General features: G+C 45.5%; 2 protein-coding genes across 2 annotated transcripts; both read left to right on the top strand.

Moving 5' to 3' along the window:
• The first annotated feature begins 64,313 nt into the window (after window positions 1-64,313).
• Window positions 64,314-108,223, top strand: LOC140198346 (uncharacterized). Its single transcript, XM_072259447.1, is given in 5 exon segments — window positions 64,314-64,508; window positions 71,228-73,169; window positions 96,818-96,833; window positions 97,417-98,941; window positions 105,853-108,223. Coding segments are annotated over 3 exon segments (2,406 nt in total). The 5' UTR covers window positions 64,314-64,508; window positions 71,228-71,952; the 3' UTR covers window positions 98,590-98,941; window positions 105,853-108,223.
• Window positions 108,224-109,107: 884 nt separating this feature from the next.
• LOC140198336 (uncharacterized) lies at window positions 109,108-129,756 on the top strand. The gene is made up of 3 exons (XM_072259434.1): window positions 109,108-109,242; window positions 120,344-120,483; window positions 126,559-129,756. The coding sequence occupies exon 3, from the start codon at window positions 127,289-127,291 to the stop codon at window positions 128,897-128,899; it is 1,611 nt and encodes a 536-aa protein (XP_072115535.1). The 5' UTR covers window positions 109,108-109,242; window positions 120,344-120,483; window positions 126,559-127,288; the 3' UTR covers window positions 128,900-129,756.
• Window positions 129,757-144,179: the final 14,423 nt, after the last annotated feature.

Here is a 144,179-nt window from a genome sequence, read left to right as displayed (position 1 = left end):
AACACACAGAAATACCAAACATCAATTGCTCTGCTCACTCATGAGGAAGTCCAATAACGGCAATGAACACGTACAATATTTTCTGCACACTCCAGTACCTATCAATCATTGCAGACATTTTCTCTGTCCAGTGATTTCTCCGCCCGCGCTACAGGCGATCTCTCGGCATTAAGTGTTGAGATAGCACTTGCCTGGGTTTTTAAATACCATTTAGCGACTCCACAGGGACACATTCCAACAGATTTTAAAATAAATGTGTTTAAATTATTTACACACCAATTACGTCAGACAGGTGCAATCCCTGTGGTGACAGATTGCGATTAAATTACTTAAACAATGTAATGTTTGTACTGCTTGTGTGGATTATTGTACGAAAAGGCGACCGAACCTTCAGCGGTTTCTTACCAAATCCATATGCTGCCACTCTGTGTGTACCTCAATGGAGCCATTTGCGAGGCACAGAATATTGAAGTAAATTATGTCATTGTAGCTTGTGAAATTGTGTTGAATCACCCACTAATACCATTCCCCAGAGTATAAACTCTTGAAATAGTTTGTGTTTGGGAGAGTCTAACGTGAGGCTCGCCAAGAAAAGGTCTGTTTGTGAGTCCCGTGTCCATAGTCCAGGCTCCGAGTTCCCAGTTCCTTGTCCTGGTCCTGCTTTCCTAGCGAAGGTCCTAGCCCAAGTCTGCGTTCCTGTCCCAGCTCCTAGTCCGTGTCCTGTCCCGTCCCTAACTCTAGTCCAGTCCAGTTCCTAGTACTTCAGTATCTGTGTATTGCATTTGGGTCCGGCTCGCAGCGCCCTCCTCTATCACACTTAAAGCCTGTGCCTTTATTACATCCAAACATTTTGAATATGGAGCTGATCCATACACCACGCAGCAATTATCAAGAACGATTTGATTGTACAGATCTAAATGGTCAATAAAGATTTTCGCGTAGCTCCCCAGAAATATCTACAATAACTCCCGAGTATATTTAATGCTCCTTTATATTTATTAATAATATTACTGATATGTTGCTTCTCTGGCAGCTTATTTTTCATCCACATGGCGAGAAATTTTGCCACCGACACTTCTTCAAGAGTTTGAGCTTATAGGTTCATTTCCAGTACGGTCTATTAAATCTAATTGTAAAACACGTAACTTGTGATTTAGCAAATGAAAGCTGAAGTCCTCATCTATTAACCTGCTGTTCGACCTTCTGACACAACAGAGTTTTCACGTAGAACCTCATCCCCGATATTACTGAATCTCTTCTCTCAATTTATCTTGATTATGAATCGCACCAAATGAACAGCCAGAAACTAAACATTCCCTCTTTCACGAACAATCATGTTACCCTCTTCAATCAACACTGGAATATTCTGATCCCTACGAAAACCCCATTATCTTAATCATTCCCCAAACATCTGCAAGTTTAATATCCCTTCCAACGTTATCACAATACGACCTCCAGCAAACTTTTCTTCAAACCTTCAGAGCTTACTTGCCGGCGGCCTGTGCCCTTTTATAAGACCATCAGGCATAGGAGCACAATTAGGCCATCTGGCCCATCGAGTCTGCTCCGCCGTTCAATCGTGGCTGATCTTTTTTTTCTCCTCTTCAACCCCAGTTCCCGGTCTTCTCCCTGCAACCTTTGATGCTATGTCTAATGAAGAACCAATCAATCTCTGCCTTAAATACACTCAACTCACTGGCCTCCACAGCTGCATCTGGCAACAAATTGCACAAATTTGCCACCCTTTGGCTAAAGAAATCTCTCCGAATCTCAGCTTTGAAATGGGCGCCCCTCAATTCTGAGGCTGTGTCCTCTTGGCCTAGACTCTCCCACAATGGGAAACCACCTTTCCACATCTACCCTGTCTCGGCATTTCAGCATTCAAAAATTTCAATGATATCCCCATTCACCCTTCTGAATTCCAGCGAGTACAGACCCAGAGTCATGAAACGTTCCTCGTATGATAACCCAAGCAACACACATCAAAGTTGTTGGTGAACGCAGCAGGCCGGGCAGCATCTCTAGGAAGAGGGACAGTCGACGTTTCGGGCCGAGACCCTTCGTCAGGACTAACTGAAGCAAGGGCTTTGAAAGTGGGAAGGGGAGGGGGAGATCCAAAATGATAGGAGAAGACAGGAGGGGGAGGGATGGAGCCAAGAGCTGGACAGGTGATTGGCAAAAGGGATATGAGAGGATCATGGGACAGGAGGCCCAGGGAGAAGGAAAAGGGGGAGGGGGTGGAGAAAAAACCCAGAGGATGAGCAAGGGGTATAGTCAGAGGGACAGAGGGAGAAAAAGGAGAGAGAGAAAAAAATATGTGTATAATAACCCTTTCATTCCTGGAATCATCCTTGTAAATCTGCTCTGGACCCTTCCCAATGCCAGCACATCTTTCCTAATATGAGAGTCCCACAACTGTTCGCGATACTCAGGGTGAAGCCTCACCCACGCCTTATAAAGCCTCAGCATCACATCCCTTCTCTTGTATTCTAGAACTCTTGAAATAAATGCTAACATGCATTTGCCTTCCTCACCACCGACGTAACCTGCAGGTTAACCTTTAGGGTGTTCTGCACAGGGACTCCCAAGTCCCCCTGCATCTCAGAATTTTGGATTGATTTTCTCCCTGTTTAGAAAATAGTCCGCACCTTTACTTCTACTACCGAAGTGTTTGTACGTGATATTGTCAACATTGTATTTCATTTGCTACTTTCTTGCCCAAGTCCTATTCTGGCCAAATCCTTGTGCATTCTACCTGTTTCCACAACACTACCTGCCCCTCTACCATTATTTGTATCATCTGCGAACTTAGCGAAAAAAAGAACATCTATTTCATCATCTAAATTGTTTATATAAAGCATAGAAAGAAGTGGTCCCAACCCCGACCCCTGCGGAACACCACTAGTCACCTCAGTCAACCAGAAAATAATCCCTTTATTCCCATTCGCTGCCTCTTACCAATCAGCCAATGCTCTAACCATGTTAGTAACTTTCCTGTAATACCATGGGCTGTTAACTTGGTAAGCAGCCTTATGTGTGGCATCTTGTCAAAGACCTTCTTAAAGTCCAAATATGCAACATCCACTGCATCCTCTTTATTTACCCTATTTGTAATCTCCTCAAGGAATTCCAACGGGTTTGTCAGGCAGGATTTTCCCCGAAGGAAACCATGCTGACTTGGTACTATATTCTCCTGAGTCACCAAGTACTCCATCACTTCATCCTTAACAATTGAGTCCAGCATCTTCCCAAACACTGAGGTCAGGCTAACTGGTCTATAATTTCCTTTCTGCTGCCTTCCTCCTTTCTTTAAGACACTGGTCTATAATTTCCTTTCTGCTGCCTTCCTCCTTTCTTTAAGAGAGGAGCAGCATTTGCAATTTTCCAGTCCTCTGCCAGAGTCCAATAATTTCTGAAAGATCATTTCCAATGCCTCCACAATCCCTAACGCTCCCTCTTTCGGAACCCTAGGGTGCAGTTCATTTGGTCTGGGTGACTTATGTACCTTTAGGTCTTTCAGCTTTTTGAGCACCTTCCTCTTGTAATAGTAACTGCACCCACTTCTCTTCCTTCACATACTACAATATCAGGTAGACTGCTCTGTCCTCCAACGTGAAGACAGACGCAAAATATTCATTTATTTCATCAGCCATCTCCTTGCCCCACGTTTTAATTCTCCTGCCTCATTTTCTAGCAGTCCACTATCCACTCTCATTCCTCTTTTCTTTGTCACATACTTGAAAAAGACTTCACTATCCATTTTGATATTATTTATTTGATTGCTTTCATATTTCAGCTTATCCCTTCTAATGTTCTTCTTTAAGTTGCTGTCTGTAGGTTTTATAAAGCTTCCCAATCGTCTGTTTTCCAACTAATTTCTGTTTTGTTGTATGCTCTTGCTTTTGTTTTCACAATGGCTTTGACTTCCCTTGTCAGCTATTTTGTACTATTTTACCATGTGAGTGTTTCTTTATGCTTGGAATACATCTGTCATAGTCATAGTCATACTTTATTGATCCCGGGGGAAATTGGTTTTCGTTACAGTTGCACCATAAACAATAAATAGTTGGATAGTAATATGTAATTTATGCCAGTAAATTATAAAATAAGTCCAGGACCAGCCTATTGGCTCAGGGTGTCTGACCCTCCAAGGGAGGAGTTGTAAAGTTTCATGGCCACAGGCAGGAATGACTTCCTATGACGCTCTGTGCTGCATCTCGGAGGAACGAGTCTCTGGCTGAATGTACTCCTGTGCCCACCCAATACATTATGCAGTGGATGGGAGACATTGTCCAAGATGGCATGCAACTTAGACAGCATCCTCTTTTCAGACACCACCGTCAGAGAGTTCTGTTCCATCCCCACAACATCACTGGCCTTACGAATGAGTTTGTTGATTCTGTTGGTGCCTGCTACCCTCAGCCTGCTGCCCCAGCACACAACAGCAAACATGATAGCACTGGCCACCACAGACTCGTAGAACATCCTCAGCATCGTCCGGCAGATGTTAAAGGACCTCAGTCTCCTCAGGAAATAGAGACAGCTCTGGCCCTTCTTGTAGACAGCCTCAGTGTTCTTTGACCAGTCCAGTTTATTGTCAATTCGTATCCCCAGGTATCTGTAATCCTCAACCATGTCCACACTGACCTCCTGGATGGACACAAGGGTCACCGGTACCTTAGCTCTCCTCAGGTCTACCACCAGCTCCTTAGTCTTTCTCACATTAAGCTGCAGATAATTCTGCTCACACCATGTGACAAAGTTTCCTACCGTAGCCCTGTACTCAGCCTCATCTCCCTTGCTGATGCATCCAACTATGGCGGAGTCATCAGAAAACTTTTAGACACTCACAGAGCGGAAAAGACCCTTCAGACTCGTACCAGTGCAACTGAGATGTAATTCAAGCTAATTCCTGTTCGAATGGAGGTGGGACATGTGCGGGCAGATTGAACTATTTCGGTGGGCATCAGGTCGATATGGAGGGTTGGGCCGAAAGGCATGATTCCAGGCCAAAGGATATTGTGTCAATCTGTCCTCCGCGCCGTGGACTCTTTCTTTCAGTAGATGCTGACAGACTGGCCAAGTTCCTTGAACTGTGGCGTTCAGTTCTCGTTCGCGTTCTATATAAAGAATGTTTTGTGCTGGAAGCCAGCAGAGGAGATTCCACAGGATTGTAGGGGGTTTTATCACGGAGCGAGTTCGGTATGTTTTGATGTACATTATTGATCTACAGAGGGACCCTGGGATCGGAGTTCATAACTCCCCAGTAGTGGCTGATTGGATGGTATAGGCGGCGAAGGGCCTGCTTGCCTTTGATAATCGAGGCGCTGAGTCCCAGTGTCAGGTCCTTATGTTGCAGTTTATAAATCTCTAGTTTAATCTCATCTGAAGTTTTGCAATTCTATTACAGGAAAAATGTGGAGATTTTGGACGGCGAGTAGAAGAGGTTTACCGGGACGCTGCCTGGATAAGGGGAGTTTGGACAACTTAGAAACATCTTTTCAGGTGTGGCAGAGGTCGAGAGAGGCCTGTCATAAGTTTATCAGAATATGAAAGTTACAAACAGAGTGGGGCAAAGAAGGAAATATCTAGGACGAGAGGATATTCATTTAAGGAGAAAGGGGGGATTCTACCCCATTAGTCCTTTTTTCACAATTTATATATTTTGTTATTTAGTGTCATTTTATATCCTTCACCAGCACTGCTGCTGTAAAAATCAACTTCTATAAGGCAGCGATTCTAAACCTGACCGAGGATGTTTAAAGGACGTGTGATTTAGACCTGACCCTTAACATTTAAAGAACCTGTACATTAGACCTGACTCAGAATGTTTAAAGGAGGTGGGCCTTAGACCTGATTCAGAATTGATAAAGCTGCAAGTTTTGTTTTTTCATACGCATCGTGGCGAGTGTCTGGAATGAATGCCGGGGTGGTGGTGGAGGCAGATGCGAGAGAGGGATTAGATACCAGATGAATGTGTTGAGAATGGAAAGATGTGGACATTGTGTCGGCAAAAAGGACTGGTAAGTCCCATCTGAAATTGGTTCAGAACAACATTATGAGCAAAAGAACAGGAATTCTGCAGATGCTGGAAATTCAAGCAACACACATCAAAGTTGCTGGTGAACGCAGCAGGCCAGGCAGCATCTGTAGGAAGAGGTACAGTCGACGTTTCAGGCCGAGACCCTTCGTCAGGACTAACTGAAGGAAGAGCAAAAGGGCCTGTTCCTGTTGCAAGGACGTGGCTGGGGACGAACCCAAGTGCAGGACACAGATGCTGAGACAGAGTCGTTAGGCGTCGCCACTTCGCGAACGGGGAGTCAATACCCAGGAGAAGATGCGAAGCTTAGAACTAACAGTTCTCAGGAATAGGAAACGGGGTTTGCTCTCACGAGAATCGACCAACGAACTGGCGGCTTCTTGCTGTGGTCGCAGGGTTTTTATCCTGCCGTTTGATGGGAAGCAGGTGCGTGTAGTTAGTGGTATTTGGGAATGATTGAAATCTAAATGAAGTGACCGAGGCCCAAATCTTGAGGTAAATGGCAAGGAGGGGGTTTGCCAGACGGGACCATGACGGTTCCCTGTTGCACTGCTCTTTGTGGTGTGACCACAGGTGGAGTACTGTGTGCACCTCGAGTCGGCCGCCTCAAGAAGGAGGTGATTAACCAAGAAAGGTGGATCAAGGATTCATGACTTTTGTTGCCGTGTTCGGAGGAATTGAGTCAGACAGAGAGTGCCTACTGCCTGTACACGGATGCCAAGACCGACGATAAATCTCTTTCCGCCACGACAGGCTCCTCTGTCACGATACAATGGAAGAATAGAGTAAAGTGTGAAGAATGTCTCAAAAAGTTCACAATTGATACTGCTGTACATAATTCCAAACACACACTTGACATAAGAAGTATAACCGACCTTGGACGCCGCGCTCAATCGGCGGCAGCTGCCAAACTGGCGGGGCCGGCTTGGAGTTCTACTTATGCGGTTTCGACCCTTCGCTCGACCACTGTTAAAACACATTTCCTCAGCCATCACAGACATCGACGGAGCGGACTTGCCGAGAGGTCGAAGGAGAACCACGTCTGTCCTTGTGGACAGAAGGGGCTGCGAACACCAGCAGTAGAAACGCGTTGAATTCCGCTGTTGTAATGGTGCAAAAAAGGGCTGAGCGTCGGGCAGATTTCTACCCCGCCTATCATAGCTCAGCCCGACATCTTTTTCCTCCTGTCACTGGTGAGGTGCCTGTCGGTCAAATGAGAACTTTCGCGATGTTGAGTCGACATGAACGTCACTCATGCAGAGTGACCTTGCAAACAGTTAAAACGAATGTTCAGAATCTGTTACCGTTCAGAATTCAGTTGATATATGTCGGTATGACAGTTCTGTTAATGAAGATCTTTAATGGTGTTCAAAATGAAGTTTGTGATGTTTATAACCGATGTGCTGAATTATACAGCTCATGCATCTCGTCCTACTGAGGAAATTAAAATTATTGTGAAAGCTGCATAAAGGTATCTTGGTGTAACTGGTGTTCAGCGGGAAGCTCTAAGTGAAGCTCTGATGGGAGGGGTATCTGTATCCCAATCTACTTGTGAAGGTACGTAATGGGATTCAAATATTGCAGTGGAATGTGAGAAGACTGATTTTAATGCGTAAAACATTAAAAAGTTTACTTCTGATTTGTCACATCCTCATGATATTATATATCTTAAGGAATCCTCGTAGTTACAATGAAATGTAATGTTCAGAATAATTTTGAAACTGCTATTGATTAAACTTTAGTATCGAGATAATGGCTGGTGTGTATGCAGGATGTTATGCGTGATGAAGGATTGGGAGTGATCCTTTTCCTATCTTTATAAGCTTTTGTTTCGATTTATATCGGGGACTGGAGGTCGTTTTTAGGGGGTCGATTTTATTTTGGTAAAGTAAATTGGGCGAAATTTAAGTTTTTCTGTGATGAACATCTGTCAGGGCTGAACGCTGAAGATGATGTAGATTTTTGCATTAAAATGTTATGTCACTTTATTTATCAAAGCTCATTAATTGGAGAAGAGCTGTACTACAGTGGACTGAGGAATGTGCTGAAGCAATTCGAGAGTGAAATAGGTGAGAGGTTTCATTCTACGTGTGAACTTATTAAGTATAAAATTGTGCAGTTCCCGGTGAGAAAATTAGTGAACGTTGCGAAAAAAGGTTTGTTGGACGTCATGTCGAGATAATATTAGAAGGGACATTAAAATTGGTGATGTTTGAGGAATCATTAATAAAACTGGGGGATTCTTAGATAACATAATTTTCCAGTATTGATGGATGAGGGCGATATGATTGTTTACTGAAACAGGAAACATGAAAGATCGACTTACTGGCTAGGTCATTTGCTGAGATTTATAATCAATGTGGGGATGAGGTTCTGAGTAAACACCCTGATGTGTTGGAAGTCAGAATAGGGTTTTCTTTCTGTGAAGTTAATAAGGGGGACGGCCTTCCTCGGGGAAGGGACAGTGGCCGTGCCTCTGGCCCAGAGTCTGGCCCTGTGGATCAGAAGGGCAGGGAAAGGAAGAGGATGGCAGGAGTGACAGGGGACTCTATAGTTAGTGGGCCAGATAGGCGATTCCGTGGACACGGGGAAGAAAAACGGATGGTAGTTTGCCGCGCACTTGCCAGGGTCCGGGATGGATCTGATCTCGTCCACGATATCCTGAAGTGGGAAGGAGAACAGCAGATTGGTGACAACGACGGAGGAAGAAAAAGGAAGGAGGCCCTAAAAACAGACTACAGGGAGTTAGGAAGGAAGTTGAGAAGCAGGACCTCAAAGGTAGTAATCTCAGGATTACCGCCTGTGCCACACGACAGTGAGTATAGGAACAGAGTGAGGTGGAGGATAAATGCGTGGCTGAGGGATTGGAGCAGGGGGCAGGGATTCAGATTTCTGGATCATTGGGACCTCTTTGGGGGCAGGTGTGACCGGTATAAAAAGGACGGGTTACACTTGAATCCCAGGAGAACCAATACCGGGGAGATTCGCTAAGGATATTCAGGGGAGTTTAAACTAGATTTGCTGGGTGGTGGGAAACGAACTGAAGAGACGGAGGAAGAAGCGGTTGTCTCACGTAGAGAGAAAGTTTGGAGAATGTGCGAGAGGGAGGATAGGCAGTTGATAGAGAAGGGACGCGCTCAGACCGATGGTTTGAGATGTGTCTATTTTAAAGCAAGTAATATTATGAACAAAGCTGATGAACTTAGATCGTGGATCAGTACTTGGAGCTATGATGCTGTGCCCATTACAGAGACTTGGAATGTTCAGAGGCAGGAATAGTTACTTCGAGTGCCAGACTTTAGGTGCTTCAGAACGGTCAGGGAGGGAGGAAAAAGAGGTAGAGGCGCAGTACTGATGCTTAGACATAGTGTGACGGCTGCAGAAAAGGAGCAAGTCATGGAGGGGTTGTCTACGTTCTGTGTGGCTGGATGTTAGAAACAAGAAATGGCCAATAACTCTGTTAGGAGTTTTTATAGACCACCCAATAGTAACAGGGACATCGAGGAGCTGATAGCAAGACAGACTCTGGAAAGATGTAAAAAATGTTGTCGTGGTGGGAGATTTTAATTTCCCTAATATCGATTGCCATCTCCCTAAAGCAAGGGGTTTAGATGTGATAGGACGCAGAGAGTGGTGAGTGCGTGGAATGGGCTGCCGGCAAAGGTGGTGGAGTCAGATACGATAGCTTCCAAATGTGACAGACTCCACAGACTGCACAGGGAGACATGAAACACAGGACCAGAGGTTCTCTCTGATCAATGACTCAGAAACGGTGAACTTTACCATGTAAACCCCTCCCAGTCACAGCTTGCGGGAGAGCTGCCTGTCCCCACACATTGGGAAAACTCCAGACAAAGTGTAATTGAATGTAAGAACAACGTTCGATCCCGTGAGTGAGATGAGAGACTGAAGTTTATTTCCACCTGTCATTAAATATGAAAAATCAAAGTGTTGGACAGACAGGATCAACATCTCTGACGGATATTTGTACAATGATGGGAGATTTTAATTTCCCAAATATTGATTGGCATCTCCCTAGAGCAAGGAATGTAGATGGGTTGGAGTTTGTTAGGTATGTTCAGGAAGGTTTCTTGACACAATATGTAGATAAGCCTACAAGAGGACAGATTGTAACTGATCTGGTATTAGGAAATGAACCTGGTCAGGTGTCAGATCTCTCAGTGGGAGAGCATTTTCGAGATAGTGATGACAATTCTATCTCCTTTACCAGAGGATTGGACAGTTATAGGAAAAGACAAGTTAGGAAAACTTTTAATTGGAGTAAGGGGAAATATGAAGCTATCAGGCAGGAACTTGGAAGCATAAATTGGGAACAGCCGTTCTCACGGAAATGTACGGTAGAAATGTGTCAAATGGTCAGGGGACATTTGCGTGGAATTCTGCATAGACACGTTCCAATGAGACAGGGAAAGGATGGTATGGTATAGGAACCGTGGTGCATAAAGGTTGTTTTAATTCTAGTCAAGAAGAAAATACGAACTTACCAAAGGTTCAAAAAACTAGGTAATGATAGCGATCTAGAAGATTATAAGGCTGGCAGGAAGAATCTTAAGAATGAAATTAGGGGAGCCAGAAGGGGCCATGAGAAGGCCTTGGCTGACAGGATTAAGGAAAACTCTAAGGCATTCTACAAGCATCTGAAGAGCAAGAGAGTATAGGACCAAACAAGTGTGACAGTCGGAAAATATGTATGGAACCGGAGGAAATAGCAGAGGTACTTAATGAATACTTTGCTTCAGTATTGTCTATGGAAAAGGATCTTGGCGATTGTAGGGATGACTTACACCGGACTGAAAACCTTAAGCATGTAGATATTAAGAAAGAGGATGTGCTGGAGATTCTGGAAAGCATCCAGTTAGATAAGTCACCGTGACCGGACGAGACATACCCGAGGCTGCTGTGGGAGTGGAGGGAGCATGTTGATGAGCATCTGGCAATGATCTTTGCATCATCAATGTGGACGGGAGAGGTTCCAGAGGATTGGAGAGTTGCGGATGTTGTTCCCTTATCCAAGAAAGGGAGTAGAGATAGCCAAGGAAATTATAGATAAATGAGTCCTGCTTCAGTGGTTGTTAAGTTGATGGAGAAGATCCAGAGAGTCAGGATTTATGAACATTTGGAGAGGCATAATATGATTAGGAATAGTCAGCATGGCTTTGTCAAAGGCAGGTCGTGCCTTAGGATGACTGAGCATTTTCAGCATATAACGAAACACAGTGATGAAGGTAGGGAAGTAAATGTATTGTATATAGATTTCGGAAAGGCATTTGACAAGGTACGCCATGCAAGGCTTATTGAGAAAGTAAACGTGCATGAGGGCCGGCTACTGGCGCAGTGACATCAGCGCCGGACTGCAGTGCGAAGATTCCCGAGTTCGAACCCAGTCGGGCCGCTCCCCGGTACGCTGTCCATCCGTTTCGGGTTGAGTGTCGAGCTCGCAACTCGGCCTCGTTTTAAACAAATACAGCGCTGTCAGAAGGACGTGGCGGACCACTCGCAGAATCTTTCCTCCAAGACAACCACACCAAAAAATATCGATGCACGGGATCCAAGGGGACATTGCTTTGTGGATTCAGAACTGGCTTACCTACAGAGGGCAAAGAGTGGTTGAAGACAGGTCATTTCTGCATGGAGGTCGGTGACCAGTGGCGTGCCTCAGGGATCTGTTCTGGGACCCCTTCTCCTTGTGATTTTTATAAATGACCTGGATGAGTAAGTGGAGGGATGAGTCAGTACATTCGCTGATGACGCAAAGGTTAGGGTGTTGTGGATAGTGTGGAGGGCTGTCAGAGGTTACAGCTGGATATTGATAGGATGCAAAACTAGGCTGAGAAGTGGCAGATGGAGTTCAACCCAGATAAGTGTGAAGTGGTTCATTATTGTAGGTCAAATATTATGGCGGAATATGGTACTACTGGAAAGATTCTTAGCCCTGTGTAGGATCAGAGAGATCTTGGGGTCCGAGTCGATTGGACACTCGAAGCTGCTACGCAGGCTGACTTTGTGGTAAAGAAGGCATACAGTGTATTGGCATTCATCAATTGTGGGATTGAGTTTAAGAGCCGAGAGGTAATGTTACAACTATATAGGACCCTGGTCAGACCCCACTTGGAGTACTGTGCTCAGTTCTGGTCGCTTCACTACAGGAAGGATGTGGAAACCATAGAAAGGGTGCAGAGCTGATTGGCAAGGATGTTGCCTGGGTTGGGGAACTTACCTTACGTATGAGAAAAGTTTGAATGAACTCGGTCTTTTCTCCTTGGAGCGACGGAGGATGAGAGGTGACCTGGTAGACATGTAGAAGATAATGAGCGGCATTGATCGTTTCTTTAGTCAGAGGCTTTTTCCCTGAGCTGAACTGGCTCGCATGAGAGGGGACAGTTTTAAATTTCTTGGTATACGGTACAGAGGAGATGTCAGACGTAAGTATTTTATGCAGAGAGTGGTGAGTGTGTGGAATAGGCTTCCGACGACGTTAGTGGAGGCGGATACCACAGGGTGTTTTAAGAGGCTCCCGGATAGGTACTTCCCGGATAGGAGCTCCGGAAAGTTGAGGGCTATGGGTAACCATTCATAATTTCTGAAGGAAGGACGTGTTCGGCACAGCTTGGTGCCGACAGGCCTATATTGTGCTGTAACTTTTCTATTTTCTATGTTCTGAGGCTATTACTAATACAGATTAGAGATCTCCGGGAAAGGATGATATATATTATTGTATGCTTAGATATATGACTCAAAACTTCTTGAGATAATAATTTTTATTTACTCCTGTTTGGTGGTTAGGCCATCCTCTCTATAGTGACGATTCTAAAACCTGGGATATTCCCGTCTGTTCCTTCTAGTTATAGGCCAATGTCGTTAAAGTCCTATTTATGTAGACTTACAAGCTTCCAACTTGATGAACCAATAGCGACACTCACAACGCGCTGGAGGAACTCAGCAGGTCGGGCAGCATCCGTGGAAACGGTTAGTCGACGTTTCGGGCCGGAACCCTTCGTCAGGACTGAAGAGGGAAGGGGCAGAGGCCCTATATATAAGATGGGGGGAAGGTGGGAAACAGCGTAACTCGGGCCACGGCTTCGTCCTCAGGGTTTCGAGCCAAAATGAGTGTTTCTTCAAATCCATGGATGGCGCTTGACGTACTGAGTTCCCCCAGCATTTCGTATGTGTCAGTACCCCTTCTTGGCCTCATCAGATGCTGCGTTTCCAGAGGCCTGGTCAGTAACGGTTAAAGTCGGGAAATGGGCCATATCAGCGACTGAAATCGTGATGAGCAGCGATTAGTGTTCCGGCAGCTCGTTTTCCTCTCTCTCTCTCCCCCTCTCTGTCTCTCTCTCTCTCTCTCTTTCTCTCCCCCCCCCCCCCCCACACAGAGAGACAACTGAACTTAACGTTACGGTACTTCTTCTTCAATTATAAAACAGGAAAATTCGCTTACTGGAGGATATTTCAAGTTGGCAGTGAGAGGGAGAACGTAAAGGTAGAGAAGGAGGAGGAAAGGGAGTCTGAAGGAATGGTTGCTGCTTGCTGCAGACGAATATATACTACAAGATCAGGCAGTTTTGTTAGAACCGGGAGGCAGAGGAAACAGGTTCGCCTCAAGCTTCATTTTAACAGGGCGGGACGTGAGGTGCAAAGGGGAATTCTCTGGGATGGTGAGGCCAGTGATGCCATCGGGATCAACTGTAAACAACTGTTATTTTTTAATTCTAAAGCAACATACACATAATATAAAACAGTAGACATTGACAAGACTCTGATGAGGGGACTCTTTTCCGCAGATGCCGCCGGGCCTGCTGCGTTCCTTCAGCATTTTGTGTGGAAAAGAGTAAACAATCGATGTTTCGTGGCAAGTCCTTTCATCAGGATCTTCTGTCGTGTGTTCTGTTTTCTATTTCGAGCATCTGCAAGTTTTATCGTCTTTGTTTTGCAACTCTGTTCATCACATTGTTTTCATTCACCCACAAGTGGGGAGCTAGAATAGGGTGTCAAATAGGGGAGCATTGATGGCGGACCCAAATTAAGCACAGACACTGAAGTACAAGGAACAGGACTTGACTAGAGTAGGGACGTGACAGGATACAGACAAGGATCGGGGACAAGAACGCAGACTTGGGCTTCGACCCCGAGCCAGAGACTGGGCAAGGACACAGAACATGGGTCTTGCCTCAGGCTCGGGCCCAGAACCAGGCAAAGACACGGCATGACCACAGTACTGGAGGCTTGAGCTTGGAGACAGGCTGCGGTCTTGAGACTTGGAATGCGGAGGCTGATAACTCGGAGGCTGGAGCTCGGAGACGGACTGGAAACTGTACATCAACATAGAGCCAGGACTTATCCTTCGAAAAGCCGGGACTCATCTTTATCTCCACACCAAGGTGGGACAGGTGCATCCGTCAGGTAACGGCAGAACGGCAAGACTTACCCAACAGAGGTAAAGACAAGACAAGACAGATACCCCCGCAGGGTAACGGCAGAACCGCCTGACTTACCCCACGGAGACGAGGACAAGAAGAGACAAACACCAAAGAACGACAGACAGTTCTATCTCTGCATCGGGGTTGCTCCGAGTCGCAGTTACTGCCAGCAACCTCAGCTGGACGGAACCAGCCGGTTCCCTACCTAGCTCTGAATGGCTGGCAGCCACTCAGCTGGCCCGGGAAACAGCCGAATCCATACCGCAAGGACAGCTCCGACTACCGACAGCAAGGCTCCATGAGGCGATGGTTCTCCAACGCGGCCTCAAGATGGCAAGTGCCTGCTCCAGCCACAAATCGATCGACGGTGAAAGCGACAGTCAGCCAGACTGACAGCTAGACAGGTATATGGAGGAATTTAAGGTCGACTGTTATATAGGAGGCAGGGTTTAAGGGTCGGGACAACATTGTGGGCCAGAGGGCCCGTACTGTGCTGTACTGTTCTATGTTCTATGTTCTATGGAATAGGGAGCATGAAAGCAGCTGAACTGTAATGCATTACAGCATTTATGTCTAATGTTTTATCAGTTTCAAAATCCGATTCAGTGGGTATTTCACCGCATTCTTCAGTTCCTCTCGGAATTTGCTCAGAGTCAGGGCGTAAATACACGTGTTGGTGCAGGAACTGAGAATCTGCAGCATTACCGATGTGCATTGTGCAATGTAACGGGGACCGTTAACAGAATCAAAGACAAAACTCATTGAAATTCGTCTATAGATAGAAAATACTACGTATGTTCCCCACAACAATATGAAACTACCGGTTATACTGAAGAGCAAAACGATAGATTTGCGTCGGTTCTCCATCTCCCGGTCCTTGTCAATCTCTCCGCACTTTTGTCCCGGGAGCCCCCTGCGGGCTCGGCTGGCCGCTAGAATCCGCCTGACAGTCTGAATATTGAACAGAAAAATCAGAAAGAATGGGAGACAAGGGGTTAAATACGGTCAAACATCTCAAATGCCGCCCATGAGGGAGATGTTTTGTAGCTCGCTGTATGAGCACATTCCCAGGGAACACCATCAATTATTTCTTCAGGCCCGAATACAAAGCCCCAGGGAACAGTCTCCAAACAGGCCAGCACACTCACTGTCCCGATAACCACAGCCGCCGCTCTCTCGGTGCAATATTTTGTTTTCAGCTTTTCACAACAAATAGCCACAAATCGATCGACGGTGAAAGCGACAGTCAGCCAGACCGAGGCCGCTGTGCTCGCAGAAATCAACCATTGATCGAAGCTGCACGCAGGAGTGATTCGCAGGAACGATCGGGGAAAATAAATCAGAGCAGTCCACTTCAGCAACCGATCGGAGATAACGACCATGAGATCGACCGCTGCCATTCCCACCAGGTAGCGAGTGACACATTTGGAGAGACCGCACTTTCCCCGGGACAGGATCACAATCGCCACCAAGTTCGCTGGAAGAGAGACAGGGAACAGCAAGTTGAGAAAATACTGAGCGGAAGCCAATGCGGCAGTTTGAGGGGATCCTGTAATATTTTCACTTTATTGTTGCATTTAGCGGTGGGAGGGTCGAGAGAGGGCGCAGAGCTGGCGGGGACAGAGATGGAGTTTACACAGTAAAATAAAGTCAATATGATCTGAATACGGATTCCTTACTGATACTGGATGGAACATTTTCTACTTCCACGTCTATTCTGGATGAAATGAACAAATTCGGACACTGATGGCGGGATTCTTCCATTAAGCAATCGTCAACTTCCATGGCGATCCCTGTCAGGGAACGAACAGCTGACGGACGGAACAAAAACAGGGAATGCTGGAAACACTCATCCAGGCAAAACCGAATATGTGGAAAAACAGCTAAGGTATCTCTCCTCAGAACCGTTCTCAGAGAAACCCCTGACACGAGTGTTAACTGGTTTCTCTTTCCACACAAGCTGCTTGGGGCTCAATGTTTCCAGCACTCCCTGAGTTTGTTTCCTTTTCCGGCGTTTGCCACCTCACTGACTTTACAACAGAACATTGACTGATTCCAACAGATATAACGCAGACTGACACAACCTCACAGACAGACATGACGTCTTCCACTGAGTCCATCACAGGGAAGCAGGGGAAAGGAATTCAGACTCGGTGCCGCAGACAGATGTCCGTAACAGTGTCAACTGTAGATATAATCTAAAATATTTCACAGTATTGATAACTATGAAGCACCACCTCGGTTGTGTTAATTGTCTCAGCATCGACTTCATTGCGTTGTCCACCAACTGCTTTATATTCAGTCATATCGCAGACAGTTACTGAAAATCCACAACAGTTTCCTGTTACAACACGGAACTCCTCATATCTGCTAAAGTGTTACTACAATCATGGTTTGGATTGTTGCTTGTAAGTAGACAATCACTCATATTCAAAAGCAGAGGATCATTTGGCATAAACACCGTGGGTTGAATAAACACAATATTTGCAAATGCAGTGCAGCTGCTACAAAACCAAAAGCAGAGAGCCGAATATCCCATTATTAATCACAAATCGCTGGAAGAACGCTGCCTGACCCGCTCACTCCCAGAGAAAGTGGCCGATTCTCTGAATTCCTGCGGCGGTTTGTGTTTTGATAGAAATCTCAGCATCTGTAGTCCTGGTCATTCCATTCCATTCCTGAAATGCGGAATACTGGGAATGGAATATGGCAGTTTAAACCTGCGGCAGAATTAATCACATTATTGGGATTAAACTCAAATATCCAGCCACGGCAGCTGACACCGCGGCTTACCGGGAATTCCAAAGGCTGAAATAAAAGGATAGTAAACGTCTTCTATCCGCCAGATGACTGGATACACCATTTCAGTGAGAGTCTGTGATCTCTGTTGCTCCTGCATTCACAGCTCCGGCAGACAGCCGATGCATTCCAAGCGGCCTTGATTTATAAGAGGATCTGTCTCCAGAGATACGGTTATACACCTCACTAACTTTCTCAGTTACAGTTGTTTGAACAAACAGTTTAATTCAAAACCATTGTCCTTAATGTAAATATTGGGGCGATTGGAGACAAATACATCAAAATTATTTGGCATTTCCTCAGCAGTGTCTATGATGGAAATAGGCCGGTAGATATAATTTGCAAGACTGAGCTTTGTCACGGATCAGCTACATTTACAGATTTCACAGAACATAGAATAGTACAGCACAGTACAGGCCCTTTGGCCCACAATGTTGTGCCGACCCTGAAACACTGCCTCCCATATAAGTCCCCACCTTAGATTCCTCCATATACCTGTCTAGTAGTCTCTTAAACTTCACTTGTGTATCTGCCTCCACCACTGACTCAGGCAGTGGATTCCACACACCAACCACTCTCTGAGTAAAAAACCTTCTTCTAATATCCCCCTTGAACTTCCCACCCCTTACCTTAAAGCCATGTCCTCTCGTATTGAGCAGTGGTGCCCTGGGGAGGAGGCGCTGGCTATCCACTCTATCTATTCCTCTTATTATTTTGTACACCTCTATCATGTCTCCTCTCATCCTCCTTCTCTCCAAAGAGTAAAGCCCTAGCTCCCTTAATTTCTGATTATACTGCATACTTTCTAAACCAGGCAGCATCCTGGTAAATCTCCTCTGTACCCTTTCCAATGTTTCCACATCCTTCCTATAGTGAGGTGACCAGAACTGGACACAGTATTCCAAGTGTGGCCTAACCAGAGTTTTATAGAGCTGCACCATTACATCGCAACTCTTAAACTCTATCCCTCGACTTATGAAAGCTAACACCCCATAGGCTTTCTTAACTACCCTATCCACCTGTGAGGCAACTTTCAAGGATCTGTGGACATGTACCCCGAGATCCCTCTGCTCCTCCACATTACCAAGTATCCTGCCATTTACTTTGTACTCTGCCTTGGAGTTTGTCCTTCCAAAGTGTACCACCTCACATTTCTCCGGGTTGAACTCCATCTGCCACTTCTCAGCCCACTTCTGCATCCTATCAATGTCTTTCTGCAATCTTTGAAAATCCTCTACACTATCTACAACATCACCAACCTTTGTGTCGTCTGCAAACTTGCCAACCCACCCTTCTACCCCCACATCCAGGTCGTTAATAAAAATCACGAAAAGTAGAGGTCCCAGAACAGATCCTTGTGGGACACCACTAGTCACAATCCTCCAATCTGAATGTACTCCCTCCACCACGACCCTCTGCCTTCTGCAGGCAAGCCAATTCTGAATCCACCTGGCCAAACTTCGCTGGATCCTATGCCTTCTAACTTTCTGTATAAGCCTACCGTGTGGAACCTTGTCAAATGCCTTACTAAAATCCATATAGATCACATCCACTGCACTACCCTCATCTATATGCCTGGTCACCCCCTCAAAGAACTCTATCAGGCTTGTTAGACACGATCTGCCCTTCACAAATCCATGCTGACTGTCCCTGATCAGACCATGATTCTCTAAATGCCTATAGATCCTATCTCTAAGAATCTTTTGCAACAGCTTTCCCACCACAGATGTAAGGCTCACTGGTCTATAATTACCCAGACTATCCCTACTACCTTTTTTGAACAAGGGAACAACATTCGCCTCCCTCCAATCCTCCGGTACCATTCCCGTGGACAACGAGGACATAAAGATCCTAGCCAGAGGCTCAGCAATCTCTTCTCTCGCCTCGTGGAGCAGCCTAGGGAATATTCCGTCAGGCCCCGGGGACTAATCTGTCCTAATGTATTTTAACAACTCCAACACCTCCTCTCCCTTAATATCAGAATGCTCCAGAACATCAACCTCACTCATATGAAGAAAGACTGGATGAACTGGGCTTGTACTCGTTGGAATTTAGAAGATTGAGGGGGGATCTGATTGAAACGTATAAGATCCTAAAGGGATTGGACAGGCTAGATGCAGGAAGATTGTTCCCGATGTTGGGGAAGTCCAGAACGAGGGGTCACAGTTTGAGGATAGAGGGGAAGCCTTTTAGGACCGAGATTAGGAAAAACTTCTTCACACAGAGAGTGGTGAATCTGTGGAATTCTCTGCCACAGGAAACAGTTGAGGCCAGTTCATTGGCTATATTTAAGAGGGAGTTAGATATGGCCCTTGTGGCTACGGGGGTCAGGGGGTATGGCGGGAAGGCTGGGGCGGTGTTCTGAGTTGGATGATCAGCCATGATCATAATAAATGGCGGTGCAGGCTCAAAGGGCCGAAGGGCCTACTCCTGCACCTATTTTCTATGTTTCTATGTTTCTATATTGTCCTCACCATCATCAAGTTCCCTCTCATTGGTGAATGCCGAAGAGAAGCATTCATTGAGGACCTCGCTCACTTCCACAGCCTCCAGGCACATCTTCCCACCTTTATCTCTAATCGGTCCTACCTTCACTCCTGTCATCCTTTTTTTCTTCACATAATTGAAGAATGCCTTTGGGTTTTCCTTTACCCTATTCGCCAAGGCCTTCTCATGCCCTCTTCTTGCTCTTCTCAGCCCCTTCTTAAGCTCATTTCTTGCTTCCCTATATTCCTCAATAGACCCAGCTGATCTTTGCTTCCTTTCATCTTTTTGTTCGGCTAATTATTTATCTCTAAACGGACACCAGCGACACTGACCGATCCTTACCTCTGTCCCTGCAGTTTCCCATCTTGAACTGTCCTTCAGTCCTTCAGCTTCTTCCTGGTGACTCTTTCTCTCTCTCTCTCTGACACACACACACAAACAGATATACACACACACACTCAGACTGAAAGAAATGTAAAATTGCAATTCTTTGTTATAGTGATTGTCCTATTGTTCATACTATTTATTATAATTTACTATAAATTGCTCATTGCACATTTAGTAACGTAAAGAGTTTTACTCCTCATGTATATGAAAGATGTAAGTAATGAAGGCAATACAATTGAAAACACACAAACACAAATTCAAACAAAGATACAGGCAGGATGGAAATGGTCAAATGAACAAGTTGCTAATGTACAAACACGCGAAAATCTGCAGATGGTGGAAATCCAAAGCAAAGCAAGGAACTCTGCTGAGTTCCTCCAGCATTTTGTTTGTGATGTTGCTGATGTAACAGTCTTTAATGGGCATTCAAACCTGTACAATGTCAGAAGAACTTTAGAACTATTTCACTCTGCAAAGGAATGGGCAGACCCGTTAATTAATAAAAACTGTACTCGAAATGGGGAGATGAATAGATGCAGGATGGCTGGAAGTGAACGAAAGAGGGAGGGAAAGAGGAAAAGGGGAAGGGGAGAGAAAGAGTATTTCTCTTATGGAGAAATAACGGGATCTGTTCTTTTGCAAATTTACTTTGTGGTGGTCGATTGCTAACTTTTGAAGAATTAATTAGCAAATATTCTCTCTCTCAGACACACTTCCTACAATATTTTCAGGTTAGACATTTTTTACGAAAATACTTATCTAAGTTTCTATATATGCAAGAATCTGATTTCTTGGATACTATTTTAAATACGAATCCTTTAGTGAGCCGTTCCATTGGTAGAATTTATAATTTATTTTTACTACAAAAAGATAACCTCTCACTAAAGGATAAACAAAATTGGGAGAGAGAACTTAATATGACCTTTGTTAATGCAGATTGGTCAAGGTAGCAACAGCCAGAGACGTGCTACAGTATAGGGACTCAAGTGACCCGAAGGTGGCTGGAGCAGGGATCCAAGTAAGTACTAGCAGGAAGTGGAGGGCAGAGGAAGCTGTTCAGGAGGCAGAGGCGAGGCTGCATCACAGGAGGCTGGTGGGAGTGGTCACACGAGGCCAAGCTGGGCTAGGATCCCTTCCAACTCCCCAAATGGACGCCAGAGGGAAGGAAAGGCGTCGTCTCATTCAGGAGGAGATGACAGCCTGCAAGGCGGTGGGAATGTAGCAACAGGGAGCGTGGACAAGATGGGAGAATGCGGTTGAGAGGAAAGTGACCTGGGCTGATCTTTGGAAAGCCGAACCACACTGCATCCAATTTCTCATCCAGGAACTGTACGATGTGCTTCCAAGCCCATCAAACCTGCACACATGGGGCAAGGCAGAGTCATCTGCGTGCCCACTGTGCTCCAAACGGGGAACCGTGGAGCACATCCTCAGTGGCTGTGCAAGGGCACTTGGTGAGGGACGGTATAGGTGGAGGCATGATCAGGTTCTGAAGACCATCGCTGAAGCCGTCAGCGCAGGAGTTGAGTGGGCGAAGCGGTCCCGACCCTCCAAGCAGACCATTGCCTTTGTCAGAGCTGGGGAGCAGCCAATACCTGCCAAAAGAACATCTGCAGGCATTCTGACCTCTGCAAGGGACTGGCAGCTGTTGGTGGACCTCGAAAGGCAGCTGAAGTTCCCCAACCATATCGCAGCCACCACCCTGCGACCAGACATTGTCCTAGTGTCTGAGTCGACTAAGCAAGTGGTGCTGCTGGAGCTGACAGTCCCATGGGAAGATAGCTTGGAAGAGGCCTTTGAAAGGAAGCTCTCCAAGTACGCAAGTCTGGTCAGCAACTGTCAGCAGGCTGGATGGAGAGCGAGGTGTCTTCCAGTGGAGGTTGGTTGTAGGGGATTCGTAGCCCATTCTTTAGTTAGAGCCTTCAGCAATTTGGGCATCGAGGGAGAGAGGAAGAGGAGATCCATCCGCAGTACCACCGATGTGGCAGAGAGGGCCTCAAGATGGCTGTGGCTCAAAAGAGGAGCCATGGAGTCATAAGTAGCTAGCCATCTGGACACAAGCTGGGGTCTGATCAGCCCCGGGTGGGTCACCTGGAGGAGGTTGTATGATTTTGAAAGACCTGAAACACCCGATGATTCCAGGAACATCACTGAAGATGTGTCCAGAAGCATCAATAGATGTATGTACACAGTGGCGAGTTTTGAAAATGATCAATTCTTCTTTGATATGTGCCAATCACTGTTTAATTCAATTTAAAATTGTTCACCATTATTATTTAACAAAGGAGAGACTATCCAAAATATTTCCTAACATAGACAACTATTGTGATAGGTGTAAAACTGAATTAGTCATTTTCTCACATATGTTCTGGTCATGTTCTTCATTAAAATCTTTTTGGAAATATATATTCTCTACAATTTCTAAAGCTCTGAAAATTATTTTACAACCCAATACATTGGCTGTTCTATTTGGAATAGTCCCGCATTATATTCAGGGTATTTCATCTTCAGATCAACATGTAATTGCATTTGTCACATTGTTGGCAAGAAGGGCTATTTTATTGAAATGGAAAGATACCTCTGTCCCTACATTAATTCACTAGTTTTCTCAAGTAACGTTATGTCTTAGTTTGGAAAAAATTAGAAGTAGAACTTTTGATCCTCGATTCGATTTTGAGAGAATATGGGTCTCTTTTGCCAAATATTATCATTTAATTTGAATTAATTTATATGGTTTCCTTCCAATCTTATTTTATATAAATGTGAATTGGCGGTTGATGATTTTTCTTCTTTATATATATCGATGATTGTAAGTCATATTGCTCCGGGAGTTGGTTCCTAATGTTTTTTTCTCTTTTTTTTTTCTTCTTTTTTCTTTTTCTTTCTCTTTACGTTACTTTTTTTTTCTTTTAATAGTTGGGGCTCTCTTTTTCTTTCTTTCCTTTATTTTTTCCATTATCATATATTATTCTTTTTTAAGTTTTTTCTTCAGCTTTATTAACTGTATATATTTCAATTTTGCTGAAATCTTGTACCATTTTAAAGCTGTAGAAGATTATGTATCAACAAAAAGATTTTAAAAAATGAAAAATGAAATAAAGCTTCTTCCTGGTAACACACACACACACACACACACAGTGTAACAATTGCACAAATGTATTTGTATGTTATAGTGATTGTCCTGTTGTACATTTATTATGTTACTATAAATTGCACATTGCACATTTAGACGGAGACATAACGTAAAGATATTTACCTCTCGTGTATATGAAAAATGTAAGTAATGATGTCAATACATTTTGAAATACACAAACACAGATTCGAACAAACATACAATAGACAGACCGAGATCAGGATGGAAACGGTAAAATAAGCACGTTGCTGCTGTGCAAACATGTATAGGAAACAGGGAGTAAATAAGGTGCTTGCAGAGTATAAAAAGTGCAAGAAAATATTTAAGAAGGAAATCAGGAGGGCTGAAAGAAGACATGAGGTTGTCTTGGCAGTCAAAGTGAAGGATAATCCAAAGAGCTTTTACAGGTATATTAAGAGTAAAAGGATTGTAAGGGATAAAATTCGTCCGCTTGAAGATCAGAGTGGTCGGCTATCTGTGGAACCAAAAGAAATGGGGGAGATCTTAAATGGGATTTTTGCGTCTGTATTTACTAAGGAAATTGGCATAAAGTCTATGGAATTAAGGGAAACAAGTAGTGAGATCATGGAAAGTGTACAGATTGAACACAAGGAGGTGCTTGTTATCTTGAGGCAAATTAAAGTGGATGAATCCCCGAGACCTGACAGGATATTACCTCGGACCTTGGAGGAGACTCGTGTTGAAATTGAAGGGGCCCTGGCAGAAATATTTAAAATGTCGGTGTCTACGGGTGAGGTGCTGGAGGATTGGAGAGTGGCTCATGTTGTTCCATTGTTTAAAAAATATTGAAAAGTAATCCAGGAAATTATAGGCCGGTAAGTTTGACGTCGGTAGTGGGTAAATTATTGGAGGGAGTGCTAAGAGACAAAATCTACAAGAATTTGGATAGACAGGGACTTAGTAGGGAGAGTCAACATGGCTTTGTGCGTGCTAGGTCATGTTTGACCAATCTATTGGAGTTTTTCGAGGAGGTTACCAGGAAAGTGGATGAAGGGAAGGCAGTGGATATTGTCTACATTGACTTCAGTAAGGCCTTTAACAAGGTCCCGTATGGGAGGTTAGTTAGGAAAATTCAGTCGCTAGGTATACACGGAGAGGTGGTAAATTGGACTAGACATTGGCTCAATGGAAGAAGCCAGAGAGTGGTGGTAGAGAATTGCTTCCCCGAGTGGAGGCCTGTGACTAGTGATGCGCCACAGGGATCAGTGCTGGGTCCATTGTTATTTGTCATCTATATCAATGATCTGGACGATAATGTGGTAAATTGGATCAGCAAATTTGCTGATGATACAAAGATTGGAGGTGTAGTAGACAGTGAGGAAGGTTTTCAGAGCCTGCAGAGGGACTTGGACCAACTGGAAAAATGGGCTGAAAATGGCAGATGGAGTTTAATACTGACAAGTGTGAGGTATTGCATGTTGGTAGGACAAACCAAGGTAGAACATACAAGGTGAATGGTAAGGCACTGAGGAGTGCAGTGGAACAGAGGGATCTGAGAATACAGATACAAAGTTCCCTAAAAGTGGCGTCACAGGTAGATAGGGTCGTAAAGAGAGCTTTTGGTACATTGGCCTTTATTAATCAAAGTATTGAGTTTCAGAGCTGGAATGTTATGATGAGGTTGTATAAGGCATTGGTGAGGCTGAATCTGGAGTATTGTGTTCAGTTTTCTTCACCAAATTACAGGAAGGATGTTAATAAGGTTGAAAGAGTGCAGAGAAGGTTTACAAGGATGTTGCCGGGACTTGAGAAACTCAGTTACAGAGAAAGGTTGAATAGGTTAGGACTTTATTCCCTGGAGCGTAGAATGAGGGGAGATTTGATAGAAGTATATAAAATTCTGATGGGTATAGATAGAGTCAATGCAAGCAGGCTTTTTCCACTGCTGGAGAAAAAAACAGAGGACGTGGGTTAAGGGTGAGTGGGGAAAAGTTTAAAGGGAACATTAGGTGGGCTTCTTCACAGAGAGTGGTGGGAGTGTGGAATGAGCTGCCAGACGAGGTGGTAAATGTGGGTTCTTTTTTAACATTTAAGAGTAAATTGTACAGATACATGGATGGGAGGTGTATGGAGGGATACGGTCCGTGTGTAGGTCAGTGGAACTAGGCAGAAAATGGTTCAGCACAGCCAAGACGGGCCAAAATGCCTGTTTTTTGTGCTGTAGTTTTTCTATGGTTTCTATGAGAAAATCTGAAGATGTTGGAAATCCAAAGCAATTCAAGGAATTCTGCTGAGTTCCTCCAGCATTTTGTGTGTGATGTTGTTGATGAAACAGTCTGATGTATGCTGATGAGTGAGCATCATACATCTGTCAAAGGTCAAAATAAATCGAGAGGAAATATTTCAATCTGCAAAGGAACGGGCAGACGGTTAAATAATTAAAACAGCACCGGTAATTGGCAGGGTAGCTGGAAATGAACGAGAGAAAGACAAGCATGAGATAAAATGTTAGAGTAAGATAACAAAAGAGAGAGAGAGGCCGATAGGTAAACTGGAAGATAGATAGGTCAAGCAGGCAGAAAGATAGCCAGAAACAGATGCATAGATTGCAGGATTGTGGTGTTCCTCCAGTATCTCCTAGTCTCTGGTACAATGTGACAGTGTGGGATTCACTGAGAAGCTGTCAGTCTATGATACAGTGTGATACTGCACAGGACGGAAAGGAGCTGCAGAAGTTTGTAAATTTAGTCAGTTCCATCTTGGGTACTAGCCAGCAAATTACCCAGGACATCTCAGAACGGCAACGTCCATTATTAAGGACTTCCAGCACCCAGGGCATCCCTTTTCTCATTGTTACCATCAGGTAGGAGGTACAGAAGCCTGAAGGCACACATTCAACGATTCAGGAACAGCTTCTTCCCCTCTGAAATTCGATTACTAAACGGACATTGAATCTTTGGACAATACCTCGTTTTCTTTTAATATACGGTATTTCTGAGTTTACACGTTTTTTTAAATCTTTCTTGGCATCCGTTAGTCTTGCGAGACCATGGATCTGCGCCTGGAAAATCTTCACTCTCCAGGGTGCAGGCCTGAGTAAGGTTGCATGGAACACCAGCAGTTGCCCATGCTGCAAGTCTCCCCTCTCCACGACACTGATGTTGTCCAAGGGAAGGGCATTAGGACCCATACAGCTTGGCACCGGTGTCGTCGCAGAGCAATGTGTGATTAAGTGCCTTGTTCAAGGACAGAACACGTTCCCTCAGCTGGGGCTCAAACTCACGACCTTCAGGTTGCTAACCACTTGGCCACATGCCCACTTTTTAAATTTATTGAATATACTTATACTGTAAGCGATTTACCTTTTTATTTAGTATTCTTATTTTTTATATTCTTTATTTTTTTTTCATTACTCTATTATGCATTGCATTGAACTGCTTCTACTAAATTAACAAATTTCACGTCACATGCCGGTGATAGTAAACCTCATTCTGATTCCGAGAGTGTGGGGTTCATTCGTGTGTCAATGCAAGGAGCATTCGTAACAAGGTGGATGAATTGAATCTGCAGATTGCTATTAATGAATATGATATAGTTGGGATCACAGAGACATGGCTCCAGGGTGACCAAGGATGGGAGGTCAACATTCAGGGATATTCGATATTCAGGAGGGATAGACATGAAAGAAAAGGAGGTGGGGTAGCATTGCTGGTGAGAGAGGAGATTAACGCAATAGAAAGGAACGACATTAGCCGGGAGGATGTGGAATCGATATGGGTCGAGCTGCATAACACTAAGGGGCGGAAAACGCTGGTGGGAGTTGTGTACAGGCCACCTAACAGTAGTAGTGAGGTTGGGGATGATATTAAACAGCAAATTAGAAATGTGTGCAATAAAGGAACAGCAGTTCTAATGGGTAACTTCAATCTACATATAGATTGGGTGAACCAAATTGCTAAGGGTGCTGAGGAAGAGGATTTCTTGGAATGTATGCGGGATGGTTTTTTGAACCAACATGTAGAAGAACCAACTAGAGAGCAGGCTATTCTAGGCTGGGTATTCAGCAATGAGGAAGGGTTAATTAGCAATCTTGTCGTGAGAGGCCCCTTGGGTAAGAGAGACCATAATATGGTGGAATTCTTCATAAAGATGGAGAGTGACATAGTTAATTCAGAAACAAAGGTTCTGAACTTAAAGAGGGGTAACTTTGAAGGTATGAGGCGTGAATTAGCTAAGATAGACTGGCAAATGACACTTAAAGGTTTGACGGTGGATATGCAATGGCAAGCATTTAAAGATCACATGGATGAACTACAACAATTGTTCATCCCAGTTTGGCAAAAGAATAAATCAGGGAAGGTGGTGCACCCGTGGCTGACGAGGGGAATTAGGGCTAGTATCAATTCCAAAGAAGATGCATACAAATAAGCCAGAAAAAGTGGCTCACCTGCGGACTGGGAGAAATTCAGAGTCCAGCAGAGGAGGACAAAGGGCTTAATTAGGAAAGCGAGAAAAGATTATGACAGAAAACTGGCAGAAAACATAAAACTGACTGTAAAAGCTTTTATAGATATGTGAAAAGAAATAGATTGGTTAAGACAAATGTCGGTCCCCTACAGACAGAAACAGGTGAATTGATTATGGGGAGCAAGGACATGGCAGACCAATTGAATAATTACTTTGGTTCTGTCTTCACTAAGGAGGACATAAATAATCTTCCGGAAATAGTAGGGGACAGAGGGTCCAGTGAGATGAAGGAACCGAGGGAAATATATGTTAGTAGGGAAGTAGTGTTAGGTAAATTGAAGGGATTAAAGGCAGTTAAATCCCCAGGGCCAGATGGTCTGCATTCCAGAGTGCTTAAGGAAGTAGCCCAAGAAATAGTGGATGTATTAGTGATAATTTTTCAAAACTCTTTGGATTCTGGACTAGTTCCTGAGGATTGGAGGGTGGCTAATGTAACCCCACTTTTTAAAAAAGGAGGGAGAGAGAAACCGGGGAATTATAGACCGGTTAGCCTAATGTCGGTAGTGGGGAAAATTCTAGAGTCAGTTATCAAAGATGTGATAACAGCACATTTGGAAAGCGGTGAAATGATCGGACAAAGTCAGCATGGATTTGTGAAAGGAAAATTACGTCTGACGAATCTCACAGAATTTTTTGAGGATGTAACAAGTCGAGTGGATAGGGGAGAACCAGTGGATGCGGTATATTTGAATTTTCAAAAGGCTTTTGACAAGGTCCCACACAGGAGATTAGTGTGCAAACTTAAAGCACACGGTATTGGGGATACGGTATTGATATGGATAGAGAATTGTTTGGCAGACAGGAAGCAAAGAGTGGGAATAAACGGGACCTTTTCAGAATGGCAGGCAGTGACTAGTGAGGTACCGCAAGGCTCAGTGCTGGGACTCCAGTTGTTTACAATATATATTAATGACTTAGATGAGGGAATTAAATGCAGCATCTCCAAGTTTGCGGTTGACACGAAGCTGGGCGGTAGTGCTAGCTGTGAGAAGGATGCTAAGAAATGCAGGGTGACTTGGATAGGTTAGGTGAGTGGGCAAGTTCATGGCAGATGCAATTTCATGTGGATAAATGTGAGATTATCCACTTTGGTGGCAAGAACAGGAAAACAGATTATTATCTGAATGGTGGCCAATTAGGAAAAGGGGAGGTGCAACGAGACCTGGGTGTCATTATACACCAGTCATTGAAAGTGGGCATGCAGGTACAGCAGGCGGTGAAAAAGGTGAATGGTATGCTGGCATTTATAGTGAGAGGATTGGAGTACAGGAGCAGGGAGGTACTACTGCAGTTGTACAAGGCCTTGGTGAGACCACACCTGGAGTATTGTGTGCAGTTTTGGTCCCCTAATCTGAGGAAAGACATCCTTGCCATAGAGGGAGTACAAAGAAGGTTCACCAGATTGATTCCTGGGATGGCAGGACTTTCATATGATGAAAGATTGTATCGACTAGGCTTATACTCGTTGTACTTTAGAAGATTGAGGGGGGATCTTATTGAAACGTATAAAATCCTAAAGGGATTGGACAGGCTGGATGCAGGAAGATTGTTCCCGATGTTGGGAAAGTCCAGAACGAGGGATCACAGTTTGAGGATAAAAGGGAAGCCTTTTAGGACCGAGATTAGGAAAAACTTCTTCACACAGAGTGTAGAATTCTCTGCCACAGGAAACAGTTGAGGCCAGTTCATTGGCTATATCTAAGAGGGAGTTAGATATGGCCCTTGTGGCTAAAGGGATCGGGGGTACGGAGGAAAGGCATGTACAGGGTTCTGAGTTGGATGATCGAAGGGCCGAATGGCCTATTCCTGCACCTATTTTCTAATTTTCTATGTTTCTATGTTTCTATTCTGTACCCGTCAGTCTTTGCTACAATGTACTCTTCGGACCCGCAGAGTTTCCCAGCTGGCAATGAAAAGCAGCAGAAACAAAAGTTGAGATCACAGCGGGGGAGCAGTTAGAGAGGGTTTCATTGAACTTCCGTCGAAGGGAATATTCAAACTTCTTCAAAGTAGGCATCCCCTATTGACATCAATGGATCTGTGGTTGAAAGGGTGAACCACTTTAAGTTCCTCGATGTATACATCAGTGAGGATCTCATGTGGTCCGTACACACCGGTTGTGTGGTTACAAAAAGCACAAAAGCGCCTTTTTCATCTCAGACTGTTGAAGAAGTTTGGTATGGGTCCTGAAATCCTGAAGACTTTCTACAGGGGACTATCCTGACTAGCTGCATCACTGCCTGGTTAGGGAACTGTCCTTGTCTCATTCACAGGACTCTGCAGAGAGTGGTGTGGACAGCCTAGCGCATCTGTACATGTGAACATCCCACTATTCAGGACAGTTCCAGAGACACGTATGTGAAAAGGACCTGACGGATCGTTGGTGACCAGGGTAACCCCAATCTCAAACTATTCCAGCTGCTACCATCCGGGAAACAATACGGCAGCATAAAAGCCGGGACCAACAGGCTCCTGGACAGTTTCTTCCAGCAGGCCATCAGATTGATTAACTCACCCTGATACAATCGCATTTCTATGTTATATTGACTGTACTGCTGTACATAATATTTATTACCATATAACATATAACCACATAAGAATTTCAGCACAGAAACAGGCCATCTCGGCCCTTCTAGTCCATGCCAAATTCCTACTCTCACCTAGTCCCACCAACCTGCACTCGGTCCATAACCCTCCATTCCTTTCCTGTCCATATATCTATCCAATTTAACTTTAAATGACAACATCGAACCTACCTCAACCACTTCTGCTGGAAGCTCGTTCCACACAGCCAACACACTCAGAATAAAGAAGCTCCCCCTCATGTTACCCCTAAACTTTTGCCCTTTAACTCTCAACTCATGTCCTCTTGTTTGAATCTTCCCTATTCTCAATGGAAAAAGCCTATCTACGTCAACTCTATCAATACCCCTCATAATTTTATACACCTCTATCAGGTCCCCTCTCAACCTTCTACGCTCCGAAGAATAAAGACCTAACTTGTTCAACCTTTCTCTGTAACTTAGGAGATGAAACCCAGGCAACATTTTAGTAAACCTCCTCTGTACTTTCTCAATTTTATTCCTATAATTCGGTGACCAGAACTGTACACAATACTCCAAATTTGGCCTTACCAATGCCTTATGCAATTTCAACATCACATCCCAACTCCTGTACTCAATGCTCTGATTAATAAAGGCCAGCATACCAAAAGCTTTCTTCACCACCCTATCCACATGAGATTCCACCTTCAGGGAACTATACACCATTATTCCTAGATCCCTCTGTTATACTGCATTCTTCAACGCCCTACCATTTACCATATATATCCTATTTTGATTAGTCCTACCAAAATGTGGCACCTCACATTTTTCAGCATTAAACTCCATCTGCCATCATTCAGCCCACTCTTCTAACTGGCCTAAATCTCTCTGCAAGCTTTGAAAACTTACTTCATTATCCAAAACGCCACCTATCTTAGTATCATCTGCATACTTACTAATCCAATTTACCACCCCATCATCCAGATCATTAATATATATGACAAACAACATTGGACCCAGATCATTAATGTATATGACAAACAACATGGGACCCAGTACAGATCCCTGAGGCACACCACTAGTCACCGGCCTCCAACTTGACAAACAGTTACCACCACTATTCTCTGGCATCTCCCATCCAGCCACTGCTGAATCCATTTTACTGCTTCAATATTAATGCCAAACGATTGAACCTTCCTAACTAACCTTCCATGTAGAACCTTGTCAAAGGCCTTACTGAAGTCCATATAGACAACATCCACTGCTTTACCCTCATCAACTTTCCGAGTAACCTCATCAAAAAATTCAGTAAGATTTGTCAAACATGACCTTCCATGCACAAATCCATGTTGACTGTTCCTAATCAGACCCTGTCTATCCAGATAATTATATATACCATCTCTAAGAATACTTTCCAGCAATTTACCCACCACTGACATCAAACTCACAGGCTGATAATTGTTAGATTTACTCTTAGAACCTTTTTTAAACAATGGAACCACATGAGCAATACACCAATCCTCCGGCACCATCCCCGTTTCTAATGACATCCGAAATATTTGTGTCAGAGCCCCTGCTATTTCCACACTAACTTCCCTCAAGGTCCTAGGGAATATCTTGTCCAGACCCGGAGACTTATCCACTTTTATATTCCTTAAAAGTGCCAGTACTTCCTCTTCTTTAATCGTCATACTTTCCATGACTACCTTTCTTGTTTCCTTTACCTTACACAGTTCAATATCCTTCTCCTTAGTGAATACCGAAGAAAAGAAATTGTTCAAAATCTCCCCCGTCTCTTTTGGTTCTGCATATAGCCATCCACTCTGATTCTCTAAGGGACCAATTTTATCCCTCACTATCCTTTTGTTATTTATATTTTCCTCGGGATCAATAAAGTATATCTATCTATCTGTCTGTATATAACTGTAGAAAACCTTTGGATTTATTTTCACCTTACATGCTAAAGCTGCCTCGTATCTTCTTTTCGCTTTTCTAATTTCTTCAAGATTCTTTTTACATTCTTTATATTCCTCGAGCACCTCATTAACTCCAAGCTGCCTATATTTATTGTAGATCCCTCTCTTTTTCCGAACCAAGTTTCCTATATTGCTTGAAAACCATGACTTTCTCAAACTTTTAACCTTTCCTTTCAGCCTAACAGGAACATAAAGATCCTGTACCCTCAAATTTTCACCTTTAAATGACCTCCATTTCTCTATTACATCCTTCCCATTAAAAAAATTGTCCCAATCCACTCCTTCTAAATCCTTTCGCACCTCCTCAAAGTTAACCTTTCTCCAATCAAAAATTTCAAACCTGTGCCCAGACCTATCGTTCTCCATAATTATATTGAAATTAATGGCATTGTGATCACTGGACCCGAAGTGCTCCCCAACACAAACCTCTGTCACCTGACCTATTTCATTCCCTAACAGGAGATCCAACACTGCCCCTTCTCTAGTTGGTACCTCTATATATTGCTGCAAAGAACTATCTTGCGCACATTTGACAAACTCCAAACCATCCAGCCCTTTTACAGAATGGGCTTCCCAGTCTATGTGCGGAAAATTAAAATCTCCCACAATCTCCTACAAATTACAATAAATTGTACTTTGCACATTTAGATGTAGACGTAACGTAAAGATTTTTACTCCACGTGTACGTGAAGGACGTAATTATTAAAGTCAATTCAATTCAATTGAATGGGAGGGACTTCACGGTGCAGAAGTCGAATCACAAACGAAAAAATGTTCAGATGCTGGAAATCCAAGAAACTCACACAAATTCCTGGAGGAACTCGGCAGGCCAGGTTGCTTCATGATCCTGAAGAAGGGTTTCGGCCTGAAACATCGACCGTATACCTTATTCCATGGATGCTGCTGCACATTTTCTCTTATATGGGGGAGAGAGAGACAAAAGGAACCGCTGATTACTAGCGTCCCTGAGTGGGCTCGAACCACCAACCTTTCGGTTAACAGCCGAATGCGCTCACCGATTGCGCCACAGAGCCGAGTATTAAAAGAAGTACGAATAAATGGCACATTTCAATTGAAATGCGGTTTCCTTTTACAGCTGCATAATGTGATACATGCGTGTTTTAAAACACGAGGATGAATAAGCCAATCAATTTCCCAACTCTTTTTCTCACACTTCCCCCTCCATGGCCCACCTATCACCTTGCTTCTCCCTTTCCTCCCCCACCTTTTAATTCTATCCTCATTTTCTTCTTCTCCAGTCCTGCTGAAGGGTCTCGGCACGAAACGTCGACTTTACTCTTTTCCATAGATGCTGCCTGGCTTGCTGAGTTCCCACAGTATATTTTTTGTGTTGATCCATGTCTTCTATCTCACTTGCCAAACCGGTGAATCTGCTTCCTCATAACATCTTCCCAAAGCTTTGATTAAGTAGATATTCTGAGAAATATTCTTATATTGCAAAAATAAAATTCGAATTGATTAATTGAACGTCATCGTGGCTACCCCTCGAGGTCGAGGATGATGGTCTTCATTCTGAAGAAGTGGCCCACAAAGTGAAGACGCCTGTGCGTGTATTTGTTTAACGTGTACTTGATGTTGCACTCCAAGAAGCACACGATACTTCACAAATCAACCAACTGATTCCAATGGCATGGAAACCACGACGATTGGAGCTGATGGATTTGTTGCAGCCTTCATCCACCTTCACATTCCCCTTGTCAAGGACCTCACCCTCGACCTTACCGCCATGGGTGACCCTACCAGGAGCATAGTTCCAGACCGCATCGCTCTCAGAATCACAGGACCACACAAGCTTCTCCACCACGACAAGGTGTCAATTGAACGAGAGCTATGAACACATATCAAAATAATCCACAGAAAATGTAATTTAAGAGACCTTTTTTGATTAAAGAAATGGACCCTCTCCCTCCCAGAGGCAGACTCTTGATATGAGTTTTTTCTCTGCTCTGCGAATGAGTTCCCAAACGTTAAATTGATATTATACTGCTGATGAATCTCTCTCTCCCTCTCTCTCTCTCTCACACACACACACACACACACACACACACGCACAGACACGGTTAAATACAGAAAGCCCAGTGGCTAACAAACTGAAGGGGTAAATCTGACAACATAGTGGAGATATTGAACAAGAACACGCCTGAAAATATCTCAGAGGAATTGTCTAGATATTAGTTGTATGTGGACGTTAATAAATACGCGATGGCCATAACCTCCTGGCAGCCTGTTACAATCGACGCCAACGTAAGTAGTTCTAGAATCATTTCGAGGAAGTTCAGCTATCACTGAAATAGAGTTATAGGAGTGAGTTGGCAAACTCAGCACGAGAAATGACAGAGGTAAGAAGGGAATCTATATGAAAAGCCGAGTGACAGCAGAGTGAAGGGTGATGGAGTTTCAGCGAGGGAAGGATGAGGAAGGAAATATAAATTCCTCAGTGTTATCATTTCAGATTATCTGTCCTCGGCCCGGCACATACGTTCCATTAGAAAGAAGGCACGGCACAGCCTCGACATGTCATCTAAAAGTTTGACAGACTTCAATAGACGCGTGTTTGGGAGTATATTGACTGGTAGCATGAGGATCTGACATGGAACCACCAATGTCCTTCTACGGAAAAGCCCACAGAAAGTAATGGATAGAGCCCAGTCCATCCCAGGTAAAGCCCTCTCTACCACTGAACACATCTACATGGAATGCAGCACCCTGACAATACAGGTCATGCTCTCTTCAAAGAGCTTCATCAACAGGTCCATTACCGCTTAACTATCACATTCCTGAAGAAGAATGAAACTTCATTTACCCCAACACTCAACTGTACCCACAGCCCATAAACTCACACTCAAGGCTCATCATTTCACGTTCTCGACATTTATTGATTATTCATTTATGATTAATGTTTTGTAGTTTGTTCGTTTGCGGTCTTTGTGAGAAACATAGAAAACCTACAGCACAATACAGGCCCTTCGGCCCACAAAGCTGTACCGAATATGTCCTCACCCTAGACTTTAGCTTGGGTTACCCAGAGCCCTCTGTTTTTCTCAGCTCCATGTTGAGTGCGGGCTTTCAGTGATTCTCATGTGTTTCGTTGTATTTACTGTGAACGCTCCTGTGCTGACGTGTATATACTCGGTAATAAATTTAGTTTAATCCTGCAACTTTGAACTTTAAGGAGAGGGAACAAATGCGTGAGACGTGGACGCTGTTTCACAGTGTTGGGCAGGAGACGAAAAGATTGGCAGAGGCCCGCAGCTTTATTCTCTGGAACAGGATTGTGGCGGAGGACTGCACCGAACGGAATGCATTATCTATGGATATAGAAGAAAAGAATCTGTGGAATTCCTTGCTATGCAACCCAAGTAATTTGGTATATTAAAAGCGACGGTCGGAGTTAAAGCTATTGGGTATATTTAAAGCGGACGTAGGTAAGTTCTTAAATATTAACAGTGTCACACATTACGGGAAGAGAGCAGGAGAATAGGATTGGGAGGAATAATAAATCATCCATGATCGAATGGAGCAGCAGACTTCAGTGGCCGAATGACATAATACTGCTCCCATGTCTGATGTTGTTATCGACTGATAACATTGATTCTGAGATATTAACATGGATCATTGTGTCCAATTGTTCAAAGATTTAATCAAATTAATCAGCTGTAGTAATGAAACTGCATACGTTTCAATTCGAAGTACACTGTGCACTAAACCTCTGCACTATGCCAGAGGCTGACTGTTACAGACTGAACAGTGAGGAAGGTTTTCCCTGCAGAGGGACTTGGACCAGCTGGAAAAATGGCAGATGGAGTTTAATACAGACAAGTGTGAGGTATTGCACGTTGGAAGGACAAACCAAGGTAGAACATACAGGGTTAATGGTAAGGCACTGAGGAGTGCAGAAGAACAGAGGGATCTAGGAATACAAATACAAGATTCCCTAAAAGTGGCGTCTCAGGTAGATAGGGTCGTAAAGAGAGCTTTTGGTACATTGGCCTTTATTAATCAAAGTATCGAGTATAAGAGCTGGAATGTTATGATGAGGTTGTATGAGGCATTGGTGAGGCCGAATCTGGAGTATTGTGTTCAGTTTTGGTCACCAAATTACAGGAAGGATATAAATAAGGTTGAAAGAGTGCAGAGAAAGTTTAAAAGGATGTTGCCGGGACTTGAGAAACTCAGTTACAGAGAAAGGTTGAATAGGTTAGGACTTTATTCCCTGGAGCGTAGAAGAATGAGGGGAGATTTGATAGAGGTATATAAAATTATGATGGGTATAGATAGAGTGAATGCAAGCAGGCTTTTTCCACTGAGGCAAGGGGAGAAAAAAACCAGAGGACATGGGTTAAGGGTGAGGGGGGAAAAGTTTAAAGGGAACATTGGGGGGGGGCTTCTTCACACAGAGAGTGGTGAGAGTATGGAATGAGCTGCCAGACGAGGTGGTAAATGCGGGTTCTTTTTTAACATTTAAGAATAAATTGGACAGATACATGGATGGGAGGTGTATGGAGGGATATGGTCCGTGTGCAGGTTAGTGGGACTAGGCAGAAAATGGTTCGGCACAGCCAAGAAGGGCCAAAAGGCCTGTTTCTGTGCTGTAGTTTTTCTATAGTTTCTAAACCTCTGCACTATGCCAGAGACTGACGGTTATGGATTGAACCCCACACTCTCACACCGTACCAGAGACTGACAGTGAGAGAATGAACCCATGCTCTCAAAGGGTTCCAGAGACTGACAGTTACAGATTGAACCCCAGAGTCTCAGACTGACAGAGAGAGAATGAAACCACACTCTTACACTGTGCTGAATGGGCAACAGACTAAAACACTGTACCAGGAACCCACGGGGGGGGGGGCTATGCAAGTGGAGCGCATGCGCCTGTCTCAGGAGGCACGAGAGCGGCGCCGAAGGACAGGTTCCTGTCTTTACTGTGGTGATCCAGGACACTTCCGGGCGGCATGTTCCAAGCGTCCAGCAAAAGAGGATACCCGTCAGCAGGGAGGGGAATCCTGACGGGTCGGTTCACTCTTCAGTCAGCTTCCCCAATTCTGTAATGCTCGCTGCTTCCTTGTCGTGGAGGTCTCACACCCATGAACGTAAAGCTTTTATCGACTCCGGTGCAGCCGGGAATCTCATGGGCATCTCTCTCGCTCAAAGACGGGGAGTTCCAACACAGGAATTAAGAGAAAATTTCAACGTCAAGGCGCTGGACGGTCGACCTCTGGGAACGGCCATATCCACCTTTCCATCCAACCCCTCCAACTGGTGCTCAAAGGCAACCATCATGAAGAAATATCTTTGTATTTGGTTAATTCACCTGAACTGTCACTGGTGCTTGGTCTCCCCTGGTTATCCCGACATGACCAACGGATCGATTGGTCTCTGAAGGTACACCAAGAGTGGGAACCGGCATGCCTGTCTACCTGTCTGTGTCCCGCTCAAGCTCCATCCCATAAATGCCCTCCTGTGTCAGATAACGACGTGGACCTTTCTGGGGTTCCGACTAAATTTACGGATATTCCAAGGTACAACATACAGGGTTAATGGTAAGGCACTGAGGAGTGCAGTAGAACAGAGGGATCTGGGAATACAGATACAAAATTCCCTAAAAGTGGCGTCACAAGTAGATAGGGTCGTAAAGAGAGCTTTTGGTACATTTGGTACATTTTTGGTACACTGCTGAATCTATTTTACTACTTCAACATTAATACCTAACGATTGAACCTTCCTAACTAACCTTTTGTGTGGAAACTTGGCAAAGGCATTAATGAAGTCCATATAGACAACATCCACCGCTTTACCCTCGTCAACTTTCCTAGTAACCTCTTCAAAAATTCAATAAGATTTATCAAACATGACCTTCCACGCACAAATCTATGTTGACTGTTCCTAATCAGACCCTGTCTATCCAGATAATTATATATACCATCTCTAAGAATACTTTCCATCAATTTACCCATCACTGACGTCAAACTCACAGGCCAATAATTGCTAGGTTTACTCTTAGAACCCATTTTAAGCAATGGAACCACGTGAGCAATACGCCAATCCTCCGGCACCACCCACGTTTCTAATGACATTTCACATATTTCTATCAGAGCCCCTGTTATTTCCACACTAACTTCCTTCAAGGTCCAAGGGAATATCGTATCAGGACCCGGAGACTTATCCACTTTTATATTCCTTAGAAGCGCCAGTACTTCCTCTTCTATAATCATCATAGTTTCCATAACTTCCATGACAGAATTCAATATCCTTCTCCTTAGTGAATACAGAAGAAAAGAAATTGTTCAAAATCTCCCTTATCTCTTTTGGGTCCGAACATAGCCGTCCACTCTGATTCTCTAAGGGACCAATTTTATCCCTCACTATCCTTTTGCTATTAATATGACTGTAGAAATCATTGGATTTATTTTCACCTTATTTGCCAAAGCAATCTCATATCTTCTTAAAAACGCAAACAACAGGAATTCTGCAGATGCTGAAAATTCAAGCAACACATATAAAAGTTGCTGGTGAACGCATCAGGCCAGGCAGCATCTCTAGGAAGAGGTGCAGTCGACGTTTCAGGCCGAGACCCTTCGTCAGGACTAACTGAAGGAAGAGTGAGTAAGGGATTTGAAAGCTGGAGGGGGAGGGGGAGATCCAAAATGATAGGAAAAGACATGACAGGGAGGGATGGAGCCAAGAGCTGGACAGGTGATAGGCAAAAGGGGATACGAGAGGATCATGGGACAGGAGGTCCGGGAAGAAAGACAAGCGGTGCGGGGGGGAGGGAACCAAAGGATGGGCAAGGGGTATATTCAGAGGGACAGAGGGAGAAAAAGGAGAGTGAGAGAAAGAATGTGTGTATAAAAATAAGTAACAGAAGGGGTACGAGGGGGAGGTGGGGCATTAGCGGAAGTTAGAGAAGTCGATGTTCATGCCATCAGGTTGGAGGCTACTCAGACAGAATATAAGGTGTTGTTCCTCCAACCTGAGTGTGGCTTCATCTTGACAGTAGAGGAGGCCGTGGATAGACATATCAGAATGGGAATGGGATGTGGAATTAAAATGTGTGGCCACTGGGAGATCCTGCTTTCTCTGACGGACAGAGCGTAGGCGTTCAGCAAAACGATCTCCCAGTCTGCGTCGGGTCTCGCCAATATATACAAGGCCACATCGGGTGCACCGGACGCAGTATATCACCCCAGCCGACTCACAGGTGAAGTGTTGCCTCACCTGGAAGGACTGTTTGGGGCCCTGAATGGTGGTAAGGGAGGAAGTGTAAGGGCATGTGTAGCACTTGTTCCGCTTACACGGATAAGTGCCAGGAGGGAGATCAGTGGGGAGGGATGGGGAGGGATAGGGGGGACGAATGGACAAGGGAGTCACGTAGGGAGCGATCCCTGTGGAATGCAGAGAGAGGGGGGAGGGAAAGATGTGTTTAGTGGTGGGATCCCGTTGGAGGTGGCGGAAGTTACGGAGAATAATATGTTGGACCCAGAGGCTGGTGGGGTGGTAGGTGAGGACCAGGGGAACTCTATTCCTAGTGTGGTGGCGGGAGGATGGAGTGAGAGCAGATGTACGTGAAATGGGGGAGATGCATTTAAGAGCAGAGTTGATAGTGGAGGAAGGGAAGCCCCTTTCTTTAAAAAAGGAAGACATCTCCCTCGTCCTAGAATGAAAAACCAGCAACTTTTATGTGTGTTGCTCATATCTTCTTTTAGCTTTTTTGAATTTCTTTCTTAAGATTCTTTTTACATACTTTATATTCCTCAAGCACCTCATTTACTCCAAGCTGCCTATATTTATTGTAGATCTCTCTCTCTTTTCCAAACCAAGTTTCCAATATCGCTTGAAAACTTTTAACCTTTCCTCTCAACCTAACAGGAACATAAAGGTCCTGTACCCTCAAAATGTTACCTTTAAGTGACCTCCATTTCTCTATTTAATCCTTCCCATAAAACAAATTGTCCCGATCCACTCCTTCTAAATCCTTTTGCATCTCCTCAAAGTTAGCCTTTCTCCAATCAAAAATCTCAAGGGTCCAGTCCTATCCTTCTCCATAATTATACTGAATCTAATGGTATTGTGATCACTGGACCCGCAGTGGTCCCCAACACATACCTCCGTCACTTGCCCTATCTCATTCTCTAACAGGAGATCCAACACTGCCCCTTCTCTAGTTGGTACCGCTATGTGTTGCTGCAAAAACAAAAACAGTTTTGCACACATTTTACAAACTCCAAACAATCCAGCCCTTTTACAGAATGGGTTTCCCATTCTATGTGTGGAAAATTAAAATTTCCCGCAATCACAACCTTGTGCTTACTGCAAATATCTGCTATCTCCTTACAAATTCAAGGTATTCCTTTGTCAACTCTCTGTTACATCCTGAGAGATGCCCGGTGGTATTGATGGGATAGATAGTTTTAATGAGTTGCAGACCATTATCAGTGCTGTACAGTTCCCTGTACTTGAAGTGTTGGTCCTGTTCTAGTCTTTAACGGTAGAGTACAGTGCTGGCTCACTGCCGTATTCATTTTCTACTTCGAATTCTAACTCTGGCTGTGGGTATAAACTCGCACCTTTGTCCTAGGGTGGTCCTGTCCTCTCCCCACTCTTCTGTTGTTTTCTGCGTATGCATAAGATGCCTTGGGATTCTCATTGATCCTCCTGAATGAGGACATTTCCGGGGCACTTTTCACTCTCCTGGTTCACTGTGTGACTTATTTCCTGCTTCCTGTATATTTCTCCAAGACTCTGTCTAATTTCATCTTCCTCGCCCTTGCACATGACTCCTGTTACATTTTTTTAAAGAAATATAATCACTGTGATGCGATTATACTGCAGGCCTCCCGTTAGCCAGTGAGAGAGACATGTGTGCTACATGTGATTCATATCTTTCCATCCTGTCTATTTATGTGCTTTCTAAGATCCTCTTTGTAATGAACATTATTTTAAAATTCATTCATTGTATTCTTCTTTGATTCAGCTCAGGCAATTTACTTATGCATTCGCCAACAAAGGAGACTGCACACGTGTTGAAACCACGCAATTTGTTACAACTCGCGCCCTTTCTCTCGTGCCGTCTGCCTCACGCCAGCTGCCACGCACCCCCGTGCTCACTCCTTCACGATGTCTCATTCTCTCTCTCTCTCTCTCTCTCTCTCTCTCTCACACAGAGAGACAAGTGAACGTAACAGTAGTTTGTCTTCAATCGTAAAACAGGAAAATTCTCTTGCAGGAAGATTGTGCAAGGTGGCAGTGAGAAAGAGAACCTACAGGTCGAGAAGCAGGGGAAAAAAAAAAGAGGGTGAACGAAAGGACTTGACTCAGAACTGGGAAGCCGCCGGAGCCAGGACGTGGTGCTTGGAACCTCCGGGTAGTGGTGAGCTCTCGACTCGGCCCGGGAACAGTTGACAGCGGCTCTTGATTCCTCCGGCGGGTTAACTGACGGACCCACCTCGGTGAGGAAACTTTGCGGGCTTGCCTTGGCGAGATAACTGGACAGGGTTGCTCCGGTGAGGAGAGAATTCCCTGCACTCGCTTCGGGTGGAGACAGGGCTTACTCCGGCCAGATGACATTGGCACACCCTGATTTTGCAGATACTCCCACACCAAACGGCTGAAAGCCGGAGATTATAAATTACCGGTTCTGCCAGTGTTAATTGCCTCTGATCACCAAAGTCGAGGGACACGGGAAAACAGGGAATCAACGGTCCGGATCGTAACATAAACAAGGTAAATTTAAAGGGACGCCGATCTGGACCATGACAGTTACTGGAAGATTGTTCAAGATGGCAGAGAGAAAGAGGACCTACAGGCGGAGAAAGAAGAGTAAAAAGAGGGTGAGGGAAGGGATGGGTTATGACAGGATCAGGAGTGCTTGCTGCAGACGAAAATATACTCCAAGATCAGGCAGTTCTGTCAGAACCGGGAACCAGGGGAAACAGGTTCATCTCCAGCTTCAATTTAACGGAGCCGGGTGTGGGGTGCAAAGGGGAATTCTCTGTGATGGTGAGGCCAGTGATGCCGTCGGGATCAGCTGTAAACAGCTGTTTTGTAATTCTAAGACAACACACACAAAATGGAGAAGAGTGAACAGTTGACAGCACTCTGAGGAGGGGTTTCGGCCTGAAACGTCGACAGTTTACTCTATTCCATAGAACTTGCCTGGTCTCTGACCTCCGCCAGCATTTTGTGTGAGGTAAAGAGTAAACAGCCGACGTTTCGGGACGAACCCCTTCACCAGGATCGGATTTTGCGTGTGCTGTTTTGTATTTCGAGCATCTGCACATTTTCTCGTGTTTGTTTTGTAACTCTGTTCATCTCATTGTTTCCACTTACACACAAGTAGAGGGATAGAATAGGAAGCATGAAGGCAGCTGAATTGTAATAGTTTACACCATTTCTTTTTAACGTTTCATGAGTTTCACAATCCGATTCAGTGGGTATTTCACCGCATTCTTTAGTTCCTCTCGGAATTTGCTCTGAGTCAGGGCGTAAATACACGTGTTGGTGCAGGAACTGAGAATCTGCAGCATTTCCGATGTGTGATCTGTGATGTAGCGGGGATCGTTAACAGAATCAAAAACAAAACTCATTGAAATCCGTCTATAGATGGAAAATAACACTATTGTTCCCCACAACAAAATGAAACTACCGGTTACGCTGAAGAGCAAAACGATCGATTTGCGTCGGTTCTCCATCTCCCGGTCCTTGTCATTCTCTCCACACTTTTGTCCCCGGAGCCCCCTGCGGGCTCGGCTGGCCGCCAGAATCCGCCTGACAGTCAGAGTATTGAACAGCAACATCAGAAAGAATGGGAGACAAGGGACTAAAATGAGGTCAAACATGTCAAAAGCCGCCCATGCGGGAGAGTTTGTGAAGCTCGCTGTGTAAACACAATCCCAGGGAACACCATCAATTATTTCTCCAGGCTCATATACAAAGCCCCACGGGACCGTCTCCAAACAGGACAGCACACTCACTGTCCCGATAACCACAGCCGCCGCTCTCTCGGTGCAATATTTTGTTTTCAGCTTCTCACAGCAAATAGCCACAAATCGATCGACGGTGAAAGCGACAGTCAGCCAGACTGAGGCCGCAGTGCTCGCAGAAATCAACCATTGATCGAGGCTGCACGCAGGAGTGACTCGCAGGAATGTTCGGGGAAAATAAATCTCTGCAGTCCACCACAGCAGCGGATCCGAGAAAACGACCAGGAGATCGGCCGCTGCCATTCCCACCAGGTAACGAGTGACACATTTGGAGAGACCGCACTTTCCCCGGGACAGGATCACAATCGCCACCAAGTTCGCTGGAAGAGAGACCGGGAACAGAAGGTTAAGAAAATACTGAGCAGAAGCCAATGCAGCAGTTTGAGGGGATCCTGTAATATTTCCACTTTATTGTTGCATTTAGCGGTGGGAGGGTCGAGAGAGGGCGCAGAGATGGCGGAGACAGAGATGGAGTTTACACAGTAAAATAAATTCAATATGATCTGAATACGGATTCCTTACTGATGAGCGGAATGTGAAGTGGCAGCGGAAAGCTAGAACTGGGAAACTACCTCCTCAGAGTCAATCCTGGATGGAACGTTTCTACCGGCGCCTTCCGCGTCTCGTCTGGATGAAATGAATAAATCCGGACGCTGATGGCGGGTTTCTTCCATTGGACAATCATCAACTTCCATGGCGATCCCTGTCAGTGACAGAACAGCCGAAGGCCGGAACACAAACAGGAAATGCTGTAAAACCTCACCCAGGCAAAACAGAATACGTGTCAAACAGTTAAAGTATCTCTCCACAGAACTGTTCTCAGAGAGATCTCTGACACGAGTGTTAACTGGTTTCTCTTTCCACACAAGCTGCTTGGGGCTCAGTGTTTCCAGCACTCCCTGAGTTTGTTTCCTTTTCCGGTGTTTGCCACCTCACTGACTTTACAACAGAACATTGACTGATTCCAACAGATACAACGCAGACTGACACAACCTCACAGACAGACATGACGTCTCCCACTGAGTCCATCCCAGGGAAGCAGGGAAGAGGAATTCAGACTCGGTGCCGCAGACAGATGTCTGTAACAGTGTCAGCTGTAAATATATTATAAAACATTTCACAGTATTGCTAACTATGAAGCACCACCTCGGTTGTGTTAATTGACTCAGCATCGACTTCATTGTGTTGTCCACCAACTGCTTTATATTCAGTCATATCGCAGACAGTTACTGAAAATCCACAACAGTTTCCTGTTACAACACGGAACTCCTCACATCGCTAAAGTGTTACTACAGTCATGGTTTGGATTGTTGCTTGTAAGTAGACAATCACTCACATTCAAAAGCAGACGATCATTTGGCATAAACTCCGCGAGCTATATAAACACAATATTTGCAAATGCAGTGCAGCTACTACAAGACCAAAAGCAGAGAGCCGAATATCCCATCATTAATCACAAACCACTGGAAGAACGCTGCCTGACCCGCTCACTCCCAGAGAAAGCGGCCGATTCGCTGAATTCCTGCAGCGGTTTGTTTTTAGATAGAAATCTCAGCATCTGTGCTCCCGGTGTTTCCATTCCATTCCTGAAATGCGGAATACTGGGACTGGAATGTGAGACTTTAAACAAGCGGCAGAATCAATCACAACATTGGGATTAAACTTCAATGTCCAGCCACGGCAGCTGACACTGCGGTTTACCGGGAATTCCAAAGGCAGAAATACAAGTATAGTAAACGGCTTCTGTTCGCCGGATGATCGGATACACCATTTCAGTGAGAGTCTGTGATTTCTGTTGCTCCTGCATTCACAGCTCCGGCAGACAGCTGATGCATTCCAAGCGGCCTTGATTTATACAGAGGATCTGTCTCCAGAGATACGGTTATACACCTCACTAACTTTCTCAGTTACAGTTGTTTGAACAAACAGTTTAATTCAATACCTTTGTCTCTATTGTAAATATTAGGGCTATTGGAGAGAAGTATATCAAAATTCTTTGGCGTTACCTTAACAATGTCTCCGGTGGAAATAGGCCGTTAGATTTACTTTCAAAGACTGAGCTTTGTCAGGGAGCAGCTACACTTACAGATTTCATCTCTTTGTTGGCTAATTATTCATCTCTGAACGGAGACCAGCGACACTGGCCGATCCCTGCCTCTGTCCCTGCAGTTTCCCATTTTGAACTACCCTTTAGCTTCTTCCTGGTGACACTCATACACACACACACACACACACACACACACACACACACACACACACACACACACACACACAAACACACACACACACACACACACACACACACACACACCCCTAGAATCTCCGACCTTGGGAAATATATTTTCCATATCTAATCTGTTCAGACCTTTTAACGTTCAGAATGTTTCTATGAGAACTCCCTCAGTCTCCTGAACTACTGGAAATACAGCCCAAGAGCTGTCAGACGTTCCTTATACGGTAACCCTTTCATGCCTGAGATCATTCTCGTAAATTTTCTCTGAGCTCTCTCAAATGTCAATATATCCTGTCTATAATAAGGAGCCCAATACTGTACACAATACTCCGTGTGGTCTCATGAGTGGCTTATAAAGCCACAACATCACATCAACTGCTCTTATATTCTATACCTCCAGAAATTGGCCTTATTCACAACCGACTCAACCTGGAGGTTAACCTGTTGTGGACGTAGCACAAGGGCTCCCAAGGCTCTTTGCATCTCTGCATTTTGAATTCTCTCCCCATCTAAATCATAGCCTGCCCGTTTATTTCTTCCACCAAAGTGCATGACCATACACTTTCCAACACTGTATTTCACTTGCCACTTCTTTGCTATTCCCCTAAACTATCTAAGTCTCTTTGTAGGCTCTTTGCCCACTTTATGCCCTCTCTTTTGCTTTTACATTGGCTCTGACTTCACTTGTCAGCCACAGTAGTGTCCTTCGCTTTGAAACTTTCTTCTTATTTGGAATACATCTGTCTTGCATTTCCATCATTTTTCACAGAAACTCCACCCATTGCTGCTCCACTGTCCTTCCTGCAAATGTTCCTTTTCAGTCAACTTCAGCCAGTTCCCCTCTCATGCCATTGTAATTTCCTTTCTTGCACTGAAATACTGACACATTGGATTTTATTTTTCCCCTCTGGTACTTCTCCCTTCCTGATTGATAATACAAAGGGCATTGCCAAAGGCTCAGCAATCTCCTCCCTCACTTCCCACAATAGCCTGGAATATATCTCAACCTGAGTTCCTCCAACTTGAGTTCAACTGGATAAAATTGTGATGCCATTCAGAGGAGAACTTATAGAAACATGAAAAATTATGAAAGGAATAGATAAGATAGAGGCAGGAAAGTTGTTTCCACTGGTAGGTGAGATTAGAATTAGAGGACATTGCCTCAAGATTCGGAGCATTCCCAGAGGGTGGTGTATCTGTGGATTTCTCTACTCATTAAATGTATTTGAGAAAAAGTTGGATAGATTTTTGCATAGTAGGGAAATTAAGGGTTATGGGGAAAATTCAGATAGGTAGAGATTAATCCATAGCCAGATCAGACATCATCTTATTGCAGGCTAGATGGGCCATGTTTTCACCACAGACTAAAATCTCACCTGCAACGTTGTCCTTCACCCACTGATGTCTTTTCCAAATATTTTTACAGGTTTGAAATGGCACAACACTTGTGTACAGGAATCTCAAACACAAAAACTTAGGAGTTCTGCTGTCTCTGTCTGGATATTTAAGGAATGAGCAAATATTTTCCTTGTAACACCAACACATCTGTTGTTGCTCCTTAGAGATGAAGAATTATTTCATCACAGCTGGAAATGTATTTTGTGCATGTAATGAAGTTTTCTGTTGTAACTCAGTGAAATCCACTGGAATCGGGAGCTGAGAACACACCAGCATTTGTTCACTGGAGATCAGTTCTTCAACTGCATTGATTGTACAAGGGATTCAAACGTCTGACTTTCTGAATTGCCAGAGAATTGATCATAGTGAGATATCGTTCTCCTTCTCTCAGTGTGGGAAGAGATTCACTCACACCCTACCCGCAGACAGACCAGTGAGTTCACAGTGGGGAGAGGCCATTCACCCGCTCTGTGTGAGGGAGGGGAACCACTCAGTCATCCAGTCTGAAGATACGTCAGCAAGTTCACACCAGTGAGGGGACATTTCTCAGACTGTGGAAAGGCACTCTCACACTCAACCATGCTGCAGAGACGCCAGCAAGTTCATAATGTGCCATGGCCATTCGCCTCCTCTGAATGTAGAAACGGATTCATTTAGTCATCTCAAATGAATGAACATCAGCCAGTTCACACTGAGAAGATGCCGTTCAACTTCTCAGACTGTGGGAAGGAGTTCACTCAGTCATCTCAACTACAGGAACATCAGCAAGTTCACATTGGGGAGAAACTGTTCACTGCTCTGAATGTGGGAAGGGATTCACTCGGTCATCCACCCTACAGAGACACCGGTTGGTTCACACTGGGGAGAGGCCATTCACCTGCTCTGAATGTGGGAAGGGATTCACTCGGTCATCCACCCTACAGAGACACCGGCTGGTTCACACTGGGGAGAGGCCATTCACCTGCTCTGAATGTAGGAGGGGATTCACTCGGTCATCCACCCTACAGAGACACCGGCGGGTTCACACTGGGGAGAAATCATTCACCTTTTTAGATTGTGGTAAGGGATTCACTCAGTCATCTGACTTGAAGCCACATCAGCGAGTTCACACTGGGGACAGACCGTCAGACCATAAAGTATAGGAGCAGAATGAGGCCCTTTACCCCATCAAGTCTGTTCTGTCATTTTATCATGGCTGATCCAAATTTCCTCTCTGCCCCGTCTCTTATCTTGTCCCCATATCCCTCCATGCCCTGATCAATCAAGAGTCTATCTCCCTCTGCCTTAATGTACAGAAAGAATTGGCCTCACAGTTCTCTGTGGCAAACAATTCCGCAGATTCACCACTCTCTGTCAAAGAAATTCCTCCATCTCCGATCTACAATGACACCCCTCTATTCTGATGCTCTGTTCCCTGGTCACAGACTTCTTCCACCACAGTAAGTATCCTTTCCGCATCCACTCTATCAAGCCCTTTCACAGTTTGATAAGTCTGAATGAGATCAGCCCTAATTCTTCAGGTGAATAAAGGCTCAGGCCCATCAAACGCTCTTCATACGACAAGCCATTCAATCCCAGAATCTTTTTTTGGGAAACTACATTGAAACCTCTCCAGTTTCAGCACATCCTTTCTAAGATAAGGGGCCTAAACCTGTTCACAACACTCCAAGTGAGGCCTCAGCAGTGATTATAAACTTTCCAAATGACATCCTTGCTTATATATTGTAGACCTCTTGAAATGAATGCGAACTTTGCATTTGCCTTCCTCATCACAGACTCAACCTGCAAATTAACATTTAGAGAATCGTGAACATGCACTCCCCCTGTCCCTTTGCACCACAGTTATTTGGTGCTTTCTGTCCATTTAGAAGAAGTTAACATTTTCATTTCTTCTACCAAAAATGCATGAACATACAGTTTCGGCACTGTATTCCATCTGCTGTTCTTTTTTCCCTTATTCTCTCAATCTGTCTGAGTCCTTCTGTATCCTCCCTGCGTTAAGCTACCTGCCCCTCCTCGTGTCTTCATATTGTCTGCAAACTTTGCAACAAAGCCATCAATTCCATCATCCAAATTATTGGAATGTAACAGAAAAAGCACCAGTCCGAAGACTCCAGAGGAGCACCACTAGTCACTGGCAGCCAAACTGAAATGGCTTCCCTTATTCTCACTCTTTGCTCCCCACCAATCAGCCACTGTTTAATCCATGCTAGAGTCTACCCTGTAATAATAAGCCATGGGCTTGTTAAGCAGCCTAGTGTCTGGCACTTTGTCAAAGGCCTTCTGAAAATCCAGGTTCACAACATCTTGTTCTATCGTTTGGGTTGCTTTTACAGCACGAGTTTCACTTGATGAAACCAATTCTCCTTTGTCGATCCTGTTTGCTGCTTCTTCCAAGAATGTCAGCAGGTGCGTCAGGCAAGATTTTTCCTTAAAGAAACAATGCTGATTTTAGAAAAATAGAGGGCTCTAAGAAAAATAGAGGGCTATGGGTAACCCTAGGTAATTTCTGAGGTAAGGACATGTTCGGCACAGCGTTGTGGGCTGAAGGGCCTGTATTGTGCTGTAGGCTTTCCATGTTTCTATGGCCGATGGTCTTTGGTCGATGATTAAAGGCACACTTTGCAGCAGTTTTTTGTTGGACCTTTGAGCAGCCAATCAGCATTTGGGTTTGCTCAGCAAGAACTTAAAGTTGACAGTAGGAAGTGAAGAGACCAATGTCAGAGTGAATAGAGTCGTAGTGGAGATTTTGAGGCTTTAGCTCTCAGTGATGACAGCCTTCAGTCAGAGAAGGTATAATTAAGCTGAAGGAAGAGATTTTTTTGCCCCCTTCTTTACAGCTGCCCAGTGAGAACAGTAGAGATTTCAGGCGAGGTAGTGGAAAGCTCCTCTTGTGGGATGTGGGAAAGCAGAGACACCTCCAGTGTCCCTGATGACTTCACCTTCGAGAAGTGGATCCATCGGCAGCTTCTAGCAATCAGAATAAAGAGGCTGGAACTGAATGAACACCAGATCATTCTGGAGGCTTCAGAGGTGATAGATGGGATGTTCAGAGAGGTAGTTGGACACAAAGTGCAGGGCACAGGAAACTGGGTGACAGCCAGGAAAAGGGAAGGGGTTAAACAGCCATTGCAGAGTAGCCCTGTGCACATCCGCTTAACTACTGATATATCCTTTTGGATACTGTTGCGGGGTGTGGGGGCCATCCAGCCAAGGAAAGTCACAGCCACTGAGTCTCTGACTCTGTGGGGAAGAGGGGAGAAGAGTCGAACTGTGTGATAGGTGATGCATCAATTGAGGAAACGGACTGGATTCTGCGGGTGAGAACAAGATTTCAGGATGGTAAGTTTCCCCCCTGCCTGCCAGGGTCCGGGACATCTCAGATTGAGTATTCAGTATTCTGAAGGAATCTGAAGAAAGAAAGTTGTGGACCATGTGGGTACCAATGATATGGGAAGGTGGATCATCGGGGGCGGGGGTGTCACTGGGAGCCGACCCAAATGCAAGACACAGATGCTAGAGTACTAGGAACAGAACTTGACTAGAGAGCTGGGACAGGAACACAGATGTGGGCTAGGATATTCGCTAGGCAAGTGAGGACAGGACAAGGAACTGTAAACTAGGAGCCTGGGCTAGGAATCCGAGCCGGAGACTGGACAAGGACCCAGAAGCTGGGTCTTGACTCAGGCTCGGACTCTGGAACTAGGCGAGGACATGACGTGGCTACAGGACTGGACATGGCTTGGGTTCTTCATGGCTTGGGTTCTTCATGGTTTGGGTACTTCATGGCTTGGGTACTTCGAGGCGAGGACATGACGAGGCTCGGGTTCTTCGAGGCGGGACATGACGAGGCTTAGGTTCTGACTCCGAGCCAGAGACTGGACAAGGACCCAGAACTTGTGTCTAGACTCGGGCTAGGACTCCGGAACTAGGCGAAGACATGACGTGATCTTGGGAGGCAGGACTAGGCGAGGCCACAGGACAGAATGAGAAACTCCTGGACAAGATGAGGGAACTCCAGCACAGGACGACGCACATGGACAGGACGAGAACATGAAGCCTTGACTTGGTACTCAGGAACAGCCGAGCCTTGGACTTGGGACGACAGGAACCTCAGGACACAGAGCCTTGGTCTAGAGCACGGGGACACGGAGACCTGGACTTCAGAGACAGGAACACAGGGACATGGAACACAGAGCCGGCACCCCTCCTTGGGAACAGTACTTAAGGCCGGGACTCGTACACGGAAAACAGAGCCAGGACCCCTCCTTGGAAACAGGACTTGGGGCCGGGGCTCTACACAGAATGCTGAACACGATCAAACGGTTCCCAACACTAGGTAGTGGCAAACGGCCGGACCTACCGAGCGAAGGCATGGACACAGAGACAGTTCCAACTCAACGATTGACAGTTCCTTACCTTGAAACAGCAAGGCTCCGGTCTCGTTCTGGTGGTAGAACTTGACAAGGTTGCAGGCAAGGCTCCAGACACAGAAGGTGAACAGTGAAAGTTGTGGGTCATGCAGGTACCAATGAAACGGGCAGGTAGATTCATAGGGGGAGGTGGGCGCTGGGAGCCGACCCAAATGAAAGACACAGACACTGAAGTACTCTGAACAGGACTTGACTAGAGAGCTGGCACAGGAACACAGACTTGGGCTTTGGCATTGGCTAGGCAAGCGGGACCAGGACAAGGAACCAGGAACTAGGAACCTGAGCTTAGAATCCGAGCCGGAGACTGGACAAGGACCCAGAAGCTAGGTCTTGACTCGGGCTCGGACCCCGGAACTAGGCAAGGACATGGCGTGGCTACAGGACTGGACATGGCTTGGGTTCTTCCTGGCTTGGGTAATTCATGGCTTAGATACTTCAAGGCGAGGACATGACGAGGCCCGGTTTGTTTGAGGCGAGGAAATGACGAGGCTTGGGTTCTGACTCCGAGCCAGAGTCTGGACAAAGACCCAGAACCTGGCTCTAGACTCGGGCTCGGACTCCGGAACTAGGTGAACACATGACGTGATCTTAGGAGACAGAACTAGGCGAGGCTACAGGACAGAACGAGAGACTCTTAGGCAAGACGAGGGAACTCCAGCACAGGACGAAGCACATGGACAGGACGAGAACATGAAGCCTTGACTTGGTACTTAGGAACAGCCGAGCCTTGGACTTGGGACGACAGGAACCTCAGAACACAGAGCCTTGGTCTTGGGGAGCACAGGAGCACAGAGCCTTGGTCTAGAGCACGGGGACACGAGACTTGCACTTGAGACACAGGAACACAAGGACATGGAACACAGAGCCGGCACCCCTCCTTGGGAACAGTACTTAGGGCTGGGACTCGTACACGGAAAACAGAGCCAGAACCCCTCCTTGGAAACAGGACTTGGGGCCGGGGCTCTACACAGAATGCTGAACACGAACAAACAGTTCCCAACACTAGGTAGTGGCAAACGGCCGGACCTACCGAGCGAAGGCATGGACACAGAGACAGTTCCAACTCAACGATTGACAGTTCCTTACCTTGAAACAGCAAGGCTCCGGTCTCGCTCCGGTTTTAGAACTTGACAAGGTTGCAGGCAAGGCTCCAGACACAGGCTTCCCACAGTAGTCTGGGGAACATCCCGTCCGACCCGCTGGCTTATTCAACTCGATGCTTTTCAAAAGCTCCAGCACATCCTCTTCCTTAATATCTACAGACACATGTTGTGGTGGTAGATTTTAATTTCCCAAATATTGATTGGCATCTTCCTAGATGGGGTGTGATGTGTGTTTAGGAAGGTTTCTTGACACAATTTGTAGATAGTCCTAGAAGAAGAGAGGTTGTACTTGATCTGGCATTGGGAAATGAACCTGGTCAGGTGTCAAGTCTTTCAGTGGGAGAGCACTTTGGAAATAGTGATCACAATTCTATCTCCTTTACCATAGCATTGGAGAGGAAAAGGAACAAACAAGTTAGGGAAACGTTTAATCTGAGTAAAGGAAACATGAGGCTATCAGGCAGGAACTTGGAAGCAAAAATTGGAAACATATCTTCTCAGGGAACGTACGGAAGAAATGTAGCAAATGTTCAGGGGACATTTGCATGGGGCTCTGAGTAGGTACGTTCCAATGAGACATGGAAAGGATGGTAGGGTACAAGATCCGTGGTGTACAAAAGTTGTTGTAAAGCTAGACAAGAAGAAAAGACGAGCTTACGAAAGGTTCAATAAACTAGGTAATGGTAGGAATCTAGAAGATTACAAGGCTAGCAGGATAGAGCTTAAGAATGAAATTAGGAGAGCCAGAAGAGGCCATGAGAAGGCCTTGGCAGACACGATTAAGGAAACCCCAAGGCACTCTACAAGTATGTGAAGAGCAAGAGGATAAGATCTGAGAGAATAGGACCAATAAAGTGTGACAGTGGAAAAGTGTGTATGGAACCGAAGGAAATAACAGAGGTATTTAATGAGTACTTTACTTCAGTATACACTATGGAAAAGGATCTTGGCGATTGTAGTGATGACTTACAGCCGACTGAAAAGCTTGAGCATGTAGATATTAAGGAAGAGGATGTGCTGGAGCTTTTGAAAAGCATCGAGTTGAATAAGCCAGCGGGTCGGACGGGATGTTCCCCAGACTACTGTGGGAAGCGAGGGAGGAGATTGCTGAGCCTCTGGAGATGAACTTTGCATCATTAATGAGGACGGGAGAGGTTCCAGAGGATTGGAGGGCTGCGAATGTTGTTCCTTTATTCAAGAAAGGGAGCAGGTATAGCTAAGGAAATTACAGACGAGTAAGCCTTATTTCAGTGGTTGGTAAGTTGATGGAGAAGTTTCTGAGAGGCAGGATTTATGAACATTTGGAGAGGCATAATATGACTAGGAATAGTCAGCATGGCTTTATCAAAGACAGATCGTGCCTTACCCGCCTGACTGAATTTTTTGAGAACGTGACTAAACACATTGATGAAGGAAGAGCAGTAGATATAGCGTATATGGATTTCAGCAAGGCATTTGATAAGATACCCCATGCAAGGCTTTTAGCGAAAGTAAGGAAACATGGGATCCAAGGGGACATTGCTTTGTGGATCCAGAACTGGCTTGCCCACAGAAGGCAAAGAGTGGTTGTAGATGGGTCATATTCTGCATGGAGTCGGTGACAAGTGGAGTGCCTCAGGGATCTGTTCTGGGACTCCTACTCTTTGTGATTTTTATAAATGACCTGGATGAGGAAGTGGAGGGATGGGTTATTAATTCTGATGATGACACAAAGGTTGTCGTTGTTGTGGATAGTGTGGAGGGCTGTCTGAGGTTACAGCCGGACATTGATGAGATGCAAAACTGTGCTGAGAAATGGCAGATGGAGTTCAACGCAGATAAGCGTGAGGTGGTTCATTTTAATAGCTCAAATATGATAGCAGAATATAGTATTAATGGTGTCACTTGGTCGGCAATCATGAAATATGGAATTGAGTCAGGTATTGGCTTGCCTGCAGAAGGCAGATGGCGGTGGTGGAGGGAGTACATTCAGATTGGAGGATTGTGACTAGTGGTGTCCCACAAGGATCTGTTCTGGGACCTCTACTTTTCGTGATTTTTATTGACGACCTGGATGTGGGGGTAGAAGGGTGGGTTGGCAAGTTTGCAGATGACACAAAGGTTGGTGGTGTTGTAGATAGTGTAGAGGATTGTCAAAGATTGCAGAGAAACATTGATAGGATGCAGAAGTGGGCTGAGAAGTGGCAGATGGAGTTCAACCCGGAGAAGTGTGAGGTGGTACGCTTTGGAAGGACAAACTCCAAGGCAGAGTACAAAGTAAATGGCAGGATACTTGGTAGTGTGGAGGAGCAGAGGGATCTCGGGGTACATGTCCACAGATCCCTGAAAGTTGCCTCACAGCTGGATAGGGTAGTTAAGAATGCTTAAGTGGTGTTAGCTTTCATAAGTCGAGGGATAGAGTTTAAGAGTCGCGATGTAATGATGCAGCTCTATAAAACTCTGGTTAGGCCACACTTGGAGTATTGTGTCCAGTTCTGGTCACCTCACTATAGGAAGGATGTGGAAGCATTAGAAAGGGTACAGAAGAGATTTACCAGGATGCTGCCTGGTTTAGAGAGTATGCATTATGATCAGAGATTAAGGGAGCTAGGGCTTTACTCTTTGGAGAGAAGGAGGATGAGAGGAGACATGATAGAGGTGTACAAAATAATAAGAGGAATAGATAGAGTGGATAGCCAGCGCCTCTTCCCCAGGGCACCACTGCTCAATACAAGAGGACATGGCTTTAAGGTAAGGGGTGGGAAGTTCAAGGGGGATATTAGAGGAAGGTTTTTTACTCAGAGAGTGGTTGGTGCGTGGAATGCACTGCCTGAGTCAGTGGTGGAGGCAGGTACACTAGTGAAGTTTAAGAGACTACTAGACAGGTATATGGAGGAATTTAAGGTGGGGGCTTATATGGGAGGCAGGGTTTGAGGGTCGGCACAACATTGTGGGCCGAAGGGCCTGTACTGTGCTGTACTATTCTATGTTCTATGTTCTATTATAAACAAACATAAACATTTATTAAATTCTGCTCAACAATAGTGAAAGGTAAACAAACAACGAACTTAACCGGAAGTTAATTCCTATATGGCAATTTAACAAACATTCGAACTTTGGAATAGTTCTTAAAGTGGTAAATTCGAACACAGTCTTAAAGTGGTAAGTTCAGAAGTCCAAGTGGTTTATGCAGTCAGTAAGGAGAGACTTCCCTGAAAACTGATTTCTTCGAAGATGTGACGTTACTGTTGATCCCAGACAAAGGATTCACGACGAAGGAAATAAAAGGGCTTAAGGGAACTGACATTTTTCCTTGAGGGTGAACACTGCACAAACCTTCCTGATCTTGCAGGGGGTGTCTCAGATGCAGGCCCCTATTCCTAAACGAAGAATCAATAAGGTCGATCCTTTATAAAACCGCCGAATGACACCAACTTTACTCGATCCTTCAGGTTGCCGTACTTTGGTGAGGTCTTCACTCTCCAATACTAGACTTAAAATAGAAAGTAAAAACTCCACTTTAAAAAGAAACTGCATCGTGAGAAGAATACGCAGCAAAACTAACTAATGAATTGACTGACGAACTAACTGCGTGACAACAGGGGTTTCCCCTTTATATAGCTGTTTGGAATATGACATCACGTGACCTCATACAGCATTTTGCAAACTAATATACAGTAGGAATGCTACAAAGGTCAAAATATCACTCCATAAAAAAATTTACATTGTACATTTAACATCTAGGTGGAGAATCAGCTAACACATTATCTTTACCTTTAATATAAGTTATCAAAATATTATACTCCTGTGACATCAAACTCCAATTTAGTAATCTTCTATTTTTGTTTTTCATCTTACTCAAAAACACCAACGGATTATGATCGGTTTAAACTACGCATGCACCAACATACACATCAAAATGTTGTAAAGCCAAAACAAGAGATAATAATTCCTTTTCTATGGTTGAATAATTTCTTTGATGCTTATTAAATTTCTTAGAAAGGGAACCTACTGGACGATCGACCTCATTACCATCATCCCTTTGGAGTAACACTGCTCCTGCAGTCACATCGCCAGCATCTACAGCTAATGAAAATAGTTTTTCAGAGTCAGGTAACCTGAGCACGGGTTTATAACATAGCATAGTTTTCAATTTATCAAATACAATACGTCCTGGCAAGGCTCTGTCCAAACAAACTTTTCACTTTTCTTCAAGAGATTAGTTAATGGAAGGGTAATGTCAGCAAAATTCTTACAAAATTTACGGTAATATTCTGCCATTCCCAAGAATCTTCTGAGAGTCTTTTTACCAGTTGCAGTGGGTACCTCTAAAATTGCCCGAACTTTTGCCTAAACAGGAGCTAACTTACCTTGACCCACAACATAACCAAGGTGGGTCTCAGTGGCATGACCAAATTCACTTTTAGCTAAGTTAATAGTTAAGTTACCTTTAGAAAGCCTTTCAAATAGTTTCTCCACTGCAGTAATATGTGCTTCCCAACTATCTCAAGTATCTCATCCCAGCTAGTAATGAATTCTGTCTCTGAAATGAAGCTTTCTGTTGTAAATCAGTGTTATCCATTGGAACAGGGAGCTGAGAACACACCAGGATTTGTTCACTGCAGATCAGTTCTTCAGCTGCATTGATTGCACAAGAGATTCAAACGTCTGACTTTCTGAATTGCCAGAGGATTGATCGCAGTGAGATATTATTCTTCTCTCCGTGTGGGAAGGGATTCAGTCACAGGGTACCCGCAGACACACCAGTGAGTTCACAGTGGGGAGAGGCCATTTACCAGCTCTGTGTGAGGGAGGGGAACTACTCAGTCATTCAGTCTGAAGATACATCAGCAAGCTCACAACATAGTGAGATGATCCACCTGTTCGGAAAGCGGGAAGAAATTCAGTCAGTCATTTATGCTAAAGATAAATCCCAAAATTCACCTATGAGAGGACATTGAGCTGTTTGGAAGGTGAGAAGACATTCACACAGTCAACCGCAACACAGTGACACTTATGGGGGTGTATTATAGACCACCAAATGAGGAGAGAGAATTGGAGAAGCAAATTTGTAAGGAGATAGCAGATATTTGTAGTAAGCACAAGGTTATGATTGTGGGAGATTTTAATTTTCCACACATGACTGGGAAGCCCATTCTGTAAAAGGGCTGGATGGTTTGGAGTTTGTAAAATGTGTGCAGGATAGTTTTTTGCAGCAATACATAGAGGTACCAACTAGAGAAGGGACAGTGTTGGATCTCCTGTTAGGGAATGAGATAGGGCAGGTGACGGAGGTATATGTTGGGGACCACTTCGGGTGCAGTGATCACAATGCTATTAGTTTCAATATAATTATGGAGAAGGATGGGAGAAAGCCTAACTTTGAGGAGATGCGAAAGGATTCAGAAGGAGTGGATTGGGACAATTTGTTTTATGGGAAGGATGTAATAGAGAAATTGAGGTATTTTAAAGGTGAAATTTTGAGGGTACGGAATCTTTATGTTCCTGTTAGGTTGAGTGGAAAGGTTGAAAGTTTGAGAGAGCCATGGTTTTCAAGGGATATTGGAAACTTGGTTCTGAAAAAGAGAGATATCTACAATAAATAAAGGCAGCATGGAGTAAATGAGGTGCTTGAGGAATATAAAGAATCTTAATAAAGAAATTAGAAAAGCTAAAAGAAGATATGATTTTGCTTTGGCAAGTAAGGTGAAAATAAATACCAAGGGTTTCTACGGTTATATTTAATAGCAAAAGGATAGTGAGGGATAAAATTGGTCCCTTAGAGAATCAGAGTGGACAGCTATGTGTGGAGCCAAAAGAGGTGGGGGAGATTCTGAACAATTTCTATTCTTCGGTATTCACTAAGGAAAAGGATATTGAATTTTGTAAGATAAGGGAAACAGTTAGGAATGTTATGGAAACTATGATGATTAAAGAAGAGGAAGTACTGGATCTTTTAAGGAATATGAAATTGGATAAGTCTCCGAGTCCTGACAGGATATTCCTTGGACCTTGAGGGAAGTTAGTGTAGAAATAACAGGGGCTCTGACGGAAATATTTCAAATGTCATTAGAAACGGGGATGGTGTCGGACGACTGGCATATTGCTCATGTAGTTCCATTGTTTGGAAAGGGTTCTAGGAGTAAACCTAGCAATTATCGGCCTGTGAATTTGACACCAGTGGAGGGTAAATTGATGGAAAGTATTCTTAGAGATGGCATAAATAATTATCTCGATAGACAGGGTCTGAATAGGAACAGTCAACATGGATCGGTGCGTGGAAAGTCATGTCTGACAAATCTTACTGAATTTTTTGAAGAGGTTACTAGGAAAGTTGATGAAGGTAAAGCGGTGGATGCTGTCTATGTGGACTTCAGTAAGGCCTTTGACAAGGTTCCACACGGAAGGTTAGTTAGGAAGGTTCAATCGTTAGGTATAAATATTAAAGTAGTAAAATGGATTCAGCAGTGGCTGGATGGGAGATGCCAGAGAGTAGTGCTGGATAACTGTTTGTCAGATTGGAGGCCGGTGACTAGTGGTGTGCCTCTGGGATCTGTACTGGGTCCAATGTTGTTTGTCATATACATTAATGATCTGGATGATGGGGTGGTAAATTGGATTAGTAAATATGCAGATGATACTAAGATAGATGGAGTTGTGGATAATGAAGTAGGTTTTCAAAGTTTGCAGAGAGATTTAGGCCAGTTAGAAGAGTGGGCTGAAACATGGCAGATGGAGTTTAATGCTGATAAATGTAGGTGCTACATTTTGGTCGGACTAATCAAAATAGGACATACATGGTAAATGGTAGGGCATTGAAGAATGCAGTAGAACAGAGGGATCTAGGAATAAAGGTGCATAGTTCCCTGAAGGTGGAGTGGATAGGGTGGTGAAGAAGGCTTTTGGTATGCTGGCCTTTATATATCAGAGCATTGAGTATAGGAGTTGGGATGTAATGTTGAAATTGTATAAGGCATTGGTAAAGCCAAATTGGGAGTATTGTGTACAGTCCTGGTCACCGAATTATATGAAAGATATCAGCAAAATAGAGAGAGTACAGAGAAGATTTCCTAGAATGTTACCTGGGTTTCATCACCTAAGTTACAGAGAAAGATTGAACAAGTTGGGTCTTTATTCTTTGGAGCGTAGAAGGTTGGGCGGAGGGACAGGATAGAGGTATTTAAAATTATGAGGGTGATAGATAGAGTTGACGTGGATAGGCTTTTTCCATTGATAGTGGGGGAGATTCAAACAAGAGGACATGAGTTGATAGTTAAAGGGCAATAGTTTAGGGGTAACATGAGGGGGAACTTCTTTACTCAGAGAGTGGTAACTGAGTGAAACGAGCTTCCAGCACATGCGGACGTCACGCATGCGCACAGAGGTGCCCGCGCAGGGCTTCATGGTCATGGTAGTCTTTCCACGGGTAAATTGTCCTGGGATTTGACTGCTACTTTTGTCCCTTATTTGGGAGTGAGAAAGTTGGCAACCTTAACTGTAAAAGACATGCTGAGGTAAGTTTAACCCTACTTGAACATCCCCCACCCCCGGTCGGCCGGTCCGCAAGAATATTGTCAATACTAAACCGGTCCGTGGTGCAAAAAAGGTTGGGCCCCTTGCACTACTCGACGGTCTGGGTGATGCCATAGCCGATATCCTGGTAGCGTCCAATTTTGCTCCACGTATATTTCTGTTGCTGTGAGGCAAGATTTTGGGCTTCCTGCAACTGCTGGACATCAATACACATCTTCTTCCCTCCCGATTCAATCTGAGAAGATTGTAGCACAGGCTGTTGCTGAAGGACCAGCTGTTCTGCTGCCATGTTTGGAGAAGTCATCCTCGGCTGAGGTGTGTGCTTCGCACTTAATTACGGATAGCTAAAGTCTATGGCAACTGTATAGCTTCTGAAAGGTTAAATACTAAGGAGGTGTGTTTAATCGCTTTTTCCGACGAGGTGATAAATCCTGTATTTTTCTTCATTTGCCCAAAGTCATGTGCTACCCCAAACGAATAACGTGAGTTGGTACAAACATTTGCAGCTTTTCCTTCAGCCAAAATGCAAGCACGGGTAATGGCATGGAGATCCGCTGCCTGCGCTGGCGTTCCTGTTTGCAAGGCATAAGCTTCTACTACCTCTGGGGAGTTTCTATAGCATATCCTGCCCACAACATTACATCTCTCGGGAGGCGCGAACAGCCGTCTGTGAAAAGAATTAAATCAATGTTATCAATAGGTTCGCTTCTCAGATCTGGTGGGGGAGTAGTAGTGGCTTCCACCGCGAGCAGACAGTCATGGTCATTCCCATCCTGCTGTGCAGATGGTAATGGAACAAAAGCGGTTGGATTAATAGCCGAAGATCTCTTGCACGTGTAGTTGGATGGAGAGAGAAGAATCACCTCATAACCTGTCCTTCTGGCCGTGGTAAAACGCTGAGTAGCAGCTGAATTCAACAGCAGCATTACGGCATGGGGTACTATCACAGTAGACGGGAGATCCAGTACGATAGGAATAGACTTTTCTACTATTACAGCGGTGGGGGCTGAGGCACGCAAACAGGTTGGCTTTCCCTTAGCAACAGCCCGCAATGCCGCCGAATAATAAACTAGTGGTCTCTTTCCTCCCCCGTGCTCGTGCTCTCGGCAGAGGATGCCCGTGGCAAACCCTGGCAATTCATTCACATAGAGTTGAGAGGGTTTGCTATAGCTCGGTAATCCTAGTGCGGGCACCGTGACTAAAGCCTGTTTGAGATCATGGAGGGTTTTTTCCCCCCTTTCTGCTGTCCATTCCAAGATAGGGGCCCCGTTTCAATGTAGCAGAACGCATTATTGAATCCCTCTCCCGGTATTTGGGAATCCACTGTCGGGTGACAGACCCGGGGAGGCTTAGCCATGTAGACCAGTAGTATCACAAGGAGTGTCTGAACCTGAAGAAGTAGATGAAGGGGTAAGGAGATCTCAAAGAAACAGGAAACAATGACATAGGCTGGCCTGTGTAGCACCGGGGAACAGAATGTGGCACCTATCGCCTTGGTGAGCTGTGTCACTGCCATTTATATCGGTATGGGACTTGGTGCTTTGTATGAAGCTGTGAAAAATTTTCTCAATGTTATGAGAACATGACGAATTCTGGTGGGGTGGTGGAGGGGAGAGTGTGGTCTTTCCATAGAGGCAGTGTTTGTGTGATGGTTAGAGATGACGGGTGCCGTCCAATGAAAGGAGTGTGTTTCGTGCCGTGTGCCTGACGCCGGGCTGATCTGGGGCTTTGTTCGGCGGGAGGCGAAGGGAGAAGACGCCGGAGCGGAGTCATGATCCGACAAAGGCCGGGGAGATCGAAGGAGGAGCAGCGAAGGGGAAACCGTGAGCTCCAAATCAGTCTGTTTCATAAAAATGGGCCCCTTCTTCCTTTTTTTTTGCTTTTTCTTTACTAGCCCTTTAGTCAAATCTGGAATAAAAAGCTCAATCGTTTAATTGTGTGTGGTGTACAGTCTGTTATCTCGTGGCATTGATTTGTATCAGGGAAACAAATCACGCAGCATCCACCCAAACAGGGGGTCTCGGGTGAGCTCACACCTCAATCTCACAGGTTTGGGGGGGCCAGAGATGGTCTTCCCCAGACTTAGGTAGCCGAACAGAACCTGGGTGTTTCACCGTCATCTACCTGTTGCAGCGAGCTCACTCCGACCGGGGTGAAGATGGTGTAATTCTGAGAATCACATTTTTTTTACAATTTCTCCAGTGCCTTCGATCCAATCCAGCCACGTCATCTGTGGAAGAAGCTGCAAAGGATGGGCGTAGACAAATTCACTCTCTCCTGCGTTTCTGCCTTCCTGACAGATAGACCCCACTTTGTACCGTTGGGTAATTCTCTGTCTGAGGTGGAGGTGAGTGACACTGGAGACCCACAAGTGACTGTCCTGTCTTCGCTTCTGTTCACACTGTACACCTCAGGCTTTCAGTACAACTCTGAGTCTTGTCACTTGCAGAAGTTCTCTGATGACTCTGCAGTAGTTGGGTGCTTCAGAGAAGGGCAGGAGTCGGAGCACAGAGGACTGCTGGACAGGATTGTGGAGTAGTGAGGGACGAATCACCTGCTCCTGAATATGGACAAAACCAGGGAAATGGTGATTGATTTTAGGAGGAAGGGGACAGTGACGAGTCCTGTATACATTCTGGGAGATGACGTTGCGCTGGTGGAGGACTACAGATACTTGGGTTTCACCTCGGCAATGGACCTGAACTGGAAAACGAAAAGTAAGGCTGTTTACAAGAAGCAGATGAGCGGACTCCATTTTCTAAGGAAGCCGAGATCCTTCAATGTGTGAGGCAGGATGTTGGAGATCATTTACCAGTCTGCTGTACCAAGTGTAGTCTTCTTTGCAGCTTTATGTTGGGGGAGCAGCATCGGTGCTGGTGATGCAAAAAGACTAAATAAACTCATCAAAAAGGCTGAATCCATCCTTGGCCAAAACCGGGGCTCTTTCGAGGTCGCGGTGGAGACGAGATCACTAAACAAATGGTCTTCCATTGGTGGACAATCGGGCATGTCCTCTCCATGACCTATTGCATCGGCAGCGGAGCACCCTTTCGCACAGACTCACTCAGCATCGCTGTCACAAGAATCGTTACAGAAAATTTTTCCTATCAAATGTAATATACAACAGTTCATCTGCTAATCTGCCACCCACAACTCTAATCTGCGAATTAAATCTGCCGACAACACTACATTGATTGGCCTAATGTCAAACGATAATGAGGTGGCCTACAAGGAAGAAATCATCTCTCTGACACAATGGTGTCAGGAAAACAGCCTCTCCCTGAATGTCGAAAGAATCAAGGGAGCTGGTTGTGGATTACAGGAGGAATGGAGACGGCTAACCCTATTGACATCAATGGATCTGGGGTTGAGAGGGTGAACAGCTTTAAGTTCCTCAGGATCCGCATCACCGAGGACCTCACGTGGTCTGTACTCACAAGCTGTGCGGTGGAAAAGGCACAACAGCGCCTCTTTCACCTCAGACGGTTGAGGAAGTTTGGTATGGGGCCCCAAAAGCTTAGAACTTTCTACAGGAGCACAACTGAGAGCATCCTGACTGGCTGCATCACTGCCTGGTATGGGAACTGTACCTCCTTTAATCGAAGGATTCTGCAGAAAGTGGTGCGCACAGCCAAGTGCATCTGTAACTGTGGACTTCCCACGATTCAGGAAATTTACAAAGACAGGTGTGTAAAAAGGGTCTGCAGGATCATTGGGCACCAGAGTCACCCCAACCACAATCTGTTCCAGCTGCTACCATCGGGGCAACGCTACCGCAGCATAAAAGCCAGGACCAACAGGCTCCGGGACAGCTTCTTCCACCAGGAATCAGACGGCTTAACTCACGCTGATTTGAGTGTATTTCTATGTTGCATTGACTGTTCTGTTTATTATAAATTACATTGATTGTACATTGCACATTTAGACGGAGGCGTAACGTTAACATTTTTACTCCACATGTATGTGCAGGATGTAAGAAATGAAATCAATTGCATACATCTTTCTGCGATAGATCATAGTTCAATAGTCTCTGCAATTGTTTCATACGTTATTATTGCACATTGGTACCATATTATTGTCTATATAATTATTCTCGACTTTATTTTTTGTAAAGTCTGGACACCGCTAAGTGTGATTTTAAATATTGCTGCTGTAACGAAAGAATTTCCCACTCCGGATAAATAAAGTATTTATTATTATTATTATTTTCCAGCCCTATATCTCTTTCACCAATCAACTTCACAGCTCTTCACTTTACTCCTCCCCCTCTCCCGTTTTCAGTCCCCCACATTCTGACTCCCTCCCTTCCTTTCCAATCCCGACGAAGGGTCTCGGTCTGAAACGCCGACTGTTCACTCCTCTCCATAGCTGCTGCCTTCCCCCCGGCGTTCCTCCAGCATTTTGTGTGAGTTGCTTTCGATTTCCGCATCTGCAGATTTTCTCCTGTTTAAACAAACGCGCATGCGTGGTCGTCGCGACCCATCCCGGATATCACGCATGCACGGAGTAGACGAGCGCCTCACATCGATCGGATGCAGGTAAGGACGGGCTCCGGGCGAAACATAATCACCAGCGCCTGAAACGCGACCGAAGGACATTTACTGTGATTTCCAGGCACACTGGTGCTGCACCCCACGACAGTCCTGGTCCTTTCCCTCTCTCTCAGCCCCACGATCCGGACCCGGGCCCGAGCGAGCTTTCGACTCATGGGCCCTGGCGCTGTCGGCAGATTTCCAGCGCATGCGCATTCCTGCATCTTTCGATGGCGGATAGGGTGGTTTCTCTCGCTGCAACACACACAAAAATTTGCTGGTGAACGCAGCAGGCCAGGCAGCGTCTACAGGAAGAGGTACAGTCAACGTTCCGGGCCGAGACCCTTCGTCAGGACTAACTGAAAGAACAGTAAGAGATTTGAAAGTGGGAGGAGGAGGGATGGAACTGGAAAGTTCATGGGCAAAAGCGTTACCAGGCTGGAGAAGGGATAGGATCATGGAACGGGCGGCCTACTGAGAAAGAGATGGGGGGAGGGAGCCCGGAGGGTGGAGAGCATGCAAGGAGTTATAGTGAGAGGGATAGAAGGAGAGAAAAGTCATAGTCATACTTTATTGATCCCGGGGGAAATTGGTTTTCGTTACAGTTGAACCGTAAATAATAAATAGTAATAGTAATATTATTATTAGTAAATAGTAATACTCATAGAAATAATAAATAGTAGTAGAATAATAATAGGAAATAGTAATAAATAGTTAAATAGTAATATGTAAATTACGCCAGTAAATTTTGAAATGTCCAGGACCAGCCTATTGGCTCAGGGTGTCTGACCCTCCAAGGGAGGAGTTGTAAAGTTTGATGGTCACAGGTAGGAATGACTTCCTATGATGCTCTGTGCTGCATCTCGGAGGAATGAGTCCCTGGCTGAATGTACTCCTGTGCCCAACCAGTACATTATGTAGTGGATGGGAGACATTGACCAAGATGGCATGCAACTTAGACAGCATCCTCTTTTCAGACACCCCCGTCAGAGAGTCCAGTTCCATCCCCACAACATCACTGGCCTTACGAATGAGTTTGTTGATTCTGTTGGTGCCTGCTACCCTCAGCCTGCTGCCTCAGCACACAACAGCAAACATGATAGCATTGGCCACCACAGACTCGTAGAGCATCCTCAGCATCGTCCAGCAGAAGTTAAAGGACCTCAGTCTCCTCAGGAAATAGAGATGGCTCTGACCCTTCTTGTAGACAGCCTCAGTGTTCTTGACCAGTCCAGTTTATTGTCAATTCGTATCCTCAGGTATTTGTATTCCTCCACCATGTCCACACTGACCCCCTGGATGGAAACAGGGGTCACCAGTACCTTAGCTCTCCTCAAGTCTACCACCAGCTCCGTAGTCTTTTTCACATTAAGCTGCAGATAATTCTGCTCACACCATGTGACAAAGTTTCCTGCTGTAGCCCTGTACTCAACCTCATCTCCCTTGCTGATGCATCCAACTATGGCAGAGTCATCAGAAAACTTCTGAAGATGACAAGACTCTGTGCAGTAGTTGAAGTCCGAGGTGTAGATGGTGAAGAGAAAGGGAGACAAGACAGTCCCCTGTGGAGCCCCAGTGCTGCTGATCACTCTGTCTGACACACCGGGTTGCAAGCACTGTGGTCTGCCAGTCAGGTAATCAATAATCCATGACACCAGGGAAGCATCCACCTGCATCGCTGTCAGCTTCTCCCCCAGCAAAGCAGGGCGGGTGGTGTTGAACGCACTGGAGAAGTCAAAAAACATGACCCTCACAGTGCTCGCTGGCTTGTCCAGGTGGGCGTAGACACAGTTCAGCAGGTAGACGATGGCATCCTCAACTCCTAGTCAGGGCTGGTAGGCGAACTGGAGGGGATCTAAGTGTGGCCTGACCATAGGCCGGAGCAGCTCCAGAACAAGTCTCTCCAGGGTCTTCATGATGTGGGAGGTCAATGCCACCAGTCTGTAGTCATTGAGGCTGCTGGGACGCAGCGTCTTCCACAGTACAGGAACCCTCTGAAGCCTCAGGCTCATGTTGAATACATGGCGAAGTTCTCCACGTAGCTGAGGGGCACAGGCTTTGAGCACCCTGGTACTGACACCATCCGGTCCTGCAGCCTTGCTTGGGTTGAGATGTTTCAGCTGTCTTCTCACCTGTTCAGCTGTGAAGTCCACCGTGGTGGTTTCGTGTGGGGGAGGGGTATAGTCATGAGAGCAGGGTGGGGACTGTGAGGAGGGGTAGGAGGGGAGAGTGGAATATGCGTTGGTTGGGGGCCGACAACAGCTGGCTCATGTGGGGGATGGGCAGGGTCCACAATGTCAAATCTGTTAAAGAACAGGTTAAGTTCGTTGGCACTGTCCACACTGCCTTCAGTTCCTCTGTTGCTAGTTTGCCAAAACCCAGTGATAGTCCTCATCCCCCTCCAGACCTCTGTCATGTTGTTCTGCTTTAGTTTCCACTCAAGCTTCCTCCTGTACCTGTCTTTAGCCTCTCTGATCCTGGCTTTCAGGTCCCTCTGTATTGCCCTCAGCTCCTCCCTATTTCCATCTCTAAATGCCCTCTTTTTAGCGTTCAGGATGCCCTTAATGTCCTTTGTCACCCATGGCTTGTTTGAATAACAAAGGACAGTTCTTGTCGGAACATTGCAGTCCACACAGAAGTTGATGTAATCAGTGATGCACTCTGTGAGCCCATCAATATCCTCTCCACGTGGCTCAGAGAGTGCCTGCCAGTCTGTCACCTCAAAACAACCCTGGAGCGCCTCATAAGCCCACCCAAAGAGAGAGAAAATAAAAAAGGGGGAGAATAAAAAATATTAAATTAATAAATAAGGGATGGGGTGTGAAGGGGAGGTGGGGAATTAATGGAAGTTAGAGAAATCAATATTCATGCTATCAGGTTGAAGGCTACCCAGACGGCATATAAGGTGCTGTTCCTCCAAGCTGAGTGTGGCTTCATGTTAACAGAAGAGGAGGCCGTAGTTAGACATGTCATAATGAGAATGGGATGTGGAATTAAAATGTGTGGCCACTGGGAGATCTTGCTTTTTCTGGAGGACAGAGCGTAGGTGTTTCAGCGAAATGGTCTCCCAGCCTGTGTCGGGTCTCGCCAATATATAAAAGGCTGCACCGGACACAGTATGTCACACCAGCCGACTCACAGGTGAAGTGTCGCCTCACCTGGAAGGACTGTCTGGGGCCCTGAATGGTGGTGAGGGAGGAAAGTAAGGGCATGTGTAGCACTTGTTCTGCTTACAAGGATAAGTGCCGGGAGGGAGATCGGTGGGAAGGGATGGGGGGTGGGGGGAACGGACAAGGGAGTCGCATAGGGAGCGGTCCCTGTGGAAAGCAGAAGGTGGGGGAGGGAAAGATGTGCTTAGTGGTGGGATCCCATTGGAGGTGGCGGGAGTTACAGAGAATTATATGTTGGACCCGGAGACTGGTGGGGTGGTAGGCAAGGACATTTTAATTTCTCCCAGTGTCCACACATTTTAATTCCACGTCCCATTCCCATTCTGACATGTCTATCCACGGCCTCCTCCACTGTCAAGATGAAGCCACACTCAGTTTGGAGGAACAACATCTTATATTCCATCTGGGTAGCGTCCAACCTGATGGCATGAACATTGACTTCCCTAACTTCCGCTAGTGTCCCAACTCCCCTTCATACCCCATCCCTTATTTATTTATTTAATATTCCCCCCCCCCCTTTTTTTTTTCTTTCTTCTGTCTTTTCTCCCTCTGTCCCTCTCACTATAACTCATTGCCTGCTCTCCACCTTCCGGGCTCCCCTTCCCCCTTCACTCTGTCCCCAGGCTTCCCGTCCCATGATCCTCTCCCTTCTCCAGTCTGGTATCCCTTTTACCAATCAACTTTCCAGCTCTTAGATCCACCCCTCCACTCCTGTCCTCTCCTATCATTTCAGATCTCCCCCTCCCCGTCCTACTTTCAAATCTCTCACTATCTCTTCTTTCAGTTCATCCTGACGAAGGGTCTCGGCCTGAAAAGTCGACTGTACCTCGTCCTAGAGATGCTGCCTGCCTGCTGCGTTCCACTAGCATTTTTTGTTTGTGTTGCTTGAATTTCCAGCATCTGCAGATTTCCTCGTGTCGAGGTTTCTCTTCGTGAGGGTTTCTGGGTAAAGGGGCAGCCATGGGCGATAGTACCGGCATTGTCCCGTACAGTCGAAGGAAATGGGAGTGGGTGTATCTCCCAAACACTGCCGAGCTCCAGCTATGTAAATCCGAACTCGGAACAAAAATATAGTTCACAGTTAATCACGGTTGAAGAGTTTACCTTCCAGTCAGTGAAAATGTCAATTAATGATGTGTGCAAATAAAACTTTCCGTCAGGTTTGCTTCTCTCTGGGTAAATAACGATATGAAACACCTTTGCCTCGATGACAAGTGACTTGTGGCTTTCACATCACAAAAGTGTCACACTCCAATGAGAATAACCACTGCCCTCCACTTTGTATTCATTGGCATCGCCATCAATGGGTTCCTCACTGTCAATCAGCTGGTGGCAGGGTATCCGAGTAATTAGTAAATCTTCAGGATCGTACATGATCGTACAAGTGCTTTTTGTAGTGTTGTGGAACATGACCAGAACTTGACATAGTACCAAACGACAGAGACTCATTGAGCCAAGTCACAGGTTGATTGAGGTCAGAAATAGCCCATTTTCATAAAGACAGGACTACAGTCAGAGAATTTGATGGTCAGGCAGAATGTCTGATCCGTGCCTTGTTAGAAGATGAGTGCATATCGAAACAGAAATCTGCAATATGTTACAGGCCCTTCGGCCCACAGTGTTGTGCCGTCCAGGTAACCTATTCTAGAAACTGCCTCCGATTTCCCAACCGCATTGCACTCTGTTTTTCTAAGCTCCATGTACATATCTGAGAGACTCTTATGTTATCTGCTTCTCCCATCATCGTTGACAGTGCATTCCATGCACCTACTACTCTCTGTGTAATAAAACCTACCTTGGACCCTACTTCCAAGCACCTTAAAACTATGCCCCTCATGTTTGCCAGTTCAGCTCTAGGAAAAAGTCTCTGGCTATCCACATGATCAATGCCTTTCATCATCTTATACACATCTATCACGTCACCTCTCATCTTCCATCGCTCCAAAGTTCACTCAACCTATTCTCATAAGGCATGTTCTCCAATCCATGCAACATCTTTGTAAATCTCCTCTGCACTCTTCCTATAGTATCCACATCCTTCCTGTAATGAGGTAACTGAATACTCTAAGTGGGGTATAAATAAGGTTTTATATAGCTGTAACATTACCTCACCACTCTTGAACTCAGTTCCATAGTTGATGAAGGCCTTTTTAACAACAATGTCAATCAGCTCTGCAGCTTTGAGTGTAAAATTGACATGGACCCCAAGATCTCTGATCCTCCACACTGCCAAGAGTCCTAACATAATTTTGAATTCTGCCTTCAAATCTGATGTACAGAAATAAACCACAGCACACTTATCTGGGTTGAACTCTATCTGCCAGTTGTGCATCCTATCGATGTCCTGCTGTTATCTCTGGACAACTTTCCAGACTATTCACAACACCCTCAACTTTTGTGTCATCAGCAAACTTACTAACCCACCCTTCTATTTCCTCATCAAGATCATTTATAAAAATCACAAAGAGAAGAACACATCCCTGCAGAACACCACTGGTCACCGTCCTCCATGCAGTATACAGACCATCTACAACCACCTTTTGGCTTCTGTGGGCAAACCAATTCTGGATCCACAAAGCAAGGTCTACTTTGATCCTTGCCTTGTTACTTTCTGAATGAGCCTCTCATGAGGAATCTTATCAAAAGTCTTACTGAAAGCCATGTACACGACATCCAACGCTCTACCTTCATCAGTGTGTTTTGTCCCATCCTCAAAGAATTCAATCAGGTTTGTAAGGCATGATTGGCCCTAGACAGAGCCATGCTGACTATCCCACATCTGATTATGCTTCTCCAAATGCTCATAAATCCTGCTTCTCAGGAGCTTCTCCAACAACTTCTCCTCCACTGAAGTAAGAACCACTGGTCTGTAATTTCCTGGCTTGTCTCTACTGCCTTTCTTGAAAAGGGAACAATGTCTTCTAATCATCTGCTGCTTTTCCTCTCCCTATTGATTTGCAAAGATCATCGCCAGAGGCTCAGCAATTTCCTCCCTCACTTCCCACAGTAGCCTGGGGTATATCTCGGGTTGAGTACCCCCAACTTGAGCTGAAATTGGTACAATTGTGATGCCAGAGCTCCCATTCAGAGGAGATCATATAGAAACATGTAAAATTATGAAAGGGATAGATAAGATAGAGGCAGGAAAGTTGTTTCCACTGGTAGATGAGACTAGAACTAGAGGACATTGCCTCAAGATTTGGGGGAAATTGGGATGGGGATGAGGAGGAACTGCTTTTCCCAGAGGGTGGTGAATCTGTGGATTTCTCTGCCCAATGAAGGAGTGGAGACTACCTCAGTAAGTATATTTAAGACAAGGTTGGATAGATTTTGGCACAGTAGGGGGGTTAAGGGTTATAGAGAAAAGGCAGTTAGGTGGAGATGAGTCCATGGCCAGATCAGCCATGATCTTATTCAATGGCAGGGCAGGCTCGACGGGCCAGATGGCCGACTCCTGCTCCTATTTCTTATGATCTTATGTTCTCACCACAGACTAAAATCTCTCCTGAAATATTGTTCTTCACCCATTGATGTCTTTTGCAAATATTTTTACAGGTTTGAAATGGCAGAACACTTGTGTACGGGAATCTCAAACACAACAACACATCAGTTTTGCTGACTCTGTCTGGATATTTAAGGAGTGACCAAATATTTTCTTTGCTACACCAACACATCTGTTGTCGATCCTTGGAGATGAAGATGATCCCAGATCACATCCCAGCTGGTGATGCATTCTGTCTCTGAAATGAAGTTTTCTGTTTTAACTCTGAAATGCACTGGAACCAGGAGCTGAGAACACACCAGCATTTGTTCACTGGAGATCAGTTCTTCAGCTGCATTGATCGTACAAGGGATTCAAACGTCTGACTTTCTGAATTGCAGAGAATTGATCACCGTGAGATTTCATTCTCCTTCTCTCAGTGTGGGAAGAGATTCACTCACAGGCTACCTGCAGACACGCCAGTGAGTTCACAGTGGGGAGAGGCCTTTCACCTGCTCTGTGTGAGGGAGAGGAACCACTCAGTCATCCAGTCTGAAGATACACCAGCAAGTTCACGCCATAGTGAGATGCTCCACCTGTTGTGACTGTGGGAAGCAATTCATTCTGTGGTCAATGCTAAAGGTATATCTGAAAATCCACCAGTGAGAGAACGGTAACCTGCTCGGATGGTGGGAAGGCATTCACACACTCAACCAGTGAGTTCATCTGCTCTGAATGTGGGAAAGGGTTCACTCAATCACCTCAACTGAATGAACACCAGCGAGTTCACACTGAAAAGATGCCGTTCACTTGCTCAGACTGTGGGAAGGGATTCACTCAATCATCCACACTACAAAGACACCGGAGAGTTCACACTGGGGAGAGGCCATTCACCTGCTCAGACTGTGGGAAGGGATTCATTCAGTCAAATCACCTGCTACAACATCAGTTAGTTCACACTGGGGAGAGGCCGTTCACCTGCTCAGACTGTGGGAAGGGATTCACTCAATCGTCCACACTACAGAGTCACCAGCGACTTCACACTGGGGAGAGGCCATTCATCTGCTCAGACTGTGGGAAGGGATTTACTCATTCATCCGACTTGCAGAGACACCAGCGAGTTCACACTGGGGAGAAGCCGTTCACTTGCTCTGAATGTGGAAAGGGATTTGCTCGGTCATCTGTACTGAAGTTACATCAGCGAGTTCACACTGGGGAGAGGCCGTTCACCTGCTCAGACTGTGGGAAAGGATTCACTCACTCATCCGACCTCCAGAGACACCAGCGAGTTCACACTGGGGAGAAGCCATTCACATGCTCTGAATGTGGAAAGGGATTTGCTCGGTCATCTCAGCTCTTGAAACACCAGCAAATTCACACTGGGGACAAACCATTCATCTGCTCAGAATGTGGGAAGAGATTCAACGATTCAGCTCATCTGAAAGAACATCAGTTTGTTCACGCTGCGGAGAGACCGTTCACCTGCTCAGACTGTGGGAAAGGATTCATTCGGCATTCTCATCTACTGACACACCAGTTAGATCACACTGGGGAGAAACCATTCATCTGCTCTGAATGTGGGAAGGGATTCACCCATTCAGCTCAAATGAGGGATCATCAGCGAGTCCACACTGGGGAATGGCCATTCACCTGCTCTGAATGTCGGAAGGGATTCACTTGGCAATCTCAACTGACTGAACATCAGCGAGTTCACACTGGGGAGAAGCCATTCACCTGCTCTGAATGTGGGAAGGGATTCGCCCGGTCATCTCATCTGAAGGAACATCAGAAACTTCACACTCGGGAGAGGCCTTTCACTTGCTCTGAATGTGGGAAGGGCTTTGCTCGTTCATCTCAACTGAAGGAACATCAGCGAATTCACACTGGGGAGAAACCATTCAGCTGCTCTGAATGTGGGAAGGGATTCACTCAGTCATCGAAACTTGTGAGGCACTACCGAATTCACGCTGGGGAGAAACCGTTCACCTGCTCAGATTGTGGGAAGGAATTCACTCGGTCATCTGACTTTAAAATACATCAGCGAATTCACACTGGGGGATGCCACTCACCTGTCCTGAATGTGTGAAAGGATTCACTCAGACATCCCAATTAAGACTATAAGATATAGGAGCAGGAGTAGGCCATTCGGCCCATCGAGTCTGCTCCGCCATTCAATCATAGGCTGATCCAATTCGTCCAGTCATCCCCACTTCCCTGCCTTCTCCCCATACCCTTTGATGCTCTGGCTAATCAGGAACCTATCTCTCTCTGCCTTAAATGCACCCAATAACTTGGCAACAAATTCCACAAATTTACCACCCTCAGAGTAAAGTAAGTCCTCCTCATCTGTGTTCCAAATGGATGTCCTTCAATCCTGAAGTTGTGCCCTCCTGTCATAGACACCTCTACCATGGGAAATAAATTTCCCATATCTAATCTGTTCAGAGCCTTTAACATTGGAAAGTTTCAATGCGATCTCCCCCACTTGCCCGACACCATTCTCCTGAACTCCAGGGAATACAGCCCAAGAGAAACCAGACACTTCTCGTATGGTAACCCTTTCATTCCTGGAATCATTCTTGTGAATCTTCTCTGAACCCTCTCCTATGTCAGTATATCCTTTCTAAAATAAACAGCCCTAAACTACAATACTTCAAATATTTCTCATGAGTGCCTTATAGAGCCGCAACATCACATCTCTGCTCTATAGAAATGAACGCCACCGTTTCACTCACCTTCTTCACCGATTCGTCCTGGAGGTTAACCTTTACGGTATCCTGCAGAAGGACTTCCAAGTTCCTTTACATCGCTGCATTTTGAATTCTCTCCCAATCTAAATACTCATCTGTCCGCTTATTTCTTTCACCAATATGTATTACCATGCACTTTCCAACCCGTATGGGTCCTAGCAATGCCTGTCTTTTTGTTGGCTTTGTGGAACAATCTATGTTCCAAACCTATTCTGGTATCCGTCCCCAACTTTTCCTTCACTACATCGACGACTGCATTGGCGCTGCTTCCTGCACGCGTGCTGAGCTGGTTGACTTCATTAACTTGGCCTCCAACTTCCACCCTGCCCTCAAGTTTACCTGGTCCATTTCCGACACCTCCCTCCCATTTCTAGATCTTTCTGTCTCTATCGCTGGAGACAGCTTATCTACTGATGTCTACTATAAGCCTACAGACTCTCACAGCTATCTGGACTATTCCTCTTCTCATTCTGTCTCTTGCAAAAATGCCATCCCCTTCTCGCAATTCCTCCGTCTCCACCGCATCTGCTCGCAGGATGAGGCTTTTCATTCCAGGACGAGGGAGATATCCTCCTTTTTTATAGAAAGCGGCTTCCCTTCCTCTACCATCAACTCTGCTCTCAAACACATCTCCCCCATTTCACGCACATCTGCTCTCACTCCATCCTCCCGTCACCCCACTAGGAATAGGGTTCCCCTGGTCCTCACCTACCACCCCACCAGCCTCCAGGTCCAAAGTATTATTCTCCGTAACTTCCGCCACTTCCAACGGGATCCCACCACTAAGCACATCTTTCCCTCCCCCCCTGCCCACTTTCCGCAGGAATCGCTCCCTACGCGACTCACTTGTCCATTTGTCCCCCCCCATCCCTCCCCACTGATCTCCCTCCTAGCACTTATCCTTGTAAGCGGAACAAGTGCTATACGTGCCCTTACACTTCCTCCGTTACCACCACTCAGGGCCCCAGGCAGTCCTTCCAGGTGAGGCGACACTTCACCTGTGAGTCAGCTGGTGTGATATACTGCGTCCAGTGCTCCCAATGTGGCCTTCTATATATTGGCGACACCTGACGCAGACTGGGAGATCGTTTTGCTGAAAACCTATGCTCGATCCATCAGAGAAAGCACGCGATCTCCCAGTGGCCACACATTTTAATGCCACATCCCATTCCCATTCTGATATGGCTATCCACAGCCTCCTCTACTGTAAAGATGAAGCCACACTCAGGTTGGAGGAACAACACCTCAGATCCCGACTGGATAGCCTCCAACCTGATAGCATGTACATTGACTTCTCTAACTTCCGCTAATGCCCCACCTCCCCGTCGTACCCCATCCATTATTTATTTATATACACACATTCTTTCTCTCTCTCTCTCCTTTTTCTCCCTCTGTCCGTCTGACTATACCCCTTGCCCATCCTCTAGGGGTACCCCTCCACTTTCCTTCTCCCTGGAACTCCTGTCCCATGATCCTCTCATATCCCTTTTGCCAATCAACTGTCCAGCTCTTGGCCCCATCCCTCCCCCTCATGTCTTCTCCTATCATTTTGGATCTCCCCCTCCCCCTCCCACTTTCAACTCTCTTACTATCTCTTCTTTCACTTAGTCCTGATGAAGGGTCTTGGCCTGAAACGTCGACTGTACATAGAAAATAGGTGCAGGAGTAGGCCATTTGGCCCTTCGAGCCTGCACCGCCATTTATTATGATCGTGGCTGATCGTCCAACTCAGAACCCCGCCCCAGCCTTCCCTCCATACCCCCTGACCCCCGTAGCCACAAGGGCCATATCTAACTCCCTCTTAAATATAGCCAATGAACTGGCCTCAACTGTTTCCTGTGGCAGAGAATTCCACAGATTCACCACTCTCTGTGTGAAGAAGTTTTTCCTAATCTCGGTCCTAAAAGGCTTCCCCTCTATCCTCAAACTGTGGCCCCTCGTTCCGGACTTCCCCAACATCGGGAACAATCTTCCTGCATCTAGCCTGTCCAATCCCTTTAGGATCTTATACGTTTCAATCAGATCCCCCATCAATCTTCTAAATTCCAACGAGTACAAGCCCAGTTCATCCAGTCTTCCTTCATATGAAAGTCCTGCCATTCCAGGAATCAATCTGGTGAACCTTCTTTGTACTCCCTCTATGGCAAGGATGTCTTTCCTCAGATTAGGGGACCAAAACTGCACACAATACTCCAGGTGTGGTCTCACCAAGGCCTTGTACAACTGCAGTAGTACCTCCCTGCTCCTGTACTCGAATCCTCTCGCTATAAATGCCAGCATACCATTCGCCTTTTTCACCGCCTGCTGTACCTACATGCCCACTTTCAATGACTGGTGTATAATGACACCCAGGTCTCGTTGCACCTCCCCTTTTCCTAATCGGCCACCATTCAGATAATAATCTGTTTTCCTATTTTTGCCACCAAAGTGGATAACTTCACATTTATCCACATTAAATTGCATCTGCCATGAATTTGCCCATTCACCCAACCTATCCAAGTCACCCTGCATCCTCTTAGCATCCTCCTCACAGCTAACACTGCCACCCAGCTTCGTGTCATCCGCAAACTTGGAGATGCTGCATTTAATTCCCTCATCCAAGTCATTAATATATATTGTAAACAACTGGGGTCCCAGCACTGAGCCTTGCAGTACCCCACTAGTCACTGCCTGCCATTCTGAAAAGGTCCCGTTTATTCCCACTCTTTGCTTCCTGTCTGCTAACCAATTCTCCACCCACACCAATACCTTACCCCCAATACCGTGTGCTTTAAGTTTGCACACTAATCTCCTGTGTGGGACCTTGTCAAAAGCCTTTTGAAAATCCAAATATACCACATCCACTGGTTCTCCCCTATCCACTCTACTAGTTACATCCTCAAAAAATTCTATGAGATTCGTCAGACATGATTTTCCTTTCACAAATCCATGCTGACTTTGTCCGATCATTTCACCGCTTTCCAAATGTGCTGTTATCACATCCTTGATAACTGACTCCAGCAGTTTCCCCACCACCGACGTTAGGCTAACCGGTCTATAATTCCCCAGTTTCTCTCTCCCTCCTTTTTTAAAAAGTGCAGTTACATTAGCCACCCTCCAATCCTCAGGAACTAGTCCAGAATCTAACGAGTTTTGAAAAATTATCACTAATGCATCCACTATTTCTTGGGCTACTTCCTTAAGCACTCTAGGATGCAGACCATCTGGCCCTGGGGATTTATCTGCCTTCAATCCCTTCAATTGAACCTAACACCACTTCCCTACTAACATGTATTTCGCTCAGTTCCTCCATCTCACTGGACCCTCTGTCCCCTACTATTTCTGGAAGATTATTTATGTCCTCCTTAGTGAAGACAGAACCAAAGTAATTATTCAATTGGTCTGCCATGTCCTTGCTCCCCATAATCAATTCACCTGTTTCTATCTGCAGGGGACCTACATTTGTCTTTACCAGTCTTTTCCTTTTTACATATCTATAAAAGCTTTTACAGTCCGTTTTTATGTTCCCTGCCAGTTTTCTCTCATAATCTTTTTTCCCCTTCCTAATTAAACCCTTTGTCCTCCTCTGCTGAACTCTGAATTTCTCCCAGTCCTCAGGTGAGCCACTTTCTCTGGCTAATTTGTATGCTTCTTCTTTGGAATTGATACTATCCCTAATTTCTCTTGTCAGCCACGGGTGCACTACCTTCCTTGATTTATTCTTTTGCCAAGCTGGGATGAACAATTGTTGTAGTTCATCCATGCAACCTTTAAATGCTTGCCATTGCATATCCACCGTCAATCCTTTAAGTGTCATTTGCCAGTCTATCTTAGCTAATTCACATCTCATACCTTCAAGGTTACCCCTCTTTAAGTTCAGAACCTTTGTTTCTGAATGAACTATGTCACTCTCCATCTTAATGAAGAATTCCACCATATTATGGTCACTCTTACCCAAGGGGCCTCTCACGACAAGATTGCTAATTAACCCTTCCTCATTGCTCAAAACCCAGTCCAGAATAGCCTGCTGTCTTGTTGGTTCAAAAAACCATCCCGCATACATTCCAAGAAATTCTCTTACTCAGCACCTTTACCAATTTGGTTCACCCAATCTACATGTAGATTGAAGTCACCCATTATAACTGCTGTTCCTTTATTGCACACATTTCTAATTTCCTGTTTAATACCATCTCTGACCTCACTACTACTGTTAGGTGGCCTGTACACAACTCCCACCAGCATCTTCTGCCCCTTAGTGTTACGCAGCTCTGCCCATATCGATTCCACATCTTCCCGGCTTACCTCTTCCATTCACCGGCAACTTTGATGTGTGTTGCTTGAATTTCCAGCATCTGCAGAATTGCTCGTGTTCACTGTATTTCATTGACCACTTCTTTGGCCATTCCCCGAAACTATCTAAATCTCTCTGCCGGCACTCTGTTTCCTCAGCACTACCCGCTCCTCCACCTATCTTTGTATCATCGGCAAATTTAGCCACAAAACCATTAATCCAATAGTCGAAGTCATTGACATACATCGTAAAAATCAGTGGTCTAAACACCGACTCCAGTGGTAACCGGCTGCCAGCCAGAATAGGATCCTTTTATTCCCACTCTGTTTTCTGTTGATCAGCCAGTGCTCCACCCATGCTAGTAAATTCCCTGTAATTCCATGGGATTTATCTTGCTAAGCAGTCTCGTGTAGCACCTTTCAAAGGCCCAATAAAAATCCAAGTACACCACATCTACTACATCTCCTTTGTCTACCCAGCTTGTAATTTCCTCAAAGAATTGCAGTAGGTTATTCAGACAGGATTTTCCTTTCAGGAAACCATGCAGGCTTTGCCCTATCATGTCATATGCCTCCCGGTACCCCGATATCCCATCCATAACAATCGATCCCAGCAACTTCCCACTGAACTCAGGCTTTCAGGCCTGTAGTTTCTTTTCTGCTGCCTCCCACCTTTCTTAAATAGCGGAGTAACATTTGTAATTTTCCAGTCATCAGGTACAATCCCAGAATCTATTGATTCTTGAAGGATCATAAGTAATGCCTACGCAATCTCTTCAGCTACTTCCTTCAGAACCCAAAGGTGCATTCCATCAGGTCCGGGAGATTTATCCACCATCAAACCATTAAGCTTCCTGAGAACCTTCTCAGTTGTAACTTTCACTGCACGTACTTCACTTCCCTGACACTCTTGAATATTCAATATACTGCAGATCTCTTCCATCATGAAGAATGATGCAAAATACGCATTCAGTTCCTCTGCCATCTCTGTGTCTCCCATTACAATATCTCCCGCATCATTTTCTATTCGTCCCATATCTATCCTCAACTTTCTTTTACCCTTTCTATACTTATGTAACTCTCGCTTCATCTTGTAGCTTAATAGACAATAGGTGCAGGAGTAGGCCATTCAGCCTTTCGAGCCAGCACCACCATTCACCATTCATTAATATAGGGGATGATAGCCCCTGGCCTGTCCAAACTTAAGAAATCTCATTTGGCTGGATGCTGTGCGAAGTGTCCCCTGTTACAAATCAGTACGAAATAACAAACAGTACACAATATGCGATTAAACGATTGAGCTTTATTACTCTTAATTTGACGATATGCTTAGTGAAGAAAACAAAAAAGAGAAAGGGCCCATTCTCATGAAACAGTCTATTGGGCAATGTTGGAGTTCACTGATAAGCCATTTGTCCACCATCGACCTCCTCCGATCCTCGCTGACCTTTGGACTCTCGCTCCAAGTCCATTCCATCTGAGGTCTACCAACTCTCTCCATTCGCGTCTTCCCTCCTCATCTCTCCCCGGCAAAAGACCCATGAATTCCCGGCTCCCAGACGCACAAGAAAGAACAACATCCTGTTCATTGGCTGGCATGCCCTATTATCTCTAGTCTTAACCCAAACATTGCTGCTACAGAGAAACCATTACCTCAGCAGTAGAACATTACAGAGAAGCCATTACAATAGACAATAGGTGCAGGAGTAGGCCATTTGGCCCCTCGAGCCAGCACCGCCATTCACTGTGATCACGGCTGATCATCCACAATCAGTATCCAATTCCTGCCTTATCCCCATAACCTTTGATTCCACTATCTTTAAGAGCTCTATCCATCTCTTTTTTGAAAGCATCCAGAGACTTGGCCTCCACAGCCTTCTGGGGCAGAGCATTCCATATATCCACCACTCTCTGGGTGAAAAAGTTTTCCCTCAACTCTGTTCTAAATGGCCTACCCCTTATTCTTAAACTGTGGCCTCTGGTTCTGGACTCGCCCATCAGCGAGAACATGCTTCCTGCCTCCAGCGTGTCCAATCCCTTAATAATCTTATATGTTTCAATAGGATCCCCTCTCAGCCTTCTAAATTCCAGAATATACAAGCCCAGTCGCTCCAATCTTTCAACATATTGCAGTCCCTCCATCCCGGGAATTAACCTTGTGAACCTATGCTGCACTCCCTCAATAGCAAGAATGTCCTTCCTCAAATTTGGAGACCAGAACTGCACACAGTACTCCAGGTGTGGTCTCACCAGGGCCCTGTACAGCTGCAGAAGGACCTCTTTGCTCTTATACTCAATTCCCCTTGTTATGAAGGCCAGCATGCCATTAGCTTTCTTCACTGCCTGCTGTACTTGCATGCTTGCTTTCAGTGACTGATGTACAAGAACACCTAGATGTCGTTGTGCTTCCCCTTTTCTTAACTTGACTCCATTTAGATAATAATCTGCCTTTCTGTTCTTACCGCCAAAGTGGATAACCTCACATTTATTCACATTAAACTGCATCTGCCCACTCACCCAGCCTGTCCAAGTCACCCTGCATTCTCATAACATACTCCTCACATTTCACACTGCCACCCAGCTTTGTGTCATTGGCAAATTTGCTAATGTTACTTTTAATTCCCTCATCTAAATCATTAATATATATTGTAAACAGCTTCGGTCCCAGCACTGAACCCTGCGGTACCCCACTGGTCACCGCCTGCCATTCCGAAAGGGACCCGTTAATCACTACTCTAATTACATTAGCAGTGAAACCTTAGAGCGTGTTATACTTAGAAACATAGAAAATAGGTGCAGGAGTAGGCCATTCGGCCCTTTGAGCCTGCACCGCCATTTATTATGATCATGGCTGATCATCCAACTCAGAACCCTGCACCAGCCTTCCCTCCATACCCCCTGATCCCCGTAGCCACAAGGGCCATATCTAACTCCCTCTTAAATATAGCCAATGAACTGGCCTCAACTGTTTCCTGTGGCAGAGAATTCCACAGATTCACCACTCTCTGTGTGAAGAAGTTTTTCCTAATCTCAGTCCTAAAAGGCTTCCCCTTTATCCTCAAACTGTGACCCCTCGTTCTGGACTTCCCCAACATCGGGAACAATCTTCCTGCATCTAGCCTGTCCAATCCCTTTAGGATTTTATACGTTTCAATCAGATCCCTCCTCAATCTTCTAAATTCCAACGAGTACAAGCCTAGTTCATCCAGTCTTTCTTCATATGAAAGTCCTGCCATCCCAGGAATCAATCTGGTGAACCTTCTTTGTACTTAAAAAATGCTTTTCGTATCTTCTTATTAGTCACCAGCTTCCTTTCATAATTCATCTTTTCCTTCCTAATGACCTTCTTATTTTCCTTCTGCAAGTTTCTAAAAGCTTCCCAATCCTCTATCTTCCCACTAACTTTTGCTTCCTTGTCTTTTCCTTTTTCTTTTTCTTTGACTCTGACTTCACTTGTAAGTCATGATAGTGTCCTTCTTGTTAAGAATATATCTGTCTTGCACTTCCCTAATTTTTTTGCAGAAACTCCAGCCATTGCTGCTCTGCCTTCTTCCTGCTAGAGTCCTTTTCCAGTCAACTTGACCAGGTCCCCTCTCATGTCATTGTAATTTCCTTTATTTCACTGAAATACCAAGTGTTGGAATTTAGTTTCTTCTTCTCAAATTTCAAAGTGAACTCGGTCATATTTTGATCACTGTCCCCAAGGGTTCCTTAACCATAAGCTCTCTTATCATCTCCGGATCATTGCACAACATCCAATCCGGCACAGCCGATCCCCCAGTGGACTCAACAACAAACTGTTCTAAAAAGCCGTCCCTCAGACATGTTGCAAATTCTCTCTCTTGAGGTCCAGTACTGACCTGGTTTTCCCAATCCACTTTCACATTAAAATCCCCAATGATTATCATGACTTTGCCCTTCCGACATGCCTTTTCTATCTCCTAATGTAATTTGTAATCCACATCCCGGCTGCTGTTTGGAGGACTGGATACAACTGCCATTAGGGTCCATTTACCCTTGCCGTTTCTTACCCCCAACCATGGAGACTCTACGCTTCCTGGTCCTATGTCATCGCTTTCTGATGATTTAATATTATTTCTTATACACAAGGCCACACCACCCCTCTGCCTACTAACCTATCTTTCCGATACACCATATATCCTTCGATGTTCAGCTCCCACTGGCAGCCATCCTTTAGCCAAGTTTCAGAGGTGGCCACAACATCATACTTACCAATCTGTAGCTGAATTTCAAGATCATCCATTTTAATTCTTACGCTGCGTGCATTCAAATATATCACTTTCAGTCCAGAGTTGAATGAACATCAGCGAGCAAACACTGGGGAGAAACTGTACAACTGCTCAGACCGTGGGAAGGAATTCACTCAGTCATCGCAGCTGAATGAATATCAGAGAGTTCACACTGAGGAGAAGCTGTTCATCTGTTTGGACTGGGAACGAATTCACACTTTCATCTCACCTACCTATACACCGAACTGTTTTCAGCAGTGAAAGTACGTAGGCTTGCTCAGACTGTGGGAAGTCATTCACACACTTATCCACGCTGCAGAGATAGTGGCGGGTTCACACTGTGGTGAGGGTGGTCACTAGCTCTGAATGTGGGATGGGTTTCAATCAGTTATTCATCCTTGTCTCGCCCTACCGAGCTTTGACCCGTCGTTAACTTGAGAGATCAGAAGCTTGAGAAAGACGTAATTCACTCAGGTTCGCCAATTGAGTATTAAAGGCAATGGTTTAGAACAGGTTATTTTTGAGCTTTCCGCAGTGGCCAATCAGCATTCAGGATTGATTATGAAAACGATCGTAAAGTTGGGCAGGAGCAAGTGGAGCGGTCATTGTTGGAGTGGACAGAGTCAGGGCGGAGATTTTGAGGTTTCAGTGTGGAGAGCATTCAGTCAGAGAAGGCGAAATCATCATGCATCGAGAATTTTTTTTGTCCCTTCTTTACATTTGCTCAGTTAGAACAGTAGAGATGCCAGGCTGTGATCTCAGGTCTGCCACCTGTGCCAATTGCCAGGATTCAGAAGATTATACAGTTTTAACACGTGGCTAAGGAGTTGGTGCAGGAGGGAGGGTATAAAATATTTGGATCATTTGAGCTGGTGAGGATTGCTGTGTGCAGAGGAGTGTGAGTGTGTTGGGGGAGAGGACATCGTTGATGGTGTGTGACTGGGCAGGCAGCTCTCTCTGCCTCTCACTCTCTCTCACACACACACACACAAATACATGCACTGGAGTGTGAGGGTGGGAAGTGAGAAGGGAAAAGGGAAATGAGGAGAATGGTGTTAAGGGCTCCTTCACAAAGTCCAGGGCTTACCCAGCCCTCCCCCTCTGGAATTGTTCCCATTCCCAACCCCAGGCTGGGGGTGAGCATTGAGTTGCCTTGCCAACAAGAAAATGAATTGTTCAATAGCATCTGGTTAACACACTTTGATAATAAATTTACTTTGAACTTGAACATTGAAATGTATTGTTTGTAAAACATGTACTGATGAGAAATGGTCTCAGTGAAGGTCCAAGAGTGGAAAATGAACCAGTGTTCAGCCCCACTGCTCCGTGCCAGAGAAGAACCCCTATTGGACTCTATCCCATCTGTCTGTGCTTGACACGTCTCCCTCTAAAGTTTCCTTTTTCTGTACCTGTCCCAGTGTCTTTTATTTTCTTCTCAAACCCATTCTCCTGCCTTCATCCCATAACCTTTGATGCCTTTACTAGTCAAGCACCGGTCAATGTATGTTTTAACTGAACAGGATGACTTGGCCTCTGAGCCGTCCGTGGCAATGAATTTCACAGGTCCCTCATCTCTAAGTGCATGCTGTCTGATATTTGACATTGTGACCCAGAAGGTTAAAAATGGCAGCTATCTACTCTATGGCAATCTTTCATAAATTATCAAGTTCTATCAGGTCACCCTGAGCCTCTTCCACTCCAGAGAAAACAGCCCAAGTTTGTCCAAACTCTCTTTACACAGTGGATCAAGCTTCTAATCCACACAACATACTGGTGAACCTCTTCTGCAATATCTTCATTGCTGCCCCAAACACCTGTGGTGTAATGGACTTCACGTAAGTAAATGGTGGATTGTTGATTAATAAGGCTGTGAAAGGTGACTGGTAGAAGGCAGCAGCTTGGGGTTCGGAGGGAACATCCAATACCCATGATCGAATGGTGAAGAAGACTCAATGGACGGAATGGGTATTTCAGTTTCTACTGAATTGTTGTATAGTGTTGAGATGGCGAAGCGGTGGGGAGTAAGGTGCGGGTGCAGGTAAGAGTGAGTGTCCAGGTAGGAGATGGTGTTGAGGAGCTTTTCACTACGTCTGGTCACTAACAACAATTAACTCAAGAGTGGATCAATCATAAGTGTGTTTATGTTTCCTTGCAGCAAGGGAAGATTAGCACTGCCCAAGTGCTGGTAATAGCTTTATCCAAAAGAAACAATACCATCACCCCTTTGGACACAAGTCCAAGGACAGGGTGTATTCTGTCTGCTGAATCAATGTTTGGCATTCCTCCAGTAACACAGCTGCGGTTCTGCACTCAAGTGCTCAGGTACCATCAGCATCATGTTGCACGAAGATTATTAGCAAAGCACTCTGATACACTACAGGTTCCATTTTGTTACAGAAAGAAATGCCATTTTGGTCCAACAAGTGAAGTACATTTCCCCAGTGGTGGAGAAGCATTCCTACACACCTCGCTCTCAGTGAAAATCCTTACACCACTCTCACTCTCACTCCATCCTCCCACCACCCCACTAGGAATAGGGTTCCCCTGGTCCTCACCTACCACCCCACCAGCCTCCGGGTCCAACATATTATTCTCCGTAACTTCCGCCATCTCCAACGGGATCCCACCACTAAGCACATCTTTCCCTCCCTCCCTCTTTCTGCATTCCGCAGGGATCGCTCCCTATGCAACTCCCTTGTCCATTCGTCCCCCCGATCCCTCCCCACTGATCTCCTTCCTGGCATTTATCCATGTAAGCGGAACAAGTGCTACACATGCCCTTACACTTCCTCCTTTACCACCATTCAGGGCCCCAAGCAGTCCTTCCAGGTGAGGCAACACTTCACCTGTGAATCGACTGGGGTGATATACTGCATCTGGTGCTCCCGATGTGGCCTTTTATATATTGACGAGACCCGACGCAGACTGGGAGACCGCTTTGCTGAACATCTACGTTCTGTCCGCCAGAGAAAGCAGGATCTCCCAGTGGCCACACATTTTAATTCCACATCCCATTCCCATTCTGACATGTCTATCCACGGCCTCCTCTACTGTAAAGATGAAGCCACACTCAGGTTGGAGGAACAACACCTTATATTCCGTCTGGGTAGCCTCCAACCTGATGGCATGAACATCGACTTCTCTAACTTCCTCTAAGGTCCCACCTCCCCCTCGTACCCCATCTGTTACTTATTTTTATGCACACATTCTTTCTCTCACTCTCCTTTTTCTCCCTCTGTCCCTCTGAATATACCTCTTGCCCATCCTCTGGGTTCACCCCCCCTTCCTTGTCTTTCTTCCCGGACCTCCTGTCCCATGATCCTCTCGTATCCCCTTTTGCCTATCACCTATCCAGCTCTTGGCTCTATCCCTCCCCCTCCTGTCTTCTCCTATCATTTTGGACCTCCCCCTCCCCCTCCAACTTTCAAATCCCTTACTCACTCTTCCTTCAGTTAGTCCTGACGAAGGGTCTTGGCCTGAAACGTCGACTGCACCTCTTCCTACAGATGCTGCCTGGCCTGCTGCGTTCACCAGCAACTTTGATGTGTGTTCCTTACACCACTCCCCATTTCTGTTCACACCTCCGATCCTTGCGGCCAGCACCATCTGTGAAAACCCTTATGCCTCTCCCCATTTCTGTTAACACCTCCGATTCTCGCAGCTCTCGCCCTCTGTGAAAACTCTTCCAACCCTTACGCCACTCCCCATTTCTGCTAACACCTCCGATCCTTGCGGCCCTCGCCCTCTGCGAAAATCCTTCTTACCCTACACCACTGTCATTTTGTAACCCCGCCTGACCCCTACACCATTTGCCATCCCTGTAAAGCCCTCCACCATCCACACTGGCGCAATCAGCTGACCCGTGAAAGACACTGACCGTGGCAGGCAGCAGGGCTCACAAAACGCATTCACACCAGCTGACATTTTTTTTATATAACCCTACCGATTTGCACACTTACCTAGACTAAACAGCTTCCAACCTTCTATCTTTACCTTATCCCACTCCCCCAACTAATCTCCCTCCTGGAACCTGCCCTTGTAGGTGAGGGAAGTTCTACACGCTCCCACTTACTTCCTCCCTCAGTTCCATTCTGGCTCAGAAACAGTCCTTCCAGGTGAGGCAACATTTCAAAACAGGGTAAGAACAGGATGATTTGGCAGGTGAATGTGTGGCTGAGGAACTGGTGCAGGGGCATTGCATCATATCTCCGGGTCATTGAGATCTCTCCTGGGGATGAAATGATCTGTACAACAGGGATGGGTTGCACCTGAACCTGACGGGGTCCAGTAAGCTTGTGGGCAGGTGTGTTAGAGCTTGTGCTTAAAATAACTTGTCAGGGGAATGGGAACCAGAGTGTGAGTGCTGGGGATGAGGTACTTGGTTGGCAACAGAGGTAGTGTGCAGTGACAGTACTAGCAAGCAGAGGCTGATGTCAGGTCAAAATTGCAGTCAACGGGATGAGTTGCAGCGTTAAAGTGGGATAACATTGATAAAGGTGATGTATGTAGGACTGGGGGTGTTATATTTGAATGTGCACAGTGTAGAGAATAACAGAGGTGAACTTTTAGCACAGTGTGATTTGTGTACATATCCGTATCGTGGCTGAAAGAAGATTATAACCCGGATCTTAACCTCCAAGCAGACATGTTGTATCGAAAGGACAGGTCGGAAGGCAAAGAGGCTGGGTGGCTCTGCTGGTAAATATGAAATAAAATCATTACCAAAAAGAGGCGGCAGAGAACCAGAAGATGTAGAATCTCTGGGTAGAGTGAGGAAACATTAAGTGTAACAAGACCCTGAGATAATTTATATGCAGACTTCCAACCGTAGTAAGGATGCGGTCTACAAATTACAACGGAAGACAAAATGCATGTCAAAAGGGCTGTGTTATGATAGTCATGGGGGATATCAATTAGGAAAATCAGGTTAGTGTTGGTTACCAAGAGGGGGAAATTTGTAGAATGCCGACGAGGTGTCTGGTTCAAGCAGCTGCTGGTTGAACACACTGGGATCAGCTGTTCCGGAATGTGTGTTCAGCGATGAACAGGAATTGAGACCTGATGAAATTCCAGAGCAGACTCAATGGGCTGAATGGCCTGATTGTTCTCCTATATCTTATGGAGTTCTGGTCTAACAAATCCCTGCAATGCTGAGTGACCAGGGTTCAGTCCTGGGTGTGAGGAACTTCTGCAATATCTGCAGAATCTGACATTAACAGTCCCTCGTCAACTCGCAACTAGATTTAGTCATCAACATGTTTAAACGTTTTAGAGACAGTTTACTTGAATTTCCTCCCTGGTGTGAAGTTGCTGATGTTTCAGCAGGTGGGATGACTGAGTAAATCTCTTTCCTCACTCAGGACAGAAGTACGGCCTCTACTTACTGTAATCTCACCGGAGCCTCCCTTCCCACACTCCGAAGGTGTACAGCTGCTTCCCCTCTGCGTGAAATGGCCGGAGCTTCAGTCGCTTGATTGACTGATTGAACCCTTCTCACACTCGCCGCTGGTGAATGGGTTCTCCCCCGAGTGACCGCTCTGGTATTTCTACAGATCGGATGTTTGTATGACTCCTTTCCTACACATGGAGCAGATGAACGGCCTCTCCCCAGTGTGAACTCCCACACACAAACCCTTTGCCTTTTCAGCGCTGTCAAAATTCTGCAAATGTCATCAATGGATGAAAACAGATGCAATAATGTTGGTCTCAATGGTGACCTCTGGTGTAGCAAGGCTCAACACTGGTCGGAGGAGGAATACCTCATCTTCTAACTGGGCACAATTCAAGCATCCAGGCACGACATCCACACACACGGTCGCCATTACAAATTGTGCTGGAATACAATAATCCAGAATGACAAAAAAAACATTAAAATAGTATGAAAAATGGCAAAACGTAGAAGTTGCTGCAACAACTGGTGCAGCGCCATGTTAGAGCGTGAGTAGATTGGAGTATCACGACAGGGTAGGAGACAGCCGGACAGCCGACATCTGCTGACCCCATCCGGATCAGCCACAGCACTCTAGGCCTGTGTGAGCCTGCTCTCTGAGATTTTGTGCCACCTTTACTATCTGAGATTGAGTCAGGAAAAGATACCGGTGCTGTGGAAGACTTCCCGCTTGGATCCTTTACCCAAAAAGGGGACTCCATCTGAACTTAATGACTGCAGACTAATTTCCCTCACATCTCATGTGATGAAGGCGATGGCGAGGCTGGTCCAGACTTACCTTGGACCCTCTACAGTTTGCCTACCAACCTCGTGAGTTTGTAGATGATACCTTCATCTACCTGTTTCAGCGAGCTCACTCCCACCGGGATGATGCTCGTGGCATTGTGAGAAGCACTGTTTTTGATTTCACTCGTGCCTTCAATACAATCCAGCCATATCTTCAGAGCAAGAACCTGCAAAGGATGGGCATAGGCAAATTCACCATCTCCTGGATTACTGCCTTCCTGAGAGATAGACCACAGTTTGTACTGCCAGGTGGTTCTCTGTCTGAGATGGTGGCGAGTGACACTGAAGACCCACAAGGGACTGTCCTGTTTCCGTTTCTGTTCGCAATCTACACCTCAGACGTTCAGTGCAACTCTAAGTCTTGCCAATTGCAGAAGTTCCCTGATGACTCTGCGGTAGTTGGGTGCTTCAGAGATGGGCAGGAGTCGGAGCACGGAGCACTGGCGGACAGGTTTATGGAATACTGAGGGAGGAATCACCTGATCCTGAATATGACTAAAACCAGGGAAATGGCGATTGATTTTCGGAGGAAGAGGACTGTAATGTGTGCTGTATACACTCTGGGAGAACAGGTCACTGTGGTGGAGGAGTACAAATACCTGGGGGTTCACCTTGACAACAGACTTGACTGGAAAACCAACACTGAGACTGTTCACAAGAAGAGGATGAACAGACTTTATTTTCTAAGAATGCTGAGAACCCTGAATATGTGAGGCAGGATGTTGCAGATCTTTTGCCAAATTGTTGTAGCGAGTGCAGTCCTCTTTGCTGCTTTATGTTGGTGATGCAAGAAGACTAAATAAACTCATCAAAAAGGCTGGATCTATCCTTGGCCACAACCCGGATTATTTTGAGCTTGGGTTGGAGTGGAGGTCACTAAACAAACTTATCGATTATGAACAATCTGTCACATCCTTTCCATGACCTACTGAATAGGCAGCAAAGCCCCCAGCCCCTTATGAATAGACTCACTCAACTCCGCTGACACCAGGATCACAACAGAAAATCTTTCTTATTAAATGCAACAGTTCATCTTTCTGCGACAGGTGAACACACATCATTGATCTATAGTCTCTGCATTATTGTTTCATTCATTATTATTCCACATTCGTACTTTATTATTGTGTATATTATTATTCTGTACTTTATTTTTAGTAAAGTTTGCCCGCTGCTTCATGTGGTTTTAGACGTAACTGCTGAAATAGTCATAATAGTTAAAGTCATACTTTATTGATCCCGGGGGAAATTGGTTTTCGTTTCGTTAATGAAATGAATGAATTTCCCACTCGGAATCAATAAAATATTTATTATTATTATTATTATTCTCCAGCCCTTTATCTCTCTCACCAATCAACTTCCCAGCTCTTTACTTCACCCCTCACCCTGACCCAGTTTACCATATCACCTTCCCTCCCCCCACATTCAGACTCCCTCCCTTCCTTTCCAGTCCTGACGAAGGGTCTCGGTCTGAAACGCCGACTGTTCACTCCTCTCCATAGTTGCTGTCTGCCCCCCTGACTTTCCTCCAGCCTTTTCCGTGTGTTCCTTCGGATTTCCGCATCTGCAGATGGTTTCCTGTTTGCTCACACGCGCATGCGCAGAGGTTTGAGGTGAGCCAACTATCGCGCATGCGCACTGTAGGCGAAAGGCTCGGAAGGTTCTGCAGCAGGTAAGAGGGGTTTCCGATCGGGAATTAATATTCAAGGGCTATTACTGTGAGCTCCTGGCGCACTAAGCTTGCAGCCCAGGACAGCCCCGGCCCGTTCCCTTGATCCGTACCCGGGCCCCGCGGGGCTTTTGGCTAATGAGCGCTGGAGCCGCCGCCGCCATTTCTGCTGCGCATGCGCATCGCTGGATCTTTCGGCGGCCTTTTTAAAAATGTATTAGTTTTTATTGAACACAAACAAAAACAGTAAACATATGCAAACAAAGCCAGGGAATCACACATAAGCAGCAGCAAATATATAAATATTAACTTTAAATGTACAAATAAAAAAGAAAATCCTCTCAATACTGCTGGACAGAAGGAACTATATCTAAAAAGAGTCACAAAACAAAAACATTTACAGAAATAACCCGAAACATTGACAAATTTGTACAGTCCTTACAGCTTTCTGGTTATGGGAAGTTTTCAGAATATTAATGTATAGTTTGAAGTCTGATGTAAAAATATAAATGAAGGTTTCTTATTGTTACATTTGCATTTATGGATATAAAATTTGCTGTAAATTAACAAAAGATTTATGATTTTAAAAATCCCTATGAGATTTGATATTATTAGTAAAACCAAATAAAACATTTTCAAATCAAAATGTAAAATCCACATTAATATATTGATCTATAAATTGACAAACATCAACCCAAAACATTTTGACATATTCACATTCCCAAAATAGATTAAATAAATCCTCTGGATATAAACCACAAAACAGACAGTTAGTTTCAATATCAGAATTAAACCTTGTCAAATAAACATTGTTTGGATAATATCTATGTATAACTTTAATCTATGCATAATCTGAGTATAAATGAAATTTCTTTAATTTTATTCCTCAATAAAAATTTATTAAATAAGCCCCTGCATGGCCAAATGGTTAAGGCATTTGTCCAGTGATCTGAAGGTCGCTAGTTGGAGCCTTGGCTGAGGCAGCATGTTGTGTCCTTGAGCAAGGCACTTAACCACACATTGCTCTGCGACAACACCGGTGCCAAGCTGTATGAGTCCTAATGCCCTTCCCTTGGACAACATCGGTGGCGTGGAGAGGGGAGATTTACAGCATGGGCAACTGCCGGTCTTCCATACAACCTTGCCCAGGCCTGCGCCCTGGAAACCTTCCAAGGCGCAAATCCATGGTCTCACGAGACTAACGGATGCCTCTCTCTCTATATATATACACACACACACTCCTCCACCTCAGATTCCCCAAGCGACAATTCAAAAAACTAACAGCCATAGGAATAGAAGTAATGTCTTTTTGAAAGTCTTGAGGAAAATTAAAGTGAATAAATCCCCGGGACCTGACAGAGTGTTCCCTCGGACCTTGAAGGAGACTAGTGTTGAAATTGCGGGAGCCCTGGCAGAAATATTTAAAATGTCGCTGTCTACGGGTGAAGTGCCGGAGGATTGGAGAGTGGCTCATGTTGTTCTGTTGTTTAAAAAAGGATCGAAAAGTAATCCGGGAAATTATAGGCCGGTGAGCTTAACGTCAGTAGTAGGTAAGTTATTGGAGGGAGTACGAAGAGACAGAATCTACAAGCATTTGGATAGACAGGGGCTTATTAGGGAGAGCCAACATGGCTTTGTGCGTGGTAGGTCATGTTTGACCAATCTGTTGGAGTTTTTCGAGGAGGTTACCAGGAAAGTGGATGAAGGGAAGGCAGTGGATATTGTCTACATGGACTTCAGTAAGGCCTTTGACAAGGTCCCGCATGGGAGGTTAGTTAGGAAAATTCAGTCGCTAGGTATACATGGAGAGGTAGTAAATTGGATTAGACATTGGCCCGATGGAAGAAGCCAGAGAGTGGTGGTAGAGGATTGCTTCTCAGAGTGGAGGCCTGTGACTAGTGGTGTGCCACAGGGATCAGTGCTGGGTCCATTGTTATTTGTCATCTATATCAATGATCTGGATGATAATGTGGTAAATTGGATCAGCAAGTTTGCTGATGATACAAAGATTGGAGGTGTAGTAGACAGTGAGGAAGGTTTTCAGAGCCTGCAGAGGGACTTGGACCAGCTGGAAAAATGGGCTGAAAAATGGCAGATGGAGTTTAATACTGACAAGTGTGAGGTATTGCACGTTGGAAGGACAAACCAACGTAGAACATACAGGGTTAATGGTAAGGCACTGAGGAGTGCAGTGGAACAGAGGGATCTGGGAATACAGATACAAAATTCCCTAAAAGTGTCGTCACAGGTAGATAGGGTCGTAAAGAGAGCTCTTGGTACATTGGCCTTTATTAATTGAAGTATTGCGTATAAGAGCTGGAATGTTATGATGAGATTGTATAAGGCATTGGTGAGGCCGAATCTGGAGTATTGTGTTCAGTTTTGGTCACCAAATTACAGGAAGGATATAAATAAGTTTGAAAGAGTGCAGAGAAGGTTTACAAGGATGTTGCCAGGACTTGAGAAATTCAGTTACAGAGAAAGGTTGAATAGGTTAGGACTTTATTCCCTGGAGCATAGAAGAATGAGGGGAGATTTGATAGAGGTATATAAAATTATGATGGGTATAGATAGAGTGAATGCAAGCAGGCTTTTTCCACTGAGGCAAGGGGAGAAAAAAACCAGAGGACATGGGTTAAGGGTGAGGGGGAAAAAGTTTAAAGGGAACATTAGGGGGGGCTTCTTTACACAGAGAGTGGTGGGAGTATGGAATGAGCTGCCAGACGAGGTGGTAAATGCGGGTTCCTTTTTAACATTTAAGAATAATTTGGACAGATACATGGATGGGAGGTGTATGGAGGGATATGGTCCGTGTGCGGATCAGTGGGACTAGGCAGAAAATGGTTCGGCACAGCCAAGAAGGGCCAAAAGGCCTGTTTCTATGCTGTAGTTTCTATGGAAACAAACTTCTAATACCTCTTATTCTAATACGTGACTCCCTTGTCCATCCCTCCCCACCGATCTCCGTCCCAGCACTTATCCTTGTAAGCAGAACAAGTGTTACACATGCCCTTACACCTTCTCCCTCACCACCATTCAGGGCCCCAGACAGTCCTTCCAGGTGAGGCGACACTTCACCTGTGAGTCGGCTGGGGTGATATACTGCGTCCGGTGCTCTTGGTGCGGCCTGCTATATATTGGTGAGACCCGACACAGGCTGGGAGACCGCTTTGCTGAACACCTACGCTCTGTCCGCCAGAGAAAGCAGGATCTCCCAGTGGCCACACATTTTAATTCCACATCCCATTCCCACTCTGATATGTGCATGGCCTCCTCTACTGTCAAGATGAAGCCACACTCATGTTGGAGGAACAACACATTATATGCTGTCTGGGTAGCCTCCAACCTGATGGCATGAATATTGACTTCTCTAACTTCCGCTAATGTCCCACCTCCCCCTCCTACCCCCTCCATTATTTATTAATTATTTTTTCCTTTTTTTCTTTCTCTCTTTTTTCTTTCTCTGTCCTTCTCACAGTAACTCCTTGCCTGCTCTCCATCTTCCTCTGGTGTTCCCCTCCCTCTTTCTTTCTCCCAAGGCCTCCCGTCCCATGATCTCCAGCCTTGTATCCCTTTTGCCGATCAACTTTCCAGCTCTTAGCTTTATCCTTTCCCCTCCTGTCTTCTCCTATCATTTCAGATCTCCTTCTCCCTCTCCCACTTTCAAATCTCTTACTATCTCTTCTTTCAGTTAGTCCAGACGAAGAGTCTCAGCCCGAAACATCGACTATGCTTCTTCCTATGGATGCTGTCTGGCCTGCTGTGTTCCACCAGCATTTTGTGTGTGTTGTTCTAATACCTCCATTATTTATTTTAAAAGACGGAGGAAAACAAATCTTTCCTACAGCTGTACTGGATGGATCCAAGCTGGGTAATTCAACTGCCGAATATGATGTATTTCTAAACAACATAATTACACCAGAGGGAATTGCATCCATAACAACAGCAAATTCTTTTGGAGTCACAGGAAATTCAAAGGTGGATAAAAACTCAGTATAACTGAATAAAGTACCACTTGAATTAAATCACTGTTTAACTAACAAAATATTATTATCAAACCAACCCTTATAAAACAAAGATTTATTCTTATAAGTTATGTTGCGGTTATTCCAGATAAAATAACTATGAGGAGTGAAACTGTGTTTGTAAATCAAGGACCAAGATAAAAGCATCTGTTTATAAAACTGAGATAAACGGAGAGGAACTTTGTCTATTTTCTAATTACATAAAAGAAAAAAATTCAGTCCACCAACCTGAGAAAAGTCAAAAGAAGGAATACAATTCCATATCGAGATAGGATTATGTAAAAATTGTTTAATCCAATTAATTTTAAAAGTATTATTAAGACTGTCACAATCAAGAAAATTTAGACCCCCACCCTGTCATAACTATTCAGGACAGCAGATTTTTTTTATATAATTATCTTTGTTTTTCCATAAAAAGTTAAAAAAACATGGTGTCTGTCAATTTACAGATTTTTTTTATTGACGTATAGGGGGAGAGTTATATATGTAACCCTGGAAAGACCTGCTTTACAAAGCAAAACCCGGCCTTTCAAAGATACTGTAAGTCCCTTTGAAGCCACTGGTTTAACCTTTTCCTAGCTCCATGTATCTATCTGAGAGTCTCTTAAAATCCCCTATTGTATCCACCTCTCCCACCTTTGCAGTGTATTCCACACACCCACCACTCTCTGTGTGAAAAACATACCTCTAACATCCCCCTTGCACCCACTTCCAATACCTTAAAACTATGCCCCCTCATGTGAGCCGTTTCAGTCTTGGGGAAAAAAAGCCGCTGCCCTCATCATCTTATTCAGCTTTCTGAATTGCCAGAGAATTGGTTGCAGTGAGATATCATTCTCTTTCTCTCAGTGTGGGAAGGGATTCACTCATTGCCTACCCCCCAGACACGCCAGTGAGTTCACCCGCTCTGTGTGAGGGAGGGGAACTACTCAGTCATCCAGTCTGAAGACACCTCAGCAAGTTCACACCAGAGTGAGGTGCTCCACCTGTTCTGACTGTGGGAAGCAATTCATTCTGTCATTGGTGCTAAAGATGCAGTGGCATGCAAAAGTTTGGGCACCCCGGTCGAAATTTCTGTTACTGTGACTAGCTAAGCGAGTAAAAGATAACCTGGTTTCCAAAAGGCATAAAGTTAAAGATGACACATTTCTTCAATATTTTAAGCAAGATTACTGTTTTATTTCCATCTTTTACAGTTTCAAAATAAAAAAGGAAAAGGGCCCAAAGCAAAAGTTTGGGCACCCTGCATGGCCAGTACTTAGTAACACCCCGTTTGGCAAGTATCACAGCTTGTAAGCGCTTTCTTTAGCCAGGTAAGAGTCTTTCAATTCTTGTTTGGGGGATTTTCGTCCCTTCTTCCTCGAAAAAGGCTTCTAGTTCTGTGAGATTCTTGGCCGTCTTGCATGCACTGCTCTTTTGAGGTCTATCCACAGATTTTTGAAGATGTTTAGGTCAGGGGACTGTGAGGGCCATGGTAAAACCTTCAGCTTGTGCCTCTCGAGGTAGTCCATTGTGGATTTTGATCATTATCCTGTTGTAGAAGCCATCCTCTTTTCATCTTCAGCTTTTTTACAGACGGTGTGATGCTTGCATCCAGAATTTGCTGGTATTTAATTGAATTCATTCTTCCGCGTGCCACTGGCTGCAACACAAGCCCAAAGCATGATCGCTCCACCCCCGTGCTTAACAGTTGGAGAGGTGTTCTTTTCATGAAATTCTGCACCCTCTTATTCTCCAAACATTCCTTTGCTCATTGCAGCCAAAAAGTTCTATTTTAACTTCATCATTCCACAGGGCTTGTTTCCAAAATGCATCAGGCTTGTTTAGATGTTCCTTTGCAAACTTCTGATGCTGAATTTTGTGGTGAGGTCACAGGAAAGGTTTTCTTCTGATGACTCTTCCATAAAGGTCATATTTGTGCAGGTGTCGCTGCACAGTAGAACAGTGCACCACCACTCCAGTGTCTGTGAAATTGTGATGCCAGGGCTCACATTCAGAGGAGATCATTTAGAAACATGTAAAATTATGAAAGGAATAGAGAAGGTAGAGGCAGGAAACTAGAGGACATCTCAAGATTCAGGGCATTTGGGATGGAGATAAGGAGGAACTGCTTTTCCCAGAGGGTGGTGAATCTGTGGATTTCTCTACCCAATGAAGGAGGGGAGGCTACCTCAGTAAATATATTTAAGATAAGTTTGGATAGATTTTGGCATAGTCAGGGAATTAAGTGTTATGGGGAAAAGGCAGGTAGGTGGAAATGAGTCCATCGTCAGATCAGCCATGATCTTATTCAATGGCGGAGCAGGCTTAACGGGCCAGATGGCCAACTCCTGCTCCTATTTCTTATGATCTTATGTTCTCACCACAGACTAAAATCTCTCCTGAAATATTGCCCTTCACCCATTGATGTCTTTTGCAAATATTTTTACAGGTTTGAAATGGCAGAACACTTGTGTACGGGAATCTCAGACACAACAACACATCAGTTTTGCTGTCTGGATATTTAAGGAGTGACCAAATATTTTCTTTGCTACACCAACACATCTGTTGTCGATCCTTGGAGATGAAGAATTATCTCATCCCAGCTGGTGATGTATTCTGTCTCTGAAATGAAGTTTTCCGTTGTAACTCAGTGAAATTCACTGGAACCAGGAGCTGAGAACACACCAACATCTGTTCACTGGAGATCAGTTCTTCAGCTGCATTGATTGTACAAGGGATTCAAACGTCTGACTTTCTGAATTGCCAGAGAATTGATCACAGTGAGATATCATTCTCCTTCTCTCAGTGTGGGAAGAGATTCACTCAGAGGCTACCCGCAGACACGCCAGTGAGTTCACAGTGGGGAGAGGCCATTCACCCGCTCTGTGTGAGGGAGAGGAACCACTCAGTCATCCAGTCTGAAGATACATCAGCAAGTTCACACCATAATGAGATGCTCCACCTGTTCTGCAAGTGGGAAGCCATTCTGTAATCGATGGTAAAGGTATATCAGAAAATTCACTAGTGAGAGGACATTGACCTGCTTAGGTGGTAGGAAGGCATTCACACACTCAACCACACCACAGTGACACCAGCGAGTTCACACCGGGGAGATGCCATTCACCTGCTCTGAATGTGGGAAAGGGTTCACTCAATCATCTCAACTGAATGAACACCAGCGAGTTCACACTGAAAAGATGCCGTTCACCTGCTCAGACTGTGGGAAAGGATTCACTCACTCATCTGACCTACAGAGACACCAGCAAGTTCACACTGGGAAAAAGCCATTCACATGCTCTGAATGTGGAAAGGGATTTGCTCGGTCATCTCTGCTCTTGAAACACCAGCAAATTCACACTGGGGACAAACCATTCGTCTGCTCAGAATGTGGGAAAGGATTCACCGATTCAGCTCAGCTGAAAAAACATCAGTTTGTTCACACTGTGGAGAGACCGTTCACCTGCTCAGACTGTGGGAAAGGATTCATTCGGCATTCTCATCTACTGACACACCAGTTAGATCACACTGGGGAGAAACCATTCATCTGCTCTGAATGTGGGAAGGGATTCACCCATTCAGCTCAACTGAAGGAACATCACCGACTTCACACTGGTGAATGGCCGTTCACCTGCTCTGAATGTGGGAAGGGATTCACTCGGTCATCTCGACTGATGGTGCATCAGCGAGTTCACACTGGGGAGAGGCCGTTCATCTGCTCTGAATGTGGGAAGGGATTCGCTGTGTCATCTCAACTGCAGGTACATCAGAAATTTCACACTGGGGAGAGGCCGTTCAGATGCTCTGAATGTGGGAGGGGCTTCATTCAGCCATTTCGACTGAAGGTGCATCAGCGAGTTCACACTGGGGAGAAACCGTTCACCTGCTCTGAATGTCGGAAGGGATTCACTCGGCAATCTCAACTGACGGAACATCAGCGAGTTCACACTGGGGAGAGGCCATTCGCCTGCTCTGAATGTGGGAATAGTTTTGCTTGGTCATCTCAGCTGAAGGTACATCAGCGAATTCACACTGGGGAGAAACCTTTCAGCTGCTCTGAATGTGGGAAGGGATTCACTCAGTCATCCAAACTTTTGAGGCACTACCGAATTCACACTAGGAAGAATCTGTTCACCTGCTCAGATTGTGGGAAAGAATTCACTCGGTTTTCTGACTTTACAATACATCAGCGAATTCACACTGGCGGATGCCACTCACCTGTTCTGAATGTGGGAAAGGATTCACTCAGACATCTCAATTAAGACTATATGATATAGGAGCAGGAGTAGGCCATTCGGCCCATCGAGTCTGCGCCGCCATTCAGTCATGAGCTGATCCAATTCTTCCAGTCATCCCCACTCCCCTGCCTTCTCCCCATACCCCTTGATACTCTGGCTAATCAGGAACCTATCTCTCTCTGCCTTAAGTGCACCAAATGACATGGCCTCCACAGTCATGGCCTCCTGACGAAGGGTCTCGGCCTGAAACGTCAACTGCACCTCTTCCTACAGATGCTGCCTGGCCTGCTGCGTTCACCAGCAACTTTGATGTGTGTGGCCTCTCCACAGTTGCTTGTGGCAACAAATTCCACAAATTTAGCACCCTCGGAGTAAAGTAAGTTCTCCTCATCTCGGTTCTAAATGGATGTCCTTCAATCCTGAAGTTGTGCCCTCTTGTCATAGACTCCCCTCCCATAGGAAATAAATTTCCCATATATAATCTGTTCAGGGCTTTTAACGTCCGGAATGTTTCAATGAGATTTCCCCCCCCCCCGCCCCCTACCGTTCTCCTGAACTCCAGGGAATACAGCCCAAGAGCCAGATGTTTCTCATATGGTAACCCCTTTCATTCTTGGAATCATTCTTGTGAATCTTCTCTGAACCTTCTCCAATGTCAGTATACCCTTTCAGGAGCCCCAAACTGCACACAATACTCCAAGTGTGGTCTAATGATGGCCTTGTAGAGCCTCAACATCCCATCCCTGCTCTTATATTCTATACTTCTAGAAATGAATGCCACCATTACATTCACCTTCTTCACCACCGACTCAACCTGGAGGTTAACCTCTAGGGTTTCTTGCTCAAGGACTTCCAAGTTGCTTTCCATCCCTGCATTTTGAATTCTGTCCTAAACTAAATAATCATCTGCCCGTTTATTTCTTTCACCAATATGCATGACCATGCACTTTCCAACATTGTATTTAATTGACTACTTCTTTGCTCATTCCCCAAAACTATCTTAATCTCTCTGCCAGCTCTCTGTTTCCTCAGCACTACCCGCTCCTCCACCTATCTTTGTATCATCGGCAAATTTAGCCACAAATCCATTAGTCCAATAGTCCAAGTCATTGACATACATCGTAAAATCAGTGGTCTAAACACCGACCACTGTGGAACTCCAGTGGTAACCGGCTGCCAGCCAGAATAGGATCCCTTTTTTCCCCACTCTGTTTTCTGTTGATCAGGCAATGCTCCACCCATGCGAGTAACTTCCCTGTAATTACATGGGATTTATCTTGCTAAGCAGCCTCATGTGCATCACCTTTTAAAGGCCCACTGAAAATCCTAGTATACTGCATCTCCTTTGTCTACCCAACTTGTAATTTCCTCAAAGAATTGCAGTAGGTTAGTCAGGCAGGATTTTCCTTTCAGGAAACCATGCTGGCTTTGGTTTATCTTGTCATGTGCCTCCCGGAACTCCATAATCTCATCCATAACAATGGATTCCAGCAACTTCCCAACCACTGAACTCAGGCTTTCAGGTCTATAGTTTCTTTTCTGCTGCTTCCCCCTTTCTTAAATAGCAGAGTAACATTTGCAATTTTCCGGTCATCCGCTACAATGCCAGAGCCTATCGATTCTTTGTCACAATGGCGGGGGCATAGGGAGCAAAGGTGGACCCAAATGCAAGACTCATCTTGTGAGGTTAATTAAATTTAGTTTATTGTTCGGTATCAGGAGAGCTAGGCAGGAGCAGGAGCAGAGAACTGGACAAAGACTAGGCTGGGACCAAGGGTCTGGGCTTGGACTTGGAATCGGCTCCCAGAACTAGAGGAGACATGAAGAGGCTAGGGTATGGACTCTGAGCCCGAGACTGGACAAGGACCCAGTACTTGGGTCTTGCCGCGTGCTCGGACCGCAGAACCAGGCATGGACATGACATGGGCTAGGGAGAGGAGGAACATGGGAACACAGAGCCTCGGTCTCGGGAGAGCAGGTACATGGAACCATTGACACATACACAGAACACGGAGTCGGGACCCCTCCTTGGGTACAGGACATAGGGCCGGGACTCATGACCCTCCGCGAGGCAACGGCAAGACGGCCTGACCTACCCCACGGAGGCGAGGACAAGACAAGACAAGACATGACTCCCCATGAGGCAACGGCAAGACGGCCTAACTTACCCCACAGAGGCGAGGACAAGACAAGACAAGACAAGACCAACACGAATGAACACCAGACAGTACCTATCTAGCTCCGGCGATGGAACTAGACCGAAGTGCAGGCGGGGGCTGCAGGCGAGGGCTAGAGGCGAGGGGGGCAGAGAAGGGATTCAGACCAGGGGGTAGGACAGGAATCACAGACTGCCAGGGCCAAGACTTGACTCAGAACTGGGAAGCCGCCAGGGCCAGGACTTGACTTGGTGCTAGAAGGCCGCCAGGGCCAGGACTTGACTTGGTGCTAGAAGGCCGCCAGGGCCAGGACTTGACTTGGTGCTAGAATGCCGCCAGGGCCAAGACTTGACTTGGTGCTAGATTGCTGCCAGGGCCAGGGCTTGACTTGGTGCTAGAGTGCCGCCAGGGCCAGGACTTGACTTGGTGCTAGAATGCCGCCAGGGCCAGGACTTGACTTGGTGCTAGATTGCTGCCAGGGCCAGGGCTTGACTTGGTGCTAGAGTGCCGCCAGGGCCAGGACTTGACTTGGAGCCTCCGGGTAGTGGCGAGCTCTCGACTCGGCCCGGGAACAGTAGACAGCGGTTCTTGATTCCCTCCGGCGGGTTAACTGACGGACCCACCTCGGTGAGGAAACTTTGCAGGCTCGCTTTGGCGAGGTAACTTGGCAAGGTTGCTCCGGTGAGGAAAAGGCGAATTACTGGCACTCGCTTCGGGAGAGACTAGGCTTGCTCCGGCCAGATGACATTGGCACACCGTACCTTAGGTGACTTTGCAGACGGTCCCGCGCCGAACAGCTGAAAGCTGGAGATTATAAACTACCGGTTCAGCGAAGCGTTAATTGCCGCTAATTACCAAAGCCGAGGGACACGGGAAAACAGGGAATCAACGGTCCGGATGGTAACATAAACAAAGTAAATTTAAAAGGACCCCGATCCGGACCTTGACATTCTTGAAAGATCGTTAGTAATGCCTTTCCAATTCCCCAAGCTATTTCCTTCAGAACCGAAACCAGGTCCGGGAGATTTAGCCACCCGCAGACCATTAAGCTTCCTGAGCACCTTCTCAGTCGTAATTTTCACTGCAGATACTTCACTTCCCTGACACTCTTGAATGTCCAGTATACTGCAGATGTCTTCCACTATAAAGACCAATGCAAAATACGCATTCAGTTTCCCTGACATCTCTGTGTCTCCCATTACAATATCTCCCGCATCATTTTCTATTGGTCCTATATCTGTCCTCAACTCCCTTTTACCCTTTATATACTTCGGTAAATCTCGCTTTGTCTAGTTGCTTAAACTCGTTTGGGTGGATGTGTCCCCTGTTACAAATCAGTACGAAATAACAAACAGTGCACAATATGCGATTAAACGATTGAGCTTTATTACTCTTAATTTGACGATATGCTTAGTGAAGAAAACAAAAAAGAGAAAGGGCCCATTCTCATGAAACAGTCTATTGGGCAATGTTGGAGCTCACTGATAAGCTGATTGTCCACCATCGACCTCCTTCGATTCTCGCTGACCTTCGGACCCTCACTCCAAGTCCACTCCATCCGAGGTCTACCAACTCCCTCCATTTGCGTCTTCCCTCCTCGTCTCTCCCCGGCAAAAGACCCGTGAATTCCCGGCTCCCAGACGCACAAGAAAGAACAACATCCTGTTCATTGGCGAGCATGCCCCATTATCTCGTCATAACCCAAACATTGCTGCTACAGAGAAACCATTACCTCAGCAGTGAAACATAGAAACATAGAAAATAGGTGCAGGAGTAGGCCATTCAGCCCTTTGAGCCTGCACCGCCATTCAGTATGATCATGGCTGATCATCCAACTCAAAACCCTGTACCCGCTTTGTCTCCATACCCCCTGATCCCTTTAGCCACAAGGGCCATATCTAACTCCCTCTTAAATATAGCCAATGAACTGGCCTCAACTGTTTCCTGTGGCAGAGAATTCCACAGATTCACCACTCTCTGCGTGAAGAAGTTTTTCCTAATCTCGGTCGAAAAAGGCTTCCCCTTTATCCTCAAACTGTGACCCCTCGTTCTGGACTTCCCCAACATCGGGAACAATCTTCCTGCATCTAACCTGTCCAATCCCTTTAGGATTTTATACGTTTCAATGAGATCTCCCCTCAATCTTCTAAATTCCAACAAGTATAAGCCTAGTCGATCCAGTCTTTCATCATATGAAAGTCCTGCCATCCCAGAAATCAATCTGGTGAACCTTCTTTTTACTCCCTCTATGGCAAGAATGTCTTTCCTCAGATTAGGGGACCAGAACTGCACACAATACTCCAGGTGTGGTCTCACCAAGGCCTTGTACAACTGCAGTAGTACTTCCATGCTCCTGTACTCGAATCCTCTTGCTATGAATGCCAGCATTCCAGAGAGCATTACAGAGAAGCCATTACATTGGTATTGAAACCTTTACAGCATGTAACACCTGAAAATGCTTTTTGTGTCTTCTTTGATATTAGTCACCAGCTTCCTTTCATATTTCCTATTTTCCTTCCTAATGATCTTCTGCAAGTTTTTAAAAGCTTCCCAATCCTCTATATTTCCACTAACTTTTGCTTCCTTGTCTTTTCCTTTTTCTTTGACTCTGACTTCACTTGTAAGTCATGATAGTGTCCTTCTTGTTAAGAATATATCTGTCTTGCATTTCCCTCATTTTTTGTAGAAATTCCAGCCATTGCTGCTCTACTGTTCTTCCTGCTAGAGTCCCATAGAACCATAGAAACTACAGCACAGAAACAGGCCCTTTGGCCCTTCTTGGCTGTGCCGAACCATTTTCTGCCTAGTCCCACTGACCTGCATACGGACCATATCCCTCCATACACCTCCCATCCATGTATCTGTCCAATTTATTCTTAAATGTTAAAAAAGAACCCATATTTACCACCTCGTCTGGCAGCTCATTCCATACTCCCACCACTCTCTGTGTCAAGAAGCCCCCCCTAATTTTCCCTTTAAACTTTTCCCCCCTCACCCTTAACCCATGTCCTCTGGTTTTTTTCTCCCCTTGCCTCAGTGGAGAAAGCCTGCTTGCATTCACTCTATCTATACCCATCATAATTTTATATACCTCTATCAAATCTCCCCTCATTCTTCTACGCTCCAGGGAATAAAGTCCTAACCTATTCAACCTTTCTCTGCAACTGAGTTTCTCAAGTCCCGGCAACATCCTTGTAAACCTTCTCTGCACTCTTTCAACCTTATTTATATCCTTCCTGTAATTTGGTGACCAAAACTGAACACAATACTCCAGATTCGGCCTCACCAATGCCTTATACAACCTCATCATAACATTCCAGCTCTTATACTCAATACTTCGATTAATAAAGACCAATGTACCAAAAGCTCTCTTTACAACCCTATCTACCTGTGACGACACTTTTAGGGAATTTTGTATCTGTATTCCCAGATCCCTCTGTTCCACTGCACTCCTCAGTGCCTTACCATTAACCCTGTATGTTCTACGTTGGTTTGTCCTTCCAACGTGCAATACCTCACACTTGTCAGTATTAAACTCCATCTGCCATTTTTCAGCCCATTTTTCCAGCTGGTCCAAGTCCCTCTGCAGGCTCTGAAAACCTTCCTCACTGTCTACTACACCTCCAATCTTTGTATCATCAGCAAACTTGCTGATCCAATTTACCACATTATCATCCAGATCATTGATATAGATGACAAATAACAATGGACCCAGCACTGATCCCTGTGGCACACCACTAGTCACAGGCCACCACTCAGAGAAGCAATTCTCTACCACCACTCTCTGGCTTCTTCCATCGAGCCAATGTCTAATCCAATTTACCACCTCTCCATGTATACCTAGCGACTGAATTTTCCTAACTAACCTCCCATGCGGGACCTTGTCGAAGGCCTTACTGAAGTCCATGTAGACAATATCCACTGCCTTCCCTTCATCCACTTTCCTGGCAACCTCCTCGAAAAACTCCAACAGATTGGTCAAACATGACCTACCACGCACAAAGCCATGTTGACTCTCCTTAATAAGCCCCTGTCTATCCAAATGCTTGTAGATTCTGTCTCTTAGTACTCCCTCCAATAACTTACCTACTACTGACGTTAAACTCACGGGCCTATAATTTCCCGGATTACTTTTTGATCCTTTTTTAAACAACGGAACATGAGCCACTCTCCAATCCTCCAGCACTTCACCCGTAGACAGCGACATTTTAAATATTTCTGCCAGGGCCCCCGCAATTTCAATACTAGTCTCCTTCAAGGTCCGAGGGAACACTCTGTCAGGTCCCGGGGATTTATCCACTTTAATTTTCCTCAAGACAGCAAGCACCTCCTCCTTTTCAATCTGTACAGTTTCCATGGTCTCACTACTTGATTCCCTCAATTCCATAGATTTCATGTCAGCTTCCTTAGTAAATACAGACACAAAAAACCTATTTAAGATCTCCCCCATTTCCTTTGGTTCTGCACAAAGCCGACCACTCTGATCTTCAAGAGGACCAATTTTATCCCTTACAATCCTTTTGCTCTTAATATACTTGTAAAAGCTCTTTGGATTATCCTTCACTTTGACTGCCAAGGCAACCTCATGTCTTTCCAGTCAACTTGACCAGGTCCCCTCTCATGCCATTGTAATTTCCTTTATTTCACTGAAATGCCGAACGTTGGAATTTAGTTTCTTCTTCTCAAATTTCAAAGTGAACTCAATCATATTTTGATCACTGTCCCCAAGGGTTCCTTAACCATAAGCTCTCTTATCATCTCCGGATCATTGCACAACATCCAATCCGGCACAGCCGATCCCCCAGTGGACTCAACAACAAACTGTTCTAAAAAGCCGTCCCTCAGACATTGCAAATTCTCTCTCTTGAGGTCCAGTACTGACCTGGTTTTCCCAATCCACTTTCACGTTAAAATCCCCAATGATTATCATGACTTTGCCCTTCTGACACACCTTTTCTATCTCCTGATGTAATTTGTAATCCACATCCCGGCTGCTGTTTGGAGGCCTGGATACAACTGCCATTAGGGTCCTTTTACCCTTGCCGTTTCTTATCTCCAACCAGAGAGACTCTACACCTTCCGATCCTACATCATCACTTTCTAATGATTTAATATTATTTCTTATACACAGGGTCACACCAGCCCCTCTGCCGACTAACCTATCTTTCTGATACACCGTATATCCTTGGACATTCAGCTCCCAATGGCAGCCATCCTTTAGCCAAGTTCCAGAAATATCCACAACATCATACTTGCCAATCTGTAGCTGAATTTCAAGATAATCCATTTTATTCCTTACGCTGTGTGCATACAAATATAACACTTTCAGTCCAGTATTGAATGAACTTCAGCGTGTAAACACTGGGGACAAACTGTACAAGTGCTCAGACTGCAGGAAGGAATTCACTCAGTCATCTCAACTGAATAAACATCACCGAGTTCGCACTGAGTAGAAACCGTTCATCTGTTCTGACTGGGAATGAATTCACTCTTTCATCTCGCGTGCCGACACACCAGACTGTTTTCAGCAGTGAGAGGACGTTGACCTGCTCAGACTGTGGGAAGGCATTCACACACTTATCCACGCTGCAGAGACAGTGGTGGGTTCACACTGTGGTGAGGGTGGTGATGTGCTCTGAATGTGGGATGGGTTTCAATCAGTCGTTCATCCTTGTGTAACCCTATTCAGCTTTGAACCATCGTTAATCAGAGTGATCTGAAGCTTGAGAGGATGAAATTCATTCAGGTTTGCCAATCGAGTAGTAAAAGCAGTGGTTCAGGGCAGGTTATTTTTGAGCTTTCACCAGTGGCCAATCAACAGTCAGGATTGATTACCAAGAAGCTCTTGGGCAGGACCAAGTGCAGTGGCCAGTGTCGGAGTGGGCAGAGTCAGAGCGGAGACCTTGAGGCTTTACCTCTTTCAGGTTTCAGTAAGGAGAACCTTCAATCAGAGAAGGCAGAATTATGCTGGAGGTAGAAATTTTTTGCCCCCTTCCTCACGTTTGCTCAGTTAGAACAGTGGAGATGCCAGGCAGGGTAGTGGATAGCTCCTCCTGCGGGATTTGGGAAGGCAGGGAACCCTTCTGTGTTCCTGATAACTACACCTGTGAGAAGGACATCCAGCTTCAGCTCCGAACAATCCACATTGAGGAGTGGGAGCTGGAACTGGATGAACTCCAGATCATCTGAGAGGCTGGAGGGGTGATAGGTAGGACATATGGAGAGGTAGTTGCACCCAAGGTCACAGCACAGTAAACTGGGTGACAGGAAGGGGAAAGGGGGAAACAGTGAGTGCAGTGTACCCCTGTGTCCATCCCCCTGAACAACACATATATCACTTTAGATACTGTTAAAGACGGTGGGATGACCTGGCAAAGGAAGGTCACAGCAGGAGGATCTCTGGCGCTTAGTCTGGCTCTGAGACTGAGAAGGGAAGGGTGGAGAAGAGATGAGCTGTGGTCATAGGTGATTCGTTAGCTAAGGGAACTGACTGGATGTTCTGTGGGTGAGAATGAGATTCCAGGATGGTATGTAGCCTCCTGTGTGCTAGGGTCTGGGACATTTTGGGTCGAGCGCACGGCATTCCTCAGGAGGGTGAACAGTGAAGGTCGTGGTTCATGTGGATGATATGGGCTGGTAGAGTAATGAGGTTCTGCAAAGGGAGTTCTGGGGGTGAGGTGCTAAGTTAAAGGGCAGCTCGTCCAGGGCTGTGACCTCAGGTCTGCATCTGTGCCACGTACCAGAAACAGGAAGATTATACAGTTTAACACATGGCTAAGGAGTTACTGCGGGAGGGAGGGCATAAGATTTTCAAATTACAGTATTTCAGTTGGTGATGATTGCGGTTTGTTTAGGAATGTGAGTTCATTGGGCAGGAGGGGGACATCATTGATGCAGGCTGAAGTGGGCAGACAGGTCTCTCACACACAAACACATAAAGGGGAGTGAGAATGGAACAGGGGAAGGAGGAGGATGGAGTTTGGGCTCCTTCACAAAGTCCCAGACTCACCCAACCCTCCCCCTCTGGAATTGGTCCCATTTCCTACCCAAGGCTGGGGGTGAGCATTGAGTTACGTTGCAAACATTTTTATGAATTGTTTGGTAACATCTCGTGAACAAACTTTGATAATAAATTTACGTTGAACTTGGACATTGAAATTTATTGTTTGAGAAACATGTACTGATGAGAAATGGTTTCAGTGAAGGTCCGAGAGTGGAAAATGAACCGGTGTTCAGCCCCACTGCTCCGTGCCAGACAAGAACCCCTATCGGAGTCTATCCCATCTGCCTGTGCTTGACACGTATAGGGTTCTCAGTAATACTAGATGGACTGTTCACTGTTAGTGGCTTCTCGTACTGTTAACTGCTGAGCAACGGGTTCTCTGTAACAGCCATGTTTGGGTTATACTATGTGATAATGGAAATTGTCTTCATTTTGCTGGCCAATGGAAGTCATGTTATGTTATCTTGTATATGTGTGCTGAGTTGAGGAGCGCAGGCTTTTTCGGGAGGCGAGCAGAGAGGACAGATGTGTGAGGAACGGACAGCGGTTCCAGGGCGGCGGATACCGGACCTCAGGAGTTCGGAGGGTGGCCGGGGTCTCGGAAGGACGGTGTGGATGGAATTGGAGGCGTGAGCTCCAACGTATTAAAATATTATGTGCACAAGCTTGATAAGTTACTTATGTGGCGCCTTTTCTTTTAGTTGTTGCTACTAACCCATCACCAAAATTTCGTTTACTCGCACTTGATATATTGTTTGATATTTGTGTCGTGACTGATCGTTGGACAACTCACACCGTATCCACACCAAAGCATTTGAACTGTTGGCGGCGTCGACGGCTATTCACCCTAGACAACGGGAGTCAGTTGGGGCAAAGGCCGTTACATTGTGGGGGCTCTTCCGGGATTTGAATTCTGTCAGGATAAGGGATAAATCGCCCGGGTTAGGTTAGAAGAGATGGACGCAGATAAGATTGAACTTTGGTGTGAGATCGAGGATGGCCCGGTTAATCATGCCTGCAGATTAAGTGGGGTGGATATAGTACGCCGGACGATGTGTGAACTCGATGTCTGAGTACGGTCAGAGCTATTGGTAAGGTTGAGATTGTAAATAGAAAGATTAATAAAACGGGGGACTCAGCCTCTGTGCTGATACAGACGGCTGCTGACGTCAAGGAATTGGAACTGCCCCAGTTTATCGGTGACGTAGGTGAAGCGGGGCCTTGGGGCGTGCACACTCTCATGGAGGAAGGGTCTGAAGAGACACCGGAGGAGTTGCCCGAAGCTAGGGGCGGAGATTTCAGAGAGCGGGTCCAATCGTTTTTGAGGGATGAAGCAAGGGGGTGGTCGGATTTGGAGAATGTAATTAGTTCTCATTCCCCACGGAAGGGGGAGGGCTCTTTGGTGAACCGGGCGGTGGGTCCGCGACAGAAGTTAAAAATTTTACCCGGGAGGACTCCCCATCCCCGACGGGGAAGAGGATTACGAGTCTTGGATAGAACATACCTCTCAGTTGCTGGGTGAGTGGCAGTGTTCTGAGGAGGAGAAATGGCAAAGATTGGGGGACAGTTTGAGAGCGGCGGCAGCTGAGGTGGTAAAAGAGGCGAGAGTTAACCAGCCCCGGCTTCTCGGAAGGAGTGTCTAGTCGCCTGGAGGAGGCGTTTGGGCTGACGGTGCAGCTTTTAGGGGGGGATTCAGAATCTGTGTCAGGAGAAAAGGGAAAGGCTTTCTGAGTATCTTCTCCGACTTGAGCGTAGGCGAAATTGCTTGAGGCGCCGGGGGGTCATTTCAAGAGCTGAGGCGGATCGGATAAGGATCGACCAGGTAGTCAGGGGCGCACAGAGACATGATGCGATCGCTACGAGCCTCTGGCAGTCTCGTAGAGCGTGCCCCCTCCCTTCGTCTTTTGTTCAGTTGCTCAGAGGGGTAAGGGAGGAGGAGGACGAATTGGAAGCGGAAGAAGGCTCTGTTAACAAGGTATAGTCCTCGGTAGTAGCTCTTTGTGGTGAAATGACCGGGGCCAGCTCCACGCCGGAGACACAAAAGGGGGTCGCGGCAGGTGGGGTCCCTCCGCGGGAGGGGACTGGCGGAGAAGGTGCCTCCCTGAAGGGACGGCCGGTACTGAGTCCAGGCGGAGACCAGGGTGCTGCGAGGCCAGGCGTGTGCTATAACTGCGGGGAAGAGGTGGCACTTCAGGTGAACAGCAGGGACCCCCTCGGAGGGAGAGCCCTCGGGTGTCCCAGCAGGAAGGGGGGTCGGGAAACTTAGAAGAGGCTCACTGAGGGAACGCATTGGAGTCTCTGGGAAAATACGTTCCCAACAGTGTGCCGCGGGACCCTCAAGAGGAAAAGACCCTATCCCAGAAGGATTGGTGGGGCCCCGATCCAGCATGTCAATACCGATAGAGGGGACAGATGCAGAAGCCATACTCGACACGGGGTCGCAGGTCACATTACTGTACTGGTCGTTCTACGATAAGTACCTGGCTCATTTACCCCTGACACCTTTCAGTGCACTGGAGATTTGGGGTATTAGTGATGGTGATTACCCGTACGATGGCTATTTGTGAATTTGGAATTCCTGGAAGCTGAGGTGGGGGTGTCTGAGGCTCATGAGCCTCTGGTACTGGTTTGCCCAGACCCCGGTGAGTCTGTTAAGGATCCGGCCTGAACACTGGGTCGAAGGGCCTCTGCTGGTAGCTCTGGATCACGACAGTCTTTAATTTCTGTTTTCTTTCACCTGGCCATGTGGGTTCTGGCCCAGCCCCTTTGCTTTTTGCACTTCCTCCAATTACCTGCTTGTCTCCTCATTTGCACCCACCTGTGTCTAATTTTCACCCATTGCCCTGGTCATTTAAACCCCGCCTTGACTAGCATTCTCTGCCAGTTTGTCCCAGTTCTGACTTGTGTCGTTCCAGCCTGTCATTGCGACTTCTGCCAACCGATTTTGCCTGATTCTGTGTTTTGGATTTTGCCCGTTCTTGGACCTGATTTTTGCCTGTGCGCTCTGGATTGTCTGCCCTCGCCTGACTGCCTTTCCTGGTAAGACCTCTGCCTGCCATTTCCGATTCGTGCCTGCCTTCTGTTTTTGAAGACTGCTGTTTTTGTGCTCCCTAATAAATCCTGGTGAAAAAGTATTCATTGGTCTGCACTTGAGTCCCACCGAAGCCTGACAGAGACTGGGGGTGTGTCAATTGTGGTGGGGACCAACACCCCTATTGTGCGGAGACTCCTGGGAGCCTGTGAGGAAAAGGCGGGTGAAGACTTTTTGGAGACCCTGTCAGTGCACTCAGTGTTCCGAGCTGCTTTTGGGGAAGCGTGGGGTCGCCCTGGGCTGGACGCGGCGTGTGAACGAGGCACTGTGTTGTGTGCCCAGTCGAAGCCTAGGGTGGTGCTGCCGGGTGAAGTAGCGAGAGTGATGGGGATCCCAATTCCCGGGGGTGCCTGAGGGTGAAGCCCTTTTAGTGGACACCCCGGAAGATCTCGAGGGAGAGTTGAGATTCCCTGCTGGGGTGCTGGTGAGACCCGAGTTGCAGAAGCCCTCGGTGGTATAGGCACGCAGGTGGTGATCGTCAGCAACACTGCGGCACGGGAAGTCACCTTTAAGCGAGGAATGCCTCTGGCGCATCTGTTCCCGGTGACGATGATGCATAGCGCCCCCGTGAGGCTAGTTGGGGGAGAGCTGTCGGGAAAAAGGCCTAAGTTGACTGCTGAAGCTTTTAACTTTGGGGCATCACCTGTGCCGGAGGGTTGGAAGCGGAGGCTGGTGGAGAAGATGTTGATGATGACAGATGTTTTTCCCTTGACGAGATTGATGTGGGTTGTTCCAGGAGCACTCGCCACACCATGCGGTGACTGAGGATACTCCGTTTAGATAACGATCATGGCGACTGGCCCCTGCAGATGTCGAAGACTTGCGGCAACACTTGTGTAAGCTGAAGGAGGCTGGGATCATCACGGAGTCCCGAAGCCCTTATGCGTCTTCTATTGTAGTGGCCCGGAAGAAGAATGGGAAGGTTCGTATGTGTGTGGGCTATAGAACATTGAACTGGCGCACAGTCCCAGATCAGTACATGGTCCCCCGGGTTGAAGACGCGCTGGCCTGTCTGAGTGGGGCAAAGTGGTTTAGCGTGTTGGATTTGAGGAGTGGGTATTACCAGATCCCGATGAATGAGGCCGTTAAGGAGAAGACGGCCTTCATTTGCCCTTTGTGATTTTACCAATTTGAATGAATGCCCCAGGGGCATATCGGGGGCCCTGCCACCTTCCAGAGGGTCATGGAGAAGACAGTGGGGGATATGAACCTGCTCGAAGTGTTAGTATATTTGTACGACCTCATAGTATTTGGATCCACCTTGGAAGAACATGAAGCGAGACTAATGAAGGTGCTCAACCGGCTGAAGCAGGAAGGGTTAAAACGTTCCCTGGACAAGTGCCAATTCTGCCAGACGTCTGTTAGCTATGTTGGACACATTGTATCGCAGGATGAAGTAGTTACAGACTCGGCTAAGATCGAAGCAGTGACCACCTGGCCGAGGCCCCAGACCGTGAGTGCTGTGCGCTCATTCTTAGGGTCCTGTGGATACTATTGGAGATTCATGAAGGGCTACGCCAAGGTGAGTTATCCCGAGGAAATCATAGATGAGTGAGTCTGACTTCAGTGGTAGGCAATTTGCTGGAGAAAGTCCTGAAAGGCAGGATCATGACTATTTGCAGAGACATATTCTGATAAGGAATAGTCAGTATGGCATGGCTAAGGGCAATTCATGCCTTAGGAGCCTGAACAAATTCTTCAGCAATGTAGCAAAACACAGTGTTGAAGGTAGAACAGTGGATGTAGTGTATATGGATTTCACTAAGGCATTTGATAAGGTTCCCTATGCGTGGCTCATTCAGAAAGTAATGAGGCATGGGATCCAGGGAGTCCTTGTTAAGTGGATCCAAAATTGGCTTGCCCACAGATGGCAAAGAGTGGTTGTAGATGGTTCATATTCTACATGGACGCTGGTGACCATTGGTGTTCCACAGGGATCTGTTGCAGGACACCTGCTATTTGTGATTTTTATATATAAAACTGGATGAAGAAGTAGAAGGGTGGGTTAGCAAGTTTGCTGATGAAACAAAAGTCAAAGGTGTTGTTGATCGACTGGAGGGTTGTGAGAGGTACAGTGCGACATCGATAGGATACAGAACTGGGCTGAAAAGTGGCAGATGGAGTTCAACACAGATAAATGTGAATATAATATTAATGATAAGACTCTTTCTCAGTATTGAGGATCTGCGAGATGGTGGGGTCGGTGTCCATTGGACACTCTAAGCTGCTCTGTATGGCGTGTTGGTCTTCATCAACTGTGGGATTGAGTTCAAGAGTCCTGAGGCGACGTGACAGCGATATAAAGCCGTAGTTAGACCGCACTTGGAGTACTGTGTTCAGTTCTGGTCACCTCACTCTCGGGAGGATGTGGATACTACACAGAGAGTGCAGAGGAGATTTACAAGGGTGTTGCCTGGATTGGAGGGTGTACCTAATGAGAATGGGTTGAGTGAACTCGGCCTTTTCTCCTTGGAGCGACGGAGGATGAGAGGTGACCTGATAGAGGTGTACAAGCTCATGAGAGGCATTGATCGTGTGCATAGTCAGAGGCTTTTTACCAGGTCTGAAATGACTAACACAAGGAGGCATAGATTTAAGGTGCTTGGAAGTAGGTACAAGGAAGATGACAGAGGTAATTTTTTTCACATAAAACGGAGCGTGGAATGCTTTGCAGTAAAGATGGTGGATGTGGATACAATAGGGTCTGTTATGAGACTCTTAGTTATGTACATGAAGCTTAGAAAAATAGAGGACTATACAGTAGGGAAATTCTAGGCAGTTTCTAGAGTAGGTTACATGGTGGCACTGCATTTTGGCCTGAAGGGCCTGTAATGTGCTGTAACACAATTGGAAGTTGATTGGTGAAGGAGACGGAAGGCCATGGTAGCTGGAAGAAAGAAATTGGGGCGGGGTTGTGAGCACTGGAGGAAGGCGATGGGTGAGCAAGGAGACAGCATGACAGGGAGAAAACGGAATGGGAAATGGTGAATGGGGACACTACTGGAACTTTGAGAAATCGTTGTTCATGCCATCAGGTTGCAGGCTATCCAGACGGAATATAAGGTGCTGGTTCTCCAATGTAAGTGTGGCGTGATTATGACAGTGGAGGAGGCCACAGGTGGACATATCGGAATGGGAAGTGGTATTAAAATGGGTGGCCACTGGGAGATCCTACTTTTGCTGGTGGACGGAGCGCCGATGCTCGGCAAAGTTGTCTCTCAATCTACCTCAGGTCTCATCGATACACAGGAGACCACAGCGGGAACGCAAAAAAAAAACAGTATATGACCCCAACAGACTCACTGGTGTTGTCTAACCTGGAAGAGTTGTTTCGGGCCCTGAATGGTAGTGGGAGAAGAGGTGTAGCACTTGTTCCTCTTGCACAGATCAGTGCCAGGAGGGAGATCAGCAGGAAGTGATTAATGGACAAGGGAGTTGCATAAGGAGCAATCCCTGCGGAAAGCGCAAAGTGGACGGGGCGGGAGGAGGGAACAATATGTTTGGTGATAGGATCCCGCTGGAGGTGGCGGAGGTTTCGGAGATTTATGTGCAGGTCGGGTGATAGGTGAGGACAAGAGGAACCCTATCCCTGGTAGGGTAGCGGGAATAAGGGGTAAGTGCATGAAATGGAAGAGATGCGGTTGAGGGCGTTGATGGTTTAGGAAGGGAAGTCCCTGTCTTTGAAAAAGAAGAACAGCTCCTTCATTCTAGAATTGAAAGCCTCATCCTGAGAGCAGATGCGGCGGGGATAGTGGAATTGAAAGAAGGGAATGGCGTGTTTACAACAGCAGGGTGGGATGAGGTCTCGTCCAGGTAGCTGTGAGAGTCAGTGGATTTGCAATGGACATAGCTGGATACGCTGTCTCTGGAGATAGGGGCAGTGAGATCGAGATAGTGAACGGAGGTGTCGGAAATGGACCCGGCGAATTTGAAGGCATGGTGGAAGTTGGAGGCAAAGTGAATTGAATCGACGATTTCAGGATGAGTGCAGGAAGCAGCACCAATGCAGTCATCGATGTAGCGTAAGAAACTGTGGGACGGTCCCCAGTGTAGGCTTAGAACAGGGACTGTTCCACGTAGCCGACAAACAGGCAGGTACAAGGGTAGGTAAGAGGAGGTGTCTGAGAGTTGGCGATGGGCCTCAGTAAGGTAGGGGTCAGTCCGACAGACTACTGCAGCACCTCCCTTATCTGCGGGTTTGATGCTGAGGTTAGGATTAGTGCAGAGGGAGTGGAGAGTCCAATGTTCGGAAGGAGTGAGGTTGGAATTGGAGAGAGCAGACGGTTAATGTCCCGTCCACAGTCCTCGTGGGGTCCTGTTCATTGTTTGTGCCTCCTTTTGAGTCCCTCCAATGTCCGCAGATCTTTTCTCAGAATGGGGCCGAAATCTGCTCACAACACTCCAAGTGAGGCCTCTTTGTCAAGCCTCACCAATGCATCCTTGCTTTAAAGTTCTCGTCCTATCAAATTGAATGCCAATGTCACATTGGACTTTTTCACCATCGACTCAATCTGCAAATTTACCTTCAAGGAATCCTACACAAGGATTCAGTAGTCTCTTTGACCTTTTTTTTAATAGCTTTTTCTTAAATTTCGCTCCAGCTCCAAGATAGTCTATCCTTTTATTTCTTTTTCCACTTTTATTTTTTCTCCCGAAGTACATGACCATGCCGTCCCAAAATTCAGCCCTTCATCCATTGATGTCTTCTGTAAATCTTTTGACGGGAAAGAAACAGCAAAAATAATTTGTGTCCGGGAATTCTCAAACGCAACACATCTCTGTCCGGGTATTTAAGGAGTGACCAGATATTTCCATTGAAACACAGACATATCAGCTGTTGATTCTCGGAGATGAAGAAGTATCTCATCTCAGCTGGAATTGAGCTTTGTGTCTGAATTTTTTTCGATGAAACTCAGTGAAATCCACTGGAACCGGCTGCTGAGAACACGCCAGTATTTGTTCACCGGAGATCAGTTCTTCAACTGCATTGAGTGTATGAGGGATTCACTACGTCTGAAATCTGACTCGACGAATTGACAGAGAACTGTGGGAGGTGATTCACGCACTCATCCCAGCTACAGACAGACCAGCGAGTTCACACTGGGGAGATCCCATTCACCTGCGCAAACTGTGGGAAGGGATTCACTCAGTCATCTGACCCAGTAGCACACCGGTTCACACTGGGGAGAGGCCGCATGCCTTATCAGACTATGGGAAGGGGTATACTCGGTCATCTAATCTGAAGGTACATCAGTCAGTGCGCAATAGAGAGAGACTGTTCACCTGTTCTGTAAGTGTAAAGGGATTCACTCAATCATCTGACCTACTGGTACACCAGCGAGTTCATACTGGGAGAGACCGTTCACCTGCTCACACTTTGGGAAATGATTCACTTGGTCATGCGACATACTGAAACACCAGCGAGTTCACACTGGGGAAACGCCGTTCACCTGCTCTGATTGTGGGAAGGGATTCACTCGGTCATCTGACCTACTGACACACCAGTCAATTCAAACTGGGGAAATGCCGTTCACATATTCGGATTGTGGGAAGGGGTTTACTTGGTCATCTGAAATGAAGATCCATCAGCAAATTTGCACTGGGGAGAGGCTGTTCAACTACTCAGACTGTGGGAAGACATTCACTTGATCATGAACCTACTGAAGCACCAGTGAGTTCACGAGGAGGAAAGGAAATAAGGTACAATCTCTTCAATGATATTAAGTTCCCCGGCCCCGAGCATCTTATTTTCACCTTGGATATCGAATCCCTATAAATCACCATCCCCTACCAAGAAGGCCTCAAAACTCTTCGTTTCTTTCTGGACATCATAACAACCACTTCCTCTCCACCACCACTCTCCTACGTGTCGCGGATCTTGTCCTCACTCTCACTAATTTCTCTCTTGACTCCTCCCACTTCCTTCAAACAAAAGGGGTAGCCATGGGCACTCGCGTGGTTCCCAGCTGTGCTGCCTGTTTGCCCGATACGTGGAACAGGCTGTGTTCCAATCCTACACTGCTGTCACTCCCTCCCTTCTCCTGTGCTACATCAACGACTGCATTGGTGTTGCTTCGTGCACCAATGTTAAGCAAGTCAACTCAATCAATTTTGCCTCCAAATTTCACCCTGCCCTCAAATTCACCTGGTCCATTACCAGCACCTCCCTTCCCCTTCTCCATTACACTGTCCCTATCCATTGATGTCTATTACAAACCTACTGACTCTCGCAGCTACCTGGACTCTATCTCCTCCCACGTTGTTCCTTGTAAAAATGCCATCCCTTTCTCTCAATTCTTCCATCTCTACCGTATCTGCTGTCAGGACGCTCTTTCTTCATTCCGGAACAAAGGCGATGTCCTTCCTCTTTAAAGAAAGGGGCTTTCCTTCCTCCACCATCAACGCTGCCCTCAACCGTATCCCTCCCATTTTGCACACATCTGCCCTCACCCCATCCTCCCAATACCCCACCAGGGATACAGGGAGAGGATTCCTCTTGTCCTCACCACCCCCACCAGAGTCTGTGTCTAGCACGTCATTCTCAGTAACTTTCGCCATCTTTGGCAGGAACCCACCACCAAGCACATCCTTCCCTCCCACTCAACGCGTTTTGCTTTCCACAGAGATCATTCCCTACGTGACTCCGTTATCCATTCAAACCTCGCTACTGATCTCCATTCTGGCACTTATCCTTGCAAGTGGAACAACTGCTGCACCCGCCGCTTCACCTCCTCCGTCACGACCATTCAGGTCTCCAAGCAGTCCTTCCAGGTGAGGTGACACTGCACCCGTGAGTCTGTTGGGGTCATCTGTTTTCTCTGGTGAGACCTGACAAAGATTGGGAGCACCTACGCTCCATCCGCCAGAAAAAGCAGGATCTCCAAACGACCGGCAATTTTAATTCAAAGGTTTCAAAGAGAAAAGTGTGGGGCCTCTTGACCTGATGTGTATGGATTTTCTGCCAATACAGCCAGATGCCAGCAATGTGGCGAATGTCTTAGACATCACGAATCACTGCGCCAGATATGCGCAAGCTTTCCCTACCAATGATCAGAGGGTGTCCACGGTGGCCAAAGTGTTCTGGGAGAAGTATTTCATCTGAAGTATGTGTCTGATATGAGAAGGGAGCCGAAAAAGGCTGATAAATTAGTTGAGGTTGCGGCTGCCAAGCAGAATTAAGGAAATAAGAGGAGCTATGATCAAAACTTTAGGTTCTCCCAACGCCTGCCGGGAGACAGAGTCCTCATAAGGAATTTGGGGCTACCTGAGAAGCATAAATTGGCTGAACGCTGGGTGGCTACGCCCTGTGTGGTGGCGAGTCAGATGCCAAATGTACCAGTTTTCTGGGTGAAACCAGAGGATGGGAACGGATCTGTCAAAATTCTCGATCAGAACCACCTTCTACCTCTGGGACAAGAGGTGCAGGTTGACCCAGAGCCCGACCTGGAGCCTACACCTCATAAGAGGACTCTGTGACGATGCGCAGTGACTGAAAGACCAACAGCAGGAGGGATTAGACCGGTCCTGACCCTCAATAAGATACAGATTCGGAGGAAGAGGAAACTGGGGTGTGGTATACGTTGCCTTTTGCTAACTGCCCACTGAATGAGGAAGAGATTTCCAGCCCTTCTCACGGTGAGTTAGATGAAATTGGAGGGGGTGGATATCTATCTGTGAACAGACCGGATTTCAGCGGGACGCTGAAAAGGGATGAAGTGGGACTCAGCCGTGTGGCAGAGGGGTCAGAGTTGCAGGAGGACACGAGTGATAGATGGGGAGAGCTTCGCCATGTTGACCGGAATTATCCCAAGGTGTTTCTGAACCTGAAGAAGTAGGTGACGGGGTAAGGACATCTCAAAGAATCAGGAGACCACTAGAAAGGCTGGTCCATGTAGCACTGGGGGGACAGAGTCTGGCACGTATCGCCTTGGTGAGCTGTGACACTGCCATTTACACCTGGGCTAGACTTTGTGCTTTGCATGAAGGAGTGGCAAATTATCACAATGTCATGGGGACAGGACTAGTTTTGGTGGGGGAACAGTGTCACACCCTGGGAAAGGTTTCACTGCAAACACAATTGTCTTTCTGGAGAAGCAGTGTTTGTGTGATGGTTAGAGATGACGGGTGCTTTGGAATGTGTGGCGTCCAATGAAAGGAGTGTGTTTCGTGCCGTGTGCCTGACACCGGGCTGATCTGGGGCTTTGTTCGGCGGGAGGCGAAGGGAGAAGATGCCGGAGCGGAGTCATGATCCGACAAAGGCCGGGGAGATCGAAGGAGGAGCAGCGAAGGGGAAACCATGAGCTCCAAATCAGTCTGTTTCATTAAAATGGGCCCCTTCTTCCTTTTTTTCTTTATTTTGCTTTTTCTTTACTAGCCCTTTAGTCAAATTAAGAGTTATAAAGCTAATACATTTAATTGTGTATTGTATACTGTCTGTTATCTCGTGGTACTGATTTGTAACAGGGTAAAAAAACATGCAGCTTCCACCCAAACGGGGGTGGGGGGGGGTGGTCTCGGGTGAGCTCACACCTCAATCTCACATACTTGGCGGGACCAGAGATGGTCTTCCCTGGAGTTACGCTGCAGACAGAACCCGAGTGTTTCACCCTCAGCTCCCTGTTGCAGCCAGCTCACTCCCACCTGGATGATGCTGGTGGCATTGTGCGAAGCACAGTTTTTTGATTTCTCTACTGCCTTGAATACAATACAGCCACGACTTCTGAGCAGGAAGCTGTCTATTATTGTGTCTATTATTATTATTTTTAATAAAGTTTGAACACTGCTAAGTGTGTTTTAAAATGTTGCTGCCATAACGAAAGAATTCCCCACTCGGAATCAATAAAGTATTTATTATTATTATTATTATTATTATCATCATCATCAGCATTACCAGTCTGTGGTGGCCAGTGCTATCATGTTTGCTGTTGGGTGCTGGGGCAGCAGGCTGAGGGTGGCAGACACCAACAGAATCAACAAACCCATGCGTAAGGCCAGTGATGTTGTGGCGATGGAACTGGACTCTCTGACGGTGGTATCTGAAAAGAGGATGCTGTCTAAGTTGCATGCCATCTTGGTCAATGCCTCCCATCCACTACATAATGTACTGGTTGGGCACAGGAGTACATTCAGCCAGAGACTCATTCCACCGAGATGCAGCACAGAGCGTCATAGGAAGTCATTCCTGCCTGTGGTCATCAAACTTTACAACTCCTCCCTTGGAGTGTCAGACACCCTGAGCCAATAGGCTGGTCCTGGACTTATTTACTGGCATAATTTACATATTACTGTTTAATTATTTATAGTGCAACTGTAACAAAAACCAATGTCCCCCGGGATCAATAAAGTATGACTATGACTATGCTCCAGTCATTTATCTGTTCACCAATCAACTTTCCAGCTCTTTAAATCACCGTCTCCCTCTCCCGGTTTCCCCTATCACCAACCCTGCCCCGTTCTGACTCGCTCCCGTGTTTTCTAGTCGTGAAGAAGGGTCTTAGTCTGAAACTGACTGTTCTCTCCTCTCCATAGCTGCTGCCTGCGCCCTGAATTCCAACAGCATTTTGCGTATCCAGCATTGCTTTGGATTTCCGCATGCGCAGAGATCTGAGGTCGTCCCAAATATCGCGCATGCGCTCAGTAGGAGAGCGGCTAACCGGGATCGGACGCAGGTAGGATCGGTGCCTCCGGGCGTCTGAACCGCGATTGACGGAGCGTTGCTGTGAGCTCACACACTGGCCACACTGGTCCTGCAACGCAGGGAAGTCCCCGTCCCTTCCTTCTCTCTCCGCCCCACGATCCGTACCCGAGCCGCAGGGAGCTTTCGGCTGTGAGCGCTGCCGCCGACGCCCGACGCGCTGGTTAGATGGCGGATGGACAGGTTTCTCCTTTGTGATGCCTTCTGGGTAAAGAGGCAGCCATGGGTGACACGACCAGCGTTGTCCCCGTACCGTGGAAAGAAATGGGAGGGGATGTATGTCCCAAACACTGCCGAGCTCCAGCTATGTAAATCGGAGGATCAGGAACTCGGAACAAAAATATAGTTCCTAGTTAATCTCATTCAGTGAAAATATCAGTTATGGAAAAAAGAACCTTCCGTCAGCTTTATTTCACTCTGGATTAATAACGATATGAAACACCGTTTTTTCTCGACGACAAGTCAGTTGTGGCTTTCACATCACAAAAGTGACACACTCCAAAGAGAATAACTACTACCCTCCCCTTCACAGAAACATAGAAAGCCTACAGCACAATACGGGTCCTACGGCCCCCAACACTGCGCAAATCATGTCCGTACCTTAGCATTTACCTAGGGTTACCCATAGCCATCTACTTTTTTAACCTCCATGTACCTATCCAGGAGTCTATTGTTTACAACCCTATTGTATCCGCCTCCACCACCGTCGCCAGCAGCCCATTCCACGCAATCACCACTCTCTATGTAAAAAACATGTTCATTGGCATTTCCTGGATGGGTTCATCACTGTCAATCAGCTGGGGGGGAGAGGGAGGGAATCCGAGAAAATAGAAGATCTCCAGGGTCAGACATGGAGTAACAAGTGGTCTTTGTAATGTTGTGGAACATGACCAGAACTTGAAATAATATCAAAGGACACAGACACATTGAGCCAAGTCACAGGCTGATTGAAGGCAGAAATAGCCCATTGTCAGACAGAGAGGAAAATAGTCATAGAATGTGCTGGTCAGTCCGGATGTCTGATGTGTGCCTTGTTAGAAGATGTGGACCTCATATATAAACATAGAAACATAGAAGTCTGCAAAGCATTACAGGCCCTTTGGCCCACAGTGTTGAGGCAAACATTTAACCTATTCTGGAAACTGCCTCGGATTTCCAAACTGTATATCCCTCTATTTTTCTAAGCTCCATGTACATATCTAAGAGTCTCTTAAAAGACCTATTGTATTCACCTCTACCACCATCGCCAGCAGTGCATTCCACGCACCCACCACTCTCTGTGTGAAAAACTTACCTCTGACGTTCCCCTTGTACCTACTTCCAAGCACCTTAAAATGTGCCACCTTATGTTAGTCAATTCATCCCTAGGAAAAGGCCTCTGGCTATCCACACAATCAATACCTCTCATCATTTTTTTACAGCTCTTTGAGGTCACCTCTCAATTTCTGTCACTCTGAAGTTCACTTAACCCATTCTCAAAGGGAATGTTGTCCAATCTATTCAACATCATTGTAAATCTCCTCCGCACACTTTATATAGTATCCACATCCTTCCTGTAATCAGGTGACCAGAACTAAACACTGTACTCCAAGTGGGGTCTAAATAATGTCTTATATGGTTGTAACATTACCTCACAGCTCACAAACTCAGTCCCATGTTTGATGTCCAACACACCATATGTCTTTCTTAACAACAATGTCAACCTGCATAGCAGCTTTGAATGTGCTATTGACGTGGACCCCAAGATCTCACTGATCCTCCACACTGCCAAGAGATCTAGCATTATATTCTCTCTTCAAGTTTGACCTACCAAAATGAACCACTGCAGCCTTATCTCAGTTGAACTCCATCTGCCACTTCTCATCCCAGTTTTGCATCCCATCAATGTCCTGCTGTAACCTCTAACAGCTGTCCAGACTATTCACAATACCCCCAACTTCTTTGTCATCAGCAGACATACCAACCAACCCTTCTACTTCCTCATCAAGGTCATTTATAAAAATTTCAAAGTGGAGGGTCCCAGAACAGATGCCTGCAGAACAACATTGGTCACCGTTCTCCTGGCAGAATATCAACCATTTACAACCACCCTTTCTTCTTTTTTTTCAATATTTTTATTAATTACTTGCATAGACGAATACAAAATGCATTATGATATTATGGAAACAGAAACAAGATTGAAATGCCCCATAACTATGTATAGTAAATTAACCATAATATTGAAAAGGTATATTTTCAAAACAAAAAAAAGAGAGAAAAAAACAGCTGTTTGGTTAAGAGAAAAGAAGAAAAAATCTCTGACATAAAATCAGATATTGAAACATATAATAGCCATCATCATTGCTGAACCAATCGGAAATTGTGAAAGTAGTTCCAAAAAGGTCCCCATAATCTGAAAAAGTCTTGTCTTGGTATAGAAATAGAACACCTAATCTTCTCTAGATTTAACCATGACATAACGTCAACCAACCAATGGGCATGAGGAGGCAGAGCGGCGTCTTTCCATTTGAGCAACAAAACTCTTCTGGCTAAAAGAGAAATTAAAGCCAAAATATGCAAATCATTCGGCTTAAGAGTAAAATCATTTCCTCCAACAATGCAAAACAAGGCAGTCAGAGGGTTGGGTTTAATATTTACTTTAAAAGGCTCTGATAAAGTTTGAAATACTTCTTTCCAAAATTTATCAAGCCGTGGGCAGGACCAAAACATACGAATCAGAGAGGACTCTTTGACATTATACCTATTACATTATGGAGAAAAATCTGAGTAAAAATGAGAGAGCTTATTTTTAGTCATATAGGCTCTATGAACTACTTCAAATTATAAAAGAGAGTGACATGCACATAACGAAGAGTTGTGAACAAGTTTAAAACTTTCATTCCATGTATCCTCATCAAATGAAATCTGTAGGTCTTGTTCCCAGAGGTTTTTAATTTTGTCTAACGGAATGTTTCTCATTGCCAAGAAGATACTATAAATATTAGAAATAGATCCATTATGAAAAGGTTTCAAAGTAAAAATTGTATCAACTAAATTCTTATCTGGACATTTAGGAAATGTATGAAGTTGAAGTCACTAATTTGTAAATATCTAAAAGAGTGAGCTTTACGAAGATTATATTTAATAGATAGTTGATCAAATGAGGAAAGATATCTCCAACAAACAGATCCTGAAAACATTTAATACCTAGTCTATATCACTCTTTAAAAACTACATCAGTCAAAGAAGGTGTAAAGCAAAATTAGAAAAAATGGGACTAGAGAGTGAAAAACCAAATAACCCAAAGAATTTTCTAAATTGTAACCAAATCCTCAAAGTATGTTTAACTACATAATTATCAGTTAAATTACTTAAGGATAGAGGAATTGAAGAACCAAGAAGAGAAATAATAGAAAAATTATTCACAGAATTAACTTCTGAAGAAACCCAAACCAGACGGTCTTCACGATTAATGTAGTATAACCAAAACATAAGGTAGCATATGTTGACTGCCCAGCAGTAAAACCTAAAATTGGTTTGGGCTAATTCCCCATTTTTTTTTTAGTTCTCTGAAGATGATCTTTGTATAATCGTATAATCGGGGGGGGGGGGGCGGTATTCTTCCATAAGTAAGAAGATATAATCAAATCTAAAGAGTCAAAAAAGGATTTAGGAATAAATACAGGTAGGGCTTGAAATAAGTATAAAAAATTAGGCAAAATATTCATTTTAATAGTTAATACATCCAGTCAGTGATAAAGAAAGGGGAGACCAATTTGATAGTATCTTCTTAACATATTCCAAAAGAGTGATAAAGTTTTCTTTAAAAAGAAATTTATAATTCCTAGCAATTTTTATACCCAAATAAGTAAATTGATTTCTTATAATTTTAGAAGGAAGGTCAGAGTTGACTGATACCAAATTATTCAAAGGAAAAAGTTCACTCTTATGAAGATTAAGTTTATATCCTGAGAACTGACTAAATTCAGAAAGTAAAGAGAGTATTGAGGGTAGAGAGGACTCCACATTAGAGATGTAGAGCAAAAGGTCATCAGCATAAAGAGACAACTTATGAGTGATACCCCTCCTTAAAATACCCGAGATGTCAACGGATTCACGAAACGCGATGGCTCAAAGGCTCTAAAGGCAAATCAAAAAACAAAGTACTCAGAGGACATCCTTGTTGGAGATTAAATGGTTTAGAACTCTGAGAGTTAGTATGAACCTGTGCAGTAGAAGATGAAACCACCCTTTCACAATTCCGGATCCACACAGCAAGGTCTCTTTGGATCCATGCCTCATTATTTTCTGATTGAGCCTCACATGGGGAATCTCATCAAAAGTCTTTCTGAAAGCCATGTACACTACATCCAATGCTCTACCAGGACCTCCCAGTGACCACACATTTCAATTCCACGCACCAATTCCCATTCTGATATGTCTATCCATGGCCTCTTCTATTATCAAGGTGAAGCCACACTCAGGTTGGAGGAACAACACCTTGTAGTCCGTCTGGGTGGCCTCCAACCTGATGGCATGAACATTGACTTCCCTAACTTCCATTAATGCCCCTCCTCCCCTTCTTACCCCATCCCTTATTTATTATTTTTCATTTTTCCCCGTTCTTTCTCTCTCTTTTTTCTCCCTCTGTCCCTCTCACTATATCTTCCTTTGATGCTCCCCTCCCCCTTTCTTTCTCCCTAGGCCTCCCATCCCATGATCCTCTCCCTTCTCCAGTGTTGTATCTTCTTGCCTATCAGTTTGAGGATAAACTGGAAGCCTTTTAGGACTGAGATGAGGAAAAACTTCACACGGAGAGTGGTGAATCTGTGAAATTCTCTGCCACAGGAAACAGTTGAGGCCAGTTCATTCTATATATTAAGAGGGGGTTAGATATGGCCCTTGTGGCTAAAGGGATCGGGGGTATGGGGGGAAGGCTGATACAGGGTTCTGAGTTGGATGATCAGCCATGATCATACTGAATGGTGGTGCAGGCTCGAAGGGCCGAATGGCCTACTCCTGCACCTATTTTCTGCGTTTCTATGAACTTTCCAGCTCTTAGCTCCATCCCTCTCCATCCTGTCTTCTCCTATCATTTCAGATCTCCGCTCCCCTCCCACTTTCAAATCTCTTACTATGTCTTCTTTCAGTTGGTCCTGACGAAGGGTCTCGGCCTGAAACATCGACTGTATCTCTTCCTATAGATGCTGCCTGGCCTGCTGTGTTCCACCAGCATTTTGTGTGTGTTGCTCTACTTGTATCAGTGTGTTTTGTTCTTGTAAGGCACGTCCTGCCCTTGATAAATCCATGCTGACTACCCCTAATCAGATTATGTCTCTCCAAATGCTCATAATCCTGCCTCTCAGGATCTTCTCCAACAACTTGCCCACCATTGAAGTAAGACTCACTGGTCTATAATTCCCTGGGTTATCTCTACTCCCTTTCTTTAACAAAGGAACAATGTTGTCCAATCCTCTAGTACTTCTGTCATCCCTATTGATGTACAAAGACCATCACCAGAGGCTCAGCAAACTCTTCCTCACTTCCCACAGTAGCCTGGCATATATCTCAACTTGAGATGAATGGGATAAAATTGTGATGCCAAAGGTCTCATTTCAACATGTAAAATTATGAAAGGGATAGGTAAAATAGAGGCAGGAAAGTTGTTTCCACTGAAAGGTGAGACTAGAAACTAGCGGACATTGCCTCAAGATTCGGGGGAAATTGGGATGGAGATGAGGAGGGACTGCTTTTCCCAGAGGGTGGTGAATCTGTGGATTTCACTGCCCAATGAAGTAGTGGAACTTACCTCAGTAAATGTTTTTGAGAGAAGGTTGGATAGATTTTGGCATAGTAGCGTAATTAAGGGTTATGGGGAAAAGGCAGTTAGGTGGAGATGAGTCCATGGCCAGATCAGCCATGATCTTATTCAATGGTGGAGCAGGCTCGACGGGCCAAATGGCCGACTCCTGCTCCTATTTCTTATGATCTTATGATCTCACCACAAACTAAAATCTCTCCTGAAATATTGTCCTTCACCCATTGATGTCTTTTGCAAATATTTTTACAGGTTTGAAATGTCAGAACACTTGTGCACCGGAATCTTAAGCACAACATGTCAGTTTTGCTGACTCTGCCCAGATATTTAAGGAGTGACCAAATATTTTCTTTGCAACACCAACACATCTGTTGTCGATCCTTGTAGATGAAGAATTACCACATCTCCAGCTGGTGATGTATTCTGTCTCTGAAATGAAGTTTTCTGTTGTAACTCAGTGAAATCCACTGGAACCGGGAGCTGAGAACACACCAGCATCTGTTCACTGGAGATCAGTTCTTCAATTGCATTGATTGTACAAGGGATTCAAATGTCTGACTTTCTGAATTGCCAGAGAATTGATCGTAGTGAGATATCATTCTCCTTCTCTCAGTGTGGGAAGAGATTCACTCACAGGCTGCCCGCAGACACGCCAGTAAGTTCACAGTGGGGAGAGGCCATTCACCCGCTCTGTGTGAGGGAGGGGAACCACTCAGTCATCCAGTCTGAAGATACATCAGCAAGTTCACACCATAGTGAGATGCTCCACCTGTTCTGACTGAGGGAAGCAATTCATTCTGTCATTGATGTTAAAGATATATCAGAAAATTCACCAGTGAGGGGACATTTCTTAGACTGTAGGAAGGCATTGACACAATCAATCAGTCACCAGCAAGTTCACACCATTCACATCCTCTGAATGTAGAATCAGATTTATTTAGTCACCTCAACTGAACGAACGTCACGAGTTCACATTGAGAAGATGCCGTTCACCTGCTCAGACTGTGGGAAGGAGTTCACTCGGTCCTTTAACCTACTGAGACACCAGTTGGTTCACACTGGGGAGAAACCATTCATCTGTTGTGACTGTGGGAAGGGATTCATTCGGTCATCGCAACTGAAGAAACATCAGCGAATTCACACTGGGGAGAAACTGTTCACGTGTTCTGAATGTGGAAAGGGATTCAATCGGTCAAACCAACTGAAGGCACATCAGCGAGTTCACACTGGGGCGAGTCCATTCACTTGCTCTGAATGTGGGAAGGGATTCACATATTCATCGAAACTACAGAGACACCGGCTGGTTCACACTGGGGAGAGACCGTTCACCTGCTCTGAATGTGGGAAGGCATTCACTGAGTCATCGAAACTACAGACGCACCAGCTGGTTCACACCAGGGAGAAACCGTTCACCTGCTCAGTCTGTGAGAAGGGATTCACTCGGTCATCTCAACTGAAGGAACATCAGCGAATTCACACCGGGGAAAAACCGTTCACTTGCTCAGACTGTGGGATGAAATTCACTCGTTTAACTCAACTGAACGTACATCAGCGAGCTCACACTGGGGAGAAACCATTCAGCTGCTCTGAATGTGGGAAGAGATTCACTTGGTCATTTCAACTACAGAAACATCATCAAATTCACACTCGGGAGAAACCACTCACCTGTTCTGAATGTGGGAAGGGATTCACTCGGTCAATCCAACTGAAGGCACATCAGCGAGTTCACACTGGGGCGAGTCCATTCACCTGCTCTGAATGTGGGAAGGCATTCACATATTCATCCACCCTGCAGAGACACCGGCTGGTTCACACTGGGGAGAGACTTTTCACCTGCTCACTATGTGAGAAGGGATTCACTCGGTCATCTCAACTGAAGGAACATCAGCGAATTCACACTGGGGAAAAACCATTCACTTGCTCAGTCTGTGGGATGAAATTCACTCACTTAACTCAACTGAACATACATCAACAAATTCACGCTGGGGAGAAACCATTCAACTGCTCAGACTGTGGAAAGCGATTCATTCGGTCATCTGAACTGAATGCACATGAGTGCTTTCACGCTGGGGAGAAACCGTCCATTTGCTCAGACAGTGGGAAAAGATTTACTCTTTCATTTTGTCTACTGAGACACCAGTTAGTTCACACTGGGGAGAAACCATTCATCTGCTCAGAATGTGGGAAGGTGTTTGCTGGGTCATCAGACTTGAAAATGCATCAGCGAGTTCACATGGGGGAGAGGCCGTTCACCTGCTCTGATTGTGGGAAAGAATTCAATCACTCATCCACACTACAGAGACACCGGCTGCTTCATACTGGGGAGAGACCGTTCACCTGCTCTGAATGTGGGAGGGGATTCACTCAGTCATCCAACCTTTTGTCGCATCAGCGAATCCACACTGGGGAGAGGCCGTTCACCTGCTCAGACTGTGGGAAGACATTCGCTCACTCATCCACCCTACAGAGACACCGGCTGGTTCACACTGGGGAGAGGCCGTTCACCTGCTCTGAATGTGGGAAGGGATTCACTCGGTCATCCACCCTACAGAGACACCAGCTAGTTCACACTGAGGAGAAACCACCTTCTTAGATTGTGGGAAGGGATTCACTTAGTCATCTGACTAGAAACTACATCTGACAGGTCACACTGGGGACAGACTGTTACAACATAAGACCATAAGATGTAGGAGCAGGAGTAGGCCATTTGGCCCATTGAGTCTGCTCCGCCATGCAATCATGTGTCACGCAGGTGAGAAACTGCGAGAAAATTCAGCAGTCTAATGAACAAGGAGGCAACTAAAAGAGAGAGAGGACTCTGACTTTGTTTTGATAATAGTTTTAATTGTGTCCCTGAGAGAGAGAGTACGGCGCAAGCTGAGACATGAGCTGGGAAGGTCACCATGGTAATAGCTCAGAGCAGTTGAGCTAACGGACAGTTGGAATATTGGATGGATTATAAAAGTTGATCCTTTTGTCTGATAAGGCAGAGGAGACACGACACGGGAGAACTGCGGAAGCTACCCGAGAAACCACTGGTGGGGTTTAAGACCACCACGAGGGTGGAGGCCACGGACTGATTAATTTTGACCCGTGATTACCAGTGCGGGTAACAGCTTGCCTGTGGGGGTCGTGGGTTAGTAGACCGTTCCCGAAAAGGGGCTCTGTCCATCTGTGTGTGGGGGTCACATGAAGTGACTGAAGACTTCGGAAGCAAGAACAACTAAAGCTGCCAACTTGAACATCAACTCAATTAACTCCCTCTCTCTCCATCAATTCAACTCGATGCAACACAAAGTGAACTGAACTGCCTAACCTTACCTGACACCGTAAGACTGATATCCACCTCCTGAACTATTATTTATTTGTAGTTTATAACCTGTATCATATTATCTGGTTTAATGATATTAATTTGTAGTAGTAATGAATATAGTCTTCATTTACAGTAAACCAGACTCCAGGTGTGTTCCATTTCTGCTGGTCCTTTTCAACCCGTCACGAGGCTCGTGAAACATGAGCTAATCCAGATCCTCCAGTCATCCCTACTCCCCTACCTCCTCCCTTTGATGCTCTGGCTAATCAATAACCTATCTTTCTCTGCCTTAAATGCACCCAGTGATTCAGCCTCCACAGCAGCTCGTGGCGACAAATTCTACAGATTTACCACCCTCTGATTAAAGTAATTGCTCCACATCTCAGACCATAAGATACAGAAGGTGGATGGAGCTGTTTACCCCATCAAGTCTGTTCCGTCATTTCATCAAAGCTGATCTAAATTTCCTCTCAGGCCCAGTCCCATGCCCTGATCAGTCAAGAATCTGTCTACCTCTGCCTTAAAGGTACATAAAGAATTGGCCTCCACAGCTGCCCACGGCAAAGAATTCAGCAAATTCACCACTCTCTGTCCAAAGGAATTCTTCCTCATCTCCATTCTAAAAGGACACCCCTCTATTCTGATGCTCTGTTCCCTGGTCATAGGCTCTTCCACTGCAGGAAGCATCCTTTCCACATCTGCTCAATCAAGCCCTTTCACAATTTGATAAGTTTCAATGAGATCAGGCTCAGGCCTATCAAACGCCCTTCATACGACAAGCCATTCAATCCCAGAATCTTTCTTTTGGGAACCTACTTTGAACTTTCGCCAGTTTCAGCACATCCTGTCTAAGATAAGGGGCCCAAACCAGTTCACAATACTCCAAGTGAGGCCTCACCAGTGATTATAAGCTTTCCAAATTACATCCTCACTTATATATTGTAGGCCTCTTGAAATGAATGCGAACATTGCACTTGCCTTCCTCACCACAGACTCAACCTGCAAATTAACCTTTAGGGAATCATGAACATGGACTCCCCTTGTCCCTTTACACCTCAGTTGTTTGGTATTTTCTTTCCATTTAGAAGAAAAAGTCAACACTTTTATTTCTACTACAGTGCATGAACATACACTTCCCAACACTGTATTCCATCTGCTATTTCTTTACCCATTCTCCAATCTGTCTAAGTCCTTCTGTAGCTTCCCTACTTAAAACTGCCTGCCCCTCCTCATGTCTTCATATCGTCTGCAAATTTTGTAACAAAGCCATCAATTCCATCTTCCAAATTATTGGAATATAACGTAAAAAGTACCAGTCCGAACACAGACCCCTGTAGGACACGACTAGTCACTGGAGGCCAACCAGAAATGGCTCCCTTTATTCTCACACTTTGCCTCCTACCAATCAGCCACTGCTTAATCCGTGCTGGAGTCTTCCATGTAATACCAAGGGCACATAGCTTGTTGAGCAGCCTCATGTATAGCACCATGTCAACGGCCGCCTGAAAATCCAAGTATACAACATCAACCGATTTTTCTTTTCTATCCTTCGGGTTGCCTTTTCAATGAATTCCACCAAAAGTTTCAGTTGTGGAAACCAATTCTCCTTTGTCTATCCTGCTTGTTAGTTCTTCAAAGAATGCCAACAGATCTGTCAGGCAAGATTGTCCCTTGAGTAAACAATGCTGACTGGCCTGCGGGTGGCGGTCAGGATTAAACGCAGTGGCTTGCAGCAGTTTTTTGTTGGAGCTTTGAGCTGTGGCCAATAAGCATTTGGATTTAATCAAAAAGAAGAACTTAAAGTTGGGCAGGAGCAAGTGGAGCGGCCAATGTCAGAGTGAATAGAGTTGGAGTGGAGAATTTGAGCCCTCACTCAGGGAAGGTATAATTAAGCTGAAGGTAATTTATTTACCCTCTTCTTTACAATTCCTCAGTGAGAACAGTAGAGATTTTAGGCGGGGTAGTGGAAACCTCCTCTTGAGGGATGTGGGAAGGCAGGGAGAATTCCAGTGTCCCTGATGACTACATCTTCGAGAAGTGGATCCAGCCGCAGCTTCTAATAATCCACATTAAGTGGCTGGAACTGGATGAAAACCAGATCATTCTGGAGCCTTCAGGTGTGCTAGGCGATTCGTTAGTTAATGAAACAGACTGGATGTTCTGTGGGTGAGAATGAGATTTCAGGATGGTATGTAGCCTCCTCCTGTGTGCTAGGGTCTGGGGCATCTCTGGTCGAGTGCTCAGCATTCTGAAGGAAGGTGAACAGTGAAAGTTGTGGTCCATGTGGGTACCAATAATATGGGCAGGTTGAGTAACGAGGTTCAGCAAAGCGGGTTCAGGGAGTCTGGTTCTAAGTTCAAGGGCAGCACATCCAGGCTTCTGATCTCAGGATTGCCACCTGTGCCACAGACCAGAAACAGGAAGATTATACAGTTTACCACATGGCTAAGGAGTTGGTGCAGGAGGGAGGTATAAGATTTTCAGATTATTTGAGCTAGTGAGGATTGTGTGTACAGGAGTGTGAGTGTGTTGGGGGAGAGGGTCATTGTTGATGGAGTGTGAGTCTTCAGACAGGTCTCTCTCTCTCTCTCTCTCACACACACACACACACACACAAACACATGCAGTGAAGTGAAAGGGAGGGCAGTGAAAAGGGAAATGAGGAGGATGGTGTTAAGGGCTTCTTCACAAAGTCCCAGACTCACCCAGCCCTCCCCCTCTGGAATTGGTCCCATTCCCGACCCCAGGCTGGGGGTGAGCATTGAGTTGCCTTGCCAACAACAAATTGAATTGTTCGATAGCATCTGGTTAACAAACTTTGATAATAAATTTACGTTGAACTTGAACATTGAAATGTATTGTTTGAGAAACTTGTACTGATGAGAAATGGTCTCAGTGAAGGTCCGAGAGTGGAAAATGAACCAGTGTTCAGCCCCACTGCTCTATGCCAGACAAGAACCCCTTTCGGAGTCTGTCCCATCTGTCTGTGCTTGACACGTCTCACTGTAAAGTTTCCTCTTTCTGTACCTGTCCCAGTATCTTTTATTTTCCTTCTCAACCCCATTTTTCTGCCTTCTCCGCATGACCTTTGAAGTCTTCAATAATCAAACCAAATATAAATATTTAAATATACCCATCGATGCCAAGGATCACCACTTGCTGGCTAAAGGGATTCCTCCTCATCACTCTAAATGCATGCACTCGAGTATTAGAAATTTTGACTCAGGGAGCATGATGATACCAACTATCAACTCTATCTATCCATGTCTATCGTAGTCTTGTCAAACTTTTTCAGGTCACTCCAAGCCTCCCCCCACCCCCCCACTCCAGAGAAACCTATCTAAGTTTGACCGAGCTCACCTCACACAGTAGCTCATGCCCCTCAATCCAGACAACATCCCGGTGAACCTCTTCCACAGCCTCTCCACTGTAGCACTATGATAGTGGAGAAAAGGGAAAACAGAGGCAAGGGAGAGGAGATGGCCAAAGTTGATTGGATTGGGACACTAGCAGGATAACAGCATGGCAGCAATGGTTTGAGATTTCGGGCCAATGCAAAAGACACAGGATAGATATATCCCAAAGACGAAGAAGTATTCTAAAACAACAGGAATTCTGCAGATGCTGGAAATTCAAGCAACACACATCAAAGTTGCTGGTGAATGCAGCAGGCCAGGCAGCATCTGTAGGAAGAGGTACAGTCGACGTTTCAGGCCGAGACCCTTCGTCAGGACTAACTGAAGGAAGAGTTAGTAAGAGATTTGAAAGTTGGAGGGGGAGGGGAAGATCCAAAATGATAGGAGAAGACAGGAAGGGGAGGGATGGAGCCAAGAGCTGGACAGGTGATTGGCAAAAGGGATACGAGAGGATCATGGGACAGGAGGTCCGGAAGGAAAGACAAGGGGGGGGGGAAACCCAGAGGATGGGCAAGGGGTATATTCAGAGGGACAGAGGGAGAAAAAGGAGAGTGAGAGAAAGAATGTGTGTATAAAAATAAATAACAGATGGGGCACGAGGGGGAGGTGGGGCATTAGCGGAAGTTAGAGAAGTCGATGTTCATGCCATCAGGTTGGAGGCTACCCAGACGGAATATAAAGTGTTGTTCCTCCAACCTGAGTGTGGCTTCATCTTTACAGTAGAGGAGACCGTGGATAGACATATCAGAATGGGAATGGGATGTGGAATTAAAATGTGTGGCCATTGTTAACCAAAACAGTAAGCACCCACCTCCTTCTACACTTACCGCTCTCAGTGCACTTCCTGTCAGCCGGACCGGAAGCCATCCACGGAAAGTTTTGATCAGGTATGTCCTTGTGCAGTCCCGTACCAGGGAAACACATAACACTGCACTCCCGAAATGTTCTTTGACGCCTGGCTAGCAATGCTATTGAGCAGGGTTTAAACCAGATCTGCAGGAGGCTGGAAAACGTAATGAAAGACTGCATGCAGGGAGTTTATGAGGAAGAATAGGAAGATGACAGAACAAAGATGCACTCAGCCAGCTGGTTTGAAATGTGCCTATTTTAACGCAAGAAGCACATAAACAAGGCGGATGAATTTCGAGCGTGGATCAATACGTGGAACCGTGACATTACAGAGACGGATGTCTCAGGGGCAGGAATGGCTGCTGAGCGTGCAGGGCTTCAGATGTTTCAAGAAGAACAGAGAAGGAGGCAAAAGAGGTGGAAGTATGGCTTGCCAATCAGTGAAATTGTTAGCACGAGAGGGCATAGTTGTAAGGTGCTGGGGAGTAGGTACAGAGGAGATGTCAGGGGTAAGTTTTTTACGCAGAGAGTAGTGAGTGCGTGGAATGGGCCGCCGGCGGTGGTGGTGGAGGCGGAAATGATAGGGTCTCTTAAGAGAGTCCTGGATGGGTACATGGAGCTTAGAAAAATAGAGGGCCGTGGGTAGTTCTCAGGTAAGGCCGTGTTCGGCACATCTTTGTGGGCCGAAGGGCCCGTGTTGTGCTGTAGGTTTGCTACGGTTCAGGGAGGCACATTCTGGAAGGGTGCAATAATAATTCGGTTGTTGTGATGGGTGATTCCTTAGAGCAAGGCGTTTGGATGAGGTGGAGTTTGTTAGGTGTGTTCAGGAGGGGTTCCTGGCACAATATGTACATAATCCAACTTGGATTTCTTAGGATTTCTTCGGCAGTTGAACGAGGCAACTGCGCAAGCGCGTGTAAATCGGACCGTGAGGCAGCGGGAGTGTTTGAAAGAGAGAATATTAACGGAGCGGGCGACGGAGTAGAGGGAGACAAAGTAGGTTGAGGAAGAGCTTCACTCCAAGTGAGGTAAGGCCGGGTAAGTTCCTTTAATTACCTTCAGAGGAGGTAATGGAGGCAGCAGTTAGGTCAATCGAGTGCTCTGTTTGCAGTATGTGGGAAGTCAGGGACAGCACAATCGTCCCTGAGACTACACCTGTAAAAGGTGCATCCAGCTGCAGCTCCTGACAAACCGAGTTAGGGAGCTGGAGCTGGATGAACTTCGGATCATTTGTGAGGCAGAAGCAGAAATAGACAGGAGTTACAGGGAGATAGTCACTCCTAAAAGTCAGGAGGCAGGTAACTGGGTGACTGTCTGGAGAGAGAAGGAGAATAGACAGAATGAGCAGAGCACCCCTGTGGCCGTTCCCACCAATAATAAGTACATCATTTTGGATACTGTTGGTGGGGACGACCTACCAGCGACAAGTTGCAGTGGTTGTGTCTCTGGCACCGAGACTGGACCCTCAGCTCAGAAGAGGAGGAGGGAAAAGATGATAGCAGTAGTGATAGGGGATTCGATAGTTAGGGGGACAGATAAGAGGTTCTGTGGAAGAGATCGAGAATCCTGGATGGTCTGTTGCCTCCCTGGTGCCAAGGTCCACGATATCTCGGATCGAGTTCTCAGTATTCTCAAGAGGGAGGGTGAGCAGCCGGATGTCATGGTCCATGTAGGGACCAATGATATGGATAGGAAGAGTGAGGTCATCCTGAAAGGCGAGTTTAGTGCGTTAAGTGCCAAGTTAAAGGACAGGACCTCCAGAATAGTAATCTCAGGATTGCTACCAGTGCCACGTGCAGCTGGGTTTAGAAATAGTAAGATAGAGCCGATCAACACGTGGCTGAAGACATGGTGCAGGAGAGAGGGCTTCAGATATATAGATAACTGGGCAGTTTTCCAGGGAAGGTGGGACCTGTCCCAGCGGGACGGTCTACATCTGAACTGGAGGAGGACAAATATTCTTGCAGGTAGGTTTGCTAGAGAGGCCCCAGTGGGTTTAAACTAGATACAAGGGGGGAGGGGAACCAGAGCGTAGGAACAGATGTAGGGGAGAAGGAAGAAAAAGAAAATAGTAAAGTTGTTTGCACCGTTAGTGATAAACAGAGAGTAAGAGGTGGAAAATTTCTTAAATGCATTTATTTTAATGCTAGGAGCATTATAAGAAAGGTGAATGAGCTTAAAGCATGGATTGATACCTGGAAGTATAATATTGTAGCTATGAGTGAAACATGGTTGCAGGAGGGGTGTGATTGGCAACTAAATATTCCAGAGTTTCATTGCTTCAGGTGTGATAGAATCGGAGGGACAAGATGGGGAGGTGTTGCATTGCTTGTCAGAGAAAATATTACAGCGGTGCTCTGCAGGATAGATTAAAGGGCTCGTCAAGGGAAGCTATTTGGGTGGAATTGAGGAATGGGAAAGGTGTAGTAACACTTATAGGGGTGTATTATCGACCACCAAATGGGGAGCGAGAATTGGAGGAGCAAATTTGTAAGGAGATAGCAGATATTTGTAGTAAGCACAAGGTTGTGATTGTGGGAGATTTTAATTTTCCACACATAGACTGGGAAGCCCATACTGTAAAAGGGCTGGATGGTTTGGAGTTTGTAAAATGTGTGCAGGATAGTTTTTGCAGCAATACATAGAGGTACCAACTAGAGAAGGGGCAGTGTTGGATCTCCTGTTAGGGAATGAGATCGGTCAGGTGACAGAGGTTGTGTTGGGGAGCACTTCAGGTCCAGTGATGACAATGCCATTAGTTTCAATATAATTATGGAGAAAGATCAGCCTCAGTGTTCTTTGACCAGTCCAGTTTATTGTCAATTCGTATCCCTAGGTATTTGTAATCCTCCACCATGTCCACACTGACCCCCTGGATGGAAACAGGGGTCATCGGTACCTTAGCTCTCCTCAGGTCTAACACCAGCTCCTTAGTCTTTTTCACCTTAAGCTGCAGATAATTCTGCTCACACCATGTGACAAAGTTTCCTACCGTAGCCCTGTACTCTGTCTACAAGAAGGGTCAGAGCCGTCTCTATTTCCTGAGGAGACTGAGGTCCTTTAACATCTGCCGGATGATGCTGGGGATGTTCTACGAACCTGTGGTGGCCAGTGCTATCATGTTTGCTGTTGTGTGCTGGGGCAGCAGGCTGAGGGTAGCAGACACCAACAGAATCAACAAACTCATTCGTAAGGCCAGTGATGTTGTGGGGATGGAACTGGACTCTCTGACGGTGGTGTCTGGAAAAGAGGATGCTGTCCAAGTTGCATGCCATCTTGGTCAATGTCTCCCATCCACTACATAATGTACTGGGTGGGCACAGGAGTACATTCAGCCAGAGACTCATTCCTCCGAGATGCAGCACAGAGCGTCATAGGAAGTCATTCCTGCCTGTGGCCATCAAACTTTACAACTCCTCCCTTGGAGGGTCAGACACCCTGAGCCAATAGGCTGGTCCTAAACTTATTTCATAATTTACTGGCATAATTTACATATTACTATTTAACTATTTATGGTTTTACTACTATTTATTACTTATGGCGCAACTGTAACAAAAACCAATTTCCCCCGGGATCAATAAGTACGACTACTACTACTACTACTCAGCCTCATCTCCCTTGCTGATGCAGCGAACTATGGCAGAGTCATCCAAAAACTTCTGAAGATGACAAGACTCTGTGCAGTAGTTGAAGTCCGAGGTGTAAATGGTGAAGAGAAAGGGAGAAAAGACAGTCCCCTGTGGAGCCCCAGTGCAGCTGATCACTCTGTCGGACACACAGTGATGCAAGCACACGTACTGTGCTACATGTACTACTAACATGGGTTATACAGACCAAGGAACAAACTGCCGGAGGAACTCAGTGGGTCGGGCAGCATCTGTGGAGGGAAATGGACCGTCAACATTTCGGGCCGAGACCCTCCCTCTAGACTGAGAGTGGACGGGAAATAGTCAGAGAAAAGAGGTGAGGGGTGGGGATGGGGCAAGAGCTGGCAAGTGAGAGGTGGATCCAGGTGAGAGGGGGGGTGGGAAGGTGGAAATAGTGACGGGGGTGGGAGGTGAGTGGTTGGGGCAACACGAGGCTGCAGAAGATGGAAATTAATTCCATAGAGGATTAACAAAGAGGTTAGAGAGTATTTGTTATAGTGAGTGCAATGAAGATTCACCAGACTGATCCCTGGAGTGGTGGGGTCATCATATGCAGAAAGATCAAATGCGATAACCCTTTCACTTAGAGAATCGAGGACTGAGAAGTGAACACATTGAAATGAATAACATAATCACCGGTTGAACCAGGGATCCCAGTCTCTGAAAAAGGGGGTGGACTGAGATGAGGGGAAATGTCTCCACACCGAGGGTGGTGAATGTCTGTAAATCCCCACCACAGAGGGCGGTGAAGACTCGGTGATCATCCTCACATAAAACAGAGTCCGGCAGATGTCTGGAGGCTGAAGGGATCGAGGAAATGAGGATCGGGCAGAAACATGTGTCTGAGAGGAGAGAGCAGCTGTCATCTTGTTGATGGTTAGAGGGGCTGAATGGCCACCTCCTGCTGTTTCTCACTTGATGTCTCAGTGTTCCTGTCCAGTGAGGCCAGAGGAATGTGAATAGAAATTAGTGTTTATAAACATAGAACTGATTTAAATGAAACCAGAACAATTCCAGTCTGGGCCTGAATTGTGTGCAGGACCGGGATGGGAATCGAACCTGTGACTCTGCGACCTGAAGGTGGAGGGGAAGGGACAGGGAAGATATGGGGGGGAAAGGTAACTACGTATTTGGTGTAAATTTGAAATAATGTGGGAAATGCGGCAGATGGGTGGGGCAGCATGTGATCGGCGAGCAGCGGAGTTACCGGTTCAGGTGGGAGACCCTCCAACCGTCACGTGATCCTGTTTCCTGTTCATGTTTTCCCGCAGATCTGCAGCATCTGCCGGTCACCGCTCTACATGTACGTGTAGCTTCATCTTTTGCCCGTTCAGACAAGGCAGTGAGATCCGGATCTGTCACGTCCTCTCATCTCCCTCCCCTCTGTCTCTCTGACCCTCAGCAGACATACCCCACAGGGTTGTCTCCTTGGCCATCTCCTTTACTCTCTCTATACCCATGACTTGTGTCGCCACCCACAGCTCCAATCTGCTAATTAAATTTGCTGACGACACTACATTGATTGGCCTAATCTCAAATAATAACTTTCAATCGATCAAATGCCTCCTGACAAGGCTTTCAGTCCTATAATCTTTAGGAACTACAACTTGGTGAACAGTTGCCCATTCCTCATTTGCTGGTATAGCAGGTCTCCACTTCCTCATTGAACTCCATCCTTGAGATAATACCCTACTGGCACTTTGTTAATCTCGTCATCAGAAAGAGCTGTTTGTTTCAAAGTCTCAATCTCAGGGTCTCGGTTCTGTTCTGCTAAAAACTCCTCCCGAGACAGGGACAAATGTTTCTCATCAGACTTACTACCTGAATCCTGTTGAAGCAATGAAGGCAGAAAAGTCCCTGACAAGTCTTCATAACCTGAATCCCGATTTTGGCTATCATGGGTATCAGAATCATGCTGCACAGAACCGTCTGCGTTGGCAGACTTTTTAGCCAGACTTCGAGTTACTGTGCAGGAAGGATAAGTGTTAAAATCCATCTGTGGGTCGTCAGTGGTTGGCTTAGCTGTCAGCTGCACTGCAGGAACAACTTTACCATCTGCCAGGTCATTCCCTAATAGCAAAGTAACATCTTCCACCGCTAAACTGGAGCATAGTCCGATCTTAACAGGTCGCGAAACCAACCCGGACTGTAAACTTACCTTGTGCAACGGCACAGAAACCATGCCACCCACAATGCCTTTGTAAGATTTACCTCACAAGTGTTGGTCTCATCACCAAACCTTAGAACGCTGTTTAATATAAGTGATTGAGAAGCCCCAGTATCTCAAAGAATTTTCACTGGTACCGGGGTTAACCCTTCCTTTACTAATACAAACCCATCTGACATAAAATGATCGAATCCCTTCTTAACTCGGTCAGACCTCTCAGTCCTTAACTGATCCTCAACAGAATATTCAGAACCCTGTGGGTTTAGAGGTGCTTCAACGTACTGACCACAGGCATTTGGGACTGCCTCCTTTTCCTTTTTCTTCTTCAGGATGGAACAATTAGGCATCATATGACCAGCTTTCTCACCATAGTAACAAGTAAGACCAGAATATTTCTCCTTCAACTGCTTCCCTTCATCCTTACTCTTGTCACTAGTCCCAGCTTTAATTTCTGCTTTACCCTAGTTATCCCTGCTACTCTTTTGGAAACTCTCTTTCTTTTTTTAATCTTTTTATTAATTTTCAAGTACATAAACATAATAACAATAGTGATACAAAGAGAATGGAATTACCTCAGGCAACACACATAAAAGTTGCTGCTGAACGCAGCAGGCCAGGCAGCATCTCTAGGAAGAGGTGCAGTCGACGTTTCAGGCCGAGACCCTTCATCCTGAAACGTTGACTGCACTTCTTCCTAGAGATCCTGCCTGGCCTGCTGCGTTCACCAGCAACTTTTATGTGTGTTGCTTGAATTTCCAGCATTTGCAGAATTCCTGTTGAATGGAATTACCTTATTGTTATTAAACATATACAAAAAAAAGACTACAAATAGTACAAGTGTAATAGATTTTCAAACTCTTGATATAGTTAATCATGGGAAAAAAAATAAAAAGAAGAGGTTATTACAAAGAAAAACCCCCAAAAAAACCCCAAAAAAAACTATGACTAAACCCCCAAAAAAAGCAAACAGAACAAAACAAGGCTGAAGCAATATATCAGATCGAATACATTCATTAATGTCGTCAACTCCGCTCCTCTATTCATATATTCTAAGTTAATAAAAAGGATTCGGAAAAGGTCAAACTGAGTCATATGAAAATGTTGAATAAATAGCTTCCGAGTCTCCTCAAATTTAACCGAAGGATCAAAAACGACACTTCAGATTTTTTCTAAATTTAAACATGATATAGTTTGGGAAAACCATTGAAATGTAGTAGGGGGATTGGTCTCTTTCCAATTCAATAAAATGGATCTTCTGGCCATTAATGTAACATCCGACAAGCTGAAGAGGATAAAGAGCTATGTTCCATCACTGGCAAACCAAAAATTGACGTAATAGAATGGAGTTGTAAATCAAAGTGCAAAACTGTTGAAATAATATCAAAAATATCTTTCCAAAATTTTTCCAAGAGAGGGCAGGACCAGAACATATGATACAGAGAAGCCACCTCAGAGTGACATCTGTCACAAATCGGATTTATATGGGAATAAAAATGAGCTAGTTTATCTTTAGACATGTGGGCCCTATGCACTATCTTAAATTGTATCAGCGTATGTTTAGCACATATAGAGAAAGACTAACTAATTGAAAGATTTTTTCCCATTTCTTTATAGGTAGATAAAGTTGAAGTTCCCTTTCCCATTCATTTTTAATTTTATCAGATGCACCTGGATGTATTTTCATAAATGTATCATACATAATTGCTACTAATCCCTTCTGATAAGGATTTAAACCTAAAATTTTACCTATGATATCAGTAGAGTGTGAAATCGGAAACGTAGACAGTATAGTATTTAGAAAGTTTCTTATTTGTAAATACCTAAAAAAAAAAAAAAAAAAGGGGTCTGGGCAAGTCATATTTATTAGATAACTGTTCAAAAGACATGAAACAGTTATTCAGAAATTAATCCTGGAAACATGTTATACCCTTCATTTTCCATATCAAAAAGTCTTGATGCATAACCAAGGGTTGAAAATAAAAATTAGATATAATACGGCTGGATAATATGAATTTGTTCAAACCAAAACACTTATGAAATTGGAACCATATTCGTAATGTATGTTTAATTATTGGATTAACCAATTGTTTATTCAATTTAGAAAATTCAAAAGGAAGTGAAGTTCCTAAAATAGAAACCAATGAAAACTCTTGTACAGAGTATCCTTCAAGGTTTACCCATTGTGGACTTGGAGTTATATCCCAACCTTGTGTCCATAATATTAAATATCGAATATTAATTGCCCAGTAATAGAATCTTAAATTCGGCAATGCTAAACCACCATCTTTCTTGGACTTCTGTAAATATTTTTCACTTAACCTGAAGTTTTTATTCTGCCATATATAAGAGGAAATCTGAAAATCACTAGTATCAAAAAAAAAGATTTAGGAATAAAAATTGGTACTGCTTGAAATAAATATAAAAATTTAGGTAAAATAATCATTTTAATGGCATTGATTCGGCTAATCAATGATAGACACAATGGGAACCATTTAGTAAACGATTGTTTAACCTGACTAATTAACGGTGAAAAATTGAGCTTGAGTAGGTCCTCGTGTCTTTTAAACCCCAAATAAGTAAAATAGTTAGTAATCAATGTGACTGGTGAACATCTATAAATGGGAACCTGCATGTTTAATGGAAAGAGCTCGCTCTTCAATTTGTAACCAGAAAAACTACTAAACTGAGCAAGCAAGGATAATACTGCCAGAATGGATTTCTCAGGGTTAGAAATATATAATAGTAAATCATCTGCATATAGTGATAATGTATGTATCTCATTCCCACGGGTAATACCAAATATATTAGGAGAGTCACGGATAGCAATAGCTAGCGGTTCCAGGGCAATATTGGATAACAATGGACTAAGAGGGCAACCCTGCCTAGGACCACAGAATAACTGAAAAAAGGGAGATCTTTCATTATTGGTAAAAACTGAAGCCAAAGGAGTAAGGTATATCAATTTAATCCAAGATATAAATATTGGACTAAAATTAAATTTCTCAAGGATATTAAACAAATATGTCCATTCGACCCTATCAAAAGTGTTCTCAGCGTCCAATGAGATGATGCATTCTGGAGTTCCAGGTAAAGAAGTATAAACCAGTGGTCCCCAACCACCGGGCCGCGGACCGGTACCAGGCCGCAAAGCATGTGCTACTGGGCCGCAAGGAAACGACATGACTTGGCGAAAGGAGTCAGCTGCACCTTTCCTCATTCCCTGTCACGCCCACCTTTGAGCTTGAACGCACGCGAGGTCATTACCCACGCGTCATCCATGTCAGCGCGGGAAGATCATCAACTCCTCGAGCTTGCAAATGACAGCGGGCTGAAAAGTATGTTTGACATAACATCTCTGCCGGCATTCTGGATCAAAGTCAAGGCTAAGTATCCTGAGATAGCCACGAAGGCACTGAAAACATTGCTTCCATTTCCAACATATCTCTGCAATGAATGCAACGAAAACTACATTGCGGAATAGACTGGACATAAGGAACTCCCTTCGAGTATCGCTGTCTCCCGTCACCCCTTGATAGGACCGACTTGTTGCAGGGAAACAAGCCCAGGGCTCCCACTGATTCAGCGATATTGGTGTGTTGAAATGATTTTATATGTTCATACAGGGAAAATATGTGCTGTGTGTTTAATATCCAAACGTTACTTAAAATGTTATGATGCTATTGACTTATAAGTGACGTATATAACTATATAACAATTACAGCATGGAAACAGGCCATCTCGGCCCTTCTAGTCCGTGCTGAACGCTACTCTCACCTAGTTCCACCGACCTGCACTCAGCTCATAACCCTCCATTCCTTTCCTGTCCATATACCTATCCAATTTTTCTTTAAATGATAATATCGAACCTGCCTCTACCACTTCTACTGGAAGTTCGTTCAACACTTACTTCAATCTCCCCTGTCCTCCCCTGATAATTGACTTATCACTATATTCAAGTGAGGAAAATATGCGCTGTGTGTTTAATATTAAATTCGTTAGATAAACCCTTTTAGAAATGAAATTGAGTGTATTAGTCACTTATCACCTATATTCCGGTCATGATTAACACACCCCGCCCCAAACAGAATCGCCAAAATTGATTTGCAGGGGGAAAAAAATCGGCAGGTACACGCATGCGCACTGGTGCCCGCGCAAGGCTTCATGGTCATTGTAGCCTTTCTCGGGGTAAACACAACGTATTTGACTGCTACTCTTGCCCGTTGGCAACCCTACCGCCCCCCCGGGTCAGCCAGTCCGCAAGAATATTGTCAATATTAAACCGGTCCGCAGTGCAAAAGAGGTTGGGGACCCCTGGTATAAACAATATTCATTAATCTCCTAATATTAAAAAAGGAGTAACGATTTTTAATAAATGCAGTCTGATCAACAGAAATAATTTGAGGCAATACATTCTCCAATCTCGTTGCCAATATTTTAGAAAAAATCTTAGAATCCACATTCAGCAAAGATATAGGCCTATA

Source organism: Mobula birostris, chromosome 5 (genome assembly GCF_030028105.1).
Source record: "Mobula birostris isolate sMobBir1 chromosome 5, sMobBir1.hap1, whole genome shotgun sequence".
Classification (NCBI taxonomy): Eukaryota; Metazoa; Chordata; class Chondrichthyes; order Myliobatiformes; family Myliobatidae; genus Mobula; species Mobula birostris.
Note: the sequence above shows the minus strand (reverse complement) of the source record. Positions and strands in the feature narration are given on the sequence as shown.

Coding starts and splice junctions, on each gene's coding strand:
- LOC140198336 (XM_072259434.1), top strand. CDS start 127,289: ATGCCGTTCACCTGCTCAGACTGTGGGAAGGAGTTCACTCGGTCCTTT.